This window comes from Ranitomeya imitator, chromosome 6 (genome assembly GCF_032444005.1).
Source record: "Ranitomeya imitator isolate aRanImi1 chromosome 6, aRanImi1.pri, whole genome shotgun sequence".
NCBI classification, from domain to species: domain Eukaryota; kingdom Metazoa; phylum Chordata; class Amphibia; order Anura; family Dendrobatidae; genus Ranitomeya; species Ranitomeya imitator.
This window is the reverse complement of record NC_091287.1, coordinates 458,422,356-458,566,534: the sequence shown is the minus strand read 5'-3', so window position 1 is coordinate 458,566,534 and position 144,179 is coordinate 458,422,356. Positions and strand designations below refer to the sequence as shown.

Genomic DNA, 144,179 nt, shown 5'->3' with positions numbered 1-144,179 from the left:
CTTGCGGCGCCGTCCTCCTGCTTGCTTCACAGGCTCCCTGGCATCGAGCTCCTGCGCAGGCGTACTTATCTGCAGAGCAAAGTACTGTATTGCGCAGGTGCAGGGCCTCTCTGCAGGCGCTGGGCCTCTCTAACCTGTCCTGTCGGCACTGCAGTACTTTGGTCTACCCTCAACAGGAAAGATAAGTACACCTGCGCAGGAGCACGATGCGGGGGAGCCATGATGCAAGCAGGAGGGTGGCATCGGAAGAAGATGGGAGGCGCCGGACCAGGACTTGACACCCATCAGACTGGACTGCCCCCCCCCCCCCCCCCCCGAGTGAGTATAATAAAACTTATTTTTCTTATCTTTCAGGTGGGATCAGGGGCTTATTTACAGCATTATAGAATTCTGTAGATAAGCCCTGAAAGGCAGTGTCCTCATCTTACATCAGCCAAATTTGCTGACGGGTTCACTTTAATACATTTTCAGACCCTCTGTCTGTTTTTATATGTGAGTGTACCTCTCAGTAATATAGGTTGGATGTGAAGTGTGTTTGTATCCAGGGTACTGCTGTTTTCTCCCTCCCTGACTAAAGGCCCCGTCACACATAGCGAGATCGCTAGCGAGATCGCTGCTGAGTCACAAGTTTTGTGACGCAACAGCGATCTCAGTAGCGATCTCGCTATGTGTGACACGTAGCAGCGATCAGGCCCCTGCTGTGAGATCGCTGCTCGTGTCGGAATGGCCTGGGCCATTTTTTGATCGTTGAGGTCCCGCTGACATCGCTGAATCGGCGTGTGTGACGCCGATTCAGCGATGTCTTCGCTGGTAACCAGGGTAAACATCGGGTTACTAAGCGCAGGGCCGCGCTTAGTAACCCGATGTTTACCCTGGTTACCATCGTTAAAGTAAAAAAAACAAACGCTACATACTTACCTACCGCTGTCTGTCCTCGGCGCTCTGCTTCTCTGCTCTGGTTGTGAGCGGCGGGCAGCCGGAAAGCAGAGCGGTGACGTCACCGCTCTGCTTTCCGGCCGCTGTGCTGACAGCCAGAGCAGAGAAGCACAGCGCCGGGGACAGACAGCGGTAGGTAAGTATGTAGCGTTTGTTTTTTTTACTTTAACGATGGTAACCAGGGTAAACATCGGGTTACTAAGCGCGGCCCTGCGCTTAGTAACCCGATGTTTACCCTGGTTACCCAGGGACTTCGGCATCGTTGAAGACAGTTTCAACGATGCCGAAGTCTTTCCCCTGATCGTTGGTCGCTGGAGAGCGGTCTGTGTGATAGCTCCCCAGCGACCACACAGCGACGCTGCAGCGATCCGGATCGTTGTCGGTATCGCTGCAGCGTCGCTAAAGTGTGACGGTACCTTTACATTCTTCCCTCCCCTTGCTGTGGAATTCTGTGTGCAACCCCTTCCCTGCTGCCATCTCTCAGGCTTTATTCACACATCATTAGTATTGATCATCATTTCATTAGTATCTGTATGACAAAACCAGCGGTGTCTCAATTATAGTTTTTCTCTGTAAGTTCCACTTCTGGTTTTGTCTTACAAATAGTGATGAAAAATAGGAGGGGCAGAGCAGAGAGCCATCAGCAACAGGAACTTTGACGGATTCAAAGCATTTTTTTTTAAATGTGCTTCGCTAAATATAGGGCTTGCAGACAAACTATCTGTAGCAGCAAAATGGCAGAGATTTTTTTAAAATAAAGACTAATTTAGAAAGTTGCTTACCTTTTGCATGTAAAAAGCAAGTGGACAAAAAAATGTGCGAAATCCTTTAAAGGATTTTTTTTTAAGTATTTGTTTCAGAAACCAACCCCACATGTGTCCAGGGTTTGTGTGTGGCGTTGCAGCTCAATTCTATTTCTGTGAATCAAACTAAGCTGAAATGCCAGACACAACCTGTGGATAACTGAGGAGCTGTTTTTGATAAAAAGTAGCCATGTCTGTCTTATCCTGTGCATTTCTTTTAAATATTACTACCCACCATCCTCTGTTTGGAGGCTAAACTTTAACAGTTACAACCGTACTTGGTGGCCCATAGTTTTTCTGCACTTAGAGCAGTGAGGATTAATATTTACCATTGAACATTACATTTCATACTGAAAGAGGGTTTAACTACATGCGTTATATATAACGAGGAAGCTTTGCCGCCGATGTGCTGTAAGGGTAGCCATATTGGTAGCCAATTAGCCTTCCCATAAATAGGTGTAACTAAGAAATGCCTTTATAAATTGACAAGAGTATAGTTTATGTACGGTATTTAATTATTTTCTTTTACAGGAATAATATATCTTTGTACTGTGTTAGCCAATAGGCAGAAATATATTGAAAAATTGAGTTCTCAAGGAGTTGATAATTTTAAATAGCTAACTCAAAAGACGGTAACAAATAGCAGCTTTCGAGAATACTCCGGTTTCTCCTACTGTGCCTGATAAAGAGACCTGAGAAGTCTTGAAAGCTGCTCTTTGTTACCATCTTTTCAGTTGGCCATTAAAAGATATCAATCACTGAGAACTCAAATTTTAAATATTCTTTTTTATGAATTATGCTGTGATTAATATTTAATGATGCTTCCATCTCAGAATGTCCCGTCTCATAGTCCGGTCTTCAGAATGAATATCCGGAAGCATAAATTGCCATAAAGATGAAATGTCCCATGGTAGAATATTGCAATAGAGATAGGTTAGTGTTGTTTCCTGATATCAACGGTAATTCCATCAGAGAGGTCTCGACATGATCTCATCATCATGCTATCTGAACATAAATATTGTTGTTTCCTTTCAAAATGTCACCCCTTCGGTTGACCTCTGAATCTTCTGTGCCATCAGCTAATAAACATGTCTTGAGATGTACTGCCCTGGACCCTAAAGCCTCTTGTTAATGTATTAATCTTTCAGACAAGCCAAGCACCGTGGAGAGAAAGGAGACAATACGCAGGCTAACTCAGGCACCAGCGCTCAGGACTGCAAGGATTCAAAGGCCATCGTCTAGGAGGGTCTCGGTGGCCGCTGCATCCTTATAAACCTGTCAACACGCAATAGGGTGTACGTGTACAAGGAAACGAATCGCTAATACCATTAAACAAGTCTTATGTGAAGACAACACTATCCTAAAGCAAGAGATAATACACAGTACTGTTTATACTAAGGGGGGGATATATTCGCGTAAAGCACTTCCCCCTGCAATTTGAGACCACATCTTTAATTGCTTTGAGACAACGGAAATCTGATCTCACTAGTGCTTCAACTTAGATTATTAACAGAAGTGTTCAGAGAAATTAAACTTAACTTTAACCAGCTAAACACTTAAGAAAAATAAGAAAAAAAAAAGGGTAAGAAAACCACATTGGTTAGCATTTGTGTTGTTTTACCGATATAATCTTAATTTTTTGTTTGTTTTAGTAACTGCTTTGATATTTTAAGACTTAACCAATGACAGTGCTTAGTGCTTGTGAGAGTCTTAGTTGTTGTCTTCATATATATTCACTGCTTATCTTTTTTCGAAAGCAAAGCGCAGTCTGAAATACATTTATGGCATTTAGCGAGAAGATCTGAACTAATGGAAAAATAAAATCTATCAATTCATGACCAACATTTGCTTAAAATACATGAGCTGATGTTTGTAGCATTAAGTCAGTGTGCCCCAGAGTCCGCAGTTTAGGTACTACCCGCCCTGTAACTAGAGAAAAAAAGTTTCTTTTTAAAGTTTACTATTTTATTTGTCCTTTAGCCTGCCCTACACGCTGTCGTGTGAAAAACATTTACACCCATTGTGTTGTAATGACTCACAGATACATCAACTGAGTGTTTTTAATACCTGCATTCTGCGCTCCGGCATCAGCTAGCCCAATGAAGACAAGCATGTATTAATGAGCAGGGAGATCTAATGTGGCTGGATAGACACTATCATGTATAACAAAAGGTTTGTGTTTATGACTCTTATATGTCTTGTTTGCGGGACAGTGTATGGCCAAATGCAGTAAAACCACATCAGTTCATGAGTTAAACTGGCTTTGACTGTTTCTTATTTCTCATCATTCACGGCTTCCGTTGGAATCTGTTGGGCTACAAACCAGTGTTATCCTTCACAAGCCTTTGGGTTTAAAAGAAAACAAGGACACCGTTGTCACAACAATATATTATTTGGATGATTGACAGATCTTTAGACGAAGATGAATCACATTTTTTTTTATAGGCTAAACCCCCATGCACATTAAACTAATGTTACCTGAATTCACAGATATCGACAGATTCAGCTGACGGTCTAATATCTGTGGTGGTGCCAGACTACTGATGGTTGAAAGAATTCAGTTGTGCATGTCCTGTTTCGTTCATGTACGTTATTGTTCTCCCTGTGATAAGTTGCCTGCCGATGTGTCATAGAGAACATAGGAGCGCTCTGCCGAACAAGCGCTCCTGTCTATGGGAGGGTCTGCTGAGATGGCTGTCAGTCTAAGCACTGTTTGACTGACCCCAATCCCACGTGTATGGCCAGCCTGAGAAAGGATGACACTCTTAATAAATGGCAGCTCAAGAGAAGAAAATGTCCAGCTTCACCGATCCCGTGAAAAAAAGTTTTCTTTATTCACAAACTTAAACATGGAGGATAAATGGCAGCACATAGTTTAAGCAATTACGAATGTCTCTTTGAAGCACCGCAGCGTGTAAACCCTTCCATACGCAGAGTGAGATTGCAAACCTTTTGGCTCGCTAAAAATTTAAACCATAAAATCTCGGTGTTGAAATCACTGATGATCTTAAAAATGAAAATATAAATTAATATGAATCATTTGCAGTATTGTGGTGTGTAAAGCCAACATTAGAATAACTAGTTCCGAGTAGTGGAGATGAGATAAAACGATTGGCACGAACCAACCTTGTCCGTCCGGTAACCACTTCATCCAGTACTCCATGGCAGGAGGACCAAGATCATTTTATTTTTATCGGCGGAGAGTCGAATGCCAGCATCATGGTGACTCTTGTGTTTACTAGGCTCCTGCACGTCATTATGTCACATGAGGCCTAGTGACAAGATCTTATGCGACATCATGGCGTTATGGCTTGGCTGCCATATAGTAATAAAGGGGACTACAGGCCCGGGGAGTTCTTATCTTTTTCCTTATGCCCATTAGTCATTTCATATAGGTTACATATCATTTTCTGGTTTAAAATTGGTATCCTGAGATGTGAACATTGATGATGGTCACTCGAAGCTGCCTAATGTAAAAGTGTTTCCTCTGTTACTGTGGGTGTAGGGTGCCTCGCAGCTGATGCAGCTTATTACCCGTGTAACCATTAGCTATTTTAGTTGGCAAACACCGAGGCATTTACAGATGTTTACATGCTCACTTCCATCACGTATATACACAACACAGGAATGAATCCTCTCTTAAATAGTGAACATGGAAATAAATTTGTTTCAATTTGTCGTGGTAAAAATGTGCTTTTGGGTTTATTGAAAAGGTATGAAGATGCAGATATGTGAAGAATCGGATATGCTGCTGTTATGGCTGGCAATCAGGCAACACAGCGTGCAGTAATCCGCGCACATACAGAGATCTGGCAATAACCCAAAACAACAGGACGAGCTCTGAGACGTGGAATCTCTGTAGACTGCAGTACCTGATCTATCCTCACACAACTGGAAGCAGCAGTGGATTGCGCCTATCAACTACCTATGCAACTCGGCACTGCCTGAGGAGCTGACTAGCCTGAAGATAGAAATACAAGCCTGACTTACCTCAGAGAAATACCCCAAAGGAATAGGCAGCCCCCCACATATAATGACTGTTAGCAAGATGAAAAGACAAACGTAGGAATGAAATAGATTTAGCAAAGTGAGGCCCGATATTCTAGACAGAGCGAGGATAGCAAAGAGAACTATGCAGTCTACAAAAAACCCTAAAACGAAAACCACGCAAAGGGGCAAAAAGACCCACCGTGCCGAACTAACAGCACGGCGGTGCACCCCTTTGCTTCTCAGAGCTTCCAGCAAAAGATAAAAACAAGCTGGACAGAAAAAACAGAAAACAAACTAGAAGCACTTATCTAGCAGAGCAGCAGGCCCAAGGAAAGATGCAGTAGCTCAGATCCAACACTGGAACATTGACAAGGAGCAAGGAAGACAGACTCAGGTGGAGCTAAATAGCAAGGCAGCCAACGAGCTCACCAAAACACCTGAGGGAGGAAGCCCAGAGACTGCAATACCACTTGTGACCACAGAAGTGAACTCAGCCACAGAATTCACAACAGTACCCCCCCCTTGAGGAGGGGTCACCGAACCCTCACCAGAACCCCCAGGCCGACCAGGATGAGCCACATGAAAGGCACGAACAAGATCTGGGGCATGGACATCAGAGGCAAAAACCCAGGAATTATCTTCCTGAGCATAACCCTTCCATTTGACCAGATACTGGAGTTTCCGTCTAGAGACACGAGAATCCAAAATCTTCTCCACAATATACTCCAATTCCCCCTCCACCAAAACAGGGGCAGGAGGCTCCACAGATGGAACCATAGGTGCCACGTATCTCCTCAACAACGACCTATGGAATACATTATGTATGGAAAAGGAGTCTGGGAGGGTCAGACGAAAAGACACCGGATTGAGAATCTCAGAAATCCTATACGGACCAATAAAACGAGGTTTAAATTTAGGAGAGGAAACCTTCATAGGTATATGACGAGAAGATAACCAAACCAGATCCCCAACACGAAGTCGGGGTCCCACACGGCGTCTGCGATTAGCGAAAAGCTGAGCCTTCTCCTGGGACAAGGTCAAATTGTCCACTACCTGAGTCCAGATCTGCTGCAACCTGTCCACCACATAATCCACACCAGGACAGTCCGAAGACTCAACCTGTCCTGAAGAGAAACGAGGATGGAACCCAGAATTGCAGAAAAATGGAGAGACCAAGGTAGCCGAGCTGGCCCGATTATTAAGGGCGAACTCAGCCAACGGCAAAAATGACACCCAATCATCCTGGTCAGCGGAAACAAAACATCTCAGATATGTTTCGAAGGTCTGATTGGTTCGTTCGGTCTGGCCATTAGTCTGAGGATGGAAGGCCGAGGAAAAAGATAGGTCAATGCCCATCCTACCACAAAAGGCTCGCCAGAACCTCGAGACAAACTGGGAACCTCTGTCAGAAACAATATTCTCAGGAATGCCATGTAAACGAACCACATGCTGGAAGAACAAAGGCACCAAATCAGAGGAGGAAGGCAATTTAACCAAGGGCACCAGATGGACCATTTTAGAAAAGCGATCACAGACCACCCAAATGACAGACATCTTTTGAGAAACGGGAAGGTCAGAAATGAAATCCATCGAAATATGTGTCCAAGGCCTCTTCGGGACCGGCAAGGGCAAAAGCAACCCACTGGCACGTGAACAGCAGGGCTTAGCCCTAGCACAAATTCCACAGGACTGCACAAAAGCACGCACATCCCGTGACAGAGATGGCCACCAGAAGGATCTAGCAACCAACTCCCTGGTACCAAAGATTCCTGGATGACCGGCCAGCACCGAACAATGAAGTTCAGAGATAACTTTACTAGTCCACCTATCAGGGACGAACAGTTTCTCGGCCGGACAACGATCAGGTTTATTAGCCTGAAATTTCTGCAACACTCTCCGCAAATCAGGGGAGATGGCAGACACAATGACTCCTTCCTTGAGGATACTCGCCGGCTCAGATAACCCCGGAGAGTCGGGCACAAAACTCCTAGACAGAGCATCCGCCTTCACATTTTTAGAGCCCGGAAGGTATGAAATCACAAAATCAAAACGAGCAAAAAATAACGACCAACGGGCCTGTCTAGGATTCAAGCGCTTGGCAGACTCAAGATAAGTAAGGTTCTTATGATCAGTCAAAACCACCACGCGATGCTTAGCACCCTCAAGCCAATGACGCCACTCTTCGAATGCCCACTTCATGGCCAGCAACTCTCGGTTGCCCACATCATAATTACGCTCAGCAGCAGAAAATTTCCTGGAAAAGAAAGCACATGGTTTGAACACTGAGCAACCAGAACCTCTCTGTGACAAAACCGCCCCTGCACCAATCTCAGAAGCATCAACCTCGACCTGGAACGGAAGAGAAACATCAGGTTGACACAACACAGGGGCACAGCAAAAACGACGCTTCAACTCCTGAAAAGCTTCCACGGCAGCAGAAGACCAATTAACCAAATCAGCACCCTTCTTGGTCAAATCGGTCAATGGTCTGGCAATGCTAGAAAAATTACAGATGAAGCGACGATAAAAATTAGCAAAGCCCAGGAATTTCTGCAAACTTTTTAGAGATGTCGGCTGAGTCCAATCCTGGATGGCCTGAACCTTAACCGGATCCATCTCAATAGTAGAAGGGGAAAAGATGAACCCCAAAAATGAAACTTTCTGCACACCGAAGAGACACTTTGATCCCTTCACGAACAAGGAATTAGCACGCAGTACCTGGAAAACCATTCTGACTTGCTTCACATGAGACTCCCAATCATCTGAGAAGATCAAAATGTCATCCAAGTAAACAATCAAGAATTTATCCAGATACTCACGGAAAATGTCATGCATAAAAGACTGAAAAACAGATGGAGCATTGGCAAGTCCGAACGGCATCACCAGATACTCAAAATGACCCTCGGGCGTATTAAATGCCGTTTTCCATTCATCTCCCTGCCTGATTCTCACCAGATTATACGCACCACGAAGATCAATCTTAGTAAACCAACTAGCCCCCTTAATCCGAGCAAACAAGTCAGAAATCAATGGCAAGGGATACTGAAACTTAACAGTGATCTTATTAAGAAGGCGGTAATCAATACACGGTCTTAGCGAACCATCCTTCTTGGCTACAAAAAAGAACCCTGCTCCCAATGGTGACGACGATGGGCGAATATGTCCCTTCTCCAGGGACTCCTTCACATAACTGCGTATAGCGGTGTGTTCAGGTACGGACAAATTAAATAAACGACCCTTAGGGAATTTACTACCAGGAATCAAATCGATAGCACAATCACAATTCCTATGCGGAGGAAGGGCATCAGACTTGGACTCTTCAAATACATCCTGAAAGTCCGACAAGAACTCTGGGATGTCAGAAGGAATGGATGACGAAATAGACAAAAATGGAACATCACCATGTACTCCCTGACAACCCCAGCTGGTTACCGACATAGAGTTCCAATCCAATACTGGATTATGGGTTTGTAGCCATGGCAACCCCAACACGACCACATCATGCAAATTATGCAGTACCAAAAAGCGAATAACTTCCTGATGTGCAGGAGCCATGCACATGGTCAGCTGGGCCCAGTACTGAGGCTTATTCTTGGCCAGAGGTGTAGCATCAATTCCTCTCAACGGAATAGGACACCGCAAAGGCTCCAAGAAAAATCCACAACGTTTAGCATAATCCAAATCCATCAGATTCAGGGCAGCGCCTGAATCCACAAACGCCATGACAGAATATGATGACAAAGAGCACATTAAGGTAATGGACAAAAGGAATTTGGACTGTACAGTACCAATAACGGCAGAGCTATCGAACCGCCTAGTGCGTTTAGGACAATTAGAAATAGCATGAGTAGAATCACCACAATAGAAACACAGTCTGTTCAGACGTCTGTGTTCGTGCCGTTCTACTTTAGTCATAGTCCTGTCGCACTGCATAGGCTCAGGCTTACTCTCAGACAATACCGCCAGATGGTGCACAGATTTACGCTCGCGCAAGCGACGACCGATCTGAATGGCCAAGGACATAGACTCATTCAAACCAGCAGGCATAGGAAATCCCACCATTACATCCTTAAGAGCTTCAGAGAGACCCTTTCTGAACAAAGCCGCTAGTGCAGATTCATTCCACAGAGTGAGTACTGACCATTTTCTAAATTTCTGACAATATACTTCTACATCATCCTGACCCTGGCATAAAGCCAGCAGATTTTTCTCAGCTTGATCCACTGAATTAGGCTCATCGTAAAGCAATCCCAGCGCCTGGAAAAATGCATCAACATTACTCAATGCAGAATCTCCTGGTGCAAGAGAAAACGCCCAGTCCTGTGGGTCGCCGCGCAAAAAAGAAATAATAATCAAAACCTGTTGAATAGGATTACCAGAAGAATGAGGTTTCAAGGCCAAAAATAGCTTACAATTATTTCTGAAGCTCAGGAACTTAGTTCTGTCACCAAAAAACAAATCAGGAATCGGAATTCTTGGTTCTAGCATCGATTTCTGATCAATAGTATCTTGAATCTTTTGTACATTTACAACGAGATTATCCATTGAGGAGCACAGAGCCTGAATATCCATGTCCACAGCTGTGTCCTGAAGCACTCTAATGTCTAGGGGAAAAAAAAGACTGAAGACAGAGCTAAGAAAAAAAAATGATGTCAGGATTTCTTTTTTCCCTCTATTGGGAATCATTGCGGGGCTCCTTGTACTGTTATGGCTGGCAATCAGGCAACACAGCGTGCAGTAATCCGCGCACATACAGAGATCTGGCAATAACCCAAAACAACAGGACGAGCTCTGAGACGTGGAATCTCTGTAGACTGCAGTACCTGATCTATCCTCACACAACTGGAAGCAGCAGTGGATTGCGCCTATCAACTACCTATGCAACTCGGCACTGCCTGAGGAGCTGACTAGCCTGAAGATAGAAATACAAGCCTGACTTACCTCAGAGAAATACCCCAAAGGAATAGGCAGCCCCCCACATATAATGACTGTTAGCAAGATGAAAAGACAAACGTAGGAATGAAATAGATTTAGCAAAGTGAGGCCCGATATTCTAGACAGAGCGAGGATAGCAAAGAGAACTATGCAGTCTACAAAAAACCCTAAAACGAAAACCACGCAAAGGGGCAAAAAGACCCACCGTGCCGAACTAACAGCACGGCGGTGCACCCCTTTGCTTCTCAGAGCTTCCAGCAAAAGATAAAAACAAGCTGGACAGAAAAAACAGAAAACAAACTAGAAGCACTTATCTAGCAGAGCAGCAGGCCCAAGGAAAGATGCAGTAGCTCAGATCCAACACTGGAACATTGACAAGGAGCAAGGAAGACAGACTCAGGTGGAGCTAAATAGCAAGGCAGCCAACGAGCTCACCAAAACACCTGAGGGAGGAAGCCCAGAGACTGCAATACCACTTGTGACCACAGAAGTGAACTCAGCCACAGAATTCACAACATGCTGCGCTGTTGTCGTCCCAATAAATAAAGATGCCCAGAATAAATTTGGAATTGTAGAATGGTATTGCGGGTTTATTCTCAACGCGTTTCAAATTACAACTGATGTCGTCATCCAAAGAACCACAGCTTTGGGGATTATTAGTATTCATCAATGCAAAATTTTTCTTTAAATCTTCTGTATCCTGGAGAGAAAAGCAAAAAAAGTGGGTTTTTTGTATGTGGCCGTAAGACAACACCAGGTCAGGTGCATGAAGCTACTGCTGTATCTCAGTATACTCCATGAGGGTCACTCTGGGGGGTTCTTGTGCAAATCCAACAGAAGAAATGTGACTGCTGCAAAGCCTGCCGTACTACAATGCATAAGTTCCAGCAAACAAGATCTCCGGTGTACAGCACCCAAAAGTACGTCAATTAGCAGCACATTGAATCCCTGTAGCGCTGCCATGTTTGTTTCCTCACATAGCTTTTTTGGTTCAACGTTGCTAAGCTTTATAATCGTTGGCTAACACTGTGGTCTTTAATACAACGGTGAGCAAAATCTACTGGGAGTTCATATGTTTTCTCGATGTGATGGGTTTCTTCGATCTACTCCCACAATCCCTAAGCTGTGGCCCCATGGGTGGACAGGGACTGATGAGTAATAACAGTCCATGTACAGTGCTGCAGAATATGCTGTCCCTTTATAATCATCGGGAAGTAATAAAATGCTAACCTTTAGGTTCACTCAAAACAGACACTTTGTTTTCAGCACAATGTGAGGGGACATGAAGAAAGCAGAACAGGATGTTCTCCCAGGAATATTCTTTGCTTACAGGATCTAAATGAGGTGGTCCACAAAAAGGATGTTTAAATACTTTGAAGGAAGGCTGATGAATACAAGATGACCGTCATGAGCGCTGAATTATTGAGATCTTTCCATGCTCATGTTAGAGGATTTTGCTCATAATTTTGTTTAAAGCCTATCCGCTTCCTCTTGTTTAAATTAGCAGACATTTAATTACTGGTCCCTGCTCCACATCCAGCACTCCACTGCTGCCCTTGGTTATGGCTAGCTGGTTGCTTATAGGCTGCAACGATTATCTCATGGTTACAATGCAATGAACGCTGCAGTCGATCACTGGGCTTAACAGCTTTGCCAATGTAGATGGTGTGAGCTGCTGAGCCCAGTTATTGGCTGCAGCGGTTACACGTGCTCTAGTCAAGTCATGATGTCACCACTGCAATCAGGACTATTTCTGATAAATTCATCAAGGTCCTCTATTCCTATCCAACCAGTTCTGTCACTCATTGCCTGAGTATCGGTTCCTGTACAGTAGTGATGGGTTAGTTCACAATCAATCCAGCACAAAGATCCTGGACCCCTTCTGTGAGCGATGTGAGCCAGCACCCAGTGAGAGTTGCTTGCAGTTTCTGAATGGCTCTCACTCGGGGTAAAATGACATTGTTCCATAGCTGTAGGTGAGAAGGAATTCAACCACATCATACTCCATTCATTTTACAATAAATATATGTTTACCTACAGATGAACACATATTAAATAAAAATCCGTTTGGGATCCAAAAGAGACAGCGATTCTTGGTGAAAGGAATAAATGATTCATCTTGACTAAAAGAGTCGGTCTGCCCATCACTATGCACAGCCACTCACTTGTGTCTGTGATATAGTCCTATGTTGATTGCCTGTGTTTTACCCTTCTCCATTCCTTAGCTTTTCCTGGTGCCTTGATCTTTGAATTGTTTACTTGTTCTTCTACTTTTGGCTCCGACTCCCCTCCCATCTCATAATCTGGACTGTTATACTAGATTATCTGGTTCTGATCCACAGCTTCTTTTGATCACAATTTAGTCTTGTCCTCCTGGCTCTGACATTCCAGTCCAAGCTTGGCTTCTACTTTGTCTGCTACCTTCCTATTCCTGTCTTTGCAATTATGCTTGGCTGTAACCTTAGGAGTATCCTGGGGAGCGCAAACTGTGGATCACCCTGCAACAAACTGTACTACGTGAAGGGTAAAAAACAGGAATGCCTTAAGGTACCTTCACACTCAGCGACGCTGCAGCGATACCGACAACGATGTCGAACGCTGCAGCATCGCTGTTTGGTCACTGGAGAGCTGTCACACAGACAGCTCTCCAGCGACCAACGTTGCCGGTAACCAGGGTAAACATCGGGTTACTAAGCGCAGGGCCGCGCTTAGTAACCCGATGTTTACCCTGGTTACCATCGTAAAAGTAAAAAAAACAAACACTACATACTTACCTTCCGCTGACTGTCCCCGGCGCTGTGCTTTCCTGCACTGACTGAGCACAGCGTCCGGAAAGCAGAGCGGTGACGTCACCGCTGTGCTCTGCTTTCCGGCTGGCCGGTGCTCACAGCCAGTGCAGAGAAGCACAGCGCCGAGGACAGACAGCGGAAGGTAAGTATGTAGTGTTTTTTTTTTTTACTTTTACGCTGGTAACCAGGGTAAATATGGGGTTACTAAGTGCGGCCCTGCGCTTAGTAACCCGATGTTTACCCTGGTTACCAGTGAAGACATCGCTGAATCGGCGTCACACATGCCGATTCAGCGATGTCTGCAGGAGGTCCAGCGACGAAATAAAGTGCTGGACTTTCTGCAGCGACCAACGACATCACAGCAGGATCCTGATCGCTGCTGCCTGTCAAACTGAACGATATCGCTAGCCAGGAAGCTACAACATCACGGATCGCTAGTGATATCGTTCAGTGTGACGGTACCTTTAGACTACTCTTCATCCGAGTACAGACTGTGCCAAACCAATTTAATCTTTAAAAGAGTATCTGTTGTTTCAGAACTTGCAGCAGAATGACTGTCTCTACCTCCTCCACTCTCTATCGGACTTATGAGCACCAACCGCCATCTATTTCAGCAATTGGAACATCCGTATTCACTGAATTTTACCACCGCATTCATCCAAGAAGTATAATTTCTCTTTGTGGAGAGTGACATGTTAAGCATGCCGAGATGAGGAGGCTTAAAGCTGCAATGCTCCTCTGGGAAATATGCAAATTGAATTGTCTCTTCAGAGGAGCATTGCAGCTTTAAGCCTCCTCATCTCTGCATGCTTAACATGTCAATCTCCACAAGGAGAAACGTTACTTCTTGGATCCCAGTCAGACGCCTCTCGCACAGCCAAACAAGATCTTACACTTTGCACTGACGAGGGGTAGTACCCTGAAACAGTGTCTGCAAATTGGGATTCTGGTTTGGCTTTGATCCTAAGTCATGTGACAAGGCTTGTTAAAGGGCCGAGATTGACTGTTAGGATTGCTACTTCCGATAGGTGGCTCTAGAGTTCTAGTCCTCTTCTCTAAAAAGACAATTTGCACCACTGTATACAGAGTTTACAGAGTGAAAGATTAGTTTTGAAGGGGAAAGAACCAGATTACTCTAAGATATTAGAAAATATTTTATTTTCACATGTACAATTGATTAATGAAAAAGTGAATTAAAATAACTTTCACTTAATGACGCAGTTTTAAGCCCAATAGATGTAGTGATCAAATTGTTGTCTTTAATGCTTTAATCTGTAGTATCCAGCAGTTAATATTAAGAAAACTATTGTTTTTGATCTGATATCAATAATGTCTTCTATATTATTGAATATTCCATTTTTTTTACTCTGTTGCAGCAGCTACTCTTGAAAAAGTCAAAATGGGATCTATAACCAGATTTGTTTGTCCCATTTTAATCCATATTTCTGCTTAAATAGTTTTCCTAATCATTTGTCCATTCAGGACCCCTCCGTCAAGCCACTTACAAGCATCAATTTAATTTCCATTTTTGCTAAGCATCTGCTCCTGGGAAAATGGACAGTTGAATTTTCCGCAAGCTAATGTCAGTTTGTTGAGATCTATTAAGCTGGACTTGCTGCGATCAGCTTAAAGGGGTTTTCGGTCATGATACTATCCTTTTTAATAAAATATTTTGTAGAGTAACTAGTAGTGGCACTTCAATCCCTTAGCCCCTTCCTGGCTGGACTATTTCCTTTTTTTTCCAAGAAACATAACTTTTTTTACTTTTCTGTCCACATAACCCTATGAGTGCTTGTTTTTTTGCTGGACAAGTTAGACTTTTGAATAAAATTATTTGTTTTATCATGTGATGCCCTGGAAAGCATGAAAACAAAAATCCAAGTGCTTTGAAATTGCAAAAAAAGTAGTTTCACAGTATTTTTTTTTGTGGGGGGGGGGAGGGGTACTTCCCATGTAAACTATACAGTAAAACTGACCAGGCAATGTGATTCTCCCTATCATTACGATTATGACGATACCAAACCTGTACACCTATATATGTGTATTTTTTAAAGTGGTCGGAAAAAAACCTTTAAATTTTTGGAATATGGGCTGTGTTAGGGCTTTTTTTTGTGCTCTAAGCTGACGTCTTTACTGATACCATTTTGGGGTAAATTTGCTCCATATTGCATGTTATTGTAATGTTGTAGCAGTTGTGGCGTTTTGAATTATTTTCACCTGTTATTCCATTTACCTATCAGATTAATTTGATTTTTTTTTTATAGATCGGATGTTTACGAACTCAACAATACCAAATATGTTAATTTTTTTATTTGACTTATTTTTAATGGGGCTGATTTTAAATTTCATTATTTTTTTTTCATATTTTTAACCCCTTCATGACCCAGCCTATTTTGACCTTAAAGACCTTGCCGTTTTTTGCAATTCTGACCAGTGTCCCTTTATGAGGTAATAACTCAGGAACGCTTCAACGGATCCTAGCGGTTCTGAGATTGTTTTTTCGTGACATATTGGGCTTCATGTTAGTGGTAAATTTAGGTCAATAAATTCTGCGTTTATTTGTGATAAAAACGGAAATTTGGCGAAAATTTTGAAAATTTAGCAATTTTCACATTTTGAATTTTTATTCTGTTAAACCAGAGAGATATGTGACACAAAATAGTTAATAAATAACATTTCCCACATGTTTACTTTACATCAGCACAATTTTGGAAACAAAATTTTTTTTTGTTAGGAAGTTATAAGGGTTAAAATTTGACCAGCGATTTGTCATTTTTACAACGAAATTTACAAAACCATTTTTTTTAGGGACCACCTCACATTTGAAGTCAGTTTGAGGGGTCTATATGGCTGGAAATACCCAAAAGTGACACCATTATAAAAACTGCACCCCTCAAGGTACTCAAAACCACATTCAAGAAGGAGGTGGTGATGGCGAACTCAGTCGAGGGGTTCAAGAGAGGCCTGGATGTCTTCCTGGAGCAGAACAATATTGTATCATACAATTATTAGGTTCTGTAGAAGGACGTAGATCTGGGTATTTATTATGATGGAATATAGGCTGAACTGGATGGACAAATGTCTTTTTTCGGCCTTACTAACTATGTTACTATGTTACTATGTTATTAACCCTTCAGGTGCTTCACAGCACCAGAAGCAACATGGAAGGAAAAAATGAACATTTCACTTTTTAGTCACAAAAATTATCTTTTAGCAACAATTTTTTTATTTTCCCAATGGTAAAAGGAGAAACTGAACCACGAAAGTTGTTGTGCAATTTGTCCTGAGTACGCTGATACCTCATATGTGGGGGTAAACCACTGTTTGGGCGCACGGCAGGGCTTGGAAGGGAAGGAGCGCCATTTGACTTTTTGAATCAAAAATTGGCTCCACTCTTTAGCGGACACCATGTCACGTTTGGAGAGCCCCCGTGTGCCTAAAAATTGGAGCTCCCCCACAAGTGACCCCATTTTGGAAACTAGACGCCCCAAGGAACTTATCTAGATGCATAGTGAGCACTTTGAACCCCCAGGTGCTTCACAAATTGATCCGTAAAAATGAAAAAGTACTTTTTTTTCACAAAAAAATTCTTTTAGCCTCAATTTTTTCATTTTCACATGGGCAACAGGATAAAATGGATCCTAAAATGTGTTGGGCAATTTCTCCTGAGTACGCCGATACCTCATATGTGGGGGTAAACCACTGTTTGGGCACATGGTAAGGCTCGGAAGGGAAGGAGCGCCATTTGACTTTTTGAATGAAAAATTATTTCCATCGTTAGCGGACACCATGTCGCGTTTGGAGAGCTCCTGTGTGCCTAAACATTGGCGCTCCCCCACAAGTGACCCCATTTTGGAAACTAGACCCCCCCAAGGAACTTATTTAGATGCCTAGTGAGCACTTTAAACCCTCAGGTGCTTCACAAATTGATCTGTAAAAATGAAAAAGTACTTTTTTTTCACAAAAAAATTCTTTTCGCCTCAATTTTTTCATTTTCACATGGGCAGTAGGATAAAATGGATCATAAAATTTGTTGGGCAATTTCTCCCGAGTACGCCGATACCTCATATGTGGGGGTAAACCACTGTTTGGGCACACGGCAGGGCTCGGAAGGGAAGGCGCGCCATTTGACTTTTTGAATGGAAAATTAGCTCCAATTGTTAGCGGACACCATGTCGCGTTTGGAGAGCCCCTGTGTGCCTATGCATTGGAGCTCCCCCACAAGTGACCCCATTTTGGAAACTAGACCCCCCAAGGAACTTATCTAGATGCATATTGAGCACTTTAAACCCCCAGGTGCTTCACAGAAGTTTATAACGCAGAGCCATGAAAATAAAAAATAATTTTTCTTTCCTCAAAAATGATTTTTTAGCCTGGAATTTCCTATTTTGCCAAGGATAATAGGAGAAATTGGACCCCAAATATTGTTGTCCAGTTTGTCCTGAGTACGCTGATACCCCATATGTGGGGGTAAACCACTGTTTGGGCGCACGGCAGGGCTCGGAAGGGATGGCACGCCATTTGGCTTTTTAAATGGAAAATTAGCTCCAATCATTAGCGGACACCATGTCACGTTTGGAGAGCCCCTGTGTGCCTAAACATTGGAGATACCCCAGAAATGACCCCATTTTGGAAACTAGACCCCCAAAGGAACTAATCTAGATGTGTGGTGAGGACTTTGAACCCCCAAGTGCTTCACAGAAGTTTATAACGCAGAGCCATGAAAATTTAAAAAAAAAATTATTTTCTCAAAAATGATCTTTTAGCCTGCAATTTTTTATTTTACAAAGGGTAACAGGAGAAATTTGACCCCAATATTTGTTGTCCAGTTTCTCCTGAGTACGGTGATACCCCATATGTGGGGGTAAACTACTGTTTGGGCACATGCCGGGGCTCGGAATTGAAGTAGTGACGTTTTGAAATGCAGACTTTGATGGAATGCTCTGCGGGCGTCACGTTGCGTTTGCAGAGACCCTGATGTGCCTAAACAGTAGAAACCCCCCACAAGTGACCCCATTTTGGAAACTAGACCCCGAAAGGAACTTATCTAGATGTGTGGTGAGCACTTTGAACCCCCAAGTGCTTCATAGAAGTTTATAATACAGAGCCGTGAAAATAATAAATACGTTTTCTTTCCTCAAAAATAATTATTTAGCCCAGAATTTTTTATTTTCCCAAGGGTTACAGGAGAAATTGGACCCCAAAAGTTGTTGTCCAGTTTCTCCTGAGTACGCTGATACCCTATGTGTGGGGGTAAACCACTGTTTGGGCACACGTCGGGGCTCAGAAGGGAAGTAGTGACTTTTGAAATGCAGACTTTGATGGAATGGTCTGCGGGCGTCACATTGCGTTTGCAGAGCCCCTGGTGTGCCTAAACAGTAGAAACCCCCCACAAGTGACCCCATTTTAGAAACTAGACCCCCCAAGGAACTTATCTAGATATGTGGTGAGCACTTTGAACCCCCAAGTGCTTCACAGACGTTTACAACGCAGAGCCGTGAAAATAAAAAATCATTTTTCTTTCCTCAAAAATGATGTTTTAGCAAGCATTTTTTTAGATTCACAAGGGTAACAGGAGAAATTGGACCCCAGTAATTGTTGCGCAGTTTATCCTGAGTACACTGATACCCTATATGTGGGGGTAAACCACTGTTTGGGCACACTTCAGGGCTCGGAAGTGAGGGAGCACCATTTGACTTTTTGAATACGAGATTGGCTGGAATCAATGGTGGCGCCATGTTGCGTTTGGAGACCCCTGATGTGCCTAAACAGTGGTAACCCCTCAATTCTACCTCCAACACTAACCCCAACACACCCCTAACCCTAATCCCAACTGTAGCCATAACCCTAATCACAACCCTAACCCCAACACACCCCTAACCCTAATCCCAACTGTAGCCATAACCCTAATCACAACCCTAACCACAACCCTAATTCCAACCCTAACCCTAAGGCTATGTACCCACGTTGCGGATTCGTGTGAGATATTTCCGCACCATTTTTGAAAAATCCGCGGGTAAAAGGCACTGCGTTTTACCTGCGGATTTTCCGCGGATTTCCAGTGTTTTTTGTGCGGATTTCACCTGCGGATTCCTATTGAGGAACAGGTGTAAAACACTGCGGAATCCGCACAAAGAATTGACATGCTGCAGAAAATACAACGCAGCGTTTCCGCGCGGTATTTTCTGCACCATGGGCACAGCGGATTTGGTTTTTCATATGTTTACATGGTACTGTAAACCTGATGGAATACTGCTGCGAATCCGCAGCGGCCAATCCGCAGCCAAATCCGCACCGTGTGAACATAGCCTAATTCTAAAGGTATGTGCACACGCTGCGGAAAACGCTGCAGATCCGCAGCAGTTTCCCATGAGTTTACAGTTCAATGTAAACCTACGGGAAACAAAAATCGCTGTACACATGCATGAAAAACTGCACGGAAACGCAGCGGTTTACATTCCGCAGCATGTCACTTCTTTGTGCGGATTCCGCAGCGGTTTTACAACTGCTCAAATAGAAAATCGCAATTGTAAAACCGCAGTGAAATGCGCAGAAAAAAACGCGGTAAATCCGCCATAAATCCGCAGCGGTTTAGCACTGCGGATTTATCAAATCCGCAGCGGAAAAATCCGCAGAGGACCAGAATACGTGTGCACATACCGAAACCCTAACCCTAGCCCTAACCCTACCCCTAACCCTAGCCCTAACCCTACCCCTAACCCTAGCCCTAACCCTACCCCTAACCCTATTCTAACATTAGTGGAAAAAAAAAGTTTTCTTTATTTTTTTATTGTCCCTACCTATGGGGGTGACAAAGGGGGGGGGGGTCATGTATTATTTTTTTTATTTTGATCACTGAGATATAATCTATCTCAGTGATCGAAATGCACTTTGGAACGAATCTGCCGGCCGGCAGATTCGGCGGGCGCACTGCGCATGCGCCCGCCATTTTGGAAGATGGCGGCGCCCAGGGAGAAGACGGACGGGACCCCGGCTGGATCGGTAAGTATGATGGGGTGGGGGACCACGGGGGGGGGGATCGGAGCACGGGGGGGGGATCGGAGCACGGGGGGAATCGGAGCGCGGCAGGCGTAGAACGGAGCACGGGGGGCGTGGAACGGAGCACGGGGGGCTGGAACGGAGCATGGGGGGGTGGAACGGAGCACGGGGGGGTGGATCTGAATGCAGGGGGGGTGATTGGAGCACGGGGGGTGATTGGAGCACGGGGGGAGCGGACAAGAGCACGGGGGGGAGCGGAGCACTGGATGGAGGGGAGCCGGAGCAGTGTACCGGCCAGATCGGGGGGCTGGGGGGGCGATCGGTGGGGTGGGGTGGGGGCACACTAGTATTTCCAGCCATGGCCGATGATATTGCAGCATCGGCCATGGCTGGATTGTAATATTTCACCCGTTATAATGGGTGAAATATTACAAATCGCTCTGATTGGCAGTTTCACTTTCAACAGCCAATCAGAGCGATCGTAGCCACGAGGGGGTGAAGCCACCCCCCCTGGGCTAAACTACCACTCCCCCTGTCCCTGCAGATCGGGTGAAATGGGAGTTAACCCTTTCACCCGATCTGCAGGGACGCGATCTTTCTGTGACACAGCATATGCGTCACAGGTCGGATTGGCACCGACTTTCATGACGCATACGCTGTGTCACAGGTCGGGAAGGGGTTAAAAACATTTTTTGCTTTTTACAAGCGATCATTTGATTGCTTGTACTATACATAGCTCACACCTTGCCGCTTTTCCTGGTTCCCGGCTCCTTCTACACATTGGTGTCCTTAACGAAAACCGCTCTTGGTCGAAACATCTGTTCCTTCCTCAGCCCACAATCTACCAAAACTCTTGTGCATGCCCTCATCATCTCCCGCCTCGACTACTGCAACACCCTCCTCTGTGGCCTCCCCGCTAACTCTCTTGCACCACTCCAGTCTGTCCTCAACTCTGCTGCCCGGCTAATCCACCTCTCTCCTCGCTACTCCCCTGCTTCTCCCCTCTGCAAATCCCTCCACTGGCTCCCAATTCCCCAACGAATCCAGTTCAAACTACTAACACTGATCTACAAAGCCATCCACAACCTGTCCCCTCCCTATATCTCTGAACTGATCTCCCACTATCTTCCCTCACGTAATCTCCGATCCTCCCAAGACCTCCTACTCTCCTCCACACTTATTCGTTCCTCACACAACCGCCTCCAAGATTTCTCCCGAATATCACCCATCCTCTGGAATTCCACGCCTCAACACATCCGACTATCGACCACCCTCGGCTTCTTCAGACGGAACCTGAAAACCCATCTCTTCAAAAAAGCATACAGCCTGCAATAACCATTCTGTCGCATCGCCAGAGCCGCTGCCTTGCCCCTACCTTCTGCCTCTTCCCCACTATCCCATAGAATGTAAGTCCGCAAGGACAGGGTCCTCTCCCCTCTGTACCAGTCTCACTGTAAATGTGTTTACTGTAAACGATATCTATAACTCTGTATGTAACCCCTTTCTCATGTACAGCACCATGGAATTAATGGTGCTATATAAATAAATAATAATAATAAAAACATTGGACCAGATCTGTTTAGACTTCTTTTTGGACCAAAATAAATAACACTGTAGTGATACTTACAGTCCTATTTTCATTTTCTGGTGAGGTTTCTACTTCGACTATCCGATTAAAAATTGAACCTCACAAATCCAATTTATACTCTAGTTTGCATGAGAACGATGCGCTATCAATGTTTTAAATGCATGAAAACCCTTTTCAGAAAAGCCAAATATATAAAAATGGTAGTGTGTATTTCTGCCTTTATTAGGAACTTTTAACTTGTAGACCTGTTTCCAAAACATTTTGGGGTTGCCCAAGCGACTGTAAACTCAAGGGTTGCCAAATTTGAGCAGCGTCACATTAATCATGCGTTGGAAACTTGTTTGAGAAGTATAAAGTAATCTGATTATGCAGAATTAATTGAATATTCAGACAAAAGCCATGACAAATATTAAACTGAAAGATGGACCTCGTTCTTGAGAGATGAAGAACATTGCTTTTCTGCCTTACTCCAAGCAGGATTTCCCTCGCTGCAGAGTGTCAAACAGTTTATTTTCTCCCACCGCCTGTGCTGACAGAATTTCAGGAAGCTCAATGTGGTCTGACCTTTTTGCTCGTCTCTTGAATTAAATGTGCAACAGACCTATTGGACTTCATGAAATTTCAGATTTACTTCTTCACCTGGAAGAATAAGACTGCAAGTTTCTACACCAGAGAGAAAAGCAATAAAAATAAACTGGAAGGTGTCGCATCCCTCGGTGGTTGTAATTTAAGTTTATAGAAGTGATAAAAATCTATATCCTGAGAGCACGTGGGAGTTTCTGGGGCAGGGAAAAGCTGCATGCCTATTTCATCAGTGTTCACATTTCCATTGTGTGCACCTGGTACTCCATGTCGTGGCATATGGTTAAGCGCTCGTTTATTTGGCCATTTTCGCCACCTATGTTTCTTCTGTATAATAGGTATTAATGTAATGTGGCCTGAGGCTGGATTCACATGGAATATTTGAGCCAGGCACAGAATTTGATACATAACTTAATTTTTGAATACTAAAAGATAGACTTGATCTTTCGTGCCGGGAATGTTACATTCATTTTTTTTTCTTTATCTTACCTTAAGGAAGATAAACCAATATTATGCACAAAAATGTGACTTTCTGCACTCTGATATAATAGTATGCCAAGGTGCTGAAGTGGTCTGAGCATCTTGAAGTACTTTTATATCAAGGTGATTGACAGCTGCGTTCTAACTGTATCTTCTGGGATGGTTCTAAAGCTGCATTCACAAATCCGTTGTCCACGGCCGAGTGCGATTTGTTTTTGTAAACTGAAAGACCATGAACCCATCGGCCCCGGTTAATCAGTGTTGATGCCAGAAAACGGATATAACACTGTGAAAATGTCGCACCTTTTGGTGTTTTCACAGCTGTCTTGGCTAGTTCCGCCAAAGTGGGCAGAACATGGGTGGGATAAGCTGTGGCAATGCTTGCCCATCTATTTCATGACCAAGTGTAGCATAGCTTACACTAGAAATTTCACTCTAGTCAGTGATGCAGGCGCACAACACTTGTATATGTCTGATTCATTAAATAGTGTGCGCCTCTCAATGAATCAGGTGCCTCTTACTCTACCATGCCCCTTCATTAAGACTAGCGGGAACAACACCAGCCTGAATGAATCGGGACCATAGAGTTTCAGTGATCCAAACCCACATACATTATACATGGAAATCTGTGTGCTCGATCTATGAGACGCCACATGTCATATTCTCATCCGTTTTGCGGATTAGAGTCTGTCCAGTCTTAAGCTACAAATCTGTAGTTACTGTATGTGACTGCAGACTTGTGAATCCTAATAGTGTGCGCTGCGAGGGCTCGCCAGTGTTGGGAGCAGGTGGTCATGTGACCAAAAGTATGCAATTTGCATACTCGTACCCACATTCCAGCTAGATACTTTCCAGCCTCACTTCAATACACTTGCATTGAGCAAGGCTGCACCCATCTAGTCGGCATGTGACCGCATGTATGCAAATCAAATACTTGTGGTCATGTGCCCGCCCTACCGGCATCGAAGAATCCTCGGTGTGAGGATTCACAAGTCTGTCATCACACAGACTGACTGCAGCCGTGTAGCTTAAGACTGGACAACCACTTTAATATATGGGGATCCCTGAAAAATGGGAGATACTTCAGAGTGCCATCTGTTTTATCCATTTTTAACTGATTTGTCACAGATGTATCCAGGGGGTGGTCACGCAGATCCCACCAATGTTACCACTTTGTCAGAGATCTAGCCGTAGCGGTCCCACTGCTGCCACCAATTGTCAAGGGAACACAATTCCGCTGCCTCCAATCATCAGGACAATTGCGCAATTGGCTGTCGAGTGATGGATGAGACCGCGTCTACTTCCACTGCTAGACTCGTTATTGGGAAACTAACAATGAGCGTACCCCCATACAGTCGCTGCCAGCTCTGCAAAAGAACTACTAGCTGCCACCACTAATCATTTATACAGGTCGATTAGACACCCGCTACAGGAATGGCTTCAGGAGTGCGATTTACAAAGCAAGAGAAACAGCTATTAAGTTTATATAATTAATCCAGAAAGATAGGCAGGGTTTATTAAAAAAGAAAATTCACGAGGATACAAAATGGGAACGAACAATATGATATATACAATTACATAAAATAAAACGGAATTTCGAAAGTACACTACTAAATCTAGTCACAGAGATGGCTCAGAGCTTAACGAAGAGAAGCACTTAGATTGCTGTGGAGGTTCTGTCCATTTTCTCGATCCATGTCTTCAAAGGACAGAGAGACCCAAACTTTCAATTTGATCAGTTCTATGCTACTCCTACACACCTCTCCTTTATGACCTCATGTGGCGCTGTTTGTGTGATGTTCTCAGCCCTTCAGAGTTTTATGAGGTCCATAACATCTTTATATCTTTGCTTTTAAAGGTCCCCTGCGTTAGATGTTGTCATATTTTTTATTGTGATTTTACCTTTACATAGAGACCAAATATGACCTGGTTTGCATCTTCTATCGGACCATTATTAAGTTGGAGGAGTTCGAATGGACGCACGGCAATGTGAGTGAATACATTCAGTTCGGCCCTTCTCTAGATATCGGATTGATACAAACCCTAGTATTCTTATCTGGACCCCAAAGACAGGACGTCTAGCTACACTCTCATACAAAATCTTTGAGCCCATAATACTCTTCCCTATTCATAAACAAACGTTAGTCTTGCTGTGCTTTTTCCAGCACAAACATTCTGTTTTAATTACCTGTCCACAGCAGGAGGTCTCTGCTTCAAAGGTTGTTTTAATTAATTTCTCTCTTCCCCACATGTTAAATGTGAGGCCTACTTCACAGGAACTTTAAGTGTCAGTTCCTCTCAAATTATAAATACCATATTTTGCTGATTATAAGATGTATCGGACCATAATAATAATAGTAATAATTTTATTTATATAGCACCAACATATTCCGCAGCGCTTTACAAATTATAGAGGGGACTTGTACAGATAATAGACATTACAGCATAACAGAAATCACAGTTCAAAATAGATACCAAGAGGAATGAGGGCCCTGCTCGCAAGCTTACAATCTATGAGGAAAAGGTGGATGGTAACAATTGCTTTCGTTATTCGGACCAGCCATAGTGTAAGGCTCAGGTGTTCATGTGAAGCTGCATGAACCAGTTAACTGCCTAAGTATGTAGCAGTATAGACACAGAGGGCTAGTAACTGCATAAAGTGTATGAGAACATGATTCGAGGAACCTAACTATGGTTTTTGTTTTGTTTTTGAATGGGCCACACAGGGATAGTTAGGTTAATGCTTGAGGTGGTAGGCCAATCTGAACAAATGAGTTTTTAGGGCACGCTTAAAACTGTTGGGATTGGGGATTAATCGTATTAACCTAGGTAGTGCATTCCAAAGAATCGGCGCAGCACGTGTAAAGTCTTGGAGTCGGGAATGGGAGGTTCTGATTATTGAGGATGCTAACCTGAGGTCATTAGCGGAGCGGAGGGCACGGGTAGGGTGGTAGACTGAGACCAGAGAGGAGATGTAGGGTGGTGCTGAGCCATGGAGTGCTTTGTGGATGGGGGTAGTAGTTTTGTACTGGATTCTTGAGTGGATGGGTAACCAGTGTAATGACTGGCACAAAGTAGAGGCATCGGTGTAATGGTTGGTGAGGAATATGATCCTGGCTGCAGCATTCAGGACAGATTGGAGGGGGGAGAGTTTGATAAGAGGGAGGCCAGTTAGTAGAGAGTTACAATAGTCCAGACGAGAATGAATAAGTGAAACAGTAAGAGTTTTTGCAGAGTCGAAAGTAAGAAAATGGCGAATTCTAGAAATGTTTTTGAGATGCAGATAAGAAGAGCGAGCCAGTGATAAGATGTGGGGGGTGAATGAAAGCTCGGAATCAAGTATGACCCCAAGGCAGCGGGCATGTTGCTTTGGAGTAATGGTGGGACCCGCACACGGAGATGGCAATGTCAGGCAAAGGTATGTTAATAGAGGGAGAAAACACGAGGAGTTCAGTTTTTGACAGGTTTAGTTTCAGATAGAGGGAGGACATGATGTTAGAGACAGCTGTAAGACAATCACTGGTGTTTTCTAAAAAGGTCGGCGTGATAACAGGAGAAGAGGTATATAATTGGGTGTTGTCAGCATACAGATGGTACTGGAAACCAAATCTACTGATTGTTTGTCCAATAGGGGCAGTATACAACGAGAAGAGTAGGGGGCCTAGGACTGATCCTTGAGGAACCCCAACAGTAAGGGGAAGGTGAGAGGAGGAGGAACCAGCAAAAGATACAGTGAAGGATCGGTCAGAGAGATAGGAGGAGAACCAGGAGAGAACGGTGTCCATGAGGCCGATGGAGCAACCCCAAATTTTGGGGCGGAAAATAGGAAAAATATATTTTTTAAATAAAATGGAGCATCTTATCCGCTTTTACGGTAGCTTACCTGGGGGGCCATTGTGAGAACGATGGGAAGTGCGGGGACTCTGCTGACATTTTGTGAAAGCCCGGGGCCCACCACAGCCTTGCACCACGCTCGCCAGATTCCTACAGCAGTATCTTTGCTTCCTGGGACCCTGCTCCTGCAAGCTTCATTCAGATTGTAAAACATACCCCCATTTTCCCCCTAATTGAAAAAAGTGCTTCTTATAATCTGAAAAACACAGTAATTTTCACTTGTGTTCATTGGTTTCTCTGTTCCTAGGTCTAATTAATGCCACTTCACAAAGAAAATCGTCTCCAGCTATATATAGCATTCGCTCTTCTCATATGTTCAAAGTGAGGGGGACGTGTATTATGGATTTTAATTTTCCCCTAGGACAAGATCCACTGAATGCACGAAATTTCAGACTTTATACCTGCTTCATTTTTCATAAACAGATGCAATGCGGATGATACGAGAGAAATGGTCCATTTTACACAAATGTGAAAATAGACCTGGATGTGTGAACATAGCCTTAGGCTTCATTTCTGCTTTTACTTGCATCAGAGCTTGCTGTTTCTCTCGTGTCATATTTTGCTTCAGTTTTGCAGCCTTTTTTCTTAACTTTTTTTTTTTTGTAAACTAAAGGGGGGTAACTTATCTTTTTTTCCATTGTGTGTGACTGCCGTCTGATTCTTGCCGGTTGAATGAAGATAAAACGTTTGTGCTGTTTCAAGATTCTTTTTTCTGCCAGATACAAATGTGAGTGTCAGGATGGCCGGACTTTCGGTGAAGTGCAGTGTTACTAATTTTTGTACATTATTTTTAGTTTTTCTGACCTAGTGTTGTTTTTAGCATACGCCACATTCTTCAACAGGGCCTGCATCTTGTTAATACATCTGACGTGTTCTGCACGAAATGCAGCATTTGTGCATATACTTGTAAAGTTCTGAGCCCAAGGGCATTTTGATATGAACTTTTTTTTATGTTCGCATCTGCTTGAAAATCCACATCAAAAACCTGTTTGAACACTTTGTTGTGGATTTTGCTGCCGATTGTGCTTCCAAATCCCAATGAAAAACTGCTTCAAATACCCTTTGAATAGGATTCCTGTTGATTTCCATATAGTACACATGGTGCTGGTTTTTCTATGTGGAAAAAGCAACAGGTCCTTCTTGGAGCATTTTTTGCTTGAATAAATGCTCTAAATATGTGTACTAAATCAGATAAAGGAGAGTAAAATGTCCCATGAACAAAAAAAAATCATCTGGTTTGTTTTTACGTGTCGATTTTTGAGTAAAATCCAAGTAAAAAAAAAAAACTGAACAGACTCTAAAAGTTTTTTTGTCTTGGTAGGATTCTGTGGCAGATAAGTAGTGTTTTTTATGGTGTTCTGTTTAATCTTTTTTGCACTCCTCTTAAGTTTTTCTTATGGACTTCAGTATATAAAAAAAAAAAACCTGGACATTAAAATAAATAAATAAATGTGTCTAAATGAGTTTCATGAACACCCTCTAGAAATACTGCTTTAAGAAAATAGGGCTGGAAAGACCCTTGCATACTCAACAAGAATTTCCAGTTGAGTAGTACCACATTGACACAGGTATACCGGAACCACTGGGATGGAGGTTGTTAAAGTTAAAGACAAAGAAAGACCATTAAAGGGAAGAAAAACCATTTCCAATAAGGTTATGTTTGCTAATCCAACACATCAGCTGCAGGAATTATTACAACATTATGGCACATGCTGCACGGCCTAAATGTCTCCCGCCCAAACCACTTGCATGTCAGGCAAGCCAATTAATGGGATGTATGGGAGTGATGCATTAGAGAATGTACAGGCTTCAATTAAAGGTGCCTGAGGAAAAATTACATAATCAATGACACAATTCATCACGTAATAAGAAATCAATGGTTAGCAAATAAATTAATGGCTGATAGTTACTATCTGTACAATTTATCAGGGGCTGAATACTGTAAGCCATTGGAGAAATCAATAAATGGTATAACGGAGTGATGCATTAGAATACATAGTCTTCAATTAAAGGAAAATGATATAATCAATCGGAAACATTTCTGTGTCATTGGGCGATAAATGAATTTAAGAATAAAGTGTCCATTTATATCATAAATGGGATTATGTACGTGTAGAGAATGAAGCGGAATATTTGGTGAGTGACGGGGGATTTGCTACTGTAAATCTTCACATTTTGGCTGGTGATGGTGGCATGTCATAGAGCTTGGTTTTGAGTTTCAATAACATGAATTTTTGCTGACACGCATTAAATTAAAATTCTGCTTCAAAAATAGTTAAAAAAAAAATATGACTCCTGTAAAGGCTGCCATTTATTGCGCAGATATGATCTAATCCTGTTGTTGGCTCTAAATCTACGTTGTCCACACACAACTATATTACAGATGTCTTAGGCTATATTATGAGCCGATAATGGACTTCCATGAACGTTGGCTTGCAAAAGTATTCACCCCCTTGCTTTTCCTTATTTTGTTACATTACAAGCTGTGATTACATATTTTCAGAATCCGATGTGTGTGTGATGTATCAGCACTAACAAGTCGGTGAAGTGAGAAAAATCTAGGCATAAATTAAATGCATAGGAACAAATAGAAATTGTCATGTGCATATGTACACTGTTTCAAATTATTATGCAAATAATATTTCCTCATATTTTCTCCAAATTACCTATCTGAATGGCAGTCATTGTTATTTTCCAGTCATCTACTATTCTAGTATAATTGCAATGTTTTGGAACAAACTGCCTATGAAAACAGTATCTTTAAAAAAAAAAAAAAACACTCAAAATACATGTTCCAAATTATTATGCACAGCAGAGTTTACAACCTTTTTTTTTTTAATTTTAAACAAAAAAATTGGTCAATTGTGAAGTTATAAGCATCAGCTTATTACAAAATGAAATCAAACCGTTTTCAAGTGAAAACTGTATTCTAGGTGATGTTACATTTGCACATAGGACCCCTTGTTCGAAATAAGCTTCTGAACTCTCTCGTCCATTGAATTTGTCAGTTTTTGGATGGTTTCTGCTTCAATTGTTTTGCATGTGGACAGAATACCCTCCCAGAGCTGTTGCTTAGATGTGAACTGCCTCCCGCCATCATAGACACTCCTTTTGATGATGCTCCAGAGGTTCTCAATGGGGTTGAGGTCAGGGGAAGATGGTGGCCACACCATAAGTTTGTCCTCTTTTATGCCCATAGCAGCCAGAGATGCAGATGTGTTTTTTGCAGCATGAGACGGTGCATTATCATGCATGAAAATGATCTTGCTGTGGAAAGCACGGTTCTTCCTCTTGAACCATGGCAGGAAGTGTTGTTTTAGAAACTCTACATAGATTATGGAGTTCATCTTTACCCCTTCAGGGATCATAAAGGGGCCGACAATCTCTCTCCCCATGATTCCAGCCCAAAACATTACTCCACCTCCTTGTTGGCGCCTTAGCTGTGTTTTCATGGGGTGTCCATCAACCAGCCATCCTCCACTCCATCCATCTGGACCATCGAGCGTTGCACGGCACTCATCGGTGAACAAAACAGTTTGAAAGTCAGTCTTCATGTATCGTTTGGCCCACTGGAGCCGTTTCTGCTTGTGTGCAGTAGATAGAGGTGGTCGACAGGATGGCTTACGCACAGCTGCAAACCTCTGACAGACCCTGCATCTTGTTGTTCTGGGGACGTTGGAGGCACCAGCAGCTTCAAAAACTTGTCTGCTGCTATGACAAGGCATTTTTGCAGCTGCTTTTTTAACCTTACGCAATTGCCTGTTGGAAAGAGTCCTCAATTTTTCCTTATCAGCACGCACACGTGTGTGCTGGGAATCAGCTACATACTTCTTGATTGTACGATGATCACGATGAAGTGTCTTGGCAATGTTGATGTAGTCATGCCTTGAACTAAATACTCCACAATTTGTTGCTTCTCAGCAGCCGACACATCCTTTTTCTTTCCCATTTTGGCCAAAAATGTAGGCTGCTTAATAATGTGGAACAGCCTTCTTAAGTAGTCTTGCCTTTATTTGGACACACCTGCCAAACTAATTTGCACAGGTATCTGCAATTGCTTTCAGTGCTATAAAGAGCCCTAACACACATCACTATCAATGAGTTTAAATGACAATGAAAAAAATTCTAACCTTATCACTCCTAAACGCATAATAATTTGGAACACAGTGTATTCACCCTCTTTGAAATGAAGCCCTTAAAATTTTTGTTTCAAACAGTTACTTTCAGAAGTCACATGCTTAGTGAAAGGAAATCCACCTGTGTTCAATCTAAGTGTCACATGGTCTGTCAGTATATGTACACCTTTTCTGAAAGGCCATAGAGGCTCAAAAACACCATTAAATAAGAGGCGCCACTAACCAAACACCACCATGAAGACCAAGGAGATATCCAAACAATCATCGACAAAGTTGTTGAGATCCCCAGAGCACCATCAAATCCATGATCATCAAATGTATAGAACATGGTACCACAACAAACCTACCAAGAGAAGGCCATCCTCCAAAACTATCAGCCCGAGCAAGGAGAGCATTAATCAGAGAGGAATCACAGAGACAAAAGGTAACCCTAAAGGAGCTGCAGAGTTCGCTTCAGAGAATGTAGTGTCTGTCATATGACCTTAATAAAGCATCCAAAGAGGTGGTCTTTATGAAAGAGTGAGCAGAAAAAAGCCTCTACTTACACACAAAATTGTAAGGCTCTTTTTGAATTTGCCAAAAGATGTGGGAGACTGCCAAATGTATGGCGGAAGGTGCTGTGGTCAGATGAGACCAAAATTTTACTTTTTGGCCACCAAGGTAAACGCCCATGTCTGGCAACAAATCAACACAGCTCATCACCCCAAGTACACCATACCCACAGTGAAGCATGGTGGTGGCAGCATCATGCTGTGAGTAAGTTTTTCACCAGCAGTAACAGGGAAAAGCAGTCAGTCGAGAAGAGTAGGGATGGTGTGATATACAGGGATATTCTGGAGCAAAACCGTTTTCAGTTTGTCAGTGATTTGAGACTGGGATGGAGGTTCACCTTCCATCAAGACAATGACCCAGGCATACAGTTAAAGCAACACTCGGTTTAAGGGAAAACACATGTTTTAGAGTGGCCTAGTCAAAGCCCAGAGCTTAATCCAATTGAGAATCTGTCATCAGACTTGAAGATTGCTGTTCACCAGCGGAAACCATCTAACTTGAAGTAGCTGGAACAGTTTTGCCTTGAGGAATGGGCAAAAATCCCAGTGGAAAGATCATAGAGACTTAAGGTACTGTCACACTAGACGATATCGCTAGCGATCCGTGACGTTGCAGCGTCCTCGCTAGCGATATCGTCCAGTGTGACAGGCAGCAGCGATCAGGCCCCTGCTGGGAGATCGCTGGTCGGGGAAGAAAGTCCAGAACTTTATTTCGTCGCTGGACTCCCCGTAGACATCGCTGAATCGGCGTGTGTGACACCGATTCAGCGATGTCTTCACTGGTAACCAGGGTAAACATCGGGTTACTAAGCGCAGGGCCGCGCTTAGTAACCCGATGTTTACCCTGGTTACCAGCGTAAAAAAACAAACAGTACATACTTACATTCAGCTGTCTGTCCCTTGCCGTCTGGTTCCTGCACTGACTGCTGGCCGTAAAGTGAAAGCAGAGCACAGCCACAGCGGTGAGTCACCGCTGTGTGACTCACCGCTGTGCTGTGCTTTTACTTTCACTTTACGGCCAGCAGTCAGTGCAGGAACCAGACGGCAAGGGACAGACAGCTGAATGTAAGTATGTACTGTTTGTTTTTTTACGCTGGTAACCAGGGTAAACATCGGGTTACTAAGCGCGGCCCTGCGCTTAGTTACCCGATGTTTACACTGGTTACCGGGGACCTCGGGATCGTTGGGCGCTGGAGAGCTGTCTGTGTGACAGCTCTCCAGCGACCAAACAGCGACGCTGCAGCGATCCGGATCGTTGTCGGTATCGCTGCAGCGTCGCTAAGTGTGACGGTACCTTTATCCAAAGCGATTTGCAGCTGTAATTGCCACATAAGGAGACATGTAAAGTTAACATGTCACCTCCAGAAATGCTATATACCCACAGATATATTAGTAATCTGCACGCAAATGTTTAAAGTGTTCACAAGATCTGATGTTCACAATAGGTGACATCACAGCTCCGTTCCCTTCACAATGACTTGCACATGCTCATTCGATGCTTCAATACAAAAGATAGAGTCAAAGTCTGTTGATTGTTACTGATGTACAGTGGATTTCCTGATCAAAATGAACGTAGAAGTCTAAAAAAGAAAAAAAAAACCTCAGTTGCTAAAGTTAAAATTGTATGATTTCTTTCAAATAGTGTCTATAATGAGAGAAGACTGTGGAAATATTCACTCCTCAACATTGAAATTGAAACACCAGGAAAGAAAAGTCATGGATTTATGGTAACCACTGGATTGAAAGACATGTTAATGATACGGAAATTATGACAAAATGGAAACAATAGTTTCAAAACATCTTGATTTATTCTGTTCAAGTATGAGTTCCACGTGCAGAACTCCCCTCACATGTACACCTTGGCATGGCATCAATGAGATTATTAACAGCTGTCTGAGGAACTTTTTACCGCACTGAATGCACTTAGATTATCAAGATCCGCTGCTGGCAGCTCCCTTTGTAGTTGACGCCAAATTACATCCTATATGTGTTCAAAGGGAGACAAATGTAGAGATGTTGCTGCCCATGGTAGCATATTTATTGTCTATGTGGTTTCCAGACCAATATCTGGCTATCATATCCAAGACAAAAGTGGAGCTCTTCTAGTCCAACCTCCGGTCTCCATATGGAGACTGTGGGCAACCCTATGAAGAGGCCTTAACAGGAATGTCACACCTGTTCTATTGCCAGGATTATGGTGTAAGGTGGCATAATGTAGAGTAGCCGGACCCCTCTTGTCTATATTCCATGATTTAGCTCAGTACTTCAGCCATACAGCACAGGGTTCAAATCCCACCTAGGACAACATGTGCAAAGAGTTTGTGTGTTCTCCCTATGTTTATGTGGGTTTCCTCTTAGTACACCAGTTTCATTTCACACTCCAAACGGAAAGTATCTGTAAAGGGTTATGGAATGTGATGGCGCTATATAAGCAACCATAATGAAGTGTCCCAGGAGCCGGGTTTCAACACAACAATGCCAAACTGCATGTCGCTTGTGCAACTTGAAGCAATGTGTGTGGATTAAACATACTACCATGGCCTGCAAGATCACCAGACATGTCTCCCATCAAGCACATCTAGGACATCATTGGTTGGGAATAGACAAGGAAGATGACAGCAGAGGATCTTGATGATTTGCGTTCCCAAGTGCATTGAGCATGGCAGAACATTACATGGACCAATATTAATAACCTCATTAATAGAAGCCAGAACGTATGTGTGCATTTCTATGCTTCGCACTCGTTCTATACTCAATAAATCAAGATGTTTTGACCATTCTCTTTATTATCATTTGCATATCATTAACATGTATCATATCATCAATCCAGTGATTTTTATAATTCAATGATTTTTCCTTCTTAGTATTGAGGAGTGTATGTCGGTTTTAGTTATCTTCGAGATATACTTCCACACGTGTATAGAAGCCAGTCTTGGTTATATGTTTTATATTATCGGGCTTTTGAAGTGCAGACCCTGGACCTCTTCAGGGCTGTTAAATATAATTTCAAATATGAAACTATTAGAAAAGAGAAAGCTAAGTGTTTCTTTAAAGTTCATTGCTACTTGAATATATGTCTCTAAGTGGTAGAATGAATGAAGTCATGCCAAAAGTTTTCATTGAAATGAAATGCCTCCTATGGGTGAATGCCTATGATTGAGTGGCTGACATCTATGCAGTATGGCTTCCAGGAACATCTGGCATATTACTTATCCATATAATATATTATAGATAATAGTCTACCTTGTATTATTGCTGTGATTACTCTTGACAGACAAAGTGATCATAACGTTGCCCCATGAACAGACGGAGAACAGGGAGTATGATTCAGGAGTGATTAAGAACGTAGTGGACAAGGTTATGGCGGCTGTAGAAATCATAATGGAAGCGGTATGTTTCAGGGTGTGATTGGCCTCAGAGATGGATTGTGTTGGATAGACAATATTTGTATGGAGACAGAATTTATTTCATATGGTATTAGGTGAAATGTATCCCCAGAGTCTCAATATAGTAAAACAGCTAAACCAATCAAATCAATATTGATGGCTAAGGACTCGGTGATGGATTTCATTTTTGGTGAACTGTGACCATGTAGCTGATATTGAATGAAGGTTTCCAGTATGTTTAGTAGCTTCTAAGAAACTACAAGCTCAATAGATAGGTTTAGCAAAAAAAAATTTTTTTTAGATTTTAAAGCTAAAATTCTTATTCTCAATACTGTTGTCCACTATTGTGAACCATTAGGTCATGATCAGTCTGGTCTGCTAGAGGGTCCTTCCGTAGGACCAGGCTCCGACACAACAATGGGTTGCTAATATTAACAGAACCCCGAAGGTTCAGCTGTGCACAGACAACGGAATTTGGTAGAAGGTGAGAATTTGCTGATGGGTGGGTGGCCCACCGACAGGATCCACAGCAATTGGCAGGTCAGGGAATTTTATTCCTGTTACAAATTGTAGTGGCAGGTCGGACGTCCGACTGCTGCTTCATTCACTTTCTATGGAGCTGCAGAGGGTAACACTCAGGAGCCCCATAGGGTATGAATAGAACAGCGGTCGAGCATGCACACAGTCTAGCCATTTTAATAAACAAAAAAATCTGGATATGGCTGCTCCTAGTTTGCACCTGTTCACACTAGCTTGGAAGTGCCAATCAGTCTTTTTTCATTTGTATAGTAGCTCTCTGACCGAGCACTCTGCCCTCCAGCATGTGGTGGTTTTTCTTTGCAACAGGATCCTAGCTACCCATAAATTCAGGCTTTAACCCCTTCATGACCTTGGGATTTTTTGTTTTTCTGTGTTCGTTTTTCGCTCCCCTCCTTCCCAGAGCCATAACTTTTTTATTTTTCCGTCAATTTGGCCATGTGAGGGCTTATTTTTTGCGGGATGAGTTGTACTTTTGAACGACATCATTGGTTTTAGCATGTCGTGTACTAGAAAACGGGAAAAAAATTCCAAGTGCGGTGAAATTGCAAAAAAAGTGCAGTCCCACACTTGTTTTTTGTTTGGCTTTTTTGCTAGGTTCACTAAATGCTAAAACTGACCTTCCATTATGATTCTCCAGGTCAGTACGAGTTCATAGACACCAAACATAACTAGGTTATTTTTTACCTAAGTGGTGAAAAAAAATTCCAAACTTTGCTAAAAAAAAAAAAAAAAATTGCGCCATTTTCCGATACTCGTAGCGTCTCCATTTTTCGTGATCTGGGGTCGGTTAGGGCTTATTTTTTGCGTGCCGAGATGACGTTTTTAATGATAGCATTTTGGTGCAGATATGTTCTTTTGATCGCCCGTTATTGCATTTTAATGTAATGTCGCGGCGACCAAAAAAACGTAATTCTGGCCTTTCTAATTTTTTTCCCGCTACGCTGTTTAGCGATCAGGTTAATGCTTTTTTTTAGTTGATAGATCGGGCGATTCTGAGCGCGGTGATACCAAATATGCGTAGATTTTATATTTTTTTATTGATTTATTTTGATTGGGGCGAAAGGGGGGTGATATAAACTTTTATATTTTTTTTAACATTTTTTTCAACTTTTTTTTTTTACTTTTGCCATGCTTCAGTAGCCTCCATGGGAGGCTAGAAGCAGGCACAGCACGATCGCCTCTGCTACATAGCAGCGATCTGCTGTTGGCTGCTATGTAGCAGAAATGGAGGTGTGCTGTGAGCACCGACCACAGGGTGGCGCTCACAGCCACCGGCGATCAGTAACCATAGAGGTCTCAAGGACCTCTATGGTTACAATGGAGACGCATCGCCGACCCCCGATCATGTGACGGGGGTCGGCGATGACATCATTTCCGGCCGCCCGGCCGGAAGCGGTAGTTAAATGCCGCTGTCTGCGTTTGACAGCGGCATTTAACTAGTTAATAGGTGCGGGCAGATCGCGATTCTGCCCGCGCCTATTACGGGCACATGTCAGCTGTTCAAAACAGCTGACATGTCCCGGCTTTGATGCGGGCTCACCGCCGGAGCCCTGCATCAAAGCAGGGGATCTGACCTCGGACGTACTATCCCGTCCGAGGTCAGAAAGGGGTTAAAGAGAGGTATTCATATCTACCCAGAAATTCAGACTTCAGTCTTAAGGTACCGTCACACTGAGCGACGCTGCAGCGATACCGACAACGATCCGGATCGCTGCAGCGTCGCTGTTTGGTCGCTGGAGAGCTGTCACACCGACAGCTCTCCAGGGACCAACGATGCCGGTAACCAGGGTAAACATCAGGTTACTAAGCGCAGGGCCGCGCTTAGTAACCCGATGTTTACCCTGGTTACCAGTGAAGACATCGCTGAATCGGTGTCACACACGCCGATTCAGCGATGTCTGCAGGGAGTCCAGCGACCAAATAAAGTGCTGGACTTTCTGCAGCGACCAACGACATCACAGCAGGATTCTGATCGCTGCTGCGTGTCAAACTGAATGATATCGCTAGTCAGGACGCTGCAACGTCACGGATCGCTAGCGATATCGTTTAGTTTGACGGTACCTTTAGAGAGGTATTCACACTAAACATGTAGGTTCCCAGCAGTTCTGAGACCACCTTGTAGTTGGCTGTTGGGCATACATGAATTGGCCAAATTATTTTCTAAGTGTCTCAATTTTTATTATTATCATTATTTATTGTTATAGCGCCATTTATTCCATGGCGCTTTACATGTGAGGAGGGGTATACATAATAAAAACAAGTACAATAATCTTAAACAATACTGGTACAGGAGGAGTGAGGACCCTGCCCGTGAAGGCTCACAATCTACAAGGGATGGGTGAGAATACAGTAGGCGAGGATAGAGCTGGTCATGCAGCGGTTTGGTCTTGGTTTTCCCTATTATCCAGAAGCAGTATTGCTATTCATATTTCATATATTTCACATTGACATGCTTTAGGACTACAAAGTGCAACTTTTTTGTTTATTGTATGTTTATTGTATGTTTATTGTATATGGCGGTGGTTGCTCCTAGTATGCACCTGTTCACACTGGCTTGGAAGTGCCAGTCAGTCTTTTGTCATTTATCCATTTTAATAGGGATAAAAGGTCAGATTTTTTCCAATTAGTGTGGGTCCCAGCTTTTGGACCCTACTGCTCTATAAGTATTTTTTGGATAGGTGATAACTAGTTTTCGCAGCAAAACCACTTTTACGCCTTTTTCTACCAGTTCAGAATAATACTGCTACTATATAAAAGGAGGCTGCAATGTCCCAGATCTCACTGTATACGTGTGGGTGGGCTAGCAGTGATAACAAAATCCCCAAATAGTTGGTCAGGAAACTAGTGAGAGCTGTCATCACAACTTACATTTTTGGAGCTCTGTGAGGGCGATATACATGGGAAAGTGTTTATTATTAGAGTTTACGCCTTTAAATAGACTCTGTCATATCAGAATGACTGTCCAAACCAAGTATAGGCGCTAGGTGCACCCTTGGTGTGGCCAAACATTTACAGTGTGACGGTACCCTTAGTGCATATTCCCATCTATTTGTTCTATCTCTGCCCTCCTCTGGCTCTATGAAGCTGGAGCTGTCAGTCAAAGAAGATGTTTGCTTTGGGGTGATGGAAATTGAGGGAAAACAACCAGATGAGATGGTGCACTTAAGTGTTTGGCCACTCCTTGTGCACACCAAATGCATGTACTTGGACTGTACAGTCATTCTGTGCTGAGAGAGTCTTTTAGTAGTAATTTCATAATGTTACTTGGGAAATAATCAGAAAACAGGAATAGTGGTCTCTTAGGGTATGTGCACACGTCAGGATTTCTTGCAGAAATTTTCCTGACAAAAACCGGACATTTCTGCCAGAAATCCGCATGCGTTTTGACGCGTTTTTTGTGCGTTTTTTTCCCAAACGCCTAGAATTGCGGGAAAAACGCAGAAAATCCGCAAAAATAATGAACATGCTCATTTTTTTACCGCGATGCGTTTTTTCACGGAAAAAAACGCATCCATGTGCACAGAACATGCAGAATGCATTCTAAATGATAGAATGCATAATGTATGCGTTTTTAATGAGTTTTTATACGTTTTTAGCGCGAAAAAAACGCGAAAAAACCTGTACGTGTGCACATAGCCTGAAGGTACCTTCACACTGAGCGACTTAACAACGATATCGCTAGCGATCCGTGACGTTGCAGCGTCCTGGCTAGCGATATCGTTGTGTTTGACAGGCAGCAGCGATCAGGATCCTGCTGTGACATCGTTGGTCGGAGCAGAAAGGCCAGAACTTTATTTTGCCGCTGGATCTCCCGCAGACATCGCTGAATCGGCGTGTGTGACGCCGATTCGGCGTGTGTGACGCCGATTCAGCGATGTCTTCACTGGTAACCAGGGTAAACATCGGGTTACTAAGCGCAGGGCCGCGCTTAGTAACCCGATGTTTACCCTGGTTACCATTGTAAATGTAAAAAAAAACAAACACTACATACTTACATTCCGGTGTCTGTCCCCTCGCCGTCAGCTTCCCGCACTGACTGTGAGCGCCGGCCGGCCGTAAAGCACAGCGGTGACGTCACCGCTCTGCTTTACGGCCGGCCGGCGCTGAGACAGTGCAGGAAAGCTGAGGCCGGGGGACAGACACCGGAATGTAAGTATGTAGTGTTTGCCTGGTTACCCGGGGACTTCGGCATCGTTGGTCGCTGGAGAGCTGTCTGTGTGACAGCTCTCCAGCGACCACACAACGACGAAACAGCAACGCTGCAGCGATCGGCATCGTTGCCTATATCGCTGCAGCGTCGCTTAATGTGACGGTACCTTTACTCCACTCCTTTCCCAGCACATGAGGAACATATAGATGGCATGTCAGGGGTGTGTGTATATGGAGCTGATCCCAATCTATACACAGCAGGTGCTGACTGTGCTTTACAGCTGACACCTGACAAATTCCCTGAATATACGCGAACTATCTTCATAAATACCAATATAACTGGTGCCATTTTTTAAATTTCCTGTACAGCTTTTTGTGTCTTTAATGTTTTACTTCCACACAAATATATACGATGTACTTAATTAATATTATCTGAATAACTTAACATGATGTGAAAGCTTCTCCTACTTTGTGGTTTCCTTGTCATCTGCCAAGTGATTTTTAGTGTAAGCTACAGCGGATTTCTTCATTCTCTGATCAGAGGACGGCAGCAGGTTCCAATGTCTGCGTTACCAGTCACATGAATACAATAAATAGCTGGTTTTCATATTGACTCTATTATAACACATGAGATACAGGTGTGCAAATACCGTGCAACGAATAGTATATATCACGGAAATTCCTACTGAACCCCGCAGTGATAAACGCCATAATCCCAGTCTCTGCATGTACACATTTCTGACATATTGAACATAATAAAATTAATTGGAGCACCAGTCACAAATGGACAATTTTGTCCTCATTTTATTCCTGCTGCTCCCATGACAATTCATTAATTTATTTATTTTAATCAGCCGTTGAGTTCCACAAATACAAGCCTTTTCATTGAATGCTAATTTTTATGGTCTTTAACCCCTTCAAGACCTTGGGATTTTCCATGTTCGTTTTTCGCTTCCCTTCTTCCTAGAGCCATAACTTTTTTATTTTTGCATCAATGTGGCCATGTGAGGTCTTAATTTTGCAGGACAAGTTGTACTTTTGAATTACATCATTGGTTTTACCATGTCGTGTACTAGAAAATGGGAAAAAAATTCCAAGTGCGGTGAAATTGCAAAAAAAAAAGTGCAATCCCATTTGTATTTTTTTGTTTGTCTTTTTTGCTAGGTTCACTAAATGCTAAAACTGACCTGCCATTATGATTCTCCAGGTCAATACGAGTTCATAGACACCAAACATGTTTTTTATCGAAGTGGTGAAAAAAATTCCAAACTTTGCTAAAAATAAAAAATTGTGCCATTTTCCGATACCCATAGCGTCTCCATTTTTCGTGATCTGGGGTCGGGTGAGGGCTTATTTTTTGCGTGCCGAGCTGACGTTTTTAGCGATACCATTTTGGTGCAGATACGTTCTTTTGATCGCCCTTTATTGTATTTTAATGCAATGTCGCGGCGACCAAGAAAACTTAATTTTGGTTTTCTAATTTTTTTCTCTCTATGCCGTTTAGCAATCAGGTTAATCCTTTTTTTTTAATTGATAGATCAGGCGATTCTTAACACGGCTATACACAAGCAATGACTGCCTGTTTGACAGCCCCAAGACATGCAGGCACGGGGACTTGAACATATTTTTCGAGCACGCTGAAGACACTCTGTTAGCACAGGACCATGCTCGGATAACACCTTATCTCAACACATTAGCTCATCACTAGTCATCACTGAAAAAGCAGTGGACAACCTCTTTGATCATCACAATCTTGTTAAAGCCCCTGACGCTCCAACACCTCCTCTCTTCTGCTTTCCACCTCTCAAAATTCCCACAAGCATCCAGTATAGAAAATGACAAAACTCTAGAAAAACTGTGGACTCCTGTAGCCTCATGTGCAACCACCATAGTAAGAGAAACATGCCCATATCATGATGCTTGCACCACCATTCTTCACTGTCTTCACAGTGTTCTGTGGCTTGAATGCAGAGTTTGGGGGTCGTCTGACAATCCGTCTGCGGTCCTTTGACCCAAGAAGAACAATTTCACTTTCATCAGTCCACAAAATGTTTCTCCATTTCTCTTTAGGCCAGTTGATGTGTTCTTTGGCAAATTGTATCCGCTTCAGTACATGTCTTTTTTTTAACAGTGGGACTTTTTGGGGACTTCTTGCTAAGAGATTAGCGTCACTCTGGTATCTTCTAACTGTCGCAGTCCTCACAGGTAACTTGAGACTGTCTTTGATCACCCTGGAGCTGATCATTGGCTGAGTCTTTGCCATTCTGACTATTGTTCCATCCATTCAAATGGTAGTCTTCCGTTTTCTTCCACGTCTCTCTGATTTGGCTTTCCATTTTAAAGCATTGGAGATCATATGAGCTGAACAGCCTACCATTGTCTGCACCTTTATAAGTTTTACCCTCTCCGATCAGCTTTATATTCAGTACTCTATTCTCTGAACAATGTCTCAAACAACCCATAGTTCTCAAGCTTTCAAGGAGTAATGCATGTACAACATGTCCTTGCTTCACCCTTACATAAGGGCCACCAGATTAACACCTGTTTCTTCTCAGAATTATTGACCTCGGTAATTGATCTCAACACTGCTATTATTCTGAGCGCCCCCTTTCAATTAATTATTCTAATACACAGACTCAAAAACATGCCGATCATGAATGTGGAGTCTGTTAGTTTTCTTAGAATCTACTGCACCAACTGGTAAATTGTTTGACATGTGATAATATAATTTATACCAAAACCAGTGATTCATCTGGTTAGTCATATTGGACTGCTAGTATTTTGAACAATACTTGAATGAGAAACACCACTGAAGTCTGAATTGCCCCTAAATGATCCTTTAGTCAACTAAAATGGGAGTCATTGATTGGTTTATATTAATCCATTTATATACCTAATCTGTTCATATATTTGTCTGTCTATAATTAAAGTTTACATTTCTTTTTGCATATTGCTCCCCTTGTGAGTCGCAGTGATTTGGGTAATGGGTGAGTTGGGGGGAGCAGGCACCTGTATTCTCTGACTGGGGAGGATGAGGCTTCTTCTTTAAATTCCAGACATAGTTTCGCAAGGCTGTAATATATTGCCTCTTCCTCCCACGGGGTAACTTAATAGATCTCACTATTTTTAAACCCGAATGTATATAATTGTTAGTTTTACAGTAAAAATAAATAAATAAATAAATAATGCACAGAGCAGATGTTCTGCTGCAATGTTTGCACACCTGTTTTCTGTATTTTTTCTTAATTTGTATTGTATCCTATGGGGATTGGGATTGAGAAGACAGGTGCCTAACAAGCCTATGAATGGGTTTATTGTGGAAAGCACAGAGAATGGGTTACCTACTCCTCGCACATGACAAAGGTAAACTTGCACGTGCATTTGCTCCTTTTGGAAGATGTTTTGTACGCAGCAAAAACTATTGTAATAATGAGAAGTAATAAATGTAGGGACCTGTGTAGCCTGCCTCATCCAAAATGCGTTTATTTGCCAAACTATTAATTCACATTTGTTACGATCCAATCATTATATTTAGACACTCGTTATAATCTGCATTGTCTAAATAGTAAATTGTATTTTAACTGCTGCAAATAATGAGTAATTGCATGTGCAGAGAGATAATGGGAAAGAGTTATGCCACTGAAGAGAACTTGTTAAGATGTGTCAACTCTCCAAATACGCGATCAAAAGTTAAATGTAAAAAAAATGGTACCGCTGAAAACGTCATCTTGTCCTGCAAAAACAAGCCACCATACAGCTCCGTCAGCAGAAAAATAAAAAAGTTATAGCTCTGAGAATAGAGCAATCCAAAAATAATTATTTTTTCTATAAAAGAGTTTTGATATAAATCTGGTATCGCTGTACTTGCACTGACCCCATTAATAAAGTCATCTAACCTCTTATACTGCGCGAGGAACGGCATAAAAAAATTAAATAAAACCAATTCTTCACTTGCTGCTGGTTTTGTTAATTCTGCGTCACAAAGATCTCAGTAAGGCTCTGCTCACATTTATCCTGTGCTCTGCACTGTGCACTTACACGGGGGTTTCTGTGTAAATCTCTGAAATACGTGCTTCAGATGGAACACCTGGTGGGAGATTCACTATTGTTATCTTGATGGTTTAATGTGATGCTGGTGGGTGTGGACCTACTGGCCAGGCCAGAGCGTAACTAAGTGACTACAGGGTGTTCGTTAGAGCCTATGATGGTGAGGATAGGCTTTGCCATCAGGTACCACTCCAGGGTAGTCTCAGCAGCAGCTGACCAAGGGGTCAGAGGCACGAGTGCCAGGGTAAAGGAAGACGAAGACAGAGATGAGGTCAGACGGTCCGAGGTCGTGGCAGGCCGCCCCGGATCAGGAAACGTAGCTAGGGTCAGGAGCGGAAAGGTCAGACAGGACGGTTATAGAAGCAAAGACAACCAAAGGAGAAACAAACACACAAACACAAACTGGACACTAGCAGAGCGAACTGACTAGGAACCAACGTTCGGGCTGAGAATAGTGGGTGCAGCTGCTTAATATAGGACCTGCCAACACTGGATAGTTTAGGTAACCTAATCTCTGCAGGACACAGCAGGGTTAAATTCCAGCAGAGACAGGCCACACACCCTTAAGCCAAATGGAAAGAAACTTGTAGCAGTGCTGCAACAGGCAACAATTCAGCAATCTTAACTGACGCAAGTAGAAGACATGTGGTGACCACAGTGAGTAGGTTGATGCTGAAGGGGTATTTGAGTTTCCACCATTACATCTGTATTCAGGCAGATTGAGACACTGTGGACGCTAACTGGCCTATGATCCGGCGGTGTCGGTCTTTTTAGGCGTGCATAAAAACGCGGTCCGTTACAGTTTTCTGCAGCTCTGAAAAGGACACCGTGAAAAGAGGCCAGACGGCATCCAGAGTTACTCAGCTGCCTCATTATAATGAATGGAACCCTCAGGGGTTTCATCTGAATCACGTCACTCGAAGATATAGATGGAAACCCCGATGTAAGTGCTCAGCGTAGAGCATTGGATAAATGTGATCCCATATGTTATAGAAAATGTTCCCAATAAAAGCTTCAACTGAATTTACAAAAAATTCAAGTCTCCACTCAGGTCCATCATCTGTTAACGGAAATATAGAGGGCTTTCACGTTACTGGTAGCACAAGGGCTCTGGGAAAGCAAAATGGCTCCTCACCCCTCAAAAAAAAATACTGCGAATTCTGCGCTCCCAAATGCCCCCCTCCCTTCTCAGCCCCCACACAGTGTGTCCAAACTATAGTTAGGATCCACATTTGGCATTTCTGTAGCTATGAGAGCTTGCCTAATTTATAGGTGCATGTATCCAGAATTACAAGCTGGGCTCTACAATTTACTGGGCACTACAATGGCAGATTTGCAATTTTAACTCTGCAACATCCACTGCTGCTTGCTGCTCTTGAAAACACCCATAGAGTCAAAATTGTCACTACACCGGTAGATAAATTCCCAAAGGGGTATAATTTTCAAAATCACTTGAGAGGGGATTATGCTCTTCCGGCACTTAGGGGTTCTGTATATGGATTCCACAAACTATTCTACTATATAATTTGTTCTCCAAGAGTCAAATACGCTCCTCCCATTCTGAGTCTCGCAGTGTGGCTAAGCAGTACTGTACAGCCACATATGGGTTATTGCCACTTTCAACAAAAATTGTGGGACAAATTTTGGTGCCGTTTTTTACCCATTTTCCTGTGTGACAATGTAAAATCTGAGGCTAAAACAAAATTTTGGTAAAAATGTACAGTGGCATGTAAAAGTTTGGGTACCCCTGGTTAAAATTACTGTTATTGTGAACAGTTAAGCGAGTTACATAGGTTAAAAAAGACTTCAAAAAAGGTTCACCCTTTCTCCACCAATTGCACATTTTGTCACTGTATTAACTATAACCCACAATGTTATATGTATTGAGGAAATCATCCAGCCCTTTTTTAAAAAGCTGTTATAGTGTTACAGTGTTTGGTATTGTGGTCGGCATTCCACATTCTGATTGCTCTAACTGTAAAAAACCCTTTCCTATTTAGCTGCCAGAATTGCCTTTTTTTCCAAGCGTAATAAGTGCCCCCCTGGTCCTAAGTTTGGTCTTTGGAAGGAATAAACATGTGCCAGTCCTTTGTACTGACCACACATGTATTTATACATGCAAATGAGATCCCCTCTGAGGCGTCTTTTTTCTAAGCTAAACAAGCCCAACTTTTCCAAGCTCTCATCATATGAGAGACCTTCTATCTATTGTAATAGTCTAGTTGCCCACCTTTGGACTGACTCTAACTTCTGAATATCCTTTTTTAAATGTGGAGCCCAAAACTGGATCCCATATTCTAGATGTGGCCTCACAGTGATTTACAAAAGGGTAACATTACATTGGGATCGCTGGATTTTATCTCTCTTTTTATACACCCTAAAATCTGGTTTGCTTTTGCGGCTGCTGCTTGACATTGAGTACGGCTGCTTAGCTTACTTGTAACCAGAATGCCCATGTCCTTCTCCTGTTCTATAGTCCTGAGTATACTCCCAGTTAATGTATATGCAGCAATAGGATTACTCCGTCCTAGGTGCATTACTCTACATTTATCTACATTAAACCTAATTTGCCTAGTGTTTGCTCATGCAGACATCTTATCCAGATCATTTTGCAATATTGTATTGTCGAGGTCAGATTTTAATATCCTACATAGTTTGGTGTCATCAGCAAAGACTGACACTTTACTCTCATTCCTATCTACCAGTTCATTAATAAAGCGGATAAAAATAATAGGTCCTAGCACAGATCCCTGCAGTCCCCACTGCTGACTATATCCTATTTATAGAACTTGTTATTTATGACAGCTCTTTATTTCCTGTAATTTAGCCAATTCCTTACCCATCGGTATATAGTTTCCCTCAGTCCTTGCTTCAGTATAAGGCTGCCGTCACACTAGCAGTATTTGGTCAGTATTTTACATCAGTATTTCAAAACCAAAACCAGGAGTGGAACAATCAGAGGAAAAGTATAATAGAAACATATGCACCACTTCTGAATTTATCACCCACTCCTGGTTTTGGCTTACAAATACTGATGTAAAATGCTGACCAAATACTGATAGTGTGACGGCAGCCTTGGACTGTTATGTGGTACAGTATCAAATGTCTTTGCAAAGCCCAGATAAATCACATCAGCTGCATTACCAACATCCAGATTAGCACGAACCTCCTCATAGAAACCCAACATGTCAGTTATACACAACCTACCTTTCATGAATCCATGCTGGTTGTCATTTATTACATTATTCTCTGCAATATATTTCTGCAGGTCATCTCTTATGATGCCCTCAAAAACTTTGCACATTACTGATGTCAGACGGTAGTTACCTGGATCTACCTTCTTACCTTTCTTAAATATAGGTACCACATGGGCCATCCTCCAATCCTGTGGCTCCAACCCTGTTACAAGAGAGTCTAAGAATATGAGATACAACGGTCTGTCAATTACTGAGCTAAATTCTCTCAGTATCTGTGAATGAAACTCATCTGGGCCGGGGGATTTGTTAATGTTTAATTTGCTCAACCGCAGGCGTACTTCTTCTTGTTTTAAACTAGTTTTATCAGGTGGTGAACTTTGATTTTTGTCTTGTTGAATGATCACTGGCACAAACAGATCATTGGTGAACATGATAAAAAGTGCATGTTTAATATCTCAGCCTTTCCTTTGTCCTCTATAATTTATCTTGTTAATATCATCTTTTAAGGGGCTGATACTATCCGTTTTTTTCTTTTTGGTATTGATGTATTTATTTACTGGCGATTTGTTTCTCTGTAGATAATTTTGCTAGCTTGATTTCTTTTTTACGTTTCTTATTGAGATCTTTATACTCCTGAAATGCTATGCCTATATTCTTAGCCTTCAAATTTTTGAATGCCCTTTGTTTTTGGTCTGGTTCAACACTGTACTGTCTTATTCATCCATAATGTTTTATTTTTATTCCTGGACATTTTATTGTCAGAGGGTATAAGTTTTCTAGAGGATTCTAGTAGTATATCCCTAAACATGCCCCATTTATTTTCAGTAACTCCAGCTACAATGAGATGGTCCCAGGCTACATGATTAAACTCTTCCCTTAATTTGTTGAGATCAGCTTTTCTAAAGTTCCAGGTTTTTGCATTTCCCTTGTGAATGTTTGATTGAAAAATTACATTGAAACTTACCATATTATGGTCGCTGCATCCCAAATGCTCCCCGACCTGTAGATATGAAATTATATCTGGTCATTTTACAGAACCAGATCCAGCAGAATATCTCCCCTGGTCAGTCCATCTACCAGCTGAGAGAGGTAATTATCCTGAACTACAGATAAGAACTTGGAGCTTTTAGCACAACCAGAAGATTCAATGACCCATTGAATGTCTAGATAGTTAAAATCCCCAATAATAAGGACCATATTATAATTTACTGCCTTTTTAATTTATTGCAGCATTTCCTCCTCTACATGTACAGCTATATTAGGAGGTTTGTAGCAAACTCCAATTAGCAGCTTTCCATTATTGCCATCCCCATCTACATTTACCCATACTGACTTTACATTGTCGCAGCTCCCCCAATGTCATCATTGAGCACAGGTCTTAAGATGGATTAACAAAAATACACACATTCCACCTTTTCTGTTTTCCCTGTCCTTTCTAAATATATTGTAACCCCTTACGTTTGTCACCCAGTCATGGCTTTTGTTCAGCCAGGTTTCCATAATGCCCAGCATATTGAATTCTGTGACTGACATAAGGGTCTCCAATTGATTCATTTTGTTTGATAAGGTACTGTCACACTAGACGATATCGCTAGTGATCCGTGACGTTGCAGCGTCCTCGCTAGCGATATCGTCCAGTGTGACAGGCAGCAGCGATCAGGCCCCTGCTGGGAGATCGCTGGTCGGGGAAGAAAGTCCAGAACTTTATTTTGTCGCTGGACTCCCCGTAGACATCGCTGAATCGGCGTGTGTGACACCGATTCAGCGATGTCTTCACTGGTAACCAGGGTAAACATCGGGTAACTAAGCGCAGGGCCGCGCTTAGTAACCCGATGTTTTCCCTGGTTACCAGCGTAAAAAAACAAACAGTACATACTTACATTCAGCTGTCTGTCCCTTGCCGTCTGGTTCCTGCACTGACTGCTGGCCGTAAAGTGAAAGCAGAGCACAGCCACAGCGGTGAGTCACCGCTGTGTGACTCACCTCTGTGCTGTGCTTTCACTTTCACTTTACGGCCAGCAGTCAGTGCAGGAACCAGACGGCAAGGGACAGACAGCTGAATGTAAGTATGTACTGTTTGTTTTTTTACGCTGGTAACCAGGGTAAACATCGGGTTACTAAGCGCGGCCCTGCGCTTAGTTACCCGATGTTTACCCTGGTTACCGGGGACCTCGGGATCGTTGGTCGCTGGAGAGCTGTCTGTGTGACAGCTCTCCAGCGACCAAACAGCGACGCTGCAGCGATCCGGATCGTTGTCGGTATCGCTGCAGCGTCGCTAAGTGTGACGGTACCTTAAGGCTTCCTGCATTTGCCAGCAGACATTTAATACTTTTAGTATATTTATTAATCCTCATCACCTTTCTATGTTCCTTGCCTGTCCCAACCCCCCTAAATCATCATTAACACCTATTGTCTCTCTCTGTCTACTCTATCCTTTTTTTAGCACAACTACCTTCACTACCCCAGATCCTGGTCTAAAAACTCCTCCATCCATCTGACCATTTTTCCCCTTCCCATTGAGGTGCAGCCTTTCTCTACCGTAGAGCCTGTTGCCAACAGAGAAGTAGGCCCAATTTTCCATGGACCCAAACCCTTCCATGCTGTACCAATTTCTAAGCAATGTATTTATCTCCCTAAGCTCCAGCTGTCTTTCTAGTGATGTTTGTGGCACCAGTAGTATTTCTGGAAACACCACCTTTGAGGTCCTGGCCTTCAGCTTCTCTCCTAGTTCCCTGAAATAATTTTTAAGGACCTCTCACCTCCCTCTAACCTTGTTATTGGTACCGATATGTACCATGTCCTCTGGGTTTTCCCTAGCCCCACCCAGCAATCTGTTTATCCGATCCGCAAGATGCCAAACCCGAGCATCCGGCAGACCACACACTGTTCGGCATTCACGGTCTCGGTGACAGATGACACTATAAAGACCTCTACCACCAATATCTGTCTGGCCTTTTCTGTACTCCTATTTCCCTCCTTTCTACAGCAGCCATTTTCCTGGTTGCTAGGAGCAACATCCTGCTGTAGTGATCCCAGTCCTGGGCTTTATTCGTAATATCAGCCAAACAGGCTCACTAACACTTTTACCCCTACACCTTCTTCTATCTGCTACCCAGGTACCTACTTCTGGGTCCTGATCTGCCCCGCCTCCACCCTCCTCTATATCACTGGCTTCATCCAGAGTATGCTCAGTGAGCTCTAAACTCCTCTTCAGGACTATAATGCTCTTGAGTGTTGCAAGCTACACATTTAGATCCATTACCTGGGCTTCCAAACATGTGACTCACTAACAGCGAGCGCTGATATATTCACCATCAAACATCTGTTCAAGGCATGCATACATCTCACAAGATGGGCACCTGGTAGCATTGTCCATGGAGCAAATACCAAATGAGAACAAACAGTTCCGGTAACAACAGAAAAAAAATAATGGAAAGCTAGTAAGGAAAACACTGAACTATGATATTGTGTTTAACTATGCACTTATATGCAGCCTCACACTTAAAATGCAGCCTCCACATTGGTCAGCAGACTCAGCAGCCATTTGAAGTTAAAATGATCTCGAAAACGCCTAAAGTTAAAAATGTCACATTTCCTTTTGTATTTTAGGCCAAAAAAATAAATATATAGTAATTATTTACATTTTAAAAATTCCAAAAAGGAAAATGGGCCAATGTAGAAGTTTGGGTGCCCTGCTTGGTTAGTACTTAGTAGCCTCCCAATGGTATAAAATTCTGTGACACACATGTGGTGTCAATATGATCACTGCATCACTAGATGAATTCATTGAGAAGTGTACTATGTAAAATGAGTTCATTTACGGGGGCGTTTCAGCTGTTCTGCACCTCAGGGGCTCTGCCAATGTGACATGGCATCCTCAAAAAATTCCAGCAAAATGTGCACTACAATATGGCACTCCTTCCTTTCTGAGCTTTGCACTGTGCCTAAAAAGTATTTTTCAACTGCATACAGCTCTGGCAAAAATTAAGAGACCACTGCAAAATGTTCAGTTTGTCTGATTTTTCTCTTTATAGGTATATTTTTGAGTAAAATGTAAATTGTTCTTTTATTCTATACACTTCTGACTCTCCGAATTTCCAAGCAATAAGTTTTGTATTTTTTAATGGTCAAAATTGAAAAAAAAAACAGGGCTTTCAGACCTCGAATAATGCAAAGAAAACAAGTTCATAATCATTTAGAAACAACAATACTAATGTTTTAACTCAAGATGAGTTCAGAAATCAATATTTTATGGAATAACCATGATTTTTATTCACAGCTTTCATACGTCTTGGCATGCCTTACTCCAGTCTTTCACACTGCTTCTGGTGCAAAAATTTAAGCAGTTCTTCTTTGATGATGGCTTGTGACTATCCATCATCCTCTTGATTACATTCCAGAGGTTTTCAATTGGGTTCATGTCTGGAAATTGGGCTGCCCATGACAGGGTTTTGATGTGGTGGTCTCTTAATTTTTGCCAGAGCTGTATGAAGTATTGTCAGAAACGTAGAGAGCAACAAGGCACTCAACAAAAAATGACTTGTGGATGGTGCTCAAGTAGGGTATCCAACCCATAATCTAAGCAAAAATAAATTTGGCACTCAAACTGATGAAAGATGAGGAAATTTTCATTTATTTTGCATCCAGACAAAAACAGAAGAAATAACTGAACGTTTTCGGTCTCACATTGTACCTTCATCAGAGTATCTTGCTGGTTCAGAAGGATAAGACAGTGTGCTACAAATAAGCTGGAAGGATGATAAGAGGAAAATGCCTGAATACTATTTAAGGAGGCAAGATTAAGGCTGTGTGCACACGCTGCGGATTTTGCTGCGGATCCGCAGCAGTTTTCCCAAAGTTTACAGTACCATGTAAACCTAATAGAAAAAAAAAACCGCTGTGCACATGCTGCGGAAAAAGCCGCGTGGAAATGCTGTGGATTATTTTCCGCAGCATGTCAATTGTTTGTGCGGATTCCGCAGCAGGTTTCAACCAGCACCAATAGGAAAGTGCTGGTGAAAACCCGCAGAAGAAACCGCAAGAAATTCCGCAGTGAAAACCGCAGTGGTTTTGCACTGCAGATTTTCAAAATCCGCTGCGGAAAAATCCGCAGGAAAATCTGCAGCGTGGGCACATACCCTAAATGTGGCAAAACTAAATGTAGTGCGTCTGTAAACGCCGACTACCGTCGCTGTGGTAGAGTAGTGGATGCTGCGTGGGGAATCAGTATTCAGTTTAGCATGTCCAGAGGCGTAGCTAGGGTTTTGGTCCAGGGGGCGAAGCTTCTGAGTGGGCCCGTAGCCAGGTAACCTGGATTACAACTCGGTGACACGCCCTAATACTGGAGGAGAACCTCAGCAGATGACCGTGCTGTTACTGAAGATAATCTCTATATAAAGACCAATATGGATATTACCGACATATGGTCAGTGGTAGATACTAGACCTAAAGAGCATATAAGAGATCACAGCACAGTTACAGATAATGGCTTACTGCTGACGTCCTTTCTGATGGAATCATTTATTTTTCCCGTCTTTTCCATCTGGCCCAGACCAACATGACAACTTCTTCCAGCAACGACTCACCTGCAGAGAATACAACAAAGACATATTTAACTTCTCATATTCCAGCCCCATCACCATCTATTCCCAACCTGCACAAACTCCTCATCCTGCTGATACCCCAAATACTGAGCTGCTGCTGCCTTATGTGTCCGTATTACTGCACCTGATACCCCAATGCTGAGCTGCTGCTGCGGTATGTGACCCTATTACTGCACCTGATACTCCAATTCTGAGCCGCTGCGGCGGTATGTGACCCTATTACTGCACCTGCTGTGTGGCTCTCTGTGCCCTCTAAATTCTAAAGCACCCCTCCATAATATAGTAATGCCGGGTTCAAGTGCCCTAGAAAACTGCCCATATTTTGCCCCTAGAAAGTAATAATGCCCTGTGTGCCCCTTTGATAACCACAGTAACCTGAGTTCCCCTATAACAATAAGTACCCACTTTACATTTAATAAAGTCCCGAGTCTCCCCTATACAGCTCCCCTATATACAGTATACTGACACCTTAGTAGCCCCCAAACTGTTTGATAGCTCCAACAATGTATAATGACCCCCACACTGTAATCTATATACTGTATGATGGCCCCCTAGATAGCCTCCATATACAGTAGCATAATGCACCAAATAGTCCACAATATAGTATAATGCACTCCCCATAGGTAGACTCTATAGCATACGCAGGCCCCATAGGCAGTCAGTGTAATAAGGTAGCACCCCAATATAGGCAGACCCTGTAATAAGGCAGCACCCCTATAGGTAGACCCTGTAATAAGACAGCACCCCTATAGGCAGACACTGTAATAAGGCAGCACCCCCATAGTCCGACCCTGTAATAAAGCAGCACCCCCATAGTCAGACCTTGCAATAAGGCGGCACCTCCAGAGTCAGACCCTGTAAAAAGGCAGCCCCTGTAATAAGGCAGCACCCCCATAGGCAGCCCCTGTAATAAGGCAGCACCCCCATAGGCAGACCCTGTAATAAGGCAGCACCCCATAGTCAGACCCTGTAATAAGGCAGCACCCCATAGTCAGACCCTGTAATAAGGCAGCCCCCCATAGTCAGACCCTGTAATGAGGCAGCCCCCATAGTCAGACCCTGTAATGAGGCAGCACCCCTATAGTCAGACCCTGTAATAAGGCAGCCCCCACAGTCAGACCCTGTAATAAGGCAGCCCCCTATAGGCAGACCCTGTAATAAGGCAGCACCCTATAGGCAGACCCTGTAATAAGGCAGCACCCCCATAGTCAGACCCTGTAATAAGGCAGCACCCCCATAGTCAGACCCTGTAATAAGGCAGCCCCCCATAGGCAGACCCTGTAATAAGGCAGCCCTCACAGTCAGACCCTGTAATAAGGCAGCCACCACAGTCAGACCCTGTAATAAGGCAGCCTCCACAGTCAGACCCTGTAATGAGGCAGCACCCCCACAGTCAGACCCTGTAATAAGGCAGCCCCCATAGTCAGACCCTGTAATGAGGCAGCACCCCAATAGGCAGACCCTGTAATAAGGCAGCACCCTATAGGCAGACCCTGTAATAAGGCAGCACCCCCATAGTCAGACCCTGTAATAAGGCAGCCCCCACAGTCAGACCCTGTAATAAGGCAGCCCCCACAGTCAGACCCTGTAATAAGGCAGCACCCCCATAGTCAGACCCTGTAATAAGGCAGTCCCCCATAGGCAGACCCTTTAACCCCTTCCCGACCTTTGACGCATACGCTGCGTCATGAAAGTCGGTGCCATTCCGACCCATGACGCAGCATATGCGTCATGGAAAGATCGCGTCCCTGCAGATCGGGTGAAAGGGTTAACTCCCATTTCACCCGATCTGCAGGGACAGGGGGAGTGGTAGTTTAGCCCAGGGGGGGTGGCTTCACCCCCCCGTGGCTACGATCGCTCTGATTGGCTGTTGAAAGTGAAACTGCCAATCAGAGCGATTTGTAATATTTCACCTAAAAAAATGGTGAAATATTACAATCCAGCCATGGCCGATACTGCAATATCATCGGCCATGGCTGGACACACTAATGTGCACCCACTCCACTCCTCCGATCGCCCCCCCAGCCCCCCGATCTGCGGTCTGCTCCCCTCGGTCCTGTGCTCCGCTCCCCCGTCCTCCTGCCCGCTCCCCCCGTGCTCCAATCACACCCCCCGTGCTCCAATCAAACCCCCCCGCACTCCGATCCCCCCCCCCGCACAGCGATCCCCCCCTCGCACAGCGATTCCCCCCCCGCACAGCGATCCACCCGCCCGCACAGCGATCCCCCACTCCGTGCTCCAATCCACCCCCCCGTGTTCCGGTCCACCCCCCCCGTGCTCCGACACCCCCCCGTGCCCTGATCTCCCCCCCCCCTTATACTTACCTGGCCTCCCGGGGACCGTCCGTCTTCTTTCCTGGGCGCCGCCATCTTCCAAAATGGCGGGCGCATGTGCAGTGCGCCCGCCGAATCTGCCGGCCGGCAGATTCGTTCCAGAGTGAATTTTGATCACTGAGATAGGTTATATCTCAGTGATCAAAATAAAAAAAAAAAAGTAAATGACCCCCCCCCCCCCCCTTTGTCACCCCCATAGGTAGGGACAATAAAAAAAATATTTTATTTTTTTTCCCACTAAGGTTGGGGTAAGAACTAGGGTTAGGGTTAGGGGTAGGGTTAGGGGTAGCATTAGGGTTAGGGGTAGGGTTAGGGGTAGGGTTAGGGTTTCGGTATGTGCACACATATTCTGTTCCTCTGCGGATTTCAATGCGGTTTTACAACAGCGATTTTCTATTTGAGCAGTTGTAAAACCGCTGCGGAATCCGCAGAAAGAAGTGACATGCTGCGGAATGTAAACCGCTGTGTTTCCGTGCAGTTTTTCCGCAGCATGTGTACAGCGATTTTTGTTTCCCGTAGGTTTACATTGATCTGTAAACTCATGGGAAACTGCTGCGGATGCGCAGCGTTTTCCGCAGTGTGCACATACCTTTAGAATTAGGCCATGTGCACACGGTGCGGATTGGCCGCTGCGGATCCGCAGCAGTATTCCATCAGGTTTACAGTACCATGTAAACATATGGAAAGCCAAATCCGCTGTGCCCATGGTGCGGAAAATACCGCGCGGGAACGCTGCGTTGTATTTTCCGCAGCATGTCAATTCTTTGTGCGGATTCCGCAGCGTTTTACACCTGTTCCTCAATAGGAATCCGCAGGTGAAATCCGGACAAAAAACACTGGAAATCCGCGGTAAATCCGCAGGTAAAACGCAGTGCCTTTTACCCGCGGATTTTTCAAAAATGGTGCTGAAAAATCTCATACGAATCCGCAACGTTGGCACATAGCCTTAGGGCTAGGGTTGGGTTGGAATTAGGGTTGTGGTTAGGGTTAGGGGTGTGTTGGGGTTACGGGTGTGTTGGGGTTAGGGTTGTGATTAGGGTTACGGCTACAGTTGGGATAAGGGTTAGGGGTGTGTTGGAGTTAGAATTGAGGGGTTTCCACTGTTTAGGCAAATCAGGGGGTCTCCAAACGCAACATGGCGCCACCATTAATTCCAGCCAATCTTGTATTCAAAAAGTCAAATGGTGCTCCCTCACTTCCGAGCCCCGACGTGCACCCAAACAGTGGTTTACCCCCACATATGGGGTACCAGCATACTCAGGACAAACTGCGCAACAATTACTGGGGTCCAATTTCTCCTGTTACCCTTGTGAAAATAAAGAAATGCTTGCTAAAACATCATTTTTGAGGAAAGAAAAATGATTTTTTATTTTCACGGCTCTGCGTTGTAAACGTCTGTGAAGCACTTGGGGGTTCAAAGTGCTCACCACATATCTAGATAAGTTCCTTGGGGGGTCTAGTTTCTAAAATGGGGTCACTTGTGGGGGGTTTCTACTGTTTAGGCACACCAGGGGCTCTGCAAACGCAATGTGACGCCCGCAGACCATTCCATCAAAGTCTGCATTTCAAAAGTCACTACTTCCCTTCTGAGCCCCGACGTGTGCCCAAACAGTGGTTTACCCCCACACATGGGGTATCAGCGTACTCAGGAGAAACTGGACAACAACTTTTGGGGTCCAATTTCTCCTGTAACCCTTGGTAAAATAAAAAATTCTGGGCTAAATAATTATTTTTGAGGAAAGAAAACGTATTTATTATTTTCACGGCTCTGCATTATAAACTTCTATGAAGCACTTGGGGGTTCAAAGTGCTCACCACACATCTAGATAAGTTCCTTTGGGGGTCTAGTTTCCAAAATGGGGTCACTTGTGGGGGGTTTCTACTGTTTAGGCACATCAGGGGCTCTGCAAACGCAACGTGACGCCCGCAGAGCATTCCATCAAAGTCTGCATTTCAAAACGTTACTACTTCAATTCCGAGCCCCGGCATGTGCCCAAACAGTAGTTTACCCCCACATATGGGGTATCACCGTACTCAGGAGAAACTGGACAACAAATATTGGGGTCAAATTTCTCCTGTTACCCTTGGGAAAATTAAAAAATTCTGGGCTAAATTATTATTTTTGAGGAAAGAAAACGTATTTATTATTTTCACGGCTCTGCATTCTAAACTTCTATGAAGCACTTGGGGGTTCAAAGTGCTCACCACACATCTAGATAAGTTCCTTTCGGGGTCTAGTTTCCAAAATGGTGTCATTTGTGGGGGGTTTCTACTGTTAAGCCACATCAGGGGCTCTGCAAACGCAACGTGACGCCCACAGAGCATTCCATCAAAGTCTGCATTTCAAAATGTCACTACTTCACTTCTGAGCCCCGGCATGTGCCCAAACAGTGGTTTACCCCCACATATGGGGTATCAGCGTACTCAGGAGAAACTGGACAACAACTTTTGGGGTCAAATTTCTCCTGTTACCCTTTGTAAAATAAAAAATTGCAGGCTAAAAGATCATTTTTGAGAAAATAATTTTTATTTTTTATTTTCATGGCTCTGCGTTATAAACTTCTGTGAAGCACTTGGGGGTTCAAAGTCCTCACCACACATCTAGATTAGTTCCTTTGGGGGTCTAGTTTCTAAAATGGGGTCATTTCTGGGGGATCTCCAATGTTTAGGCACACAGGGGCTCTCCAAACGTGACATGGTGTCCGCTAATGATTGGAGCTAATTTTCCATTTAAAAAGCCAAATGGCGTGCCATCCCTTCCGAGCCCTGCCGTGCGCCCAAACAGTGGTTTACCCCCACATATGGGGTATCAGCGTACTCAGGACAAACTGGACAACAATATTTGGGGTCCAATTTCTCCTATTATCCTTGGCAAAATAGGAAATTCCAGGCTAAAAAATCATTTTTGAGGAAAGAAAAATTATTTTTTATTTTCATGGCTCTGCGTTATAAACTTCTGTGAAGCACCTGGGGGTTTAAAGTGCTCAATATGCATCTAGATAAGTTCCTTGGGGGGTCTAGTTTCCAAAATGGGGTCACTTGTGGGGGAGCTCCAATGCATAGGCACACAGGGGCTCTCCAAACGCGACATGGTGTCCGCTAACAATTGGAGCTAATTTTCCATTCAAAAAGTCAAATGGCGCGCCTTCCCTTCCGAGCCCTGCCGTGTGCCCAAACAGTGGTTTACCCCCACATATGAGGTATCGGCGTACTCGGGAGAAATTGCCCAACAAATTTTATGATCCATTTTATCCTACTGCCCATGTGAAAATGAAAAAATTGAGGCGAAAAGAATTTTTTTGTGAAAAGAAAGTACTTTTTCATTTTTACAGATCAATTTGTGAAGCACCTGAGGGTTTAAAGTGCTCACTAGGCATCTAAATAAGTTCCTTGGGGGGTCTAGTTTCCAAAATGGGGTCACTTGTGGGGGAGCGCCAATGTTTAGGCACACAGGAGCTCTCCAAACGCGACATGGTGTCCGCTAACGATGGAAATAATTTTTCATTCAAAAAGTCAAATGGCGCTCCTTCCCTTCCGAGCCTTACCATGTGCCCAAACAGTGGTTTACCCCCACATATGAGGTATCAGCGTACTCAGGAGAAACTGCCCAACACATTTTAGGATCCATTTTATCCTGTTGCCCATGTGAAAATGAAAAAATTGAGGCTAAAAGAATTTTTTTGTGAAAAAAAAGTACTTTTTCATTTTTACGGATCAATTTGTGAAGCACCTGGGGGTTCAAAGTGCTCACTATGCATCTAGATAAGTTCCTTGGGGCGTCTAGTTTCCAAAATGGGGTCACTTGTGGGGGAGCTCCAATTTTTAGGCACACGGGGGCTCTCCAAACGTGACATGGTGTCCGCTAAAGAGTGGAGCCAATTTTTGATTCAAAAAGTCAAATGGCGCTCCTTCCCTTCCAAGCCCTGCCGTGCGCCCAAACAGTGGTTTACCCCCACATATGAGGTATCAGCGTACTCAGGACAAATTGCACAACAACTTTCGTGGTTCAGTTTCTCCTTTTACCATTGGGAAAATAAAAAAATTGTTGCTAAAAGATAATTTTTGTGACTAAAAAGTTAAATGTTCATTTTTTCCTTCCATGTTGCTTCTGCTGCTGTGAAGCACCTGAAGGGTTAATAAACTTCTTGAATGTGGTTTTGAGTACCTTGAGGGGTGCAGTTTTTAGAATGGTGTCACTTTTGGGTATTTTCAGCCATATAGACCCCTCAAACTGACTTCAAATGTGAGGTGGTCCCTAAAAAAAATGGTTTTGTAAATTTCGTTGTAAAAATTACAAATCGCTGGTCAAATTTTAACCCTTATAACTTCCTAACAAAAAAAAATTTTGTTTCCAAAATTGTGCTGATGTAAAGTAAACATGTGGGAAATGTTATTTATTAACTATTTTGTGTCACATATCTCTCTGGTTTAACAGAATTAAAATTCAAAATGTGAAAATTGCGAAATTTTCAAAATTTTCGCCAAATTTCCGTTTTATCACAAATAAACGCAGAATTTATTGACCTAAATTTACCACTAACATGAAGCCCAATATGTCACGAAAAAACAATCTCAGAACCGCTAGGATCCGTTGAAGAGTTCCTGAGTTATTACCTCATAAAGGGACACTGGTCAGAATTGCAAAAAACGGCAAGGTCTTTAAGGTCAAAATAGGCTGGGTCATGAAGGGGTTAATAAGGTAGCCCTCACAGTCAGACCCTGTAATAAGGCAGCCCCCACAGTCAGACCCTGTAATAAGGCAGCCCCCCATAGGCAGACCCTGTAATAAGGCAGCCCTCACAGTCAGACCCTGTAATAAGGCAGCCACCACAGTCAGACCCTGTAATAAGGCAGCCTCCACAGTCAGACCCTGTAATAAGGCAGCACCCCCACAGTCAGACCCTGTAATAAGGCAGCCCCCATAGTCAGACCCTGTAATGAGGCAGCACCCCAATAGGCAGACCCTGTAATAAGGCAGCACCCTATAGGCAGACCCTGTAATAAGGCAGCACCCCCATTGTCAGACCCTGTAATAAGGCAGCCCCCACAGTAAGACCCTGTAATAAGGCAGCGCCCACAGTCAGACCCTGTAATAAGGCAGCACCCCCATAGTCAGACCCTGTAATAAGGCAGTCCCCCATAGGCAGACCCTTTAATAAGGTAGCCCTCACAGTCAGACCCTGTAATAAGGCAGCCTCCACAGTCAGACCCTGTAATAAGGCAGCCCCCACTGTCAGACCCTGTAATAAAGCAGCCCCCATAGTCAGACCCTGTAATGAGGCAGCACCCTAATAGGCAGACCCTGTAATAAGGCAGCCCCCATGGTCAGACCCTGTAATAAGGCAGCCCCCACAGTCAGATCCTGTAATAAGGCAGCCCCCCATAGGCAGACCCTGTAATAAGGCAGCACCCCTATAGGCAGACCCTGTAATAAGGCCGCACCCCTATAGGCAGACCCTGTAATAAGGCAGCCCCCATAGTCAGACCCTGTAATTAGGCAGCCCCCCATAGGCAGACCCTGTAATAAGGCAGCACCCCTATAATCAGACTCTGTAATAAGGCAGCCCTTCCATAGGCAGACCCTGTAATAAGGAAGTCCCCATATGCAGACCCTGTATTAAAGCAGCAGCACCCATTAATAAATAAATACTCACCTCTCTTCTTCCTGGTTCCTGCGCTGCTCCCGCTGATCTCCTGACAGTGGGCGCCAGGCAGTGGCGTCATCGCACCCGCTGTCAGTGTCGGCGTCGTCAGATACCGACACTTGACGGGAATGATGAGAGAAGGAGCGCAGCGCTACTTCTCCCATCATTGCGATCAGCTGTATCAGCTAAATGCTGGTACAGCTGATTTTCCGATGATGGCGGGGGGGCCCACTGCTGGCACCGGGTCCCCCACCTGCTCAGGGGCTGCACAGCCGCCGGCGACAGAGCAGGGAGATCGATTCTCCCTGCTCTGCCACAGAAAGTAACTATGGGCATGTGTAGCGCAGTTACAGTAGTGTAGCTCCGGGTGGACCCCCTCAGAGCACCAGACCCGGGGTGCCCGCACCCTCTGCCCCCCCGGTAGCTACACTACTGAGCATGTTCTTTATAGTTAATTACTATCACTGTGACCAAGTGCTGATTGCTGTATATGTAGATCAGATTATGTGCAGCGCATCCATGTGAGGCGACTGCATGTGTGGAGGTCCTGTGAGCTGGACAGGAGGACTTCCTTGAAGTATTATCATACTCTGAAGAAATTGCTTAACATTTGATGGTCCAAAGTAACATTTTAGTTCAAAAAATGGTAATTTTCCATTGAATCAGCCCAATGTGTGCAATTCTGTGAATCGCCTGAGGGTTAAAAATGTTCGCTACGCCATTAGATGAATTCCTCAAGAGGTGTAGTTTTCAAAATGGGATCACTTGTTGGCTTCTCTGCTGTTGTTACATATCAGGGGCCATTCAAATGTGACATGGTATCCGCAATCCAAAATTGCACTGCAGAATTCAATTGACGCTCCTTCCCTTCTGAGCCCTACCCACACAGTAATTTTTCCAACACATATAGGGTATTGGCGTGTGCAGAACAAATTGTACAATAAATTGTGTGGCCCTTTTTGTCCCATTAAGCAATATTTTCACGGAAATTTTTTTTTTTCATTTTCAAAGCGCAAAGTTATATAAAATTCTGTGAAGCATCTGGGGGTTCAAAGTGCAAACCACACCTCTAGATAAGTTACTTAGGCCAGTTTCACACGTCAGTGGCTTCGGTACATGAGGTGACAGTTTCCTCATGTACCAGAGACACTGACTCATGTAGACACATTAAAATCAATGTGTCTCTGCACATGTCAGCGTGTTTTCACGGACCGTGTGTCCATTTGGAAAACACGGAGACATGTCAGTGTTCGTGGGAGCGCACAGATCACACGGACCCATTAAAGTCAATGGGTCCGTGTAAAACACGTACCGCACACGGATGTTGTCCGTGTGCCGTGCAGGAGACAGCGCTACTGTAAGCGCTGTCCCCCCCATTCATTTCTTCTCTCCAGCAGCGTTTGCTGGAAAGAAGGAATGAATAATCTTTTTTTTTTTATTTATTTTTGTTTTTAACATAAAGTTGCCGGTAATCTGCCCCCTCCCACCCCCTGTGCGCCTCCCTCCCCCCGCTGGCATTAAAATACTTACCCAGCTCCCTCGGCGCTTACATCCTTTCAGCGTCGCTGCTTGTCCTGTATGAGCGGTCACGTGGTGCCGCACATTACAGTGATGAATATGCGGCTCCACCTCCCATAGGTGCGTTGCCATCGAGACCTCTATGGTTATTGATGGCAGATTGCTATGAGCGCCACCATGTGATCGGCACTCATAGCAAGCCTGTAATTCTGCTGCATAGAAGTGATCTGTGCATCACCTCTATGTAGCAGAGGCAATCGAGTAGTGGAAGCTTCTAGTCTCCCATGGAGGTTATTGAAGCATGGACTCACAGAAAAAAAAAAACCAAAAATCCCTACAGAAATATCATAAAAATTATCCTTTATTATTATAAATATTAAAACCATAAATGTGCACTTGACAAAACCATCACCAATAGATGCAAGCGTACTACAGGAGAGTCCGGGTTAGTGCCAAGCCCTACGCTTTCTCAGTGCACCCTACCTGCCTGCGGAGGTTGGCACCCTATTTACCTACGCCGTGGCGCCCCCGCTCCTCGTCGGCTAGCCCTGCTATCCCTATAGTACCCTAATAGGGTCGGGAGAGAAAGTCTCACATATACAATATTTAAATATGGATAGCTTGAGAGGACATGGATGTGTCAGTAAAATATCTAACTAGAACTAGGGATCTCAACTGACTTGGTAGTCTGTGTCCCTAAACCACATTCTATCTCATGCAAAGATTAGTAAACATGTCCCTTTTTTTACTCAACGCGTTTCTCCTCTTCTAATGAAAAGAGGTTCATCAGGAGTACATCCAGATAATAAAGGGTTACTTAGCTTTTACAAGATATCAGCATATCAGCATGGTAAATAGCTGCGCATTGTCGCCCTGATCTGTGGCGGCGTTGCGCGAATGGAGCCTGCTTGCATCTTGTATAGCGAGGGGCGCATGCGCGATATTGGACTGATCGGCGCTTGCGCATTGTCGCCCTTGTGTGGCGGCGACGCGCTTTGTGATGACGCTAGTGCGTCTTGGATATACAGGTTATAGGGCCATTGATATAGAAGCGCCGGAAATGGGGTAAGCGTCCCTAGTCTTCAGGTGTTATTGGTGCGGCGGTAATTGGAAGCCCATATAATGCACAGGATCTAGCACTTGCCTGCAGGCGCTACTAAGATAAGGGGACCGGCCCGATGGTGCAGCTATTTACCATGCTGATATGCTGATATCTTGTAAAAGCCAAGTAACCCTTTATTATCTGGATGTACTCCTGATGAACCTCTTTTCATTAGAAGACGAGAAACGCGTTGAGTAAAAAAAGGGACATGTATACTAATCTTTGCATGAGATAGAATGTGGTTTAGTGATCTGGTCAGCACTGTGGTCGCAACAAATAATTATTTTGTCATAGGACGGGACAGTATGTGGCTATCTTGCATCTATTGTTAAATTAAGGCTGCAGCTTGATTCCTAGATGGTTGCATGGGATATGCTTGGCATCACAGCAAATACATTCTCCCTATTGTCACAACAGTACCTGGTGACCGTAATACATGTATAGTTAGACCAAGATCATGTGTGTATTTGAGTCTCTCTGAAGCATCTCTACCTGCCGTTATATTGTCTGGCTTAATAAGTTTATGTATAAGGAGCAAGGGACACAGACTACCAAGTCAGTTGAGATCCCTAGTTCTAGTTAGATATTTTACTGACACATCCATGTCCTCTCAAGCTATCCATATTTAAATATTGCATATGTGAGACTTTCTCTCCCGACCCTATTAGGGTACCATATGGATAGCAAGGCTAGCCGACGAGGAGCGGGGGCGCCACGGTGTAGGAAAATAGGGTGCCAACCTCCGCAGGCAGGTAGGGTGCACTGAGAAAGCGTAGGGCTTGGCACTAACCCGGACTCTCCTGTAGTACGCTTGCATCTATTGGTGATGGTTTTGTCAAGTGCACATTTATGGTTTTAATATTTATAATAATAAAGGATAATTTTTTTGATATTTCTGTAGGGATTTTTTTTTTTTTTGGGTTCTGTGAGTCTAGTCTAATTTACCCCAAATATACATTTTTTTTGACTGTGAGAGATCAGTTATTGAAGCATGACAAAATTTAAAAAAGTGTTTTAAAATATAAAAAAACATAAAAATTCAAGTCACCCCCCTTTCGCCCCAATCAAACGAAGATTTTAAAAAAATCAAACCTGCACTTATTTGGTATCGACATGTTAAGAATCGCCCAATCTATCAATAAAAAAAAATTAACCTGATCGCTAAATGGCGTAGCGAGAAAAAAATCAAAACGCCAAAATTATGTTTTTATGGTCTCTGCAACATTGCATTAAAATGCAATAACGGGCGATCAAAAGAATGGTAACAACTGCACAAAAGTGGTATAATTAAAAACATCTGCTTGGCACACAAAAAATAAGCCCTCACCCAACCCCATGTCATGAAAAACGGAGACGCTACCGTATCGGAAATTTGCGCAAATGTATTTTTTTTTTTGTTAGCAAATTTTTGATTTTTTTCAACACTTAGATAAAAAAAAACCTAGACATGTTTGGTGTCTATGAACTCGTAATGACCGGGAGAATCAGAATGGCAGGTCAGTTTTATCATTGAGTGAACCTAAGAAAAAACAAACAAAAAACAAGTGTGGGATTGCACTTTTTTTGCAATTTCATCGCACTGGGAATTTTTTTCCGGTGTTCTGTTACACGACATGGTAAAAGCAATGGTATCGTTCAAAAGTACAACTCGTCCCACAAAAAATAAGCCCTCATATAGCCATGTTGACGGAAAAATAAAAAAGTTATGGCTCTGGAAAGAAGGGGAGTGAAAAAACAAAAACAAAAAAAGCTCCAGGGGTTAAGGATATGGAAAACGTAAGCTTGTAAAATTACAAAATTTTCACAAATTCTAATATTTTCACAACCAGAAGCAAAAAAATTCATAACATGAAATTCAAGGTGTCATGAAAAAGCATTCTCAGAGTCACTGGGATTCATTGAAGCGTTCCAAAGTTATTACCTCATAAAGTGACTCTAGTCAGAATTGTAAAATTTGGCCTGATTAGGAAGGTGAAACCAGGCTCAGGGCTGTAAGGATTAAGTACATACAGTGTTGGAGTGGAGTACTTTGAGCCCACCAGAGAAAAATCATTCTTGGGCCCAACATGCCGTTATAAAGAAATAATAAAGGCCACCAATTCTGTTGCAAAAGGCACTAATATGATTGTAAAATATCAGACGAAGTGTTTATTAACAAAATAAATAACCAATTTAACTTAATGAATAAATGACAAACTAAAGAAACACTCCGGGCTTAAAGGGACTCTGTCACCTGAATTTGGAGGGAACAATCTTCAGCCATAGGGGCGGAGTTTTCAGGTGTTTGATTCACCCTTTCCTTACCCGCTGGCTGCATGCTGGCTGCAATATTGGATTGAAGTTCATTCTCTGTCCTCCATAGTACACGACTGCACAAGGCAACATTGCCTTGTGCAGGCATGTACTACGGAGTTAATGTTAATAAATAACATTTCCCACATGTCTACTTTACATCAGCACAATTTTTGAAATATACTTTTTTTTGTTAGGAAGTTATAAGGGTTAAAGTTTGACCAGCAATTTCTCATTTTTCCAACAACATTTGCAAAACTAATTTTTAGGGACCACATTACATTTGAAGTGACTTTGAGGGGGCCTATATGACAGAAAATACCCCAAAATAACACCATTTTAACAATTGCACCCCTCAGGGTGTTCAAAACCAAATTCCAGAAGTTTATTAAGATTCAGTTTCTTAACAGGAATTAATGTAACGTAGAAGGAAAAAATGAACATTTAACTTTTTTTCACAAATATTTTATTTTGAACCCCAATTTTTTTTATTTTTTCAAGGGTAACGGAAAAAATGGACCACAAAATTTGTTGTACAATTTCTCCTGAGTATGCTGATACCCCATATGTGGGGGAAAACCACTGTTTGGGCACACAGCAGAGCTCTGAAGGGAAGAAACACCATGTCGCGCTTGGAGAGCATTTTGGAAACCAAACCCCAGCAGGGAACTTACTTAGATGTGTGGTGAGCACCATGAACCCCTAAGCTGCTTCACATAAGTTTTTAATGCAGAGCTGTAAAAATAAAAATGCTACACCACACGGAACACATCCTCCATATACTGCACCAAACAGGACACATCCTCATATACTACATTACACGGGACACATCTTCCATATATTACACCACACGGGACATATCCTCTATACACTACACGAGACGCATCTTCCATATACTACACCACACGGGATAACACGGAACACATCTTTTATATACTACACCACACGGGACATATCCACTATATACTACATCACACGGGACACATCTTCCATGTATTACACCACACGGGACATATCCTCTATACACTACATGAGACGCATCTTCCATATACTACACCACACGGGATAACATGGGACACATCTTTAATATACTACACCACACGGGACATATCCACTATATACTACACCACACGGGACACATCTTCCATGTATTACACCACACGGGACATATCCTCTATACACTACACGAGACGCATCTTCCATATACTACACCACACGGGATAACACAGACACATCTATATACTACACCACACGGGACACATCCTCCATATGCTGCACCACACGGGACACATCTTCTATATACTACACCAAACGGGACACATCCTCTATATGTTAACCACACGGTACACATCCTCCATATGCTACACCACACGGGACACATCTTCTATATACTACACCAAACGGGACACATCCTCTATATGTTAACCACACGGTACACATCCTCCATATGCTACACCACACGGGACACATCTTCTATATACTACACCACATGGGACACATCAGCTATATGCTACACCACACTGGGCTGATTCTCTATATAATACACCATACGGGACACATCCTCTATGTATAACACCACACAGGACACATCCTCCATATACTAATATACTGCATCACATGGGACAGATCCTCTATATACTGCACCACATGGGACAGATTCTCTATACTACACCATATGGGACACATCCTCTATACAGTATAAATAATGTCACACGGGAAATATACTCTATCTACTACACCATATGGGGCACATCCTGTATATATAACACCACATGGGACTGATCCTGTATATACCACACCACATGGGACACATCCTCCATATTCAACACTACACGAGACACATCCTCTATATCCTGTACCACAGGAGGCACATCCTCTATATACTACACCACAGGGGTCACATCCTCTGTAGTCTACACCACAGGGGGACACATCCTCCATGTACTGTGTAAGGTGCCTGAGCGAGGTAGTTGTGAGCAAGCTACTGCTTCTTCTCGCTCTGTCACCCTACAGACAAAACGTGTCCCAGTTCAGGTGTGCTGCTGTGTGTGGGGTGCATTACACTCATTGTGGCCCATAGTTCTCAACAGGCCCCTGGTGAAGGGTGTAGAACCCTTGCAGCACAAAGTCCCTCAAGCAGCACGAAGGGGGAATACGCAAAGGGACAAACCAACCTTCAGCCATCCGCGGCCAACAACAAGGAGTCCTGAACGGATGGGCCCTAGACTCACCGAAATGTTTGTCGTCCTTGTATTCAATGCTGATTCACACAAATGTGAATTGAGCATGTGCTCTTCAACATCAGACTCAATTTTCCTCACTGGTCCTATGGCTTTCCTCTAGGGGACCCGATGACCTTCACCTCCAGGTTACCTGGCTGCACTTCACCATCAGGCCGCAGGCCTGTAACTCTCCGTGGCTTGTGAGAGGAACTGGTACCATTCGGAGTGAAGCCTTCTCACTCAGCACCAGCGTCCCACTGGATGTGGAAGCAATCACTTACTGCATTTGACTGCAGAAGGTCTGAACAGTTTGCTTTGCTTTGTTCCTTCTGACTCTAGGATCCAGTGGCAACCTTCCACCTACTCTAATAGACACACCTGGACCTAGGGGTTTATAACTCCTAGCGGACTGCTGGGAGTTGCCAGTGATATTTCCATTTTCCCCTGTTGAGGCTTGGAGCTATAGCAGTTGGCTATCTTCCTCTTTGGTGTTGGGAAGACGTCTTTGTTTATCTCTGAGTCTACTCAAGCTAAGTGTTCACCTTAGTTGCCTTTCCCATCTGTCTTTAGTTGTAGTGTTAGGCTTCCTTCCCCTCATTCCTTTGTGTTACACTTATTCTTTCCTACACTATGCATGACCCTGTCACACTCATTCTCTTGTTTGGCCGACTCACACTGGGCCAATGTCAGTTGCCACTCCGGGATTACTTCTTGCCTCTTTTCCCCGGTGGCTTACAGCTTTTGAATGGATTTATCTCTTCCGGCTCCTGAGGCCCTTCACAGTCCCACCTTTCACTGGGTACAGTCCACCCTGATTCGCTATAGCTCAGTTTGCCAGCCTTATCAATCCCCATTCATGCATCATCCGGCACACACTGGTCACCTCAGCAGTATATGCTGTACTCACAGACTACAAGTGCCATCTAAATGGCCTCTACATGGACTCCTTCCATGGCCTTTTGGGCCTAATTCCCACAGTAATGTCTGGGATTTTGATATTGATCTTGTCCTCCCTCTCTGTCTCCTTGCACAGGACCGCTGACCCCTTCATCTCACCACTGCCTCAACTTGCTTAACTGCCTCTTGGTCAGTCACAGCCATCTTCGCCAGATGAGTTCAGAGGGATCAAGTGCTGGGGGACTTCTCTTGACTCATCCTCTGCATCTAGCTACCGCCCCATATCACTTCTTCCCTATACCTCAAAACTACTGGAACAACGTGTCCATTTCAAACTGTTCTCAAAACTCTCTTCCCGCTCCCTGTTCGACCACTTACAATCTGGCTTCCGACTGCATCACTTCACTGAACCTGCCCTAACTAAAGTCACCACTGACCTACTAACTGCAAAAGCCAAGCGACACTACTCTGTCCTCCTCCTCCTGGACCTGTCCTCTGCCTTTGGAGCAGTGGACCACTCCCTATTACTACAGACCCTCTCATCTCTTGACATCCGAGACTTGGCCCCATCTTGGATCTCATCATACCTAACTGACCGGATATTCAATGTTTCCCACTCACACATCAACTCCTCACCTCACCCCCTATTTGTCGGAGTCCCGCAAGGTTCAGTCCTAGGGCCCCTGTTCGTCTCCATTTACTTTTTTGGCCAGGGACAGCTCATAGAATCTTACGGCTTTCAGTATCACCTCTATGCTGATGACACACAGATCTACCTCTCTGGACCAGATATCACCTCCCTACTAACCAAAATCCCACAATGTATGTCTGCTAATTCATCCTTCTTCTCCCTTAGATTTCTAAAGCTTAATATGGACAAAACAGAATTCATCATCTTTCCCCCGTCTCACTCGACTCCCCCAACACACTTGTCCATTAAAGTAAATGGCTGCTCACTCTCCCCAGTCCCACAAGCTTGGTGCCTTGGAGTAACTCTTGACTCTGATCTCTCCTTCAAACCACATATCCAAGCCCTTTCCACTTCCTGCCAACTTCAACTCAAAAATATTTCCCGGATTCGTACTTTCCTCAACCAAGGATGTGCAAAAACCCTAGTCCATGCACTCATCATCTCCCGACTTGACTACTGTAACCTCCTACTTTTTGGCCTCCCTTCTTACACCCTCGTACGCCTCTCTATTCTAAACTTTGCTGCCCAACTAATCCACTTATTCCCTGGCCTCTCCCCTCTGTCAATCCCTTCTCTGGCTTCCCATTATAATATTAATATTATTATTATTATTTATTTATATAGCACCATTAATTCCATGGTTCTGTACATGAGAAAGGGGTTACATACAGAGTTATAGATATCATTTACAGTAAACAAATTTACAATGACAGACTGGTACAGAGGGAAGAGGACCCTGTCCTTGCGGACTTACATTCTATGGGAATCATTACCCAGAGACTCCAGTTCAAAACCCTAACCATGGCACACAAAGCCATCCACAACCTGTCTCCTCCATACATCTGTGACCTCGTCTCCCGGTACTTACCTGTACGTAACCTCCTATCCTCATAAGATCTCCTTCTCTACTTTCCTCTTATCTCCTCTTCCCACAATCGCATACAAGATTTCTTTCATGCATCCCCCCTACTCTGGAACTCTCTACCCCAGCATATCAGACTACCGCCTACCGTGGAAAACTTCAAAAGGAACCTGCAGTAACCACCAAACCGCTACACAACCAGCTTTACCCTCACCTACTTTATCCTCATCTTTTGTTTAAGATCATTATACTTATTTTTTATTATTTATACCCCTTTTCACATGTAAAGCGCCATGGAGTAAATGGCACTATAATAATAATAAATAAGAATAATGTGAATTAACCCTTTGATGGGGAAATATTCCAGTTTTTGTCTCTCATTTTTTACTTCCCTTCTTTCAAGATCCATAACTCTTTTATTTTTCTGTCCATATAGACATATGAGAACTTGTTTTGAGCATGATGAGTTGTACTTTTGAATGACGTTATTCATTTTAATACATAGTATACTGGGAAACCGGAAACATATTCCAAGTGCTGTTGTGGAAAAACCGCAATCCTGACATTGTTTTTGAGAATTGTTTTTACAGCTTACATTGTATGGTAAAAATGACCGTGCAATATTATTTTCCTCATGAGTAACATTACGGCAATACCAAACATGACCATTTTGAAAAAAAATCAGAGGTTTGAAAAAAAAAATTAAACTGGGGATGGGTTGATATTTTCTGTGACCCGTAATATTTTCACTTATTGGTCAAAGGAGCCATGTTAGAGCTTTTTTGAGATGTGAGACAACAGTTTTATTGATGCCTCTTTGGCATAGATGTGATATTTTGATCCCTACTGGGCAGGCCTGGCAGGCACTAATGTATATGAAGGCACAAGCTGCAGCCATGCTGCGCTGGGGGTGGGCCCACCGGAATACCAGAGAATCCGACTTTGAGTATGTACACTGGCTGCTTTACTAGAGAAATTTGCCTTGTGTCAATTTCAGCTTCTCTGTAGGGAAATGAGAGAAATCAGAGTGCAACATAAAATCAAGTAAGCAAATTATCCTTGAATCAGTATCAGGATGACTATATGAAACCAGTATGTCAAAAACTGTCACCTATTTGGGGTCGTCTTGTGTATTGATGACGAGTATTCTGAGCATGGTGTCATTGAAGATAATCCTCCAACAAAAGTGGAACCTGTTGATGTAAGAAACATGAGGACAAAAGAGGTCATAAGGGTATATTGAGTAGTGTTATGATGAGCAGGTAGTGCATGTAGTTTATTTAACTTTACTTTATTCAGCTCAATCTTGAGCCATGGTGACTTGAACGATCTGTAGGAAGATCGATCTTGTGAAAGCCTAGATAAGTCCACCAGGGTCTTCTCCAAACTTTATGATATCTCTGCCGCTTTTGATCTTCCTATTAAACCAAGCAACATCTTCACTAAGACGTAGTACTATTCAAGCAAATTGCAGCTGAATACAAGGCTGGTACACCAATAAATGTATCTCAGCACTCAACTCACTTTCCTTAACACAGATGGGCTGTACCAGCACATGACCAATTAGAGATATGGAAAACAGAAAGACAAGACTAGTGTGCAAAAGCAGTGAAAAAGTTGGAACAATTAAAGTTCTGTTGTACCATGATGATGTGAGGGTCAAAATATGATGCAAGTAACATGAATAAATTAACATTTCCAGGTAGATGACAACAATTCAGGCTGGGGGATGCTGAGTAATTATTTGTAGAAAGTTTTCCAAGCACATTCTGTATTCTCTGATACCCATGGATGAACATTTTGTCTGAACCAAGTCCACCCCTTTATGGTAGCTCTTTTTCGTAGGGCAGATGGAGACTTTCAGTAGGACAATGTACCATAGTTGTAAAGTTATGGACTGATTCCAAGAATATGACAATGAGATGTATTTGCTTTCCTGGCCTTCACAACCTACAGATCTTAATCCTCCAAGGAAGAAGTAGGACAGGCTGTTCAGAACATGGCTGTAACTCCACCTAAATTGTGGCAAGTGCAAAAAGCTATCCTGACCATATTGGCCAACATTCAACATTTAAACTCTCAGCAGAATCTCTGGTATAATGAGTTACTTCAATTTTATTTGGGTATACAGTACAGACCAAAACTTTGGACACACCTTCTCATTTAAAGATTTTTCTGTATTTTCATAACTATGAAAATTGTACATTCACACTGAAGACATCAAAACTGTGAATGAACACATGTGGAATTAAATAATTAATAAAAAAGTGTGAAACAACTGAAATTATGTCTTATATTCTAGGTTCTTCAAAGTAGCCACCTTTTGCTTTGATGACTGCTTTGCACACTCTTGGCATTCTCGTGATGAGCTTCAAGAGGTAGTCACCGGGAATGGTCTTCCAACAATCTTGAAGGAGTTCCCAGAGATGCTTAGCACTTGTTGGCCCTTTTGCCTTCACTCTGCGGTCCAGCTCACCCCAAACCATCTCGATTTGGTTCAGGTCAGGTGAGGTCATCTGGCGTAGCTCCCCATCACTCTCCTTCTTGGTCAAATAGCCCTTACACAGGTTGGAGGTGTGTTTGGGGTCATTGTCCTGTTGAAAAATAAATGATGGTCGAACTAAACGCAAACCGGATGGAATAGCATGCCGCTGCAAGATGCTGTGGTAGCCATGCTGGTTCAGTATGCCTTCAGTTTTGAATAAATCCCAATAGTGTCACCAGCAAAGCACCCCCACACCTTCACACCTCCTCCTCCATTCCCAAAGAAGTGTCTTCTGCTTGTTGCCTGTCCTTAGCAGTGGTTTCCTGGCAGTTATTTTACCATGAAGGCCTACTGCACAAAGTCTCCTCTTAACAGTTGTTGTAGAGATGTGTCTGCTGCTAGAACTCTGTGTGGCATTGACCTGGTCTCTAATCTGACCTGCTGTTAAGCTGCGATTTCTGAGGCTGGTGACTCGGATAAACTTATCCTCAGAAGCAGAGGTTTGATGGTTTTTGCAACTGCACTTGGGGACACTTTCAAAGTTTTCCCAATTTTTCAGACTGACGGACCTTCGTTTCTTAAAGTAATGATGGCCACTCGTTTTTTTTTACTTGGCTGTTTTTTTCTTGCCATAATACAAATTCTAAAAGTCTATTCAGTAGGACTATCAGCTGTGTATCCACCAGACTTCTGCTCAACACAACTGATGGTCCTAACCCCATTTATAAGGCAAGAAATCCCACTTATCAAACCTGACGGGGCACACCTGTGAAGTGAAAACCATTCCCGGTGACTACGTCTTGAAGCTCATCAAGAGAATGCCAAGAGTGTGCAAAGCAGTCATCAAAGCAAAATGTGGCTACTTTGAAGCACCTAGAATATAAGACATAATTTCAGTTGTTTCACAATTTTTTGCTAAGCATATAATTCCACATGTGTTAATTTATAGTTTTGATGCCTTCAGTGTGAATGTACAATTTTCATAGTCATGAAAATATAGAAAAATCTTTAAATGAGAAGGTGTGTCCAAACTTTTTGGTCTGTCCTGTATGTCAATTCAATAATCTATTTCATGGTGGAATAATAGAGGAATAGCTCAATGTAGAATTCTAAGAAAGGATGCTCCAAAATTGTTGTTTTTTCATGGGGCATACAAGACAGTAGTTGGAGAGGTCATCTTTAGGGTCTACTGTCAGGATGGCATTATGAGTATTGTAAGTATGGGTGCTTACACCTGAAAGCACTGATCATGGCACACTTTGCACACATCATGTATGTATTTGTTTTCTGTAAATCCAACTTTGGATGGAGTGCAAATTCTCTTTGAGGCTTGCAAAGCAGAAAATGTTAGCAACATATTAGATTACTACAGTGTTCCTTACAAATATGTCTGCTGAAAATGTATCACAATCTGAAAGAGAAAACCATTGTGTACAACATGATTTCTTACAAGTAGATAATTACCATCGCTTAACTCGTCTGGAGTCCATATAATGGAGGTGCTGCTCATAGTAACCATCAGATCAAAACCTGTGATGTGGGTTAGACATTAGAATATAATTAGTTATAGGCACGTTTTTATATAAATTAATTGTCATCACATTTTTCACCATCTTTTTGTCACAAATTTGTAATTCTTAGTTTTCTGACCTATAAGAAAATCATCCAATTGCTTTCATTGCTGATCAATAGAAGTCGGCTGTCTTAATTCTATGCACAACAATTGGAGATAACTTGTGGGATAAATCAAAGGCAAAATGTAACTAAGTATTTTAACATCATCCATGACTAATCCACTTTTCAATAGTAAAACAGCAGAACAGATTTGAAAATATTGGTGTAGACGGCTCATTTACCACAAAGAACAGCTTTGTTCAATCATGATACTGACAGATATGTCACTTTTACTCAGCGGCATTAAGTCCTGGAGATTTACGTCTTTAACACATCTCTAAAACCTGGTCTACAGTTCAGCAAATTGACTGAGGCATGACTAATCAGGGGATGAAAGTGTCTTTGCGGGGATTAGATTGAATGAAAAGGGATACATAGTGGATGCTTTCCTGAAACGGAAAGTACTTGCAAGCAGCATAATACAAAGAATAGCAGGTTTACCCAGAATCCTTTGCAGTAGGCGGAGCTATGCAAATCATCTCTTTCCACCCCTGTCTAATCCACAGCGCTTGGAACCGCCAAGCGTGCAATGCTGCGGATTAGTTTCTAAATTTACACAGCCAACCAATTCATACATTTAGCCCAACTTGGGTCTCTCCCTAAGGTGGCTAGCATGTATGTATCGCTTGCTCACCGAGCCCCACTCCATACAGCCAACCAATTCCAGCCCTGTGCTGATGAGGGCCTAAAGCCCGAAACACGTGTCCACAGGTAGGAATTGGTTGGCTGTGTAAATTTAGAAACTAATCCGCAGCATTGCACGCTTGGCGGTTCCAAGCGCTGTGGATTAGACAGGGGTGGAAAGAGATGATTTGCATAGCTCCGCCTACTGCAAAGGATTCTGGGTAAACCTGCTATTCTTTGTATTATGCTGCTTGCAAGTACTTTCCGTTTCAGGAAAGCATCCACTATGTATTTCCTTTGAGTAGAGGGCTTTTCGGTCTCTTTCGTCCCGCTACATTTAGCCCAACTTGGGTCTCTCCCTAAGGTGGCTAGCATGTATGTATCGCTTGCTCACCGAGCCCCACTCCATACAGCCAACCAATTCCAGCCCTGTGCTGATGAGGGCCTAAAGCCCGAAACACGTGTCCACAGGTAGGAATTGGTTGGCTGTGTAAATTTAGAAACTAATCCGCAGCATTGCACGCTTGGCGGTTCCAAGCGCTGTGGATTAGACAGGGGTGGAAAGAGATGATTTGCATAGCTCCGCCTACTGCAAAGGATTCTGGGTAAACCTGCTATTCTTTGTATTATGCTGCTTGCAAGTACTTTCCGTTTCAGGAAAGCATCCACTATGTATTTCCTTTGAGTAGAGGGCTTTTCGGTCTCTTTCGTCCCGCTACATTTAGCCCAACTTGGGTCTCTCCCTAAGGTGGCTAGCATGTATGAAAAGGGATAGTTATTTTAATGGCTTTGAATCTTTTATAAAACAAAGGGGAGCCCCAGAGAATAGCTTCATGTGACAAGAAAAAAACCACTGTGAATGTAATGAACAGAACAATTAGATTTATAGAACTCATTAACGTAGGATAACAATGGCACAGGAACATTAGGGATAAATCGGCTCCGCCTTGCAGGTGTATACAAGGCAGGCCATACCAGGAGAGCTCCACCAAGTCTACTGTCCTCCACTGAACTTCATGATCAAGACAGGAAAAGGAAGCAGATTATTATCAGGCTGAAACGGGCTGATTGTTTCCAATCTCTTGGTAAAGGGTGCAGGGACAGCAGTAGGGTCTAGAAAAAAAAATCATACGTTGGAGACGACCATGGATCACTATTCATCTTACCATTAACTCATTATAGAGGGAGCCATAGGAGGGCAACAACCCAGCAGCAGGACCGCTACCTCAGCCTTTGTGCAAGGAGTAACAGGAGGAGCAGTGCCAGAGCCCTGCAAAATGACCTCCAGCAGGCCACACATGTGCATGTGCCTGCACAAATGGTTAGAAACCGCCTCCATGAGGATGGTCTGAGTGCCCGATGTCCACAGATGGGGGTTGTGCTCACAGTCCAACACCGTGCAGGACACTTGGCATTTGCCACAGAACACCTGGATTGGCAAATTTGCCACTGGCGTCCTGTGCTCTTCACAGGTGAAAGCAGGTTCACACTGAGCACATGTGACAGATGTGACAGAGTCTGGATATGCCGTGGAGAGCGATCTGCTGCCTGCAACATCCTTCAGCATGACCGGTTTGGCAGTGGGTCAGTAATGATGTGGGGTGGCATTTCCACACAGCCCTCCATGTGCTCGCCAGAGGTAGCCTGGCTGCCATTAGGTACCAAGATGAGATCCTGAGACCCCTTGTGAGACCATATGCTGGTGCGGTTGGCCCTGGGCTCCGAATGCAGGACAATGCCAGACCTCATGTGGCTGCAGTGTGTCAGCAGTTCCTGGAAGATGAAGGCATTGAAGCTATGAACTGTCCCACCCATTCCCCAGACCTGAATCCGATTGAACACATCTGGGACATCATGTCTCGCACCATCCGCCAACGTCACATTGCACCACAGACTGTCCAGGAGTTTGGAGGATGCTTTAGTTCAGGTCTGGGAGGAGATCCCTCAGGAGACCATCTGCCGCCTCATCAGGAGCATGCCCAGGCATTGTAGGGAGGCCATACAGGCACCTGAGGCCACATACACTACTGAGCATCATTTCCTCGTCTTGAGGCATTTCCACTGAAGTTGGATCAGCCTGTTATTTGATTTTCCACTTTGATGTTGAGCATCATTCCAACTCCAGACCTCCGTGGGATATTAGTTGTGATTTACATTGATCATTTTTAGGTTTTATTGTTCCCAACACATTCCATTATGTAATGAATAAAGAGTTACAACTGGAATATTTCATTCAGTGATATCTAGGATGTGGGATTTTAGTGTTTCCTTTATTTTTTTGAGCAGTGTATATATATTTTACTACCAGTTTTTAAATAATTTAGTTGTCTACTGCATATTGTCAGTGCACTCAGTGTTGTGGGCGTTAAGTGCAAGCGCAATTCTTTTCAGCATATTTTTTATTTAATGTAATCCCTGATTTATCTTTGCCAGTGAACTAGACATTTCACAAGATCTCCAGACATCAGCTCGTCCTCCCAACATTCACTAAAGTAATTCATCAGCCAGATCAAATAAAATTATAACTTTAGAAAGAGAAAATTGATACATTTTAAAACATTTAGAGCAGCCAAATATTAATTAAAAATATATATTTTGGATGGAAGAGTTGAACATCAATCCACTTGTATTTGTAGTGTAATCTGTGCTATCATTTATCATATCACATTTTTTGTGCACTTTGTTGATATGAGCTTCATTACTCTTAGACCGTTGTCATATTTTTTGATGCTCAAACCCGATTTTTTTTTTTTTAGCAGTGTGTCCACGTCTTTATGATCCTTTTTTATTTTATTTTTGGTGTGAGACAGAATGAAGAAAAATTTGCAATTTTGCTGTAATTTTTTTGTGGTGTTCACCCTACGGGATAAATAATGATATATATTTTTATTGATCATTACAGACGTCAAATGTTACATTTCGGATGCCAGATATGAATCTTTTTTAATTGTTTATTTTTTATTAGAATAAATTACTTTTTATTCTGAAAATGATTGTTTTTATTTATTTCATTGTTAAATAATTATATGTTTTACTTAATATGTTTTCAGTTTTTTTTTTACAATATTTGTTAATCCCATATAGGGACTTGAATATGTGATCTCTTGATCGCATTGGTAATAACCTGTACTACATATACTGTACAGAGCATCATCTAGCCTGTCAGTGTCTGTGTCATACTGACAGGCAGTACAATATATCGTACCTCTGGTACAGTTTATTAAAGGGGATGTCCAATACCTATAATGCCCTTTTATAAATATCAATATTTCAGCTCTAATCATTTTTGTCATTTGCTTTAGTATAAAATTCCCTACCATTCTCCCTGTATAGCTAATCCCAATATTGTGCTTTTTTTTTCTTGTTTACTATGATGTTTCATTTGAGGGCAGTCTCAAAGGTGGACATACCATTGATGAAACCTGTGCAGCCCCACAGGTGCCCAGGAGATAAGGGGCCCATTTCCACCCTCATAAGTAGGTGCAATTGTACATCATGATGTACTCTTGGACTTCAAAAGGCCGATGTACCAGTTATTAGGTTTCACACAGGGCATAGTAGGTTTGGATTTCTTTTTCTCTTAATAAGAAAGACCTTTATTTAAAAACTGCATTTTGTGTTTATTTGTGTTGTTTGTGGTAAGCCCCACACGTATCGCTGCCGATGCAGCTTCGTCAGGGGAAGTATTGTGTAGAGGTGTTGCTAGAAGGGCACTGACACTCGGTAACATGTTCTCCCCCAGTGTTTTAAGACAACCCTCTTCAACGCCCACCTGGCCAGGCTTACGATTAAGGGTTTGTGCTGGAAATAGGTGTAACGTATGTGCATTTCCTTTATAATATCCCCTAACAATAATTCCAACATAATTTCTTACATTAATTGTGACACAAGGTATGCTGTGTACTGTATTGTATGCTTGATGTGCAAATGAAGACACATAAGTTGTACCACCTGTAAACTCAAGAAAAAGATAGCGGAAAATATCGCTAATATTAATAACAAAAACAGCACATACTCAGGTTCTCTAAACACTTTGTCACGGTTTACAAAAGGGATCTTACACATTTTGCGTTTTTTGGATTAGAGAAAGTTGCATGTCCCAAACGTGGCGGTAACTGACAGAAACCACTTACACTAAGGGAAGCTTACTGGATTCTGCCTTTAGCTATTAAATATCCTAATGGGATGAATTTCAAGAACAATCTGCTTTATATTGACTGAAATTTTCCTACCCTTGTGCTGCTTTGTTATTTGTATGTTGTCATTCCCTGCCCAGCTTGTGTTTTCCTAATGTAATTAAGTTTATCAGCCGCTGATAAATGTTTTTTGCCCCTTTATATGTGTTTCCCCATTTCCATTGTAATATCCTATGACTAAAGGTACCGTCACATTTAGCGACGCTGCAGCGATCTAGACAACGATGTCGATCGCTGCAGCGTCGCTGTTTGGTCGCTGGAGAGCTGTCACACAGACAGCTCTCCAGCGACCAACGATGTCGAAGTCCCCGGGTAACCAGGGTAAACATCGGGTTACTAAGCGCAGGGCCACGCTTAGTAACCCGATGTTTACCCTGGTTACCATTGTAAAAGTAAAAAAAAAACACTACATACTTACATTCCCGGTGTCTGGTCAGGTCCCTCGCCGTCAGCTTCCTGCACTGACTGAGCGCCGGCCGTAAAGCACAGCGGTGACATCACCGCTGTGCTTTGCTTTACGGCCGGCCGGCGCTCACAGTCAGTGTGGGAAGCTGAAGGCGAGGGACGTGACAGATACCGGAATGTAAGTATGTAGTGTTTTTTTTTTTTACTTTTACATTGGTAACCAGGGTAAACATCGGGTTACTAAGCGCGGCCCTGCACTTAGTAACCCAATATTTACCCTGGTTACCAGTGAAGACATCGCTGAATCGGCGTCAGACACGCTGATTCAGCGATGTCAGCGGGAGATCCAGCGACGAAATAAAGTCCTGGACTTTCCCCAGCGACCAACGATCTCCCAGCAGGGGCCTGATCGTTGGTCGCTGTCACGCATAACGATTTCGTTAACGATATCATTGCTACGTCACAAAAAGCAACGATATCGTTATGTGTGACGGTACCTTAAGGGCGTTACTACCACACCAAAAACCCGTCAGCTTTCTTATATCCTGCTTTTTGAGATGTACAAATAAATACTTATTTTTACCTGGACGGCCTTGCTGGATCACATCCTTCCTTCCTCTATTGACAGAGGCTTCATTTACAATACATATTTTGCCTAATTTGCATAATAATTCAAATGGTGATTTCTCAGTAACGGAGAAAACAGAGTTCCTTTTAAGAGGTTATGGAATTTACAGATTTTTGCTACCCCATCTTAGAGCAGCATAATGTGGGGGCAGAAACATTGATTTCAATGCTATGTCACTTACTGAGCTGTTTGCTGTCATTTTGATAATATCACTATTATGTCTGCTACATGTCTAGCAGTTCTCTAATGCTGAGCTCTGTATAACTCTGCCCAAACCACTGATTGTCAGCTTGTTGCCCATGTACAGTGTACACAGAAAGCTGCCAATCAGTGGTGGGGGTGGGGATATACAGAGAGTATGAATATGGAGGGAACATGGTAGCAAATTTACTAGTTCTCTAATGATAATCTCCTGCTGATAAAACAGTGGTTTTATCAAAACTACTGCATGCAGCCCAGTAAGTGACACATTGGTGGAATCAGAGTCTCTGTCTCTACATTTTGCTGCTCTCAGATTAGAAGGCAAAAACCTGGTCACAGATTCTCTTTAACTAACAAGACTGATCTCTATGTATACTTTTCCTTAGGTCCCTGAAAACGTATTAGAAATTATGTGGAGGTAATACAGTGGGGAAAATAAGTATTTGATATACTGCCAATTTTGCAAATTTTCACACCTACAAAAATGGAGAGGTCTGTTATGATTTTTAAATAATTAAATTGCATTGTATTGCATGAAATAAGTATTTGATCACCCACCACCAACCAGCAAGAATTCTAGCTCTCACATACCTTTTATTTTTTCTTTAAGAAGCCTCCTACTCTGCATTCATTAGTTGTGTTAATTGCAGCTGTTTGACCTCTTTATCTGTGTAAAAGACACCTGACCACACAATCACACTCCAACCTCTCCACCATGGCCAATACCAAAGAGCTGTCTACAGACACCAGGGACAAAATTGTAGACCTGCACAAGGCTGGGATGGGCTACAGGACAATAGGCAAGCAGCTTGGTGAGAAGGCAACAATTGTTGGCACAATTATTGGAAAATGGAAGAACCACAAGATGACTGTCAATCTTACTAGGTCTGGGGCTCCTTGCAAGATCTCGCCTCATGGGTAAAGATGATTCTGAGAAAGGTCAGGAATCTACTACTGGAAACAGCATGTCCATCTTGAACTGTCCACACAACTCTCATCCTGCTCCCACTTTGACCGGTTACAACCTGGCTTCCGACTGCATCACTCAACTGAAACTGCCCTAACTAAAGTCACCAACAACCTACTAACCGCGAAGAGCAAGCGACACTACTCTGTCCTCCTTCTCCTGGACCTGTCTTCTGCCTTCGACACTGTGGACCATTTCCTCCTGCTACAGATTCTCTCATCTCTTGGCATCACAGACTTGGCTTTGTCCTGGATCTCGTCATATCTAACAGACCGGACATTCAGTGTCTCCCTCTCCCACACCACCTCCGCACCTCGCCCCCTATCTGTCGGTGTTCCCCAAGGCTCTGTTCTAGAACCCTTACTCTTCTTGACCTGGGACAGCTCATACAATCCCATGGTTTGCAGTATCATCTCTATGCCGTGCCGATCACATGCAGATCTACCTATCTGGACCTGACCTCACCTCCTTACTGACCAAAGTTCCACAATGTCTGTCTTCTATTTCAGCTTTCTTTTCTGCTCGCTTTCTAAAACTGAACATGGACAAAACAGAATTCATCATCTTTCCCCCTTCTCACTCCACCCCTGCACCAAACCTATCCTTCAATGTCAATGCCTGCTCACTTTCCCCAGTCCCGCATGCTCGGTGCCTCGGGGTGATCCTCAACTCTGCCCTCTCTTTCACACCACAAATCCAAGCCCTTGCCTTCTCCTGCCATCTCAAACTCAAAAATATTTCTCGAATCCACACAATGCTTGACCACGAAAGAACAAAAACACTAGTGCATGCCCTTGTCAACTCCCGCCTACTCCAACTACTGCAACCTCCTACTCTCTGGCCTCCCCTCTAGCACTCTGGCATCACTCCAATCCATCCTACACTCTGCTGCCTGATTAATCCACCTGTCTCCCCGGTATTCCCCTGCCTCTCCCCTATGCCAAGCCCTTCACTGGCTTCCTATTGTCCAGAGGCTCTAGTTCAAAACCCTTACTATGACATACAAAGCCATGCACAACCTGTCTCCTCCATACATCTGCGACATGGTCTCCCAGTACTTACCTACACTCAACCTTCGATCCTCTCAAGATCTCCTTGTCTACTCCCCTCTCATCTCTTCTTCCCACAACCGCATACAAGACTTCTCCCGTGCTTCCCCCATACTCTGGAACTCTCTACCCCAACACATCTCTTGCCTACCACAGAAACCCTCAAAAATATCCTGAAGATCCATCTATTCTGACAAGCCTACAGCCTGCAGTGATCCTCAGTCTGCTGAAACGCCTCACAACTAGCTCTACTCTCCTAGTGTATCCTCATCCATCCCCTGTAGTCTGTGAGCCCTCGCTGGCAGGGTCCTTTCTCCTTCTGTACTTGTGTGTGCCTTGTGTCCAGGCCCATTTGAAGTTCGCCAATGACCATCTGGATGATCCAGAGTAGGCATGGAAGAAGGTTATGTAGTCAGATGAGACCAAAATAGAACTCTTTGGTGTCAACTCCACTCACCGTGTTTGGAGGAACGAAGAAGGATGAGTAAAACTGCAAGAACATCATACTTGGTGGGTGCTTTTCTGCAAAAGGGACAGGACTACTGCACCATATTGAAGGGAGGATGGATGGGGTAAACTATTGCAAGATTTTGGCCAACAACCTCCTCTCAGTAAGAGCATTGAAGATGGGTCATGGCTGGGTCTTCCTGCATGACAATGACTCGAAACACACAGTCAGAGCAACTTAGCAGTGGCTTCATGAGAAGCATCTCAAGGTCCTGGAGTGGCCTAGCCAGTCTCCAGACCTGAACCCAATAAAAAATCTTTTGAGGGAGCCGAAACTCAATATTGCCCAGTGACAGCCCTGAAACCTGAAAGATCTGGAGAAGATCTGTATGGAGGAGTGGGCCAAAATTCTTGCTGCAGTGTGTACAAACTGGGTCAAGAACTACAGGAAATGTCTGACTTTGTGATTGCAAACAAAGGTTTCTGTGCCAAATATTAAGTTCTGTTTTTCTATTCTATCAAATACTTAATTAATTTGCATTTTATTGCAAGAAATATGTAAAAATCATACAATGTGATGTTCTGGATTTTTAAGATTCTGTCTCTCACAGTTGAAGTGTTCCTGTGATAAAAAATTACAGACCTCTCCATTCTTTGTAGGTGGGAAAACTTGCAAAATCTGCAGTGTATCAAATACTTATTCTCCCCACTTTGTGTTCTCCTTCCATCATTTATTGTATGAAATTGCAAACATGAGTTACACAATAGAGTCTTCTTTAAATCTTCTGAGACTGGGTGGATAAAGTGGTCAAGACTGCATGAAATGCCATGGAATTAATGTGTAGTGGGAATCTTTTTTGTCTGGGAAGAGCCTGAGACACCGCTATACAATAACAATAACTGGGACGCTTTGAACGAAGGAGATTAAGTCATTAAACCCAATGAGTCAGTGACTTCTCCAGACTAGTAATGTTTAGTAAACATGTTTATAAGGCAGATATGACTGTATAACCTCCAAACTTCTTCTCCTTTCCTTTATCACACTTGTTTAATTTCAGGGACATCAATATTTTTGCCAAATTCATGAAGCACATAAGTTTACTTTAACATCAGATTAAGTTACTGTTTTTAGGCGGCGTGTTTTGAGTGTCTGGATATCTCAGTAATTTCATTTCCCGACTGGATGTCACAGAAAAGCATAAAAGCATTTTTTTTGTTTAATTTAATAAATTTGTGTTTTGGGTGTGGATCACAAAGATATTGAAAACATCAGGATGCTTCAAAATGTATCAGAACAATGAGGCAGTTACGTCAGTAGTTGAAGACATCCTACTAATGCAATTACCATGTTGCCAAGTGGAGTAGGGATTACATGATGAAAAGAACACATGACAAGCGCTCATCAAATGTCTTCTGTATTCTGCAGAGAAATTTCATAGATTTAAAGGGAATCTGTCACCAGATTGTCGAAACCTAATCTGAGAGCAGCATGATGTAGGAAGAGAAAGCCTGAATCCAACAATGCATTACTTAGTTTACTGGCTGCAGCAGTTGTGACGCAATCATAGTTTTTAGATGTAGCAGGTAGCAGACCTAAAGAAGCAAACCCTGCCCACGTAACAGCTTTCTGTGTACATTGTCTACTGACAGTAAGCTGCTTATCAGACGAGGGGGAGTGGTCGAACCAAGAGGTACAGGAGCATCCGTCCTGGCAGTGATTATCTCCTGGTGATAAAACACTCGTATGGAAACAGCACACAGCCTAACAAGTGACACATACCTGAAATCAGTTGCATCCCTGAAATCTCAGCTGCAACCACATGCTGTCCTCAGATTACATAGCATAAACATGCTTACAGATTCCCCCTAAGTTGATCAAACTATAAATATGTAAAGGGAATGTGCCACCAGAAAATTGCCTATTGTTTAAATCAGGATTCTGTCTTAAATATATACACTGTATACACTAAAATATTACTTCTCTTCCCTCCATGGCATTTTTGTGCTACCTCAGTCTCGGTTCCTCTGCCAGAGGCCTGGGAGTTTGGGGGTTCTGCGTAGGATCTTACTTGTCGCTAGTACTGTGCTTTTCTTAACTGAGAGTTCAGTTGCTGTTCCTGAGATCTGTTGTAGCCATTCTTTGCTCCAAGTTCTCCTATCACCACTGGAATCACTGTTGCCTTCACCTCCTACATCTTCTCCAGTTCTCCTTTGAGGCCCTGGTATTTCTCCAGCTTCTAATACTCCTTATTTCTGATGTTAATGTCACTTGGCACTGCCACATCTATTATCATTGCTGTCTACTGATCCTTGTCTACTATCACAATGTCTGACTGGTTAGACAGCACTTGCTTATCCATCTGGATCTTGAAGTCCCACAGGATTTTAGCCCTTTCATTCTCCACATCTTTTTCTGGGGTCTCCCACCTAGATTAGGCCATATGCTGTGCAGATGATCCTGTATACAATTCCCGCTATTTGGTTGTGGCGTTTGGTATACGCTGTTCCTGTTTCCTTTTTGCATCCCGCCACTACAGGTCCTTCTCAAAAAATTAGCATATAGTGTTAAATTTCATTATTTACCATAATGTAATGATTACAATTAAACTTTCATATATTATAGATTCATTATCCACCAACTGAAATTTGTCAGGTCTTTTATTGTTTTAATACTGATGATTTTGGCATACAACTCCTGATAACCCAAAAAACCTGTCTCAATAAATTAGCATATTTCACCCATCCAATCAAATAAAAGTGTTTTTTAATAACAAACAAAAAAACCAACAAATAATAATGTTCAGTTATGCACTCAATACTTGGTCGGGAATCCTTTGGCAGAAATGACTGCTTCAATGCGGCGTGGCATGGAGGCAATCAGCCTGTGACACTGCTGAGATGTTATGGAGGCCCAGGATGCTTCAATAGCGGCCTTAAGCTCATCCAGAGTGTTGGGTCTTGCGTCTCTCAACTTTCTCTTCACAATATCCCACAGATTCTCTATGGGGTTCAGGTCAGGAGAGTTGGCAGGCCAATTGAGCACAGTAATACCATGGTCAGTAAACCATTTACCAGTGGTTTTGGCACTGTGAGCAGGTGCCAGGTCGTGCTGAAAAATGAAATCTTCATCTCCATAAAGCATTTCAGCCGATGGAAGCATGAAGTGCTCCAAAATCTCCTGATAGCTATCTGCATTGACCCTGCCCTTGATGAAACACAGTGGACCAACACCAGCAGCTGACATGGCACCCCACACCATCACTGACTGTCGGTACTTGACACTGGACTTCAGGCATTTTGGCATTTCCTTCTCCCCAGTCTTCCTCCAGACTCTGGCACCTTGATTTCCAAATGACATGCAAAATTTGCTTTCATCAGAAAAAAGTACTTGGGACCACTTAGCAACAGTCCAGTGCTGCTTCTCTGTAGCTCAAAAGTGGCTTTACCTGGGGAATGCGGCACCTATAGCCCATTTCCTGCACACGCCTGTGCACGGTGGCTCTGGATGTTTCCACACCAGACTCAGTCCACTGCTTCCTCAGGTTCCCCAAGGTCTGGAATCGGTCCTTCTCCACAATCTTCCTCAGGGTCCGGTCTCCTCTTCTCGTTGTACAGCGTTTTCTGCCACATTGTTTCCTTCCAACAGACTTACCATTGAGGTGCCTTGATACAGCACTCTGGGAACAGCCTATTTGTTGAGAAATTTCTTTCTGGGTCTTACCCTCTTGCTTGAGGGTGTCAATGATGGCCTTCTTGACATCTGTCAGGTCGCTAGTCTTACCCATGATGGGGGTTTTGAGTAATGAACCAGGCAGGGAGTTTATAAAAGCCTCAGGTATCTTTTGCATGTGTTTAGAGTTAATTAGTTGATTCAGAAGATTAGGGTAATAGGTCGTTTAGAGAACCTTTTCTTGATATGTTAATTTATTGAGACAGGTTTTTTGGGTTATCAGGAGTTGTATGCCAAAATCATCAGTATTAAAACAATAAAAGACCTGACAAATTTCAGTTGGTGGATAATGAATCTATAATATATGAAAGTTTAATTGTAATCATTACATTATGGTAAATAATGAAATTTAACACTATATGCTAATTTTTTGAGAAGGACCTGTATGTGTTGGACTGTTTCTAAGGTTTCTTTGCATAGTCTGCACCGTGGGTCTTGTCTTGTGTGGTAGATCCTTTCTTCTATGTATCTGGTACTTAGCGCCTGTTCTTGAGCCGCTATGACCAGTGCCTTTGTAGTAGCTTGATTTCCAGCTTTCTCCAGCCATTGGTAGGATTTTCCCACATCAGTCACCTCTGTTATCTGGTACATCCCATGCAGCGGCTTGTCTTGCCATGGTGCTTCATGTTCCTGTTCTTCCTTCCAGATCTGTTGTTGCTGCCTTAGGCTTTCTGTCAGCTTCTCATTCTTTGCTGCCATTTTTCTGATATATTCCTGTATACTCTTTGTCTCATCCGTGATGTGCCTTGGACATTTATCAAGCCTCGACCACCCTCTTTTCTGTTGATATACAATCTTTGGGTGTTAGACTTAGGGTGGAGACCATTGTGAGGAGCTTTCGTGTCTTCACATCAGCAGCTTCCATCTCTTATTTTGGGCAGCACACTATGCCAGCAGGTTATCATATAACTGGCAGGGCATATGTATTGATGGCACGGATCTTATTCTTCCCATTGAGCTGGCTCTTCAAGACTTGTCTTACCCTTTGATGGTATTTGAATGCTGCTGCTTTCCTTGCCTCCTCCTCATGGTTACCGTATCCCTGTGGGATGCCAAGGTACTTGTAGCATGTCTGTACATCTCCTATGTGCCCTGCTGGTAATTCCACCTCATCAGTGTTTACTACCTTGCCTCTCTTTATTACCAACTGATCCCGATGTCTTCTCTGTAGATAATTGTCAGGTGGATCAAAAATTGATATCTAGTTCATTTTTCGTATACAGCTTGATGTCATCCATACAGAGGAGGTGGCTGATGGTGCTTTCACTCTAGAACTTGTAACAATAGCCAGACTATGTAATTATCTGACTGAGGGGGTTCAAGCCTATGCAGAACAGCAATGGAGACAGTGCATCACCTTGGTATATGTCACATTTGATGGTTCTGTAGCTTAGTGGCTATGATGCCTGATATTAGATGTAAGACAGGTTATTGGGCGGTAGTTGAATGGCATTGTTCCATTATGTGGATCTTTCATGATCAGCACTGTTCTTCCTTGTGTTAGCCAAGTTGTGAGGTGGCCTGCTGCTAGCAGCTGGTTTATCTGTTTTGCCAAATGTTCATGTACCGCTGTTAATTTCTTTAGCTAGTAGGTGTGGATCATGTCTGGGCCAGGGGCTGCCCAGCTCTTCATGTTCTTGACGCGCTGTTGGATTTCTACTTCTGTAATGGTGACTGGTTCTTCTTCTGGGATATTTCTGTATTTCGTTATCAGGACTTGCAGCCATCTTGCGCTGGTGCTGTGCGTTTTTTCCTTCTCCCATTTTCTCCTCCAGTAGTGTTCAATCTCTGCTATTGATGAAGTTGCTGTCTCTTTGTTGTAGCTTTGCAGTTGGCAGTACACCTTGGATGGTTCTTTGAAGAACGGTATTTATTTTCTTGACCTCAATTTCTCTAGTGTATCTCCTTAATCTTGCAGCCAGTGCTGTGAGCCTTTGTTTAGCAGTCTCTAGGGCTTCAAGTGGAGTTTAGGCCTTGAGGCTAAGTGCCCACGTGCAGGTTTTTTCGCGTTTTTTTCGCGTTTTTTTGCGCTATAAATGCTATAAAAACTCATTAAAAACGCATACATTATGCATTCTATCATTTAGAATGCATTCTGCATGTTTTGTGCACATGGATGCGTTTTTTTCCGCGAAAAAAAACACATCGCGGTAAAAAAATGAGCATGTTCATTATTTTTGCAGATTTTCTGCGTTTTTCCCGCAATTCTATGCATTTGGGAAAAACGCACAAAAAAACGCACCAAAAATGCGTCAAAAACACGTCAAAATCGCGGTAAAATCGCGGTAAAAACGCATGCGGATTTCTGGCAGAAATGTCCGGTTTTTGTCAGGAAAATTTCTGCAAGAAATCCTGACGTGTGCACATACCCTTATACTCGTCCAGCTTGTTCTTATCCTTGATCTTTACACCCTTCTGTATTTCTGTTAGTTGGCTAATTTCTCTTCCTGTCACCTTGATCTTTGTTTCCAATCTTCTTTTCCAAGGTGGGCACGTGCATCTGTTGTACTGTTTGGTTGTATAGCCAAGCATTTCCAGGATCACTGTGGCAGTGGCATAGATCAACTCATTAGTTTGAGTTATGGTAATGGTAGGTATTGATGCAAAGGCTCTACTGGCATCTTCTAGCATATTGCCATATTGCTTGATGGTATTTCTCTGTTGTATATAGATAGATATATAGAAAAGGTTATATATAAATAGTAGCATCTCTGGAGGAGTGATGATTACAAAGGAGACAGGAAGCCAAACTTAATTCAAGAACATTTTACAGAACATTTTTGTCAGTAGAAATACAGAAAGCAGACAGTCCGGCTATGAGGTTGAGGCACATTACAATATCCTGATTATGGATTGGGATATTAGTATATGGGATATAAGTATTAGTGCAGTGCACAATGCCAGTATGGCCAGTATGTGTGCACTTCAATATATGTGCTTACAACATAGGGATGGTGTGGTATAGCTCACTTCCCTCCCTGGGAGCCGCAGAATATTATTTGCTATGAGTATGAGAGTGATGCACCACGCAATGGTTTATATTGTGGATCTATGACTTAATGCCCCATGTGCCCCTCTAGTGCGCTTATATACACTGCTCAAAAAAAATAAAGGGAACACTAAAATCCCACATCCTAGATATCACTGAATGAAATATTTCAGCTGCAAATCTTTATTCATTATATAGTGGAATGTGTTGAGAACAATAAACCATAAAATGATCAATGTAAATCAAAATTAATATCCCATGGAGGTCTGGATTTGGAATGATACTCAAAATCAAAGTAAAAATCAAATTACAGGCTGGTAAAACTTCAGTGGAAATGTCTCATGACAAGGAAATGATGATCTGTTGTGTGTGTGTGGCCTCCACGTGCCTGTATGACCTCCCTCCAGCGCCTGGGTATACTCCTGATGAGGAGGCAGATGGTTTCCTGAGTGATCTCATCCCAGACCTGGACTAAAGCATCCGCCAACCCCTGGACAGTCTGTGGTGCAACGTGACGTTGGTGGATGAAGCGAGACATGATATCCCAGATGTGTCCAATCGGATTCAGGTCTGGGGAACGGGCGTGCCAGTCCATAGCTTCAATGCCTTCATCATGCAGGAACTGCTGACACACTCCAGCCACATGAGGTCTGGCATTGTCCTGCATTAGGAGGAACCCAGGGCCAATCGCACCAGCATATGGTCTCACAAGGGGTCTGAGGATCTTATCTCGGTACCTAATGGCAGTCAGGCTACCTCTGGGGAGCACATGGAGTGCTGTGCGGCCCTCCAAAGAAATGCCACCCCACACCATTACTGACCCACTTCCAAACCAGTCATGCTGAAGGATGTTGCAGGCAGCAGATCGCTCTCTACGGCATCTCCAAACTCTGTCACGTCTGTCACATGTGCTCAGTGTGAACCTGCTTTCATCTGTGAAGAGCACAGGGCGCCAGTGGCGAATTTGCCAATCCTGGTGTTCTGTGGCAAATGCCAAGCATCCTGCACGGTGTTGGGCTGGGAGCATAACCCCCATCTGTGGATGTCGGGCACTCAGACCATCCTCATGGAGTTGTTTCTAACCATTTGTGCAGACACATGCACATTTGTGGCCTGCTGTAAGTCATTTTGCAGGGTTCTGGCAGTGCTCCTCCTGTTTCTTCTTGCACATAGGATGAGGTAGCAGTCCTGCTGCTGTGTTGTTGCCCTCCTACGGCCTCTCCACATCTCCTTGTGTACTAGCCTGTCTCCTGGCAGCGCCTCCAGCATCTGGACACTACGCTGACAGACACAGAAAACCTTCTTGCCACAGCTCGCATTGATGTGCCATCCTGGATGAGCTGCACTACCTGAGCCACTTGTGTGGGTTGTAGAGTCCGTCTCATGCTACCACGAGTGTGAAAGTACAACCAACATTCAAAAGTGACCAAAACATCAGCCAGAAAGCATTGGTACTGAGATGTAGTCTGTGGTCCCCACCTGCAGAACCACTCTTTTATTAAGTGTGTCTTGATAATTGCCAATAATTTCCATCTGTTGCCAATTCCATTTGCACAACAGCATGTGATTGTCAAACAGTGTTGCTTCCTAAGTGGACAGTTTGATTTCACAGAAGTTTGATTTTCTTGGAGTTATATTCTGTTGTATAAGTGTTCCCTTTATTTTTTTGAGCAGTATATATACAAGTGGTCAAAATTGTTGCTAACCATCGTTTAATGACAGAAAAACCCACAATGGTCAAATAAATAATTTGAATCTGACAAAAGTAATAATAAATTTAAAAAAATCTATGAAAATGAACATGCTTCCACAGAATTAAAAAAAAACAAAAAACTTCTGTAATAGGCCTGGACAGAAATGATGGGACCCCTGAAAATAATGTGACAAATGGGACATGTTAAATCAAGGTGTGTCCACTAACTATCATCACAGGTGTCTACAATCTTGGAATCAGTGAGTGGGCCTGTATATAGGGCTACAGATACTCACTGTGCTGTTTGGTGACATGGTGTGTATCACACTCAACATGGACCAAAGGAAGCGAAGGAAAAAGTTGTCTCAGGAGATTAGAAAGAAAATGATAGATAAACACATTAAAGGTAAAAGTTATAAGACCATCTCCAAGCAGCTTGATGTTCCTGTGACTACAGTTGCACATATTATTCAGAAATTTAAGATCCATGGGACTGTAGCCAACCTCCCTGGAAGTGGCCGCAGGAGGAAAATTGATAACAAATCAATGAGACGAATAATATGAATGGTAACAAATGAGCCCAGAAAAACTTTGAAACATATTAAAGGTGAACTTTACACTCAAGATACATCAGTGTCAGGTCGCACTGTACATCATTGTCTGAGCCAAAGTAGACTTCATGGGAGACGACCAAGAAGGACACCATTGTTGAAAAAAAATCATAAAAAAGCCAGAATGGAATTTGCCAAACTACATGCTGACAAGCCCCAAAGCTTCTGGGAAAATGTCGTATGGACAGAAGAAACAAAAATTGAACTTTTTGGCAAGGCACATCAGCTCTATGTCCACAGAAGGAAAAATGAAGCATATCAAGAAAAGAACACTGTCCCTACTGTGAAACATGGAGGAGGCTCTGTTATGTTCTCACTCTGCTTTGATGCATCTGGCACAGGGAGTCTAGAATCTGTGCAGGGTACAATCAAAACTAAGGACTATCAAGTGATTCTAGAGAGAAATGTGCTGCCCAATATCAGAAAGCTTGGTCTCAGTCTCAGGTCATAGGTCTCGCCACAGGATAATGACCCAAAACACACAGCTAAAAACACCCGAGAATGGCTAAGAGAAAAACATTAGATTATTCTGAAGTGGCCTTCTATGAGCCCTGACCTAAATCTCATTGAGCATCTTTGGACAGAGCTGAAACATGACGTCTGGAAAAGGCAACCTTCAAACCCAAGACAACTGGAGCAGTTTGATCTTGAGGAGTGTGAACACAAAAGAAAAAAGACTCGACCAATAATGGTATGCACACCCATAAAGTATATGAAAATATCAAAAAATGTTTAATTACACCTCAAAGAACATGACAAACATAATAAAACCATTTAAAAAGGTCTGGGTACAGGACCACGAGTCACCACCTCTAAGCATAAATATCATGAAATAACAACACTGCATAGATAAAGTGCTATATATATACAAGATGTGTCCCGTCTAAACATATAACGGTCTATTGTGACTTACGTAAATGCATAAAGGCCTGAACAAATGCATACGTAAACCTATGGTCATACACTGACAAATAATCAAGCAATAAAATTACTGCAATTCAGTGTTTTTTTTATATGACAATATGAGGTGTTAAATGAGAATGCTGTTTAGCCAAGGCGGTGGAAATATCAAGATAGGTAGATAAATGCGGGCTACAGACATATGCCAGAAAGCCTCAAATAGGCATACACTAATACTCCCCTGCAATCAAATAATAACCCAATGGGTGCCAAGATGTAAGAGAAAATGGGGGGAGTAAAAAAAGGAAAAAATGTTCCAAAGGAACAGCATGAATACTGAACAATAGTATACCTTGACCCCAGATACCTAATAGAGACAGGAGACAGGCTAAGGGGTGAGGCAAGTATGCATTTGTTCAGGCCTTTATGCATTTACGTATGTCACATTAGACCGTTATATGTTTAGATGGGACACATCTTGTATATATATAGCACTTTATTTATGCAGTGTTGTTATTTCATGATATTTATGCTTAGAGGTGGTGACTCGTGGTTCTGTACCCAGACCTTTTTAAATGGTTTTATTATGTTTGTCATGTTGTTTGAGGTGTAATTAAACATTTTTTGATATTTTGATATACCTTATGGGTGTGCATACCATTATTGGTCGAGTCTTTTTTCTTTTGTGTTCACAGTATTCTATTTACTGACCAGGTTTTGCACCCCATCTCTATGTGTCGTGCAGGGGTGCACCACTTGTACTAATTATACCAAGTGTGATCTTGAGGAGTGGGCCAAAATACCTGTCGAGAGGTGCAGAAGTCTCATTGACAGTGACAGGAATCATTTGATTGCAGTGGTAGCCTCAAAAGGTTGTGCAACAAAATATTAAGTTAAGGGTACCATCATTTCTGTCCAGGCCTATTTCATGAGTTAAATTTTTTTAAATTCTGTGGAAGCATGGCTGAAAAGCAATGTCTGACTTTCATTTGTTCATTTTTATAGATTTTTTTTATTTATTATTACTTTTGTCAGATTCAAGTTATCTCTGTGACCATTGTGGATTTTTCTGTCATTAAACGAGGGGCACCAACAATTTTGACCATGTGTGTGTATAGATAGATAGATAGATGGACATATATCTATAGAGCTATGTATACAGTAGCAACCAAAAGCTTTGCATTTTTTTTGAAAGTGTGATTACTTCTGTCTGGCCGTTGCCATTTTCCTGGTGACGAATTGAAAGTGCATGAAGTTGTCATCATGCAAGGCTTTAATTGTAACCAGAATGCTTTAGAATATAAGTATGGTCATTTAATTAAAGAAATCTGACTGCCAAAAGTTTTGCATATACTATTTATTGATCACAACATAGAGAGTAATTCATTGTTTACAATGCCATAACTTACCGTAGATACTCGAGTATAAGCCGACCCGAGTATAAGCCGACCCCCCTAATTTTGCCACAAAAAACTGGGAAAACTTATTGACTCGAGTATAAGCCTAGGGGGGAAAATGCAGCAGCTACCGGTTAATGTCAAAAATAAAAATAGATGCTCCATACCGTTCATTATTGCCCCATAGATGCTGCATATGCAACTGTGCTATATAGAATGCTCTATACCATACATTATGGCCCCATAGATGCTCCATAGAAAGCTGTGCCATATATATATTGCTCTGTACCGTTGATTATGGCCCCATAGATGCTCCTTATAAAGCTGTGCCCCATATATATTGCTCTGCACCGTTGATTATGGCCCCATAGATGCTCCTTATAAAGCTGTGCCATATATAATGTTCTGCACCGTTGATTATGGCCCCATAGATGCTCCTTATAAAGCTGTGCCCCATATACAGTATATTGCTCTACACCATTGATTATGGCCCCATAGATGCTCCTTATAAAGCTGTGCCCCATATACGGTATATTGCTCTGCACCATTGATTATGGCCCCATAGATGCTCCTTATAAAGCTGTGCCCCATATACGGTATATTGCTCTGCACCATTGATTATGGCCCCATAGATGCTCCATATATAATGCTGTGCCCCATATGTATTGCTCTGCACCATTGATTATGGCCCCATAGGTGCTCCATATATAATGCTGTGCCCCATATAGAATGCTCTGCACCGTTGATTATGGCCCCATAGATGCTCCACATAAAGCTGTGCCATATAGAATGTTCTGTACTGTTGATTATGGCCCCATAGATGCTCCACATAAAGCTGTGCCATATAGAATGTTCTGTACCGTTGATTATGGCCCCATAAATGCTCCATATATAATGCTGTGCCCCATATATATTGCTCTGCACCGTTGATTATTGCCCCATAGTTGCTCCATATAATGCTGTGCCATATAGAATGTTCTGTACCGTTGATTATGGCCCCATAGATGCTCCATATATAATGCTGTGCCCCATATATATTGCTCTGCACCGTTGATTATTGCCCCATAGTTGCTCCATATAATGCTGTGCCATATAGAATGCTGCTGCTGGTGCTGCAATAAAAAAAAATCACATACTCACCTTTCTTGCTCAGGACGCCGGCGCTTTCAATATTTACCTGCTCCTCGTGCGGCTCCGTCTCCAGCACTGACGCTCAGCAGAGGGCGCGCACTGACTACGTCACCGCGCCCTCTAACCTGAGCGTCACTGCTAGAGGACGCTGCAGACGGAGCCGCACCGGCGCGAGGAGCAGGTAAATATAGCGCAGCACTGCGTTCCCCGTATACTTACCTGCTGCGGCGCGGTCCAGTGCAGTCCCTGGCTTCCCCGGCGCTGCAGCTTCTTCCTGTAATTGAGCGGTCACAGTTACCGATCATTTACAGCAATGAATATGCGGCTCCTCCCCTATGGGAGGTGGAGCCGCCTATTCATTTCTGTAATGAGCGGTGCCATGTGACCACTCAGTACAGGGAGAATCTGCAGCGCCGGGGAAGCCAGGGACTGCAGGGACCGCGCTGGGAGCAGGTAAGTATAACTACACAGCCCCCGCTCCCCCTCACCTGCCGACCCCTGGGTATATGACTCGAGTATAAGCCGAGAGGGGGACTTTCAGCCCAAAAATATGGGCTGAAAATCTCGGCTTATACTCGAGTATATATGGTAGTTTTTTTGTAGCATAACCTCTTGCTTTAATTACTGCCCCACACCGACAGGGCATTGAAGCCACTAGGGTATTCAAGACATCCTGTGGAATCTTGCTGCATTCCATTTTTTAATCTGCAAACAATCCAACTTTATTGCTAAGGGTACGGGCCCCAACTTGTCGACCTAACTCATCCCAAACGTGCTCTTTTCTAATTGGGCGGTATATGTAGTGCTTGCCATCCCTACCAAACAGATTGAACTTGGATTCATCCAACCACAACACCTTAGAACAATCCTTCTCTTTCCATTGGCTGTGTTCTTTGGCAAACTCAAGTCGAACCTTTGGGTTTTTTGCAGAGATGAAAGGCGTCTTGGAACTCGTGCATTCAAACCTATTGCTCTTAGCTGTCGCACCACACTTTGACCCCATATTCTTCGTTCATTTTGTGCGAAATCTGTTCAGCACTTTTATGGACATCAGATACTAACTTTTTCTTAATAATGTGATCAACTTTAGAGGAAGTTTTCCGTGGCCGTCCATTTCTAGGTTTGTCAGCTGTTCCATAACTTTCTTTCTTTTTCTTTATTATACGTGACACTTGACTCTAAGAACAGTTGAATTCCATAGCTACCTCTTTTTGGCTTTTACCTGAATTCTGCCTTTCAAAGATTTGAGTAAGGCTTGGCTCACATTTATCCTGTGCTCTATGTTGAGTGCTTACACCAGAGTTTCAGTGTAAATTATTATAATTATTATAGCGCCATTTATTCCATGGCGCTTTACATGTGAGGAGGGGTATACAGAATAAAAAACAAGTACAGTAGTCTTAAACAATACAACTCACTACTGGTACAGGAGGAGAGCGGACCCTGCCCGCGAGGGCTCACAATCTATAAATCTCTGAAATACGTGATTCAGACAGAACCCCTGGAGGAAGATTGTCTATAATGAGGCAGATGGAGGCTCTGTGGACACCCTAGGACCTGTGATCTGGTGGTGTTCGTCTTTTTAGGCAAGTTTAAAAGCGCAGTCGACCACAGGTTTGTGCACTTCTGAAAGAATGACATCTCTGAACAGAGGCCCGATGGACTCCAGAGTAATTCTGCTGCGTCAATATAGTGAATGGATCCCTCAGGGGTTTCATCTGTCATGTCACTCAGAGATTTAGATGGAAACCCCAAAGTAAGTGCTCAGCATAGAGCGACAGATAAATGTGATCCCAAACATAATGTAAAATGTTCCCAATAAAAGCTTCAACTCAATCCACAAAAAAAGCAATATCCAACTCAGGTCCGTTATATGTCAATGGAAATATAAGGGGCTAACACATTACTGGTAGTACAAAAGCTCTGGAAAAGCAAAAGGGCTCCTTGCCCCCAGCAAATTCTGCGCTCCCAAATCCAAATGCCCCCCCTCCCTTCTAAGCCACAGTGTCTCTAAACCACATTTAGCATCCGTATGTTTGGCATTTCTGTAGTTATGAGAGTCCGCCTAATTTGCAGACATGAGATAGGCATAACTTACTGGGCACTGCAATGTACTGGTCACCACAGCGTACTGGTCACTACAATGGCAGTTTGCAATTTTCACTCAGCATCATCCACTACTTTTTGTTTTTGGAAAACACCCATGCAGTCAAAATTGGCACTACACCGGTAGATAAATTCCCAAAGGGGTATCATTTCCAAAATGGGGTCATTTGAGGTGGATTCTGCTTTTCTAGCATTAGTGGCTCTTTATATGGAGTCTGCAAACTATTCTAGAAAAGTTTGCGCTCCTGGAAACAAATAGCGCTCTGTTCCTCCCTAGTTTTGCTGTGTGGGCAAGCAGTACTGTACAGCCATATTTAGGGTATTTCCACGTTCAGAAGTAGTGAGACAAGTTTTGGTGCCATTTTTACCCATTTCTCAGTATGAAAATGTAAAATCTGGGGCTACCACACAATCTTGGTGGTAAAAATGTAATTATTTTTTCTTCACTGCCCAATTATATAAAATTCTGTGTTACACCTGTGGTGTCAATATGATCATTGCACATTTAGATGAATGTCACGGGTGTGTCAGGTGTGAAAGACAGTCATCCTGGATCCGGCTGTAGAAGGTCTTTGCAATTACCTCAAGAACCTTCATAATTTTTGCATCTCTGTTTTGGAGCAATATCCTTCTCCGTCTGGGACCGAACAGTTACCTCCACCTTCTGCTGCTAATTACACACCTGTGCAGTAGGTTTAAATACATTTAATTGCTGCAGCATTTTGTTGGTGTTAGCTCTTACTTGTCTCTGTCTAGTTGGAAGTACTAACAGTCAGTTAGTTCATTCTCAGAGAATTCTTAGATTGCTGGCATGACATCTCGGTTGTCTTTTTAAGCTAAGTGTTCCCCTCTGTTTTTAGTTGTAGTGGGTACTGACCAGTGCACGCCACATCCCCTCCTTAACCAGGGCCTATCGCTACGGTCAGGCAGGGATTAGGTTCCTGCTCAGCAATAGGTACAGAACCTATGTAGGGATGGTTAAGGGTGATCTTAGATCTGCCTAGGGGTCTCCACTTCCCACTTCCCTAGTGTATGGGCTTCCCCTCCCTCTCCTCGTTGTTGTGCACTTACTTGTCCTTCACCCAGCTTGACAATTAATTAATTGAGAGATGTAGTTTGTAATATGGGGTCACTTATGGGGGGTTCTGCTGGTCTGGCACCTCAGGGGCTCTACCAATGTGACATGGCACTGTCAAACCAGACCAGCAAAATCTGAACTCCAATATGGCGCTTCTTCCCTTCTGAGCTTTGCACTGTGCCTCAAAAGTAGTTTTCGACCACATATGGGGTATCGGTGTACTCAGGAGAAATTGCACAACAAATCTTGGGATCCATTTTCTCCTCCTTTGAAAATACAAAATTTGGGTCTAAAAAGCATTTTTGTTGTAAAAATGTGATTTTTTAAATTTTTACGGCGCAACGTTTTAAACTTCAATAAAGCACCTGGGGGTTCAAGTTGCTCACCCACATCTAGATAAGTTCCCTGAGGGGTCTAGTTTCCAAAATGGGGTCACTTGTGAGGGGTTTCTAGTGTTTAGGCACATCAGCAGCTCTCCAAACGTGACATTTCATCCGCTAATTATTCCAGGAAATTTTGCATTGAAAAAGTCAAATGCCGCTCCTTCCCTTCGGAGCCCTGCTGTGCCCCCAAACAGTGGTTTTTCCCCACATATGGAGTATTAGTGTGCTCAGGCAAAATTGCACAACAAATTGTATGGTCCATATTCTCCTGTTACCCTTGTGAAAATAAAACAAATTGGGCCTAAAGTAAATTTTTTGTGAAAATAAGTTGTGTTTATTTTTTTTTGCTTCAACATTCCTTTAATTATTGTGAAGAACCTGAAGGGTTAATCAACTTCTTGAATGTAATTTTGAGCACCTTGAGAAGATCAGTTTTTATAATGGTGCCACTTTTGGGTATTTTTTGTCATCCCTTTTTGTGGTCCCTAAAAAAATGGTTTTGTAAAGGTTGTTGTAAAAATGAGAAATCGCTGGATAACTTTTAACCCTTCTAACTTCCAAACAAAAAAAAGTTTCAAAAATTGTGCTGATGTAAAGTAGACATGTGGGAGATGTTATTCATTAACTATTTTGTGTGACATGACTCTGATTTAAGGACATAAAAATTAAAAGTTTGAAAATTGCAAACATGTCAAAATTTCAGATTTTTTCACAACTAAAAATAAGTCATCTCAAAGACATTTTACAAATTATCATAAAGTACAATATGTCATGAAAAAACAGTTGGATCCATTGAAATGTTCCAGAGTTATTACCGCATAAAGTGACATTGGTCAGAATTGACAAAATTGACCTGGTCAGGAAGATGAAAGCAGGCTTGGGGTGGAGTGGTTAAGGGCAGGAAGTATGAGTTTAAAATAACCCCAGAGGCCAGTCTGATAAGAGCAACCCGTATGATTTTTTTAAAAATACATGTGAAAAAAATGTAAATTTTTTTTTATAAATACAGTACATGTAACCAAAAGATCTGATTTAAACTGTATGTCATTTTCTGATGACATATTCCCTCTATAGGGAACCCATCAGCTGATTCATCCTGCCTAAATCTTCTGTCTTCATACACGTTGATACGGTGTGTGATCCAACATACAGCATAAACCACTTCTGTCCTCCAAATAAGCAGACTGTTCTCTGTAGTCTAACTTGTTTATTGGTAAACAGGTATTGCAAATGCGGTAAAACTATAAGAATACAAATGACATAAATAAGTATTGGGCCAAATAATTGCACAGCTGACACTTTACAACTAACAGAGAAAGTATACAGTATGATGCAAGTTGTGTATATAACTACATGCAGTAAGTCTCTGATAATACATTCCCTATGTACTGGCTGCCATACAGTGAATCACATTCTGTACAACACTATATTACAAAAACAGAGGTAACAATCTTACCGGATAAACTTAACCAGGATGGCAAGTAAGTGAGATGGTTCCAGCACAGCACATGAGCATGTGTGTCCCAGGAAGTACACAGAAAATAATGGAGTTTCCCTCTCCCAGCATACCTTGGTACAATCCCACAATGCAACACTCTAATTGTTACTAAGGCACAGATTATAAATGTAACCACCGCTAGATGGTGCTATAACACAGCAAACCAAACACTATAGTACTAAACTTCAATGCATAATACGAGCCACACTGTCCTTACTGAAATGGACAGAACACTAAATGACAAGCAGCATGAATCAGAAACCAGCTCCCTTTTCACAGCCATGTATATTTTATTCCACAACACGGCGGCATTTCACAGGCATGAAAATGAGTAAGCTACTGCTGACCTAAAAGTGTGTTAGTACCAGTACCCCAACCACCTAACAAAAAAAATGTAACTTTCATTTGCCTTAATCTCTAAGAAACGCAATGAGATAGCAATATAAACTCCTCAGCATTAAAATTGCACCACCACAAAGGAAAAATCATGGAATTTTGTAAAATAATTGGATCATGATAATGATTTGCAAATTATGAAAAATGGAAACAAAATTAGTATATGTGCCACATACAGAAATCCCCTTACTTACAGGTTATTAATAGTTGTCTGAGGGATGTTCTGCCACAGTGAATGCACTTGGGCACACAAATCATCAAGATCTGCTGCTGGCAGGTGGGATAGAAGTCTACAGATACTCCTTGCCATGGTAGCAGGTTTATTGCTCACGTAGTTTCCAGGCATTCATTTTTACAAAGTGTCCAACAAGTCAGTTTTCAACAAAACACCAGTCCACATGTTGTTCTTGCTACTGCAAGCAGTCTGCACTGTCTAAACATGCTACCATGGCCTGCAGTGTCTCCAGACTTGTGTTCCATTAAGCAAATTTGGGACGTCCTTGGTCAGCAATAATGCGTGCCCAAATGTATTAAGCTTGGCAGGCCATTCCTCAGATAATTATTAATAACATCAATGATGGCATGCCAAGGTGTAAAAGTAGTACGATATCAGTGTACCTGCTATGAATATTAGAGGATACTGTACATTAGGACACCCCACATCATCCCTGCGGTACCACCAGTGTGACATTCTTTTGCAAAGGCCTCTTCATCGCATTGCCTACGTAGTCATGAAAACAATTTTTGGCTATAATTGACAAAAGCAGGACTCATCACTGAAGAGGATAGATCTCCATTTCAGCCTCAATTGCCATTCACTTAGTAATCTGCTGGAGTGATTATTATTATTATTATTATTTATTTATTTATATAGCACCATTAATTCCATGGTGCTGTACATGAGAAGGGGTTACATCAAAATGCAAATATCACTTACAGTAAACAAAACTAACAATGACAGACTGATACAGAGGGGCGAGGACCTTGCTCTTGCGGGCTTACATTCTACAGGATTATGGGGAAGGAGACAGTAGGTCGAGGGTTGCAGTAGCTCCGATGGTGTTGAGGTGGCCGTGTGGTCATTACAGGCTGTAAGCTTCTCTGAAGAGGTGGGTCTTCAGGTTTATTTTGAAGGATCCAAATGTGGTGGATAACCGAACGTGTTGAGGCACATAGGATGAGGGATATTCGGGAGAAGTCTTGGAAGCGATTGGGTGAGGAGCGAATGAGCGTGGAGGAGAGAAGGAGGTCTTGGGAGGACCGGAGATTACGTGAGGGAAGATATTGAGAGATTAGTTCGGAAATGTACGGAGGAGAAAGGTTATGGATGGCTTTGTAGGTCAGTGTTAGTAGTTTAAACTGGATACGCTGGGAAATTGGGAGCCAGTGAAGGGATTTGCAAAGAGAGGAAGCAGGAGTGTAGCGAGGAGAGAGATTAATTAGTCGGGCAGCAGAGTTAAGGATGGACTGGAGGGGTGCGAGAGTGTTAGAAGGTAGGCCACAGAGGAGGATGTTGCAGTAGTCGAGGCGGGAGATGATTAGGGCATGCACAAGCATTTTGGTAGAGTGAGGGTTGAGGAAAGGACGGATAAACCAAGGTCTCTCAGTTCAAGGATTCTGTCCTTCTCAATTTGTGGCAAGTGTTGATAACTCGCATGCAACGACGAACAGGAGGCATCGCATTTTCATTTCATAGGATATGATCCAATTTTTAAGATTTCATGTAGCTTAAAAAATAGCTTTCAATCCAATTTTTATGTCCTTCCCACATGTCACAGATAGGACAAATTAGGATCATATGTAGATCTTAGGAACACCTGGATTAGCAATACCCTACAGCTTGTCCTTCTTGGTGTTGCAATTTCAGTGATTGATGAGTGTTTAATTCCACAAGTATGTCTAAAAATAATTCAATAATAGCACAACTGGGTAGCACAGCATTCCACCATTGGAAAGTGAGCCCAAGACATTAAATACTTTGGCTTTCTATTTGCTCTTATGCATTTTCTTTAATTTGATGCAATCATTTAATATGATTTGATCCATTTCAATATTGATTTGATTTAGATTTATTTTTTTGTTCATTCACTTGGTGTTGTGTCAATTGAGAAAAATAAACTATTATTGCTATTTTTTATGTACAGCCCTGTTTGCTCTGGTACATGGCCACTGACATGACGATCCGCCAGGGGAGGATGCTGCTAGGTAGGAAATACTGCATGAGGCTTTCAAGCCGGAAGTGCTTTGGCACGCCCCAATGCTCTTTCAAACACATATTCAAGACATGATTTCTCACTGCTGGAGCAGCTCTTTGGGGTCGTAAAAAGATTGACTCACTTATCTTTTAAAGGGCTACACAGTCATATAAATGATTAGGGAGCTCTTGGGGGAGGTTTAGCTTCTGACAGGCTCCCTTTAAGATTTTCCTCTAGTTTCACATGTTGCTTCTGACCACTGTTTGACTGTACACTACGGTAACTAACATTGGGTTATTGTGACAAAATCTTATACAGCAAAGACCCAAAGTGAGTGGTGGCATGGGATATATGGGAAATTTTAAGTATGTTACATCCCTTGTGCTGTATTTTTTTCTATTTTTTATTTTGAGTTATTTTAAGACATTTTTAAATATTCAACAACTCCTTTTTAAGAATTTCTAACTAGAATTTTTCTATATAAATATATATATATTTTTTTAAATAACTTTTTAATTAGTAAATAGTAATGTTGGAATGGCAAGAATATTTCCTTTAAAAGTAATTTCCTGTAGCTCATAGATCTGTAACTTTCTGTGTACTAGTCTTTTCACATATTTCATTTGGATTCCATGCCTAGTTCTTCTTTCATACAAATTCTTCAATGCGACATAGCAACGTATCTGAGTTTCTAGTAATTGCCCTAAGCAAGTGCATTGTCATTATCAACCACAACATACAACACACAAGAATGTTGTTCATCTGTTGTCTGTACATCCATCAATTTTTTTTATTTACTGGTATTAATATAGTTTTCTGCATCAACAAAGTTGTTAAGGAACAGTTTTTGAACAATCATTTAAAGTGGATCGGATGGTTCTCCTGACATGCTTATTATAATAAACTAGATGGTGGCCCGATTCTAACGCATCGGGTATTCTAGAATATGCATGTCCACTGTTATGTTTGCTAATGACAGGTGTTATGAAGGCAATCCAGAAACACAGTGTGCTTAGCGATCAGAGCGCACAGAGTGATCTGACAAATACCAAAAATACAAGAACGAGCTCTGAGACGTGGAAACTCTGTAGACTGCACACCTGATCCTATCCTAAACACAACTAAAAGCGGCTGTGGATTGCGCCTAACAACTACCTAGGCAACTCGGCACAGCCTAAGAAACTAGCTAGCCTGAAGATAGAAAAATAGGCCTAACTTGCCCCAGAGAAATTCCCCAAAGGAAAAGGCAGCCCCCCACATATAATGACTGTGAGTAAGATGAAAAGACAAAACGTAGGGATGAAATAGATACAGCAAAGTGGGGCCCGATATTCTAGGACAGAGCGAGGACAGTAAAGCGAACTTTGCAGTCTACAAAAAACCCTAAAGCAAAACCACGCAAAGGGGGCAAAAAAAACCCACCGTGCCGAACTAACGGCACGGCGGTACACCCTTTGCGTCTCAGAGCTTCCAGCAAAACAAAAGACAAGCTGGACAGAAAAAAAGCAACAAAAAAGCAAAAAGCACTTAGCTATACAGAGCAGCAGGTCACAGGAACAATCAGGAGAAGCTCAGATCCAACACTGAAACATTGACAAGGAGCAAGGATAGCAGCATCAGGCGGAGTTAAGTAATGAAGCAGTTAACGAGCTCACCAGAACACCTGAGGGAGGAAGCTCAGAAGCTGCAGTACCACTTGTGACCACAGGAGTGAATTCAGCCACAGAATTCACAACAGTACCCCCCCCTTGAGGAGGGGTCACCGAACCCTCACCAGAGCCCCCAGGCCGACCAGGATGAGCCGCATGAAAGGCACGAACAAGATCGGAAGCATGAACATCAGAGACAAAAACCCAGGAATTATCTTCCTGAGCATAACCCTTCCATTTAACCAGATACTGGAGTTTCCGTCTAGAAACACGAGAATCCAAAATCTTCTCCACAATATACTCCAATTCCCCCTCCACCAAAACCGGGGCAGGAGGCTCAACAGATGGAACCATAGGTGCCACGTATCTCCGCAACAACGACCTATGGAATACATTATGTATGGAAAAGGAGTCTGGGAGGGTCAAACGAAAAGACACAGGATTGAGAACCTCAGAAATCCTATACGGACCAATAAAACGAGGTTTAAATTTAGGAGAGGAAACCTTCATAGGAATATGACGAGAAGATAACCAAACCAGATCCCCAACACGAAGTCGGGGACCCACACGGCGTCTGCGATTAGCGAAAAGTTGAGCTTTCTCCTGGGACAAGATCAAATTGTCCACTACCTGAGTCCAGATCTGCTGCAACCTATCCACCACAGAATCCACACCAGGACAGTCCGAAGACTCAACCTGTCCTGAAGAGAAACGAGGATGGAACCCAGAATTGCAAAAAAATGGAGAAACCAAGGTAGCCGAGCTGGCCCGATTATTAAGGGCGAACTCAGCCAACGGCAAAAAGGACACCCAATCATCCTGGTCTGCAGAAACAAAACATCTCAGATATGTTTCCAAGGTCTGATTGGTTCGTTCGGTCTGGCCATTAGTCTGAGGATGGAAAGCCGAGGAAAAGGATAGGTCAATGCCCATCCTACCAAAAAAGGCTCGCCAAAACCTTGAAACAAACTGGGAACCTCTGTCAGAAACAATATTCTCAGGAATGCCATGCAACCGAACCACATGCTGAAAGAACAAAGGTACCAAATCAGAGGAGGAAGGCAATTTAGCCAAGGGCACCAGATGGACCATTTTAGAAAAGCGATCACAGACCACCCAAATGACTGACATCTTTTGAGAAACGGGAAGGTCAGAAATGAAATCCATCGAAATATGTGTCCAAGGTCTCTTTGGGACCGGCAAGGGCAAAAGCAACCCACTGGCACGAGAACAGCAGGGCTTAGCCCTAGCACAAATCCCACAGGACTGCACAAAAGTACGTACATCCCGTGACAGAGATGGCCACCAGAAGGATCTAGCCACTAACTCTCTGGTACCAAAGATTCCAGGATGACCAGCCAACACCGAACAATGAAGTTCAGAGATAAGTTTATTAGTCCACCTATCAGGGACGAACAGTTTCTCTGCTGGACAACGATCAGGTCTATTCGCCTGAAATTTTTGCAGCACCCGCCGCAAATCAGGGGAGATGGCAGACACAATGACTCCTTCCTTGAGGATACCCGCTGGCTCAGATAAACCCAGAGAGTCGGGCACAAAACTCCTAGACAGAGCATCCGCCTTCACATTTTTAGAGCCCGGAAGGTACGAAATCACAAAGTCGAAGCGGGCAAAAAATAACGACCAACGGGCCTGTCTAGGATTCAAGCGCTTGGCAGACTCGAGATAAGTCAAGTTCTTATGATCAGTCAATACCACCACGCGATGCTTAGCTCCTTCAAGCCAATGACGCCACTCCTCGAATGCCCACTTCATGGCCAGCAACTCTCGATTGCCCACATCATAATTACGCTCAGCGGGCGAAAACTTCCTGGAAAAGAAAGCACATGGTTTCATCACTGAGCAATCAGAACCTCTCTGTGACAAAACCGCCCCTGCTCCAATCTCAGAAGCATCAACCTCGACCTGGAACGGAAGAGAAACATCTGGCTGACACAACACAGGGGCAGAACAAAAACGACGCTTCAACTCCTGAAAAGCTTCCACAGCAGCAGAAGACCAATTAACCAAATCAGCACCCTTCTTGGTCAAATCGGTCAATGGTTTGGCAATGCTAGAAAAATTACAGATGAAGCGACGATAAAAATTAGCAAAGCCCAGGAACTTTTGCAGACTTTTCAGAGATGTCGGCTGAATCCAATCCTGGATGGCTTGGACCTTAACTGGATCCATCTCGATAGTAGAAGGGGTAAAGATGAACCCCAAAAATGAAACTTTCTGCACACCGAAGAGACACTTTGATCCCTTCACAAACAAAGAGTTAGCACGCAGGACCTGAAAAACCATTCTGACCTGCTTCACATGAGACTCCCAATCATCTGAGAAGATCAAAATGTCATCCAAGTAAACAATCAGGAATTTATCCAGATACTCACGGAAGATGTCATGCATAAAAGACTGAAACACAGATGGAGCATTGGCAAGTCCGAACGGCATCACTAGATACTCAAAATGACCCTCGGGCATATTGAATGCAGTTTTCCATTCATCTCCTTGCCTGATTCTCACCAGATTATACGCACCACGAAGATCTATCTTAGTGAACCAACTAGCCCCCTTAATCCGAGCAAACAAGTCAGATAACAATGGCAAGGGATACTGAAATTTAACAGTGATCTTATTAAGAAGGCGGTAATCAATACACGGTCTCAGCGAACCATCCTTCTTGGCTACAAAGAAGAACCCTGCTCCCAGTGGTGATGACGATGGGCGAATATGTCCCTTCTCCAGGGATTCCTTCACATAACTGCGCATAGTGGCGTGTTCGGGCACGGATAAATTAAATAATCGACCTTTAGGGAATTTACTACCAGGAATCAAATTGATAGCACAATCACAATCCCTATGCGGAGGTAGAGCATCGGACTTGGGCTCTTCAAATACATCCTGATAATCAGACAAGAACTCTGGGACCTCAGAAGGGGTGGATGACGAAATCGACAAAAATGGAACATCACCATGTACCCCCTGACAACCCCAGCTGGATACCGACATGGAATTCCAATCCAATACTGGATTATGGGTTTGTAGCCATGGCAACCCCAACACGACCACATCATGCAGATTATGCAACACCAGAAAGCGAATAACTTCCTGATGTGCAGGAGCCATGCACATGGTCAGCTGGGCCCAGTATTGAGGTTTATTCTTGGCCAAAGGTGTAGCATCAATTCCTCTCAATGGAATAGGACACCGCAAAGGCTCCAAGAAAACCCCACATCGTTTAGCATAATCCAAATCCATCAGATTCAGGGCAGCGCCCGAATCCACAAACGCCATGACAGAAAACGACGACAAAGAGCATATCAAGGTAATGGACAGAAGGAATTTGGACTGTACAGTACCAATGACGGCAGACCTAGCGGACCGCTTAGTGCGCTTAGGACAATCAGAAATAGCATGAGTGGAATCACCACAGTAGAAACACAGACCATTCAGACGTCTGTATTCCTGCCGTTCAACTCTAGTCATAGTCCTATCGCACTGCATAGGCTCAGGTTTAACCTCAGGCAGTACCGCCAAATGGTGCACAGATTTACGCTCGCGCAAGCGTCGACCGATCTGAATGGCCAAAGACAAAGACTCATTCAAACCAGCAGGCATAGGAAATCCCACCATGACATCCTTAAGAGCCTCAGAGAGACCCTTTCTGAACAAAGCTGCCAGCGCAGATTCATTCCACTGAGTGAGTACTGACCATTTCCTAAATTTCTGACAATATACTTCTATATCATCCTGACCCTGGCACAAAGCCAGCAAATTTTTCTCAGCCTGATCCACTGAATTAGGCTCATCGTACAGCAATCCGAGCGCCAGGAAAAACGCATCGACACTACTCAATGCAGGGTCTCCTGGCGCAAGAGAAAATGCCCAGTCTTGAGGGTCGCCGCGCAAAAAAGAAATAATAATCAAAACCTGTTGAATAGGATTACCAGAAGAATGAGGTTTCAAGACCAGAAATAGCTTACAATTATTTTTGAAACTTAGAAACTTAGTTCTATCTCCAAAAAACAAATCAGGAATAGGAATTCTTGGTTCTAACATAGATTTCTGATCAATAGTATCTTGAATTTTTTGTACATTTATAACGAGATTATCCATTGAAGAGCACAGACCCTGAATATCCATGTCCACACCTGTGTCCAGAATCACCCAAATGTCTAGGGGAAAAAAAAAAAAAAAAGTGAACACAGAGCAGAAAAAAAAAAAAAAAATGATGTCAGAACTTTTTCTTTCCCTCTATTGAGAATCATTCGTTTTGTCTCCTTGTACTGTTATGTTTGCTAATGACAGGTGTTATGAAGGCAATCCAGAAACACAGTGTGCTTAGCGATCAGAGCGCACAGAGTGATCTGACAAATACCAAAAATACAAGAACGAGCTCTGAGACGTGGAAACTCTGTAGACTGCACACCTGATCCTATCCTAAACACAACTAAAAGCGGCTGTGGATTGCGCCTAACAACTACCTAGGCAACTCGGCACAGCCTAAGAAACTAGCTAGCCTGAAGATAGAAAAATAGGCCTAACTTGCCCCAGAGAAATTCCCCAAAGGAAAAGGCAGCCCCCCACATATAATGACTGTGAGTAAGATGAAAAGATAAAACGTAGGGATGAAATAGATACAGCAAAGTGGGGCCCGATATTCTAGGACAGAGCGAGGACAGTAAAGCGAACTTTGCAGTCTACAAAAAACCCTAAAGCAAAACCACGCAAAGGGGGCAAAAAAAACCCACCGTGCCGAACTAACGGCACGGCGGTACACCCTTTGCGTCTCAGAGCTTCCAGCAAAACAAAAGACAAGCTGGACAGAAAAAAAGCAACAAAAAAGCAAAAAGCACTTAGCTATACAGAGCAGCAGGTCACAGGAACAATCAGGAGAAGCTCAGATCCAACACTGAAACATTGACAAGGAGCAAGGATAGCAGCATCAGGCGGAGTTAAGTAATGAAGCAGTTAACGAGCTCACCAGAACACCTGAGGGAGGAAGCTCAGAAGCTGCAGTACCACTTGTGACCACAGGAGTGAATTCAGCCACAGAATTCACAACAGTCCACGTAGTATATTGCCAGCGACGTAGTATATTGCCCAGCGACGTAGTATATTGCCCAGCGACGTAGTATATTGCCCAGCGACGTAGTATATTGCCCAGCGACGTAGTATATTGCCCAGTCACGTAGTATATTGCCCAGCCACGTAATATATTGCCCAGCGACATAGTATATTGCCCAGCGACGTAGTATATTGCCCAGTCACGTAGTATATTGCCCAGCCACGTAATATATTGCCCAGCCACGTAGTATATTGCCCAGTCACGCATTGCCCAGCCACATAGTATATAGCACAGCCCACGTAGTACGGTATATTGCCCAGTCACGTAGTATATAGCAGAGCCACGTAGTATATTGCCCAGTCACGTAGTATATTGCCCAGCACAGAGTCACGTAGTATATTGCCCAGCACAGAGCCACGTAGTGTAGAGACTTAAAAAAAAAATAAACATATACTCACCTTCCGAAGGCCCGTTGGAAGTCCTGCTATACTCACCATCCGCCGCCTTTGCCGCTCCTCACCGCGCTCCCGGGACTGCTCCATTGCAAGCGGCAGCTTCCGGTGGTCCCAGGGCTGGTGTAAGCAGGACCTATGATGACGTCGCGGTCACATGACCGTGACATCACGGCAGGTCCTTGTCGCACACCAGCCCTGGGACGGGACGGAAGCTGCCGCTTGCAATGGAGCGGTCCCGGGAGCGTGGCGAGGAGCGGCAAAGGCGGCGGATGGTGAGTATAGTAGGTTTTTTTTTTATTATTATTTTTAACATGACCTATTTTTACATCAATAGTAAATAGTTGGGGACACACAGGGTTAATAGCAGCGGTAACAGAGTGCGTTACACCGCGGGCCGTTACCGCTGCCATTAACCCTGTGTGAGCGGTGAGTGGAGGGGATTACGGAGCGGGCGCCGGGCAGTGAGTGCAGGGGAGTAGGGGAGGGACTAATTGGACTGTGGCCATCGCTGATTGGTCGCGGCAGCCATGACAGGCAGCTGCCGAGACCAATCAGCAAATGAGTAACCGTGACAGAAGGACAGACAGACAGACGGAAGTGACCCTTAGACAATTATATATATAGATACTAGTATTCCCAATAATACAACAATTCTAGAGCATCTTTTCTTAGAATTCTGCTTTGTGCTTGTCCTCTGTTAGGGTATGTTCACACGTTCCTGATTTCCATCCTTTTTTTTTCAGGACTGTTTTTTAAAAAACTGCAGCTCTTGGCAGAAAACGCAGGTCCTTTTTTTGTCCTTTTTTGATGCGTTTTTTGATGCGTTTTTTGATCCTTTTTTTGATCCTTTTTTTATGCAGTTTTCTATGCAGAGTCTGTGTGTTTTCTAGGAAGTTTTTTAGGGTTAAAATGGCTGAAAATACCCTACCCCTAACCCTACCCCTAACCCTAACCCTACCCCTAACCCTAACCCTAACCCTACCCCTAACCCTAACCCTACCCCTAACCCTACCCCTAACCCTATTCTAACCTTAGTGGGGGAAAAAAAAAATTCTTAATTTTTTTTTATTGTCCCTACCTATGGGGGTGACAAAGGGGGGGGTGTCATTTACTATTTTTTTTTATTTTGATCACTGAGAGAGATTATATCTCAGTGATCAAAATGCACTTTGGAACGAATCTGCCGGCCGGCAGATTCGGCGGGCGCACTGCGCATGCGCCCGCCATTTTGCAAGATGGCGGCGCCCAGGGAGAAGACGGCCGGACGGACACCGGGACGCCGGGTAAGTATAAGGGGGGGAGATTAGGGCACGGGGGGGCATCGGAGCACTGGGGGGGCATCGGAGCACGGGGCGGTGGGATTGGAGCACGGGGGGGGCGGGATCGGAGCACGGGGGGGCGGGATCGGAGCACGGGGGGGCAGCCACACTCCGCCCACGCACTTCCACCCGCTTCCCCGCACTTCCTGCTGCAGCGGTTCTGCACCACAAACCGCAGTAAAACCCGCAGATATTTTTTTCATCTGCGGGTTTTACTGCGGGTTTGACCTCACAATGGAGGTCAATGGGTGCAGAACCGCTGCGGCTCCGAAAAAAGAAGTGACATGGTACTTCTTTTTTCCCGCAGCTATTCAGCGCGGCTTTTTTTTTGATTTTCCGCATTGTGGGCACAGCAGTTCCTGTTTTCCATAGGGTACAATGTAATGTACCCTGCATGGAAAACAGCTGCGGACCCGCAGCGGGAAAATCGCGGCAATTCCGCATGAAAAAAAGGATCGTGTGAATATGGCCTTATTCCTCCAAGAAAATGATGAATAAATTAACAATTGGACATTCCCCTTGACAAGTCTAAAGGTACCTTCACACATAACGATATTGTTAACGATATCGTTGCTATTTGTGACGTAGCAACGATATCGTTAATGAAATCGTTCTGTGTGACAGCGACCAACGATCAGGCCCCTGCTGGGAGATCGTTGGTCGCTGAATAAAGTCCAGAACTTTAATTCGTCGCTGGACTCCTGCTGACATCGCTGGATCGGCGTGTGTGACACCGATCCAGCGATGTCTTCACTGGTAACCAGGGTAAACATCGGGTAACTAAGCGCAGGGCCGCGCTTAGTAACCCGATGTTTACCCTGGTTACCATGCTAAAAGTAAAAAAAATCAAACACTAGATACTTACCTACAGCCGTCTGTCCTCCAGCGCTGTGCTCTGCACTCCTCCTGTACTGGCTGTGAGCCGGAAAGCAGAGCGGTGACGTCACCGCTCTGCTTTCCGGCTCACAGCCAGTACAGGAGGAGTGCAGAGAAGCAGAGCGCAGCGCTGGAGGACAGACGGCTGTAGGTAAGTATCTAGTGTTTGTTTTTTTTTACTTTTAGCATGGTAACCAGGGTAAACATCGGGTTACTAAGCGCGGCCCTGCGCTTAGTTACCCGATGTTTACCCTGGTTACCGGCATCGTTGGTCGCTGGAGAGCGGTCTGTGTGACAGCTCTCCAGCGACCAAACAGCGACGCTGCAGCGATCCGGATCGTTGTCGGTATCGCTGCAGCGTCGCTTAATGTGAAGGGGCCTTAATACTGTCACCAGAGATTGAACAGTACCAGACTTCGTACAGACACACACATCTAATAATCTAGATGTCATTTCATTGATAATTTTATACAGAGGAATAAGTACAAAGTTATAAGAAAAGATATTTCATGTGGAATACTAAAGGTGTTGTACCAATTTTTTAAATTATCTCCTATTCAGTGGGTCCCCACCGACCCTGAGGACCGGGCTCCTGAAAAGCTGCATATGAATGAAGTGCTGGTTGATCATGTGCACCTCCACTCAACTCATTTTTTATGGGAGTGCCAAAGACCAACCAAACGCTCTGACAGTCCCATTAAGAATGAATTTAGCAGAGTTGTAAATGATCTAACCCCATTCTATTTATACAGGGCTTTTTGGAGCTCTGGCTCTTGGAAACAATCAGGGGTCAAACAGTTCATTGGATATGGGATAACTTCCAAACTTGGTACAACTCCTTTATATAGTGACAGCTGAAAGTAATTGCTATGAGACATAGTTAACCCCTTAATGATCACTGTTACACCTTTTAACGGCGGCAGTCAAGGGTACTTATTCCTCAGCTCCGCTTTTTAATGGTGCTGAGAAATAAGAGTATAGCGCCCCCCAGCGTTGGGGGTAGCAGAGACCCTAGAGAACATGATTTGGGTTGTTTTTTACCATCACCAGTCCAATTTTCCATTTATTTCTCTCTCCTCTGATATGATCTAGCATACCAGAGAGAGAAATGGGATCCCCCGAGCCCCCCCGGTACTTCTGGCATCCCCGGACCCTCTAGCTCTGTGCTCCAGCCCTCGGCGTCTTCTTCCGGGAAAAAATGGCTGGTGCATGCGCAGTAAGCCCACCGAGATCTGCCGGCCAGCAACCCAGCAGCAATAGGAGATTTTTCCTATTGGTTCATTTTCATTAGATCCTATCACAGTGAACAAAATAAAAAAAATAGTAAATCAAACCCCCCCTTTATCACCCCTTTAGTTAAGTAAAAATAATAAAATAAATTTTTTTTATTTTCCATTAGGGTTAGGGATGGGTTAGGGTTGTGTTGGGGTTAGGGTTATGTTGAGGTTATGGTTGGGGTTATGGTTTTTGCATTGGGGTTACAGTTGTAGTGTTGGAGTTAGGGGTTAAGGTTGGTGTTAGGGTTGTGTTGGGGTTGTGTTGGGGATACGGTTGTGTTTGGATTACGGTTGTGTTAGGGTTATGGTTGGGATGGTGTTGGAGTTGGGGTTAAGTTTGGGATTATGGTCAGGGACAGGACTATGTTAGGGTTGGAGTTAGAATTGGGGGATTTCCACTGTTTAGGTACATCAGGGGTCTCCAAATGTGACATGGTGCCTGCCTTTGATTCCAGCCAATTTTGCGTTCAAAAAGTCAGATGGTGCTCCCTGCCTTCTGGGCCCTGCCATGCACCCAACTAATGGCTTTCCCCCACATACGGGTTATCGGTGTACTCAGAAGAAATTGCACAACAAGTTTTGTGGTCCATTTTCTTCTGATACCATTGCAAAAATAAAAAAGTATGATTCTAAAGTAAATTTTTTGTGTAAAAAGTAAAATGTTCTTTTTTTTTTCTTTCTTCCACATTGCTTTAGCTCTTGTGGAGCACCTGAAGGGTTAATAAACTTCTTGAATGTGGTTTTGAGCACCTTGAGGGGTGTAGTTTTTGGAATGGTGTCATTTCAAGTATTTTCTGTCATGCTGACCTCCCAAACTCACTTCAAATGTGAGATGGTCCCTAAAAATAATGGTTTTGTAAATTTTGTTGGAAAAATGAGAAATCGCTGGTCAACTTTTAACCCTTATAACTTCCCAATAAAAAACATTTAGGTTTCCAAAATTGTGCTGATGTATATTAGACATATGGGAAATATTATTTATTAACTATTTTGTGCGATATGACTCTCTGATTTAAGGGCACAGAAAAAAATAAATAAATAAATTTTACCGCTAGCATGAAGTACAATATGTCAAATAACCTCAGAATTCGTGGGATCCGTTGAAGCGTTCCAGAGCTGTAACCTCATAAAGTGAAAGTGTTCAGAATTGTAAAAATTGGCTTGGTCATTACGGACAAAATTGGCTCTGTCACTAAGGGGTTAAATATAATGTTTTGCGCTAATTTCGCAGCAGAATGAATGCAAAAATAGAGCTTTGATTCGGTACGCACTGCTCCCACAACATCTCTCCTCTTCAACTGAGTGACAGCTCTAGTGTTCAACCATGAGCTGCTACAGTCATCAGTCAGGAGCAGAGAGGACCCCTTACGGAGCACTAGGGGGTGCGGCATGAAGCAAAATAAAACTGTTTTGCATTTATCCCACTGCTAAAAGAGAGCTAAAAGTTGTGTATAAACCAATTTACACCTCTCATATCTAGCGATTATCACTGTCACGTCTGTTTAAAAGGAATCTATCATCAGTTTTGATCCTGTAAAACTGCTGATAGATTCACTTGAAACAGACATGTCAGCAGAAGTGACAGATCCGCTTTACTACGTCATGTTACATTAAACAAAAAAAGAACAGCAACCTTGTTACAGAATTTAACTTATGGAAACATGGTGAAAAAGTTACCTTGTTGTATTTTTTTCTGTAAGGTTTTGTCTGTGAAATGGCCACAGTGTGAATGCGCTCCTATACGTTGCGCGAATAGCAATTTATGCTCCGGCTCTGTTCTTTGGTTTTGCTGTAATTTCTTGTACTCTGTACAAACAGGGGAATGGCCCCATTTTTCAGCTAGGCATTTCCTCTATATTACTCCCCACCTCCAGGTACTGAACAGTCCGGCCTCTGTCCTGCTCTGCCCTTATCTACATTGAGGTCTGTTGACATAAGGTGAGCTTAATACTAGATAAATGATAGGACTATCCCAATTAGGTACACCTGGTCACGGTGGGATGGCTTTTTTTATTTGTAAATCAAAATAGTGTCAACTAAGTACCCTTTGTTATTTATATGTGCCATTAATATTTACTTATGTACTTACTACAGAGTATATGCTCATTTTGTTTTTTTCTTGAGCTTTGTACTGTAAGTTCGTTTAGCCGCATAAGGTAATAGAATACTTCACTATTCATTAATTCTGCTCCTTGAGTTGTTTTTAGTTGCCAACCATTTTTATTCATGGGGTGAAGTTTTCTGGTCACCCAGGAAAAACTGAATAAATCAATGAGATCTAATCATTTTTTTGCTAATCAACTTATAAAAAATAGGTCATAGTGGCAAGTGAATGGCGCTAAATAATCATCAAATTAGGGTCTTTTCTGGTGGATTTCGGGGGTCCTGGTATATTAGAGGCCTTTTTGTGGGTCAGTGCCTGGGCCTACCAGTCATCTTCTTTACTCTGACCTACAAACTATAAAACCCTATTTTTTACCTTTAAGCACTCCAGCTTCCAAGTTGATGACACATATTTTTGGAGCAGTGGCAGATTTCACGCACCTGGGGCCTTGGGCCATCCACATTACATGGACCCCTCACCATACCTATAACCCGCAGGGCCACTTTTATAAAAAAACATGTTCACATTGGGAAACAATTATTGCTAAATTACAGCAAAACTGTGGCACATTACCTTTATATTGGGGTTATGACTACAATAAACTATGACCTGACTGCGGAGTGTGAATAGACCATAATAGTGGTGTAAATATTTTGCAGATGAGCTTATTAATTGATTTAATATTTATAATGGGAGAGCATATGGGTGAAATTATGTACTTAGAAAGAAGAAATATAAGCCAGCTCACCCGTGATGCAGAAACCAAGCTTCAGGAGCACGGACACGCTGTGTCCAGGCGTATAAAATCCAAAAAAAAAAAAAGGAAGAGAATGTCCAGCTTCACCGAATCCATAAAAAGAGTTTTCTTTATTCACAGACTTTAAGCATAGAGGATACAGACTTCAGCACGAACCATATGGGTAAGAATCTCAATGCGTTTCTGGAGACTAAGCTCCCTTAATCATGACGCGTTTCTGGAGACTAAGCTCCCTTAATAATGACAATGTCATGATTAAGGGAGCTTAGTCTCCAGAAACGCATTGAGATAATGACAATGTCATGATTAATGGAGCTTAAGGTACCTTCACACATAACGATATTGTTAACGATATCGTTGCTATTTGTGACGTAGCAACGATATCGTTAATGAAATCGTTCTGTGTGACAGCGACCAACGATCAGGCCCCTGCTGGGAGATCGTTGGTCGCTGAACAAAGTCCAGAACTTTATTTCGTCGCTGGACTCCCTGGAGACATCGCTGGATCGGCGTGTGTGACACCGATCCAGCGATGTCTTCACTGGTAACCAGGGTAAACATCGGGTAACTAAGCGCAGGGCCGCGCTTAGTAACCCGATGTTTACCCTGGTTACCGGCATCGTTGGTCGCTGGAGAGCAGTCTGTGTGACAGCTCTCCAGCGACCAAACAGCGACGCTGCAGCGATCCGAATCGTTGTCGGTATCGCTGCAGCGTCGCTTAATGTGAAGGGGCCTTTAGTCTCCAGAAACGTGTTGAGATTCTTACCCATATGGTTCATGCTGAAGTCTGTATCCTCTATGCTTAAAGTCTGTGAATAAAGAAAACTCTTTTTACGGATTCGGTGAAGCTGGACATTCTCTTCCTTTTTTGGAGGGGAAATGATGTACCCAATAAACATAGCTGCAGTGACTACAACAAAGTACATCTAACAGCCCAGCCAGGAAAAGAGGCAAGATGGAGGCTGCAGAGTCCTGGTTCCAACAGTCTGGGATGTCCTGCAGTCATGGAGCACTGAGGCAGCTGCACAGCTCACAGAGGTGGGTCAACAGGAGTTACTGGATGGTAAGGTCAGCACTTTATCTAATTGGTAGAAAGTAGGGGCCCCACTAGTCTGAATGGGGGAGCACTGCAACCCATTGCAGTCAGATTCTTGGACTCCATGGGATGTGACTAAGTAGAAATCTGAGTGTGACAGTTTAAGGTGACGGTATGTGTGAAAATTACTGTACACAAACTTACTGCAAACAACCTGTAATTCTCAGCCCCATTTGTGGATTTTAATGAAATTGTAGTCATGCAGTAGAAAGGCTTGGAGAAATGTTAAAGGGAACCTGTCACCAGGTTTTCCCAATATAAACTATGGCCACAACCTCTAATGCCTCTTTTACAGTATTCTAGAAAGATGTAGGTAAGCGCCTAACCACCTCTGCATAACCCAAAAAATACCTTTTATAATCCCGTCATACAGTGTGGTCCGGTCTGATGGGCGTCTTTGGTCTTGATCTGGTGCCTCCTCGCTTCTTTTAATCGCCGTCTTCCTTCTTGCTCCATTTGGAAGACGGGTCCTACATCATCCTCACATTGTCCCCCAATGGCGCTCCGGTGCAGGCGTACTTCAATGTGTAGGAAATACCGTCTACACACCATACCGAATAAGTGAATCATTTGTGTAAATCATTTTTACCAGTTTTGTTAAACTTACTTCGGCTAGACCTATGCAAGAAATAAACTAATTTATCCTTGTCTTTAACCTAGCAAATTCATCCATGTGGGATGTAATAAGCAATTGTAATGGATGTACTAGTAGAATCTATTTTTACTTTCTTGAAAAGCATTCTTCTTATTTCGTGATGATCTCAATCACGTCATATGCTTTTACCACTCATGCCAACAAAAACACTGGAAGAATGGATATTAGAGAAGGAAGGTATGTATGAGCGCTGACTACATTGATGCAAATAATGAAATGGGATATTCAGTACATTGTGTGGCACAGTCGTACATTGAAATTATCTAATGTTTATTGTCAGACATTTTGTGTGAATAAACAGGGAACATAACGTTCTTTATCCTTAGCTGCCACAAAGAGAAAAGAAGCTAAAGTCTTGTAGGCACTTATAACATTACAGCTCAAAAATAAGGCTTGATGCGTCTCCAGTGATAGATACAAATGACCTTTATTGCTCAGACAGACTCCAGACTGCCCAATACATGTTCATGCCCCATTTGGCTAAATATACATAGTTTTTAATGGGGAAAGGAGAGTAAACTGGCATTCACACTCTTGTTTTATGATTATCTTGCAGTGTTAACAGGCTGCCGATAGCCAACGTTTTTCGCCGGGTGAAGTGATCTTTTGTGCAGGGTTCTCGGTGGTGCATCGTTCTGTGTAAACAACACTTGCGCTACTGAGAACAATGGAATTCTATGTGTATTGAACGACATAGTACAAATCATCAATCTACCTGTGTACACAGATATTCAAGTGACTGACGATCTAGAAGTTTCCTGATCGGCAGTCGAATCGTTACCCACGTCAGTCCCTGTACACAGACCCTTAGCCGCTGCTTGTCACTTCTGACTTATCTCACCAGGATTGGCTATTGGAATTCAACATGTCTGCCCTTTTTTTTCCCCTCCACATCATTTGTCAGGAAAGAGTAGAGAGAAATCAACAGGTTCAGACAATATTAATCTAATGTGAATAGTTACCTTAAAACATCTTTCTCAGCTCTGAAAATGAATTGATTATGAAACAGTTTTACTCTCTACGAGTAAAGGTCAATGTGCCTCGTTGAGCAGCACGAGTGGATACACCACAAGTGTATAGAGGACACATACTGCTTAAATAAATGTCTTCTGACTTCCCCATACACTTGCCTGATTGTATGTTTCAATAGGTGAAGGGAAGTACACGATTGCCAGATACCTCTTTGACTGCTTAGTTCTTGAATGTGTGAATTGACCTGTTTTTCATCATCTACAGGGGGGCGAATCTAGAAGCACCTATATTATATAGTAAACACTGTAGTGTCAGGTGGTCCTGGCAAATGGACAGGCTTGTTAGACTTTAATATAATGTCTATGGGTGCCTTTAAATGTATATAGTGCTGACATAGCCCAGATTTTATGTATTTGTCGTTGCCACTTTCTCCAATGGAGATGAACAAACACTATAGCTTGTCTCTTTTCTTAGTCATTTTCATAAAACTATGAAACAAGATAAAAAAAGATAGGGTCTATCAGCTCACCAAAATGGGCGTTCACAGTCCAGAGCTGTGGGAGACCTCACACAGATCTATTCCGAGCAACCGGGATACCATCGGACAACAAGCAAGGAGGATCCAGCATAGAAGATACATTCCCGGGTATGTAAAAGTTAACAATTAATTAAAAGCTCAGGATATAAATACTGGTGATTTTGCATGTAAACTTACAGGTAGCAGACCAACGCACTTTGGCTGGAAGCCTTGGTCAACTCACCACACGACTTCTGTCGCCCTCCATGCGCGCGGACACACTCAGGATTCCTCTTCGCATCCAGTATAATTGTTCTGATGAAGGTCCGGATGTGGACCAAAAACATTCAACTTTTGTCTCTATGGATGCAAATTGAATAAATAACTAACCATGCTAAAGTTCTTTTTGAGTGCCAAGTTTCTCTATTGTTTGGATAAAATACAACTGAATTATTTAAAAATCATACAATGTGATTTTCTGCTTTTTATTTTTTTATTCTGTCTCTCACAGTTGAAGTGTACCTATGATAAAAATTACAGATTACAAATTACAATTACAAATTTGCTAAATCGGCAGTGTATCAAATACTTATTTACCCCCTATTTGTTTTTTGAGTTCTACAGGACCTGATGGTCTGCAATCATTTGTATGGAAGAGATATCTGCCTGTCTATCACTGCTCTTATCATAGCTGACAGTTGACAATCTCTGTCTATGCATATATTACATCATTATGGTGGAGTCATTGTGGGACCTGCTGCTAATCTTGAAGTAATAACAAGTCCTTCCCTTTGTTTTATCACTAAATGTCATGTAAATGACTCATCACTAAGACAAAACAAGTTATCAGCCCCTTTATCTTTCCCACACTGAGGTTTACAGACATCCAGTTAGTTATCTGCTGTTATCTCTGGGAGCACAAAGGGTTAAAAGCAGAGATGAAGATAAGGCAAACATGCATAATAAATTAATGATAAGCTAATGATAATAATGCTAATCACAAAGATTAATGACTGGAATTACCTTCCCTTGAATAAGGTGATTGTCACCATTTGTTCTGAATTGAGGAATCTCACATTAAGGGTTTGTACACACGACCGTATAAATCAGAAGAGAGCTATCTGTGGTTTTTACGGACAGCACTGGTACCCATGTTATCCAACTCGGCTGTGCACATGTACGATTATTTCCTTGGACAGAGTGTTCCGAGGAAAAAGTCGCAGAATGCATGATTTCCCTCCGAGAATCGGTTGGAACTCACCCATTCAAGTCTATGGGTCAATGAAAAAAATTGGACCAAATTCGAATGACATCTGCCTTCATTCCAATTTTCACGCACTGACTTCATGGAGAAGGTGGAATTTTTTCTTCTCTCCACCTCTGAAAAAATTGAATCCACACTGTTCATCTCTGATCAGAGTCAGATTAGCATGATCAGACTGTTTTTCTCAGAAAACAGTGATGTCACAATAGCCAGAAGTGGAGGTTTACAGATTGAAAAAATGACCAATGATCTTGCACTATTGATTACTGTCTATAAATTTCTTAGAACTAATCCTAAAGTAAAATCAAATCCAAGTTTGAGTTCAATTTGAATTTTTCTGAAGTTCACATTTTCATGCAAATTTGAACACTTTGATATTCGATTCACAGGTGGCAGAAAACTACAACTTGCGCTGCACCTGGGTTAGAAAGCGGGGTAGAGGGAAGAGTGCCAGGGAGGCTAGTCCTGATCTGGCACACCCCAATAAGTTTGCTAAGTTGGCAGATGAGGGGGGTGCCAGTACAGGGGTAGCACTGCTGCAGCTCGGCATGTCCTCTGAAAGCCGGAGGAGTGTCTGCTACAGTAAGGAGGGAAATAGGAGAGCAGGGCAGGCCAGACAGGTGCTTGTAGTGGGGGATTCAATTATTAGGGAACAGATAGGGCAATCTGTCACAAAGACAGGAATCGTCGAACGGTGTGCTGCCTACCTGGCGCTCGAGTCCGACACATCACTGATCGGGTTGACAGATTACTGGAAGGGGCTGGTGAGGACAGAGTGGTCATGGTGCACATTGGCACAAATGACAAAGTTAGAGGTAGGTGGAAGGTCCTTAAAAACGATTTCAGGGAATTAAGTGACAAGCTGAAAGCAAGGACCTCCAACGTGGTATTTTCCGAAATACTGCCTGTACCACGTGCCACGCCAGAGAGGCAACGGGAGATTAGGGAGGTCAATAAGTGGCTCAAGAATTGGTGTAGGAAGGAGGGGTTTGGGTTCCTGCAGAACTGGGCCGACTTCTCAGTTGGCTGCAGGCTCTACGCTAGGGACGGGCTGCACCTCAATGGGGAAGGTGTAGCTGTGCTGGGGGAGAAAATGGCTAGAAGGTTGGAGGGGTGTTTAAACTGGGGATTGGGGGGAGGGTATTCATTTTATAGGAGGGGAAGATAGTGCAGATAGAGGCCTGGGCACAAATAAGGAAGATGGGGGTGGCGGTGGCATGAGGGGTGGGGTTAGAACAATTAATAATTTAAGAAAGAATAGAGGTACAGAGAGATACATAAAGTGCATGTATACTAATGCCAGAAGCCTCGCCAACAAAATGGACGAATTAGAATTAATGTTGTTGGAGCATAATTATGACGTGGAGGGGATATCTGAAACGTGGCTGGATGAGAGCCATGACTGGGCTGTTAACTTACAGGGCTATAGTCTGTTCAGAAATGACCGAACAGATAAGCGAGGGGGTGGGGTGTGTCTATATGTAAAATCGTCCTTAAAACCCATCCGGCGTGATAATATAGGTGAATCTAATGAAAATGTAGAGTCCTTGTGGGTGGAGATAAGGGGAGGGGAAAAAATAATAAATTACTGATAGGGGTTTGTTATAAGTCTTCAAAAATAATGGAAGCAATGGAGAATATCCTCGTAAAGCAAATAGATGAAGCTGCGACTCAAGGAGAAGTCATTATTATGGGGGACTTCAACTACCCTGAAATAGATTGGGGAACAGAAATCTGCAGTTCCAGCAAAGGTAATCGGTTTTTGACAACTATGAGAGACAATTACCTTTCACAACTGGTTCAGGACCCAACAAGAATGGGGGCACTGCTAGACCTAATATTAACCAACAGGCCAGACCGCATAGCAAATATAAGGGTTGGGGATCACTTGGGGAATAGTGATCACAAAATAATAAGTTTTCATGTATCCTTTAATAAGATGTGTAGTAGAGGGGTTACAAGGACACTAAACTTCAGGAGGGCAAATTTCCAACGATGAGAGATGATCTTGGTGCAATTAACTGGGACGATATCCTGAGACATAAAAATACACAAAGAAAATGGGAGATGTTTATTAGCATCCTGGATAGGACCTGTGCACAGTATATACCGTATGGGAATAAAAATACTAGAAATAGGAGGAAACCAATATGGCTAAACAGAGCTGTAAGGGGCGCAATAAATGACAAAAAGAAAGCATTTAGAGAATTAAAGGAAGCAGGTAGTGATGAGGCATTAAATAAATACAGAAAATGAAATAAATTCTGTAAAAAGCAAATCAAGGCAGCAAAGATTGAGACAGAGAGACTCATTGCCAGAGAGAGTAAAAATATTCCCAAAATATTCTTTAACTACGTAAATAGTAAGAAACCAAAAAATGATAGTGTTGGCCCCCTTAAAAATAGTCTGGGTGAAATGGTGGATGAGGATGAGGAAAAAGCCAATATGCTAAATGACTTTTTTTCATCAGTATTTACACAAGAAAATCCCATGGCGGACAAAATGACTAGTGATAAAAATTCCCCATTAAATGTCACCTGCTTAACCCAGCAGGAAGTACGGCGGCGTCTAAAAATCACTAAAATTGACAAATCTCCGGGCCCGGATAGGATCCACCCCCGAGTACTGCAGGAACTAAGTACAGTCATTGATAGACCATTAATTTTAATCTTTAAAGACTCCATAATAACAGGGTCTGTACCACAGGACTGGCGTATTGCAAATGTGGTGCCAATATTCAAAAAGGGGACAAAAGCTGAACTCGGAAATTATAGGCCAGTAAGCTTAACCTCTACTGTGGGTAAAATCCTGGAGGGCATTCTAAGAGATGCTATGCTGGAGTATCTGAAGAGGAATAACCTCATGACCCAGTATCAGCACGGGTTTACTAGGGACCGTTCATGTCAGACAAATCTGATCAATTTCTATGAAGAGGTAAGTTCTGGACTGGACCAAGGGAACCCAGTGGATGTAGTGTATATGGACTTTTCAAAAGCTTTTGATACGGTGCCACACAAAAGGTTGATACATAAAATGAGAATAATGGGGATAGGGGAAAATATGTGTAAGTGGGTTAAGAGCTGGCTCAGTTATAGGAAACAAAGGGTGGTTATTAACGGAGCACACTCGGACTGGGTAGCGGTTAGCAGTGGGGTACCACAGGGGTCAGTATTGGGCCCTCTTCATTTCAACATATTTATTAATGACCTTGTAGGGGGCATTCAGAGTAGAATTTCAATATTTGCAGATGACACTAAACTCTGCAGGGTAATCAATACAGAGGAGGACAATTTTATATTACAGGATGATTTATGTAAACTAGAAGTTTGGGCTGATAAATGGCAAATGAGCTTTAATGGGGATAAATGTAAGGTCATGCACTTGGGTAGAAGTAATAAGATGTATAATTATGTGCTTAATTGTAAAACTCTGGGCAAAACCGTCAATGAAAAAGACCTGGGAATATGGGTGGATGACAAGCTCACATTTATTGGCCAATGTCAGGCAGCTGCTACAAAGGCAAATAAAATAATGGGATGCATTAAAAGAGGCATAGATGCTCATGAGGAGAACATAATTTTACCTCTATACAAGTCACTAGTTTGACCACACTTAGAATACTGTGCACAGTTCTGGTCTCCGGTGTATAAGAAAGACATAGCTGAACTAGAGCGGGTGCAGAGAAGAGCGACCAAGGTTATTAGAGGACTGGGGGGTCTGCAATATCAAGATAGGTTATTACACTTGGGGCTATTTAGTTTGGAAAAACGAAGACTAAGGGGTGATCTTATTTTAATGTATAAATATATGAGGGGACAGTACAAAGACCTTTCTGATGATCTTTTTAATCATAGACCTGAAACCGGGACAAGGGGGCATCCTCTGCGTTTGGAGGAAAAAAGGATTAAGCATAATAACAGACGCGGATTCTTTACTGTAAGAGCAGTGAGACTATGGAACTCTCTGCCGTATGATGTTGTAATGAGTGATTCATTACTTAAATTTAAGAGGGGACTGGATGCCTTTCATGAAAAGTATAATGTTACAGGGTATATATACTAGATTCCTTGATAGGGTGTTGATCCAGGGAACTAGTCTGATTGACGTATGTGGAGTCGGGAAGGAATTTTTTTTCCCCAATGTGGAGCTTACTCTTTGCCACATGTAACAAAGATCTTTTGAGATCGAAACGCGTCACTGATTCCTTTTTCTTACATACTTGCAATTATTTATACAAGGATTTTCACCACTGTGACTAAAGTTTTAATTGATCAGTGAAGTTTTTTCAATTTTAAGGAGCTGGAACAATTCACCTCTTTTTTTCTTCTCAAGAATTTTAAAAACCTGTATTTGTCTTTTTCATTATGCTTGTTTTTATGTATAAGGCTAACAAAACAGGATGGTATGTAATAAAAAACAGGGCTCTATAAAATTCAATATGTAAGGGACGGTGCTGTACATAACAAGAGAGGGCACTGTATAAGGGACAGCAATATACATACTAAAGGAGACTATGTAATATATATATACGCATGTATGTGTGTGTGGCTATAATATATATATATATATATATATTATAGCTTTGTCGCCATAAAAGGAGGGGGGCCCAGACATTCCTTGCACAGGGGGCCCAAGCTGTCAGTGTCCGCCCCTGCTCTTGCCTACCATGGAAACCTTCAAAAAGAAGCTGAAGACCCTCCTGTTCCAACAAGCCTACAACCTGCAGTGATCCTCTGTCTGCTGAACCACCGCACAACCAGCTCTACCCATCCCCTGTAGACTGTGAGCCCTCGCGGGCAGGGTCCTCCCTCCTTTTGTTCTTGTATGTGCCTTGTTTTGTTCATGTTTATTGTACTTGTCTATAAGGGTATGTGCACACGTTCAGGTTTTTTCACGTTTTTTTCGTGTTGTTTTGCGATAAAAACGCTATTAAAACGCATTAAAAACGCATACATTATGCATCCTATCATTTAGAATGCATTCTGCCTGTTTTGTGCACATGATGCTTTTTTTTTTTCCGCGAAAAAAACGCATCGCGGTAAAAAAGCAGCATGTTCATTAATTTTGCGGATTTTCTGCGTTTTTCCCGCTATTCTATGCATTTGTAAAAAACGCATCAAAAACGCGTCAAAAACGCATGAAAAAACGCGAAAAACGCATGCGGATTTCTGGCAGAAATGTCTGTTTTTTTGTCAGGAAAATTTCTGCAAGAAATCCTGACGTGTGCACATACCCTAATTGCCATTTGTGGCCATCAAGTAATGGATCCGTCCTCTGCATGAATTACATTTTTGTGTACTTAAATAACGGAACAGAAAAACAAAATTTCTAATAGAGATGTGAGCGCAGCTTTACAAGCTTTGGTTGATCAGAACAAGGTGAACATTTTGAGAAATTCTGAGGGTTCATTTTTGTTAATATGAAGTTCTCTGTTACACAAACACTGCCACCACTGTTCTTGAGGTGCACAATATGCATACAATGTGCAATTTCAACATGCCAAATAACTTGTTTCCATGGGAGATAAGTTGGTTAAAGAGAAGCCTAAAGGTACCTTCACACATAACGATTTCGTTAACGATATCGTTGCAACGTCACGCTTTTTGTGTGACAGCGACCAACGATCAAGCCCCTGCTGGGAGATTGTTGGTCGTTGGGGAATGATCAGGACCATTTTTTGGTCGCTGATCACCCTGTCGTGTGTGACGCCGATCCAGCGATGTGTTCACTTGTAACCAGGGTAAATATCGGGTTACTAAGCGCGGCCCTGCACTTAGTAACCCGATGTTTACCCTGGTTACCCGGTTGCTGCAGGGGGACTTCGGCATCGTTGAAGACAGTTTCAACGATGCCGAAGTCGTTCCCCTGATCGTTGGTCGCTGGAGAGAGCTGTCTGTGTGACAGCTCCCCAGCGACCACACAACGACTTACCAACGATCACGGCCAGGTCGTATCGCTGGTCGTGATCGTTGGTAAGTCGTTTAGTGTAACGGTACCTTAACCCCTTTACCCCCAAGGGTGGTTTGCACGTTAATGACCGGGCCAATTTTTACAATTCTGACCACTGTCCCTTTATGAGGTTATAACTCTAGAACGCTTCAATGGATCCTGGTGATTCTGACATTGTTTTCTCATGACATATTGTACTTCATGACAATGGTAAAAATTCCTTGATAGTACCTGCGTTTATTTGTGAAAAAAACGGAAATTTGGCGAAAATTATGAAAATTTCGCAATTTTCCAACTTTGAATTTTTATGCAATTAAATCACAGAGATATGTCACACAAAATACTTAATAAGTAACATTTCCCACATGTCTACTTTACATCAGCACAATTTTGGAACCAAAATTTTTTTTTGTTAGGGAGTTATAAGGGTTAAAAGTTGACCAGCAATTTCTCATTTCTACAACACCATTTTATTTTAGGGACCACATCTCATTTGAAGTCATTTTGAGGGGTCTATATGATAGAAAATACCCAAGTGTGACACCATTCTAAAAACTACACCCCTCAAGGTGCTCAAAACCATATTCAAGAAGATTATTAACCCTTCTGGTGCTTCACAGGAATTTTTTGAATGTTTAAATAAAAATGAACATTTAACTTTTTTTCACAAAAAATTTAATTCAGCTCCAATTTGTTTTATTTTACCAAGGGTAACAGGAGAAAATGGACCCCAAACATTGTTGTACAATTTGTCCTGAGTATGCCAATACCCCACATGTGGGGGTAAACCACTGTTTGGGCGCATGGCAGAGCTCGGAAGCGAAGGAGTGCCATTTGACTTTTCAATGCAAAATTGACTGGAATTGAGATGGGACGCCATGTTTCGTTTGGAGAGCCCCTGATGTGGCTAAACATTGAAACCCCCCACAAGTGACACCATTTTGGAAAGTAGACCCCCTAAGGAACTTATCTAGAGGTGTGGTGAGCACTTTGACCCACCAAGTGCTTCACAGAAGTTTATAATGTAGAACCGTAAAAATAAAAAATCATATTTTTTCACAAAAATTATCTTTTCGCCCCCAATTTTTTATTTTCCCAAGGGTAAGAGAAGAAATTGGACCCCAAAAGTTGTTGTACAATTTGTCCTGAGTACGCTGATACCCCATATGTGGGGGTAAACCACTGTTTGGGCGGATGGGAGAGCTCGGAAGGGAAGGAGCGCCGTTTGACTTTTCAAAGCAAAATTGACAGGAATTGAGATATAACGCCATGTTGCATTTGAAGAGCCACTGATGTGCCTAAACATTGAAACCCCCCACAAATGACACCATTTTGGAAAGTAGACCCCCTAAGGAACTTATCTAGAGGTGTGGTGAGCACTTTGACCCACCAAGTGCTTCACAGAAGTTTATAATGCAGAGCCGTAAAAATAAAACAAAATTTTTTTCCCACAAAAATTATTTTTTTAGCCCCCAGTTTTGTATTTTCCTGAGGGTAACAGGAGAAATTGGACCCCAAAATTTGTTGCCCAATTTGTCCTGAGTGCGATGATACACCATATGTGGGGGGAACCACTGTTTGGGCACATGGGAGGGCTCAGAAGGGAAGGAATGCCATTTGAATGCAGACTTAGATGGAATGGTCTGCAGGTGTCACATTGCGTTTGCAGAGCCCCTAATGTACCTAAACAGTAGAAACCCCCCACAAGTGATACCATTTTGGAAAGTAGACCCCCTTAGGAACTTATCTAGATGTGTGCTGAGCGCTTTGACCCACCAAGGGCTTCACAGAAGTTTATAATGGAGAGCCGTAAAAATAAAACAAATTTTTTCCCACAAAAATTATTTTTTAGCCCCCAGTTTTGTATTTTCCCAAGGGTAACAGGAGAAATTCGACCCCACAATTTGTTGTCCAATTTGTCCTGAGTGCGCTGATACCCCATATGTGGGGGGGAACCACTGTTTGGGCGCATGGGAGGGCTCGGAAGGGAAGGAGCTCCATTTGGAATGAGGACTTAGATGGAATGGTCTGCAGATGTCACATTGCATTTGCAGAGCCCCTAATGTACCTAAACAGTAGAAACCTCCCACAAGTGACACCATTTTGGAAACTAGACCCCCTAAGGAACTCATCTAGATGTGTTGTGATAGCTTTGAACCCCCAAGTGTTTCACTACAGTTTGTAACGCAGAGCCGTGAAAATTAAAAAAAAAAAATCTTTCCCCCCAAAATTATTTTTTAGCCCCCAGTTTTGTATTTTCCCGAGGGTAAGAAGAGAAATTCGACCCCAAAAGTTGTTGTCCAATTTGTCCTGAGTACGCTGATACCCCGTATGTTGGGGGAAACCACCGTTTGAGCGCATGGCAGAGCTCGGAAGGGAAGGAGCGCCATTTGGAATGCAGACTTAGATGGAATGGTCTGCAGACGTCACATTGCGTTTGCAGAACCCCTAATGTACCTAAACAGTAGAAACCCCCCACAAGTGACCCCATATTGGAAACTAGACCCCCCAGGGAACTAATCTAGATGTGTTGTGAGAACTTTGAACCCCCAAGTGTTTCACTACAGTTTATAACGCAGAGCCGTGAAAATAAAAAATCTTTTTTTCCCACAAAAAATATGTTTTAACCCCGAGTTTTGTATTTTCCCAAGGGTAACAGGAGAAATTGGACCCCAAAAGTTGTTGTCCTATTTGTCCTGAGTACGCTGATACCCCATATGTTGGGGTAAACCCCTGTTTGGGCACACGGGAGAGCTCGGAAGTGAAGAAGCACTGTTTTACTTTTTCAACGCAGAATTGGCTGGAATTGAGATCGGACGCCATGTCGCGTTTGGAGAGCCCCTGATGTACCTAAACAGTGGAAACCCCCCAATTATAACTGAAACCCTAATCCAAACACATCCCTAACCCTAATCCCAACAGTAACCCTAACCACACCTCTAACCCAGACACACCCCTAACCCTAATCCCAACCCTATTCCCAACCGTAAATGTAATCTAAACCCTAACTGTAACTTTAGCCCCAACCCAAACTGTAGCCCTAGCCCTAACCCTAATCCTAACCCTAGCCCTAACCCTAGCCCTAACCCTAGCCCTAACCCTAGCCCTAACCCTAGCCCTAGCCCTAACCCTAGCCCTAACCCTAGCCCTAACCCTAGCCCTAATCCTAGCCCTAACCCTAACCCTAGCCCTAACCCTAGCCCTAACTCTAACCCTAGCCCTAATGGGAAAATGGAAATAAATACATTTTTTGAATTTTTCCCTAACTAAGGGGGTGATGAAGGGGGGTTTGATGTACTTTTATAGCGGGTTTTTTAGCGGATTTTTATGATTGGCAGCCGTCACACACTGAAAGACGCTTTTTATTGCAAAAAATATTTTTTGCGTTACCACATTTTGAGAGCTATAATTTTTCTATATTTTGGTCCACAGAGTCATGTGAGGTTTTGTTTTTTGCGGGACGAGTTGACGTTTTTATTGGTAACATTTTCGGGCACGTGACATTTTTTGATCGCTTTTTATTCCGATTTTTGTGAGGCAGAATGACCAAAAACCAGCTATTCATGAATTTCTTTTGGGGGAGGCGTTTATGCCGTTCCGCGTTTGGTAAAATTGATAAAGCAGTTTTATTCTTCCGGTCAGTACGATTACAGCGACACCTCATTTATATCATTTTTTTATGTTTTGGCGCTTTTATACGATAAAAACTATTTTATAGAAAAAATAATTATTTTGGCATCGCTTTATTCTCAGGACTATAACGTTTTTATTTTTTTGCTGATGATGCTGTATGGCAGCTCGTTTTTTGCTGGACAAGATGACGTTTTCAGCGGTACCATGGTTATTTATATCTGTCTTTTTGATCGCGTGTTATTCCACTTCTTGTTCGGCGGTATGATAATAAAGCGTTGTTTTTTGCCTCGTTTTTTTTTTTTTTTTTCTTACGGTGTTTACTGAAGGGGTTAACTAGTGGGCCAGTTTTATAGGTCGGGCCGTTACGGACGCGGAGATACTAAATATGTGTACTTTTATTGTTTTTTTTATTTAGATAAAGAAATGTATTTATGGTAATAATATATATATTTTTTTTTCATTATTTTGGAATATTTTTTTTTATTTTTTTTTACACATTTGAAAATTTTTTTTTTTACTTTTTTACTTTGTCCCAGGGGGGGACATCACAGATCAGTGATCTGACAGTTTGCACAGCACTCTGTCAGATCACTGATCTGACATGCAGCGCTGCAGCCTTCACAGTGCCTGCTCTGAGCAGGCTCTGTGAAGCCACCTCCCTCCCTGCAGGACCCGGATCCGCGGCCATCTTGGATCCGGGGCTCGAGCAGGGAGGGAGGGAGGTAAGACCCTCGCAGCAACGCGATCACATCGCGTTGCTGCGGGGGGCTCAGGGAAGCCCGCAGGGAGCCCCCTCCCTGCGCGGTGCTTCCCTGTACCGCCGGCACATCGCGATCATCTTTGATCGCGGTGTGCCAGGGGTTAATGTGCCGGGGGCGGTCCGTGACCGCTCCTGGTACATATTGCCGGATGTCAGCTGCGATAGGCAGCTGACACCCGGCCGCGATCGGCGGCGCTCCCCCTGTGAGCGCCGCCGATCGCGCTGGACGTACTATCCCGTCCATGGTCATAGGGGCCCACCCCACATGGACGGGATAGTACGTCCGATGTCAGAAAGGGGTTAAGAGCTGCTTGTTTCCCTATCCCAATTGTCTGAGCTGATTGTATATGTAAATTGGGATGTCGGAAAGTTTTTTTAGACTATAAGACACCACTAGTGAAACAAGTATACAAGAATAAAAGTGACCAAGGATGGCAAGGAGAACAAAAAAATCAAGCCAGACATGTCACTTGAAGCAAAGATCACCAAGCTCCGACTTGCCTACTTTGGACACATCATACAAAGAGAACAATCACTGGAGAACGACTTCATAGTGAGAAGAATAGAAGAGGAATATGGTGAGGAGGTAGACCAACAACTTTATGGCTTGATACTATCATGATATCGGTGGAAAAGATCCTGGTGGACCTATCTAGGCTTGCACAAGATTGATCTTCTTAAAGAATGTTCATCCATCAAGGCGCCATGGCTCGAGATTGAACCGAAGGCTGTTAAAAAAACACCCAAAACAAAACATGTAAAAGCTCAAAGCTATCCGTCCTGATCTCCCCATACACAAACACACATGGCTAGGCTGAACGTGTAAGTGTTCTTAGTGGGGAGTAAAATGATGCGAGACACCTTATCTCTCGTGATAACAAGGCATATGGCATATGCCCGAATCTTCTATATCCCAAACTTGTAGACTCTTTATGGTCGGCAAGTCAGAAGGTTCATGCAAGTTTAGTTTTACATGTGCAGCTACCTTACAGCAGACCTGTCCCCTGATTTCACAATACAATCCATATATATTATTAAATAGACCTGGTGAGACTGGGGTACCTACTTTCTAATTCCATGTCAGAATGGTTGTATAATAATGTAATCAAACAGAGCAGCTACTAATGGGTTTATCCAGGACTGTTTTTTTATTATTTTTTTTTTATCATGGGGCTAAGGACTGACAGACTGGTCATTGCTAAGTACCTGCCTGCTCTGCCCGGCGCTGGCTCAGAGCAGTCATGGAGCCCCTACCAAACATTCTGAAGCCCCATTTGACTTTGCATTAACAGAGTTGCTCTGTTGACGGGTTTTACTGCTGACGTCATGGTGATTGACAGCCGGTTTCCTGAAGTTAGGTAGCAGGGAGCCAGCTGTCAATCAGCATGACTTCTGCAGTTACACCCTGTTAACAAGCAGAGCAGAAAAAAGCAGCTGCTCCGTTGACTTGATGTTACCAGAAGCCTGTGAATTGCCGGCAGGAGCAGTCTGTGACTACTCTGAGCCATGAGAGATCAGCACCAGGTAGAACAGGCAGGTAGTTAGCAATTACCTGCCTGTAAACTCTTAGGCCCATAAAAAAGGTCCCAGATAACCCCTCTAAGCATGAAAATGTTCAAAAAGGCTTATACAGCCATCATTTCATGGGTTTTCAAAGTAAGTACACTAGCTACATCAGGTGTGAGGAGTCAATTTCAGAATGTGTGCAGTTTGTTAAGTGGAATTTGGTGACATCTATTTTAAGAGACATCTGGAATCTGAGAATTAGTATTAGTAAACCTGTGGGGGGTTTAGTTTTGATCTCTGATCTCAATGTATCAACTAATTTACTAGAAATGAGTCACAGTGGAACGAAATATAATTTTTTTAATCTGAAGTGATTGCATATCTGCTATGTGCTGATGCTGTTCATTCTCCTTTTCATCTATGACTAATTTTTGCATTTTCTGCTGTGGAGATCACCTAAAATCCTCAGTTCTGGCAGTTCCAGGAATTATGTGTGAACCAGCGCTTTATGCTAGCTCATTCAGAAAAAATTTACAAGTGAGAACTATTTTTCCTCCCTCTCACTAGACAACAATCCTTGAAATGCAATGTCTGAGAATTACACAGGATCCAGACTTCATCACTGTGTGTTGAGTAATTCTTTCAATCCACTATCCAGCATTGTAACAATCGTGTCACAGCTCCGCTTTCTTCTCTGCCTATAGTGTCATTAATGTAAAGAACATATATACATTAGATATAAATTCCTCTGTGCTGGCTGCGGAGGTTTTCAGTGGAAATACGAGGGGCGATCCAAATGTTCTTTTCTATTGGAGCCCTGGGCACAAAGGAAAAAAGTACTGCATATATTAAGAAAAGCTTCATATCATCTTCCATCTACAGTAATGTCACACACTGTGTATGTGACGCCCAGGAGACCGGGGTACCCAGCACCGGACCAATGGGGTCTGTCTCTTGAGGGGGATGTCACAGGTGGCTTGACCCGGTGCTGTGGCCTCAGGCAATGCACAGTGTAAGGGGTATCGTGAGGGGACAGGCACTTACTTGATCAGCAGCAGGTTCTCCCAGCGGTGACGATCCCGATCCTGGATAGATGGCTATTGTCCAAATGAAAGACTGAGGCACTGAAACGTTTAACCAGTTTACTTCAACATAAAGGGATTTACAACCAGTCCTGTCACCGGAGTCTGTATGGGAACTCTGAGTTACTTTGACCCTGCCGGGGTCTTCGCCTCTTATTGTGCGCAATTTCTGTGTGGCCCTGCTGCTGTATGTGAACTGGCTGCCGGCCCAATCTGTCCCCTCCGGGTCCTGGTTCGACGGGCAACCCGAGTCCTTTTATCGGCTTACCCCCTCCGGGAGTACCGCTGAACTCTGTGTCTGTTGCTGCGTCCGGCCCTAGTGAAGCTGATATCACCTCACGTTTTTCCAGTTGCTGTATTATATATAATGAATACAGCCTCGGATCCGGTATCCGTCTTTGCGCCTGTTCTGGGTAGTGATTAATGCTACCCGGTTCTCACAATGTCCCTTTTCTCTGTCCCTCTTCTCCTCAGGCCGGTGATTTAGGCCTGGTAACAGTCACAGGGCTGTTAGAAATTCAGCTGTATGACCTCTCACTATCAGCTCCTTAGCCCAACTGCCATTTCTTCTCTCAGACCAGAATGGATCAAGGGGAGTCTCTGGAGCTCCCCCTTCTGGCCAGAGGTGGTAGTGCAGTCTTGCTATTTTAGTATTTGTACTTACTGTCAGTAACTATTTTTGTGGCAAATACCCCTAGGGGTGCCACATTCCCCCTTAGTTAAGAACAGTACTCCGGGACTGTGGGACAATAACATTTTGAAATAACAATTAATATGTACAGAGTCTTAAAAATGAAAAGTTACAAAAACCACTCAAGGAAACAAAAATAGAGTTCTGTAAAAAGTCACTTCAAATAGCGTCCATTAATACAGTTCTATCCTTGAAGGTATTAGGAAAGGCACTGTACTTAGTGTCCAGGAATTTAGTTCCATTTTTCCAACGGAGTTATCAATATAAAGTCTAAAGAAAGTTCAAAAAGAGCAAAAAGCAAAGTTCAAAAAGCAGTCTTTCCGGAGCTTTGATTTAGTGCCTCCGGGCTGATAAAAAGTTCAAGAATATGCAAGAAGTTCATACAGACAAGTCTCTGTAGGCACTGGGCTTAAACGTTGCAGACTGATAACAATGACTATACTACATTTTCTGTTTAACTATATACGGCATAACATATATACAATTCACATTATGAGCTTTATAGTTGGTAATCTGCATACCTGGCCGGTAATTGACCCTGGGTACTACGCTGTGATCTACGTAATAGCGGTGTCTCTTCATGTGGTGTACTACTGTCTACTGCGGATGTAGTATCTGCCCGCTCTGCTAAAGATAATTCCACGACTATGGAGTTGGCAAGTCCACCGTGAATGGGATTACTCTGACCAGGAATCTGTTCTTCCTGGCCTGGAACCTCCTGTAGTACGGGGTCAGCCTTTTCCTGTCTTGGGACTTCTGGTATTGGGTTCAGTGTTGGGTAAAAGGCCACCATGGGAACCACTACTGCACCATGGTATGTTAGTAGGGTTTTGGGAAAGTCTCCTATACAGGTGTGATACACTTCCTCTTCTTTTTCCTTTACTGGTTGAACCTGTATGGGTTGAATAACTTCTGGTTCTGTCTGGACAACGTCTGGCTCTTTCAATGCTTCCGGACATAATTTAAGATTGTCTCTTGACACTAGTACAGATGTTAAGCCTCCGTTTTTGCTAATGAGACACATTTTCGGATTATCCACTCTTGTTGGTAAAACTGTGTAGGGTACGGCTTCCCACTGATTGTCCAGTTTATTGGTTCGACGATTTCTCTTGAGCACTTGGTCACCCGGTCTTAATGGGGTCGCTAGAGCATTCTGGTTGAAAGTTCGCTCTTGTCTTTCTCTAGTTTGCTGAAGGCTTCTTTCCACACTCTCTTGCACTTGGCGATACTGCTTTTGCCGTATGATATCCCAATTGGAGTCTTGAACTTCTGCGTCTGGTTTCAGAATTCCCATTTCTAGATCGATTGGTAATTGGCCGGGTCTTGCACGCATAAGGTAAGCTGGGGTGCAGTTGGTGGAGCTCACCGGGACATGATTATACAGATCCACCAAGTCAGGCAATTTCTCTGGCCATTGATTCCTTTCTGTCTCAGGTAAAGTCTTTAGTAGGTCTATTACAATATGGTTCATCTTCTCGCATAAGCCGTTTGTTTGTGGATGATAGGCCGTCGTCCGGATCTTTTTGCAACCATACATATTACAGAATTCTCTGAAGATCTCTGATTCAAAGGCTGTACCTTGGTCGGTGAGAACCTGTTCCGGATATCCATGGGGTCTACAAAAGTACGTTTGGAACGCTTTGGCTGCTGTTTTTGCTGTCAGATCATTTACGGGTACTACTACCAAGAAGCGTGAATAATGGTCCACGATGGTCAAGGCATAGACATAGCCGGATCGGCTTGGTATTAACTTCACGTGGTCTATGGCTACAAGTTCAAGTGGTTGTTTGGTGATTATGGGCTGCAGTGGTGCTCTTTGGTTCTTTTGATCGTTTCTTCTGAGGTTGCACGGGCCACAATTTCTGCACCACTGTTCGATTGATTTTCTCATCCCGACCCAATAAAATCTTTCTCTTAGAAGTACTTCTAACTTTTTCCAACCGAAGTGACCAGCACCATTATGGTAAGCTTCGAGGACCATCTTGACATCTTGTTTAGGCACGATAATCTGCCAAACCAATTCATGTGTTTTCGGATTGGTGTACCTTCTACAGAGCTTCCCTTGATACAGGAACATTTTGCCTCTCTCTTTCCAGAGTTGATGCGTCTCTTCTGGGGCATCCTCATCGGGATATGCACTTTGCTCAGTTAACAGTTCCTTCACCAACTTCACAGCCGGATTGCTGTCTTGGGTGTCAGCCCATCTATGGTGTGTTAACGGATTAAAATTCACCTCTTGTTGTTTCTGATAGGTACTTGACTGATGATGTTTTGCCTTGGGATGATGGAAGGCTGGTAGTTCAATTTCTTCAAGCTCCCCCGTTTCTTCTTCTACATCTCTCAAGTGTGGCATCCGGGATAGGGCATCGGCATTTCCATTCTTGCGACCTGCTCAATACTTGATCTTGAAGTTGTAATTAGATAACCGGGCTATCCATCGCTGTTCTAACGCACCTAATTTGGCTGTGTCCAGGTGGGTCAACGGATTGTTGTCAGTATAGACAATAAATTCTGCAGCGGCCAGATAGTGTTTGAAATGTTCAGTCACAGCCCAAACTACTGCCAGTAGTTCCAATTTGAAGGAGCTATAATTTTCTGGATTTCTTTCAGTAGGCCGGAGCTTTCTACTTGCAAAGGCGATGACTTTCTCCCGACCTTCTTGCTTTTGTGACAGCACCGCTCCTAGTCCCACATTACTGGCATCGGTGTAGAGGATGAAAGGTTGATGGTAATCTGGGTATGCCAGAACCTCTTCTCCGGTTAGTGCCTTCTTTAGTTGTTCAAAGGAGTCTTCCCTTTCGTTGTTCCACTGAAAAGGAGGGTTTCGGTTTGAAGGTTTCTTCCTCTGCCCTACCAAGGTGTCTTGCAAGGGTGCTGCCAACTTGGTAAATCCTTTTATAAATCTGCGATAGTAACCCACCAATCCCAGGAATTGTCTCACTTCTTTTGCGCTGGTAGGTCTTGGCCAATCCCTTATGGCGCTTATTTTCTCGGGATCTGGTGCTACTCCCTCCGAACTCACGATGTGTCCCAGGTACTGTACCTTTGGCTTGAGAAGGTGACATTTGGATGGCTTGACTTTCATGCCATACCTGGATAAGGCTTCGAACACTTCTGCCAGGTCTATTAAGTGTTGTTCGTAAGTCTTTGAGTAGACGATCACATCATCTAGGTACAGGAGGACGGTCTCGAAGTTCTTGTGTCCGAGGCAGCATTCCATCAGCCGCTGGAAGGTACCGGATGCGTTGCAGAGTCCGAACGGCATGCGATTAAATTCACATAGACCCATTGGTGTGGTGAATGCCGTCTTTTCCTTATCTCTCTCAGCCACAGGGACTTGCCAATACCCGCTTGTTAAGTCTAAGGTGGAAAAATAATTAGCAGATTTCAAAGCAGTTAAGGACTCTTCTATCCTAGGCAAGGGGTAGGCGTCTTTATGGGTGATGTTATTAATCTTCCGGTAGTCTACGCACATTCTCATGGTTCCGTCCTTTTTTTTGACAATCACTAGAGGGGCCGCCCAGGGGCTACAGCTGTCTCTTATTACCCCGGCCTGTTTCATTTCCCTCAGCATATCTTTTGCACATTGATAGTGAGCGGGCGGTATGGGTCTATATCTTTCTTTTATTGGGGGATGGTCACCTGTGGGGATTGTGTGTTCTACCCCTTCTATCCGTCCGAAGTCCAATGGGTGTTTACTGAAGACTTGTTCATATTCCGTCACTAGCCTATACACCCCTTGTTTTTGATGGGTAGGTGTTGAATTTATGCCCACGTGTAGCTGTTGGCACCAATCCTCAATTTCTCCATCTGAGCCATTGCCTTCCACCTGACAGGTTGGTTCTAAGGGCTCAATGGTTGTGATGGCATTGTTGTCAACAGTATATAGCTTTGCCATTGTAGCATACCTTGGCAAAGTGACCTCTTCCTCTCCACAGTTCAAAAGTCGTACCGGCACTCGTCCCCGGTGTACCTCGACTATCCCTCGTGCTGTGAGTATAGTGGGCCTGCTGTCGGTGTACACTGGTTCTATTAAGGCTTGATAATCTCGTCCCTTAGTACCAATGGCTGCTCTACACCATACCAGCATTTCTGTTTTTGGTGGGATTACAATAGACGTTGGATCACTTACCCTCACACTGCCGATTTCTCCACCTGCAACTTCTACCTGTTGCCTTAACATCAATACTTTTATTTCCCTCCGGAGAACTCTCTGCTGGCAGGATTGGGCAGTTTCAGCAATCTGCTGTAAGACAGAAATGACTTCGGAAAAGCAGTTCTCTAACACATTCATTCCTATCAATACAGTTGGTTCACAGTTCCGCCGGTCAACATCAACAACAATTATACCTTGTTTCTTCAATTCTACTTTACCAATCTTTATGGTCATCTCCCTGAATCCTAGTTTCGGTACCAACTTACCATTACTGGCCCATATATCTAGTTCAACATCAGAGGGCCCTTTATCAATATCTGCATCAGCCCAGTACCTCTTATAAAGGATATACGGTATAGATGAAATCTGGGAACCTGTGTCCAGCAAAGCGTTGAGGGGCATTCCGTCCAGCACGATAGGGATAATGGGTCGTCCTCCGATGTACCTGTCGTACCAGGGTGTTGGGCCTTGAAAGTTCATTCCTGCGAAGCGGCCCGCATTCCCAGGGGATTCCCGTTTAAATCACAATCTCGTGCAAAGTGACCTGGCTGCTGGCAACGGCGGCAAATGGGCAAATGTCCATCCGGTTGGTAGCGGTCGCGGGGTCGTCCTCTCCATGTCGGGTATCTCCGGGGTCTCATCCATGGAACACCTTCTCTACAGTTTGCCAACTCCATCTTGTGTCCTCTCATGTCCTGCATGGTTTTAGCCATTGAAGCAACATCAGCTAAAGAGTCAAGCTTTTGTTGAAGAGCCTCATTAGTACTGGGCCCCAGGGGCTTAGCAATGGCCCCAGACATAGCTGATGTCACTGGCACTCCCTGTTGTTGAGGTGCCTCTGCCATGAGTTGCGCAGGATCCTGATCCCGAGGTGCCTCTGCCAGCTGGAGACGTATAGCGCTCTCCTTTAATTGGGCAAATGTCAATTCAGGGTTCTTAAAAACAAGCATGCTCACATGCCCCCGGTGAGAAGGGGTGTAGAGTCCCTCAATAAATTGATCTCTTAGCAGTTTATCCGCTCCGGTGTTAAAAATGGGTTCAGCCAGTGTAAGTGATTTAAGGGCTTCCTGCAGGTTTAAGGCAAAGTCTCTCACGCCCTCATTAGCTTTTTGTTTGCAATTAAAGAATCGTATTTTAGCTTTGCTGCTGGCCGTGGTTTCAAATGTAGCTTTTAATCCAGCAAATATGCGTTCAACAGTGCCTTTTAGATCAGCTGCCCATGCTGTGACTTCTCGCTTAGCATGGCCACTTAACTGCATCATCAGGAGACTAACACGCTGAACTTCACCCACGGGGAACATGTCAAAATGGGCCAGCATCTTTTCTCTGAAATCGTCAAGGGTATTAGGCTCACCTTCATACATTGGAAGCCATGGGCCACCCGGGGTATATGGCATCAGCACCGGCATGATGGGCGCCACTCCTTGCACCGCTGCGCTACCGGACTCTCTATCGACACTCTGTCTTTCAGCTGCATTAGCGTTGCCGGGTGCTGCGGCGTCTCCGTGCTGCGACATACTGTGCCCCCTTAGTTAATCCGGACCCTTCCGGTCCTCCGCTTCCGTCGGGATAGTGTAGATTCGTTTCGCTGTGCAGCAGGATCGATTTTCCCCTTGCTCTGATGTCAGAGCGCTCAGCTTGGTGCCGCCCACAATGACACGCCCCCTGCTGCTCCTGCCGGCCGCGCGCTCTGTAATGGTGGATTCTGAAGTTTTTCAGTTAGACTGGGGCTCAGGTGATGGCGTAGCTCAATTAACAGTCTCGTGCCTAACGGTTATGAGGTGATTACCTCAGGGGATGGCGGCCATCTTTACTCCATTATAACCAATGGGGGAAAGTCACTTTCAATAGTTTTCAATGGGGAATGGATTTTTCTTTAATAAAGTCAATTTTCAAGATTTTTCATCCCAGTTTTCACAGTTTTGGGCTCCAATCACGGCACACAATACCCGGTATATGGGCTGGCTAGATCCTGTTCGTGACGCCAATTGTGACGCCCAGGAGACCGGGATACCCAGCACCGGACCAATGGGGTCTGTCTCTTGAGGGGGATGTCACAGGTGGCTTGACCCGGTGCTGTGGCCTCAGGCAATGCACAGTGTAAGGGGTATCGTGAGGGGACAGGCACTTACTTGATCAGCAGCAGGTTCTCCCAGCGCTGACGATCCCGATCCTGGATAGATGGCAATTGTCCAAATGAAAGACTGAGGCACTGAAACGTTTAACCAGTTTACTTCAACATAAAGGGATTTACAACCAGTCCTGTCACCGGAGTCTGTATGGGAACTCTGAGTTACTTTGACCCTGCCGGGGTCTTCGCCTCTTATTGTGCGCAATTTCTGTGTGGCCCTGCTGCTGTATGTGAACTGGCTGCCGGCCCAATCTGTCCCCTCCGGGTCCTGGTTCGACGGGCAACCCGAGTCCTTTTATCGGCTTACCCCCTCCGGGAGTACCGCTGAACTCTGTGTCTGTTGCTGCGTCCGGCCCTAGTAACATAGTAACATAGTAACATAGTTAGTAAGGCCGAAAAAAGACATTTGTCCATCCAGTTCAGCCTATATTCCATCATAATAAATAAATACCCAGATCTACGTCCTTCTACAGAACCTAATAATTGTATGATACAATATTGTTCTGCTCCAGGAAGACATCCAGGCCTCTCTTGAACCCCTCGACTGAGTTCGCCATCACCACCTCCTCAGGCAAGCAATTCCAGATTCTCACTGCCCTAACAGTAAAGAATCCTCTTCTATGTTGGTGGAAAAACCTTCTCTCCTCCAGACGCAAAGAATGCCCCCTTATGCCCGTCACCTTCCTTGGTATAAACAGATCCTCAGCGAGATATTTGTATTGTCCTCTTATATACTTATACATGGTTATTAGATCGCCCCTCAGTCGTCTTTTTTCTAGACTAAATAATCCTAATTTCGCTAATCTATCTGGGTATTGTAGTTCTCCCATCCCCTTTATTAATTTTGTTGCCCTCCTTTGTACTCTCTCTAGTTCCATTATATCCTTCCTGAGCACCGGTGCCCAAAACTGGACACAGTACTCCATGTGCGGTCTAACTAGGGATTTGTACAGAGGCAGTATAATGCTCTCATCATGTGTATCCAGACCTCTTTTAATGCACCCCATGATCCTGTTTGCCTTGGCAGCTGCTGCCTGGCACTGGCTGCTCCAGGTAAGTTTATCATTAACTAGGATCCCCAAGTCCTTCTCCCTGTCAGATTTACCCAGTGGTTTCCCGTTCAGTGTGTAATGGTGATATTGATTCCTTCTTCCCATGTGTATAACCTTACATTTATCATTGTTAAACCTCATCTGCCACCTTTCAGCCCAAGTTTCCAACTTATCCAGATCCATCTGTAGCAGAATACTATCTTCTCTTGTATTAACTGCTTTACATAGTTTTGTATCATCTGCAAATATCGATATTTTACTGTGTAAACCTTCTACCAGATCATTAATGAATATGTTGAAGAGAACAGGTCCCAATACTGACCCCTGCGGTACCCCACTGGTCACAGCGACCCAGTTAGAGACTATACCATTTATAACCACCCTCTGCTTTCTATCACTAAGCCAGTTACTAACCCATTTACACACATTTTCCCCCAGACCAAGCATTCTCATTTTGTGTACCAACCTCTTGTGCGGCACGGTATCAAACGCTTTGGAAAAATCGAGATATACCACGTCCAATGACTCACCGTGGTCCAGCCTATAGCTTACCTCTTCATAAAAACTGATTAGATTGGTTTGACAGGAGCGATTTCTCATAAACCCATGCTGATATGGAGTTAAACAGTTATTCTCATTGAGATAATCCAGAATAACATCCCTCAGAAACCCTTCAAATATTTTACCAACAATAGAGGTTAGACTTACTGGCCTATAATTTCCAGGTTCACTTTTAGAGCCCTTTTTGAATATTGGCACCAAATTTGCTATGCGCCAGTCCTGCGGAACAGACCCTGTCGCTATAGAGTCACTAAAAATAAGAAATAATGGTTTATCTATTACATTACTTAGTTCTCTTAGTACTCGTGGGTGTATGCCATCCGGACCCGGAGATTTATCTATTTTAATCTTATTTAGCCGGTTTTGCACCTCTTCTTGGGTTAGATTGGTGACCCTTAATATAGGGTTTTCATTGTTTCTTGGGATTTCACCTAGCATTTCATTTTCCACCGTGAATACCGTGGAGAAGAAGGTGTTTAATATGTTAGCTTTTTCCTCGTCATCTACAACCATTCTTTCCTCACTATTTTTTAAGGGGCCTACATTTTCAGTTTTTATTCTTTTACTATTGATATAGTTGAAGAACAGTTTGGGATTAGTTTTACTCTCCTTAGCAATGTGCTTCTCTGTTTCCTTTTTGGCAGCTTTAATTAGTTTTTTAGATAAAGTATTTTTCTCCCTATAGTTTTTTAGAGCTTCAATGGTGCCATCCTGCTTTAGTAGTGCAAATGCTTTCTTTTTACTGTTAATTGCCTGTCTTACTTCTTTGTTTAGCCACATTGGGTTTTTCCTATTTCTAGTCCTTTTATTCCCACAAGGTATAAACCGCTTACACTGCCTATTTAGGATGTTCTTAAACATTTTCCATTTATTATCTGTATTCTCATTTCTGAGGATATTGTCCCAGTCTACCAGATTAAGGGCATCTCTAAGCTGTTCAAACTTTGCCTTCCTAAAGTTCAATGTTTTTGTGACTCCCTGACAAGTCCCCCTAGTGAAAGACAGGTGAAACTGCACAATATTGTGGTCGCTATTTCCTAAATGCCCAACCACCTGCAGATTTGTTATTCTGTCAGGTCCATTAGATAGTATTAGGTCTAAAAGTGCTGCTCCTCTGGTTGGATTCTGCACCAATTGTGAAAGATAATTTTTCTTGGTTATTAGCAGAAACCTGTTGCCTTTATGGGTTTCACAGGTTTCTGTTTCCCAGTTAATATCCGGGTAGTTAAAGTCCCCCATAACCAGGACCTCATTATGGGTTGCAGCTTCATCTATCTGCTTTAGAAGTAGACTTTCCATGCTTTCTGTTATATTTGGGGGTTTGTAACAGACCCCAATGAGAATTTTGTTACCATTTTTCCCTCCATGAATTTCAACCCATATGGACTCGACATCCTCATTCCCTTCGCTAATATCCTCCCTTAAAGTGGACTTTAGACAAGAATTTACATAGAGACAAACCCCTCCTCCTCTCCGATTTTTACGATCCTTTCTAAACAGACTGTAACCCTGTAAGTTAACTGCCCAGTCATAGCTTTCATCTAACCATGTCTCGGTTATTCCCACTATGTCAAAGTTACCTGTAGATATTTCTGCTTCTAGTTCTTCCATCTTGTTTGTCAGGCTTCTGGCGTTTGCGAGCATGCAGTTTAGAGGATTTTGTTTTGTTCCAATCTCCTCACTGTGGATTGTT

The 144,179-nt window shown here is 43.2% G+C and overlaps 1 protein-coding gene and 1 long non-coding RNA gene across 6 annotated transcripts in view; one reads left to right on the top strand and one right to left on the bottom strand.

Annotated features, from left to right (window-relative positions):
• The window catches only part of STAU2 (staufen double-stranded RNA binding protein 2), a 454,790-nt gene extending 450,794 nt beyond the window's left edge, over positions 1-3,996 (top strand). For all 4 annotated transcript variants that reach the window (XM_069731487.1, XM_069731485.1, XM_069731486.1 and 1 more), the window contains one exon: positions 2,888-3,996. In XM_069731487.1, the coding sequence (XP_069587588.1) occupies positions 2,888-2,981 (94 nt within the window). In that variant the 3' untranslated portion in view covers positions 2,982-3,996. The remainder of the gene's footprint in view (positions 1-2,887) is intronic.
• Positions 3,997-47,964: 43,968 nt separating this feature from the next.
• On the bottom strand, positions 47,965-120,062 carry LOC138641464 (uncharacterized). 2 transcript variants are annotated; one of them, XR_011313858.1, is made up of 6 exons: positions 119,946-120,062; positions 119,714-119,760; positions 117,909-118,098; positions 74,117-74,182; positions 71,279-71,360; positions 47,965-48,002 (listed from the first exon to the last, which is right to left on the bottom strand). It is a non-coding gene; the product is annotated as an uncharacterized lncRNA (long non-coding RNA). The 2 variants fall into 2 exon arrangements; XR_011313857.1 differs by having other exon boundaries at positions 119,714-120,056.
• Between the last annotated feature and the right edge of the window lie 24,117 nt (positions 120,063-144,179).